This window comes from Parambassis ranga, chromosome 5, assembly GCF_900634625.1.
Source record: "Parambassis ranga chromosome 5, fParRan2.1, whole genome shotgun sequence".
NCBI lineage: Eukaryota > Metazoa > Chordata > Actinopteri > Ambassidae > Parambassis > Parambassis ranga.
The window spans coordinates 12,773,746-12,917,924 of NC_041026.1; the positions used below are offsets into that span (position 1 = coordinate 12,773,746).

General features: G+C 40.2%; 2 protein-coding genes across 2 annotated transcripts; one reads left to right on the top strand and one right to left on the bottom strand.

Moving 5' to 3' along the window:
- Positions 1-3,927: 3,927 nt before the first annotated feature.
- LOC114436119 (sodium- and chloride-dependent taurine transporter-like) lies at positions 3,928-25,695 on the top strand. Its single transcript, XM_028406220.1, has 15 exons — positions 3,928-4,163; positions 12,136-12,365; positions 12,517-12,651; positions 16,109-16,197; positions 16,878-17,023; positions 17,135-17,267; positions 18,154-18,288; positions 19,012-19,115; positions 19,251-19,375; positions 21,789-21,901; positions 22,205-22,342; positions 23,725-23,827; positions 24,600-24,700; positions 24,879-25,049; positions 25,136-25,695. Exons 2-15 carry the CDS (start codon positions 12,137-12,139, stop codon positions 25,292-25,294), a joined length of 1,881 nt encoding a protein of 626 aa, XP_028262021.1. The 5' UTR covers positions 3,928-4,163; position 12,136; the 3' UTR covers positions 25,295-25,695.
- Positions 25,696-42,321: 16,626 nt separating this feature from the next.
- Positions 42,322-104,430, bottom strand: grip2b (glutamate receptor interacting protein 2b). The gene is made up of 25 exons (XM_028406061.1): positions 104,351-104,430; positions 73,992-74,069; positions 70,572-70,707; positions 70,329-70,474; positions 69,763-69,849; positions 69,586-69,661; positions 66,815-66,960; positions 66,423-66,570; positions 65,410-65,579; positions 60,542-60,694; positions 60,277-60,463; positions 55,144-55,289; positions 54,227-54,307; positions 53,698-53,703; positions 52,413-52,476; positions 50,944-51,089; positions 49,976-50,120; positions 47,814-47,967; positions 47,461-47,647; positions 47,219-47,375; positions 45,636-45,750; positions 45,302-45,515; positions 45,017-45,219; positions 43,907-44,053; positions 42,322-43,047 (listed from the first exon to the last, which is right to left on the bottom strand). Exons 1-25 carry the CDS (start codon positions 104,394-104,396, stop codon positions 42,889-42,891), a joined length of 3,297 nt encoding a protein of 1,098 aa, XP_028261862.1. The 5' UTR covers positions 104,397-104,430; the 3' UTR covers positions 42,322-42,888.
- Between the last annotated feature and the right edge of the window lie 39,749 nt (positions 104,431-144,179).

The window sequence follows — 144,179 nt, forward strand, 5'->3', positions numbered from 1 at the left end:
CTGTGTTCACAGAAATACATCAAGCGTTATTGACTTCAGACCCATTACTGTGCATATTTGCAACAAGAGTGGTGTAACTTATCTAGTTCAACCTTAGGCTGTAAACTTATCAATCACCCCTTATATGTACACTAGAAAGGTCAACGGGTTCATCATCCTGAAGTGGAAGTTATCAGTTTCTGCCCCACTCAGTGGCTGAGATATCCTGCCGTCCAAAAACAGACCCCAGTACAACAAAGTGCACAACATCTGGGTTAATATTATTATTGACGTTTTATTTGTTTTAAATGTTATGAAGTTAAATACATTTTTACAAAGCTAACAAATAGATAGAATACTTATCATCAGCCTGCTGCCTTAGCCCATCATTGACTTTGTGCCAGATCTGTGGTTAACTTTAGCAACACATGGACACTGCTCTCAATAGATAAAGCTCTGTTTTGGGGGATATGATGGTGCCTGAGCTCAGAGAGCGTTTTATCCCCGACAGCATGAGAAAGCAGCAAACACTAACGCTCTGTCTTTGACCCTTGCTTTAGGTCATGGATCAGCTCAGGTCATAAGTAGCCTGAGCCACACATGACACAGTGCTCTTTGAATTATTTTTAATAACATTTAATGGGCAAAAACAAAAGCTATTGCTAAATCCTTGCCTTTTCAGTAGCACTGGACTGTGAATTCTTCAAATATAATTCAGAATATTGATGCATATTCCACATTTATTCATGCATTTTGCATAAGTGCACACACCACTATTAGCTAATTGTTTGCAATATATAGCCCACAATACTCATTACAGTTGTGTGGCATATTACAGGATCTCACGTGTTATATGAGTGTCACTACATTGCACTTATTATCTCTCAGGGAGGTCAGGTTTATTGGCCTTCTCTACCCTGGAAGCTTTTCAAGCTGTTACCGGAGCTGAAGGCTGAATTATATTATTGTGGCCACACATGTTTATTAGTGTGACATTTTACTGTTTTATGTCATGTGGTGAAACATCTCATGTTCACATTGTAAAGCATTTACAGACAGCTGAGCCGACTCCTGAGTTCCCATTAATTAAACTACTTCTGCTGGGACTCTGCATCATACACATTCACATTGACAAGGACAACCACTGACTTCTTTACCCCGAGACCTTCGTTATGTAATGTACACAACATTTATTGTTGTTTAGTTCCGTTTTTTAAGACAAAAACCTCAGGGGGCAGGGGAGGGGTGATGTTCAGTCATTGCTTGTGCACAATTTGATTAGTTTATGACTTAAATGACATCATATGTTTGTGTTTAGTTTGCAAATATTAACATATTAACATCCTAATAACAGTTGAGTTCCATTGAGCAACCTCAAACATACATCGAGGAGGTCATTCTCAGTCATTACATGCAGACTGAGTAAACAGAGTAGTAGAGGTAGTGTTTGAAAAAAAAGAAAGAAACACAGTCGAGGGGTGACTTACCAGTCAAGGACTCCAGATAAGAAGTAGGTAGAAAGAGTTTTTAGGGCAAAGGCTAATTCTAGCTGTCAACACAGCACCCTTAGAGATAGCCTATTATGGGAATAATCTGGTGAGGTGAAATTATTTTGACTGTAAATAGAACAAGAATTCTTCACAGCAGCCAGTAAAAGCACAGGAGCTGAGATTCAACTTAAACCATACAAAATGTAACTGTGTCATAAGAAGAGTTTATTTTTCAGGTATTACCCCTAAAGGTAGCCCTGCCTTTAGCAACACAATGAGCATCTGGATAATCCTTGTTATTACAGTATCAGATATTATGTAAACAAGCGGCAGTTATTGTGCTTGCTCTTTTCCTCAACCATTACCATGTCAGTCCAAGTATTCAAATATATCAACTGGTCTTTATTTCCATGGTAACTCAGAAATTGTGTGCAAATCATGCAAATTTGACCTGACATTGCAGTGCAGGAGGGAAGAAGAAGAAGAAGCAGTAAAACATCACCATTATATTTCAGCTTATCTTCACAGCGCAGTAAATATTCACAGCTTCTTTGATTTCGGTGCAATAAAACATCCTCCAAGGATGGTTGCTAAACAATCGATATGTGCTATTTTTATGTAATTCCATGAATACAAACAAGATAGGTGTCTGGAAGCTGCGTCCTTCAGAGACCCAGGTGGGGCAGGGTGTTAACTGTTAAGGTTATGAAAGTGTTGTTAAATAATACTCTCTGAGTCGCAATACCAGGCTTTTGTTGCGTAGCAACCTTGACAACTACATTTATCACTGTTGATAACAGCAAACTGACTGTTGCTTTGATAAGGATCCAATGTCCAATCTGTTCCAAAAATTTAGGTAGTTAAATTATTGCTTTCTTTACAAAGAAGCTGTGTAAAAAGCAGATCGATGCACAGTGGTCTGGTCATCATGGCAAAATGTAACCACCTGTGCTGAGTGACAAAGTCCTGCATCACTTTTTACAGGGTTCAATTCGCCATGGTTACTGACTCATGGTCCCTCACTGAAAAGATTCCCCTTAAGCTTCAATAGTTCCACAAGATTGTTGTGTTCTTTTGACACTAGTGGGTGGATGAAGGATTGTTGTGTCTTGATGGCAATTTCTTTACCTTCTAGTTGCCACTTTCAACATACTGTTTCCCGTTTTTTTTTTTTTTGGTCCCTTTTAAACTCAGTGCCAGTGTATGAGCACTGCATGATTAGAAAAAGATGCAATGTGTGCCAGAAATAGCAAAGATTTGCAGAAGGCTTGATGGCATCCAGGATATCTACTTTAAATGGGGTGTGTCCACTTGATGTTTAAATCACTGCACACTGGAGCCACACAATACACGCTAAATCCATAAACTAGATTCTAGTAAGTGGATCTTTGGACCTGACTACTTTCTGGAGATTGAATTGATTCAACAAATTATTGCGTTTACATCACTGCCAAAGGGACGTTATAGCCTTTACCTGTAAATTCTGCAGATCTGCTTAGAGCTGTTTCCCACAGAATGCTACTGTGTTTTGTTCGCCCCCTCCATCCAGCTCTTCCCCATGCAAAACCAGTTGCTCAAAGACACACAGACATAGACAATGATTTGCATTAAGCCATGAAAGTTGCCTTTGAAAGACAGAGCACAGCAACCATTAATAAAACCATTAAGAACTATTAAGTCATCACAAATACATCCAGCAGCTTAGACAACATTATAGTGAAAGTCAAGTCACTGTAATGTCCACTAAGTTCATATGTATGCATAAAATATTAAACAACAAACACCAATGAAAATAATCAATACAGTGAGAAATACCAGTTTATAATTTTCTGTTGAAGAGACCTGAAACCAGAATCTACAGTTTATTTCACACCGCCTCGTGCACTTCGGTTCATGGTGCGCGCATAGGGTGGCGGAGGGAGGAAGCGAGAGAGAGAGAGGGGGGGGGGAGGCGGGACCGCGCTTTTGAGTTTGAGCGTGCGCCCGTGAGAGAGCGTCAAGATACCAAGTAAATGTGCGGGGGGGAACTGTCACTTTAATTCTCCTTAACGATGCGTTCAAGTAATGCTCGTAAATCACAGATTAGCAAAGTTAGCGACATTTCTGTAATATTTAGCAGAGCATTTAAGTTAATAGATTAATAAACAGGCTACAGCCTATAGTAAATATAAATAATCAATGGTAAAGATATCTTGTTTTAAATAAGCGTGCCTATCACTGAATAGCCCAAACACTATCGTGTTTGTTTGTGGAAAAAAGCAACGCTAGCCCATCTGTCGACTACTCTTCCAAATGAACATTATAAGCAAATTAATGATATATATTTTATTAGCAACTACGGGCCGCTGAAGGAAACACCCACGCTTTACATTTTACAAACTTTCACCTGATGCTTTGCGTTTCCTCCACGCACTTACGAAAAAGTCGGATGCTGTTGGTTGGGCCCTGAATGCAGCACAGACACGGCTCTCCTGTTGCTCTGAGAGGAGGCAGGCCGGTGATTTTCCACTGTCTGTGGTCTTCATGTTTTAAGAGAGCTTATAAATAGGCTAAAATATTGGCTACCGGCGCGTCCAGCCTTCAGTCGGTCTCACGGACACAGGAGGACACGGACAAAAAGTAACGGACAAGGGACCGCGGCTCAAAGGACATTAAAAGGACAAAATAATACAAAACATCACATCAACATAGCAGGTAAATAGAGAAGAAACGACATCCTCATTGTTTGTCTTTAAGTATAATTCTTGGAAGGATGCTTGTTGTGCTTTTGCTCATTTTTCTGTGCTTTCTGTCAGAAGTATAATGTCACACATGTTATTTCTGTCTTCTTGTGATGAATGAGTGTTTTTTTCTTGCAAACCAGGTGCAATGGCCAACATTTAAATTGCACGGTACTTTGAAGGAGTTGCAGGTGTTTTGTGATGTGGCATTTGCTTGTTACTTGCTGTGGGTTGTTACTTGTGCAGGGATGGGTTTCCTGGTGAGGAAGCTGCGATGTAGGTTCGGGTTGTCTGGAGGCTCCTGTCCCCCGCGCGGCGCGGCGCGGGGTGTCTTGCGCTCAGGGAGGATCACTGGTGGATTTACGCTTTTACTAAAAGCATCAAATCCACCATGGCGTTTTTTTTTATTATTTGTATTTATTCATTCATTCATTTAAAAAAAATAAATCTCGTGTTTTCTTCCATCTGTCAGTTACAGGATATCAACACAGGCGTGCGTAAAAATGTCTTAAACAAAAGGTTTATGTTTGATGTGCGTACAGACAGTCTTTGTTTCTTTCATTTGGCCATTTCCCTCCATCCATATAGATGTACAGGCTTTGCAAACGAACTGGAAGTGTCACGTTGGCCCATTTTAGTGTTCTTTGTCATCATTTTGCTTCGATTAATTCCGTCGCTGAACTGTATGTAAGAAAGGGGAAGTGAAGCGCTCGGAGCGTTGAGAGGCGGGGATGCTGCTGAGCGCTGCTTCTCCTAACCACGAGTCTCTCTCTCTCTCTCTCTCTCTCTCTTAGTGTCTCTCTACCTTTGCCTCGCTTCCTCTCTTCTAATTTTTTTTAGTTTTTTTTGTGACGATGTAGGGGAGATTTTGTGAGAAAAGTAAATGACCCCCAGCCTATTACTGGGAAAGTAAATGGTCTCAACACCTCTTTCTGTGGCATGAATAGCTGCATTCATTTTTTTTAATGCATCCCTGAACATAATGTAATTGTTTCTCCACTGAGTGGCTATTCATTCTGGTGTCTGTTAGTGTCCTGTGAGTTAATATGTGACTCCCCTGTGTCCTGTAATGGCTGAGAAAAAAAGGAGGGGGGGGGGGGTTAATGAGAGCAGCTTAAGTATGTTTGGTTCCATTTTGGATCCGTTTCAATTTCGGAAAATTACCCAGAGTTGTTGACTCAGTGAGTCAAGCAAACCTGTAATGGAATGTGTTTCACTCACTAAACATCTAGGCGTCTATACTGGAAGACTGAAAATATATGCAGGTACTTCAAAACTGGATCTTCTAATAACCAAGCATCCAGATGTGCTACAAAATTGATGCTTTAATTCCGTTTGAAGCCTGATAGCTCTCTTGGTCTGACAACTCCATGAAAAGCTGATGTTAAAAGTTGTACTGTTTGAAACATGATAAACAATCACACTTGGTCAACATTTGAGGGAACTGTAGAAGATGGCAGGAAAAAACAAATAGGATCACACTTGTGGGACCGTTTCCCTTGGGTGCAGTTGGCAAGGATTCTCTGTTGTTTCGCCGCTGAGTGAAGCTGACTGGCAGATAAAACTAAAACGTTATGCTCACGCTTGTGTGGCCTCGAGTTTAATCTAATCTGGTAGAGTCCTTGCTGAGCTGATGTTCGAAAACTTCCAGATCACATAGAGGGTTTGACTAATGCTGTCCTTTTTTGGTTAGTCATCTTCCAAGTGTGACTGTGTGTTGCCACCTGGTGACGTGCGGTTGTGATTATGAGAAGGCAAACGGGAGCACATCAGACAAGCGTGAAGAGTCTGTGATCTGTATTCATATGTAAACCCTCCTTTGGCTCTCTCATACTGTGTAACAAGATATTTCAAGAGAAAAATTCAAGACTTACAGCTGTGGATGTTATAGGGCTTGCACAGATTGTGTAGTTTTGCTAACCACTTTGTTGTGTCAAAATGGACAAATTATGTAAGTGAAAATGTCCTGGAATGTGGTAGTCTTTGAGCAACGGTTGTTTGTCCTCACATCAGTCTGTCAAAGCAGCGCTGAAAGCTGCTGGCTGACTGCAAGCTTGTTTGCTGCTAAATGATTTATTAAGTGAGTAATCTGAGGTTAGTGGAAAGTGTGTGTGTGTGCGTGTGTGTGAAATCTCAGCCAACTTCACGGCAGCATTCCCAGAGTTGCTTCTCCAAATGAGAGCTGAGAAGGGTGGCGGGGGCCTAACACACTGAATAAAAACATCACTGAGCTGCTGTCAAACTTTTATGACTGTGTGTTCTTGACTCCGGCGCTGCCAATGTACATATTAACCAGCGTGAGCCACTGACCCACATAGACCTGACACACAGTCACATTTGTCCGCAATGTCGTCGGCGTCATTAGAGCTGCCCCATTAATCTTGTATGATTTTATACAATTGTGTTGTAGTTTGCAGCTAATGAAAACAGTTATTGGATCTTAGTTACCTCATTAGGTGGAGGGCAGTCAAGACATGTTTTTTTGCTCTGTGCCAGCTTCCTATGTCTCAGCAGAACAGCACCCCCTTGGGGTCAGGTATCATCAAAAGATGGTTGATTATTCTAAACGCTTGCATCAATAGGGATCATCAGGAAAACCTCATTCTAAATCACAGTCAGCACTTTTCAAGCAACTCAGCTGCTAATGAAGACTGAATGATACTGTCGAAAAACTCCTGAACAAAGCAAATAAGTCACAAATTCACTTTACACAGTATTTACCCTCAAATACTTGTAGATGTTGGAAGTATAACGTCACCTAACAGATGAGCGATGGATGATCAGAGCAACCTGAAGTGTGAAGTTAAAGATAAGGCGTTCTATAATGTCATGGCAACTGAACAGAACCGTCTACTGCAGAAGGCAAACGTGATTAAATTCAGAGTCTGCACCCTTCACAAGCACCACCAATTACTTTACAGCATTTTCAGCGGCATCTTTAAATTCAATCTTTCGCAGCTTGCAAAGGATCCCTGCGGCAGGTGCAGGTCTTAATGCAACCTATTCCACTTTAGGTGGAATAAACTGATGGAAATGGACACAACTGGAGATCCAACTAAAAATTCCTTTAAACACCAGAGAACGTTCAGTTTGGTCTTCTTACTTTATGAAGGCAAACCTGCACCAAATTCTTTGAGGGATGCGATTCGAAGATGGTTGGAATGTTCCACAAGTCAACGAAATGAAGAGTCTGAATGTCTGCAATGTCACATCATTGGAGTTCCACTTGTGCTGGGCTTCTTTCAGTGTATTCAGCAGACTCGGATGCTGCCAAGATGGCGCCAGCTGGAGCTTCAGCACTGAACTTTCAACCTGTTCTTCAGAAACCAGTGGGTCCTTGGACAGTTTGTCCTCAGCAGAAGAAAAAGTAATAGAAAAAGAGTACAAATTATCAGACTTCCTATGATATTCTGATGCTGACCAAGGACCATATGCGGACACATTCAGCACAGTCCCTCTTTTGTTGTTGGTCTTTAAAGAATCTCATGACTCAGACTTAATAGCAACAGAGTATTCAAGGATTTGATCATCTGACTCCACAGGATTCATGTGAAATTCCCAACTTAGCAGTTTGCGCTCTTCACAGATCTGATACTAGATAAATACAGGGGTGTAATAGGACCTGGTGTAATATTGCAGCAAGCATGGAATTCATTCCTGCAAATTAGCAGGGGATGTTGGACAGGATAAACTGCTTCTTAACAACTGAAGTCACAGTTTGAGCCTGACAAAAGCCCCCTTCTCATCTCAGGGTGCGTCATTTTAATACGGAACTGAATCATCCTGACCTCCTGTAACCTGTACTTCTAAAAAGCAGAAAAATAAAACCCAACAGTGACTGTTGACTCTAGATAAAACTGTCAGGTATGCAGTTTTTTTGTTAACTTTTCTACTTCCTGTTAACACTGTTAGCTCACTTATTGTCTAAAGTCATGCTGTCTTTAGCTTTTTTGGCAGCATCTTTTTTAATCAGCATGTGACTCTCACTGTCACATGTTGTCACCTCTTGTGGCAAATTCTTAGCAACTGATGCTAAGAATGTCCCTCCTTTCTTTTTAGGTGTGCCTTTTGCACCCTGTGTCTTTTTCACTTTCACCTTATCAATTACATTTAATACCTTTTACTCATTCTTCAACTTTGTCTTTCAGTTGACCATTTTTGTTGCCTCCCTCCCATAACTCTTCTCTCCATTTCCCATCTTTACTTTCCATTTTTATTTCTATAAAATGAAAGTGAGACAAATGGGACAAAAAGGTGTGTGTGTGTGTGTGTGGACGGATGTTGAGGATAAAAGGAGCCAGATGAGATGAGGCTGGGGAAATGGAGCATGTAAAGTGACATAAATTAAAATGAAAAAGAGAGAGATGAACAGAAGGAGAAACAGAGGAGGATGCAGAGGATATGGACAAGGGGTGTTAATGACGACAATGATGGGGACGAAAGAGGAGCAGAGACGATGAGGAAATGACACAAGAGGCAAATGGTCGGAAAGCTGAAGAAAGAGTAGAAGAAGCAGAATGACGTGTGTGGGAGAAAGAAGGAAGTGCATTAGAGTTACCTTCAAAGATTGCTGTGGATTATTTGGTCAATGAAAGTTGCAAAATATCCTCATTTGTCACTCTTACAGGATGAATCCAAACTAATGTGGCCTGAATAACCCTATTTGCTAAAATGAAATTTGTAATATCAACAAAAATGGGGAGAAGATGAGAAAAGAAAAAACTATGGAGGGATGGGGAAGGAGTTTAAGCAATGTGGAGCAGAGGGGGAGGAGGAGGAGGAGGAGGAAGAGGAGGGGGAGGAGGAGGAGAAGGAGGGGGGGAGATGACTGGATTTAATAGGCGGTCAGCCCAGTGGAAATGTACATGGTCTTAAAATAGGAGAGTGTGTTATGTAAGTGGGAGTGAAGTATGTGTGTGTGTGTTTTGTTGGCTGGGTTCTGGAGTCACTGCATGCTAGTCCAGGGTCTGGGTCCAGTGATCACCCACACACACACACACAGCACCAGACAATCAGTCTCTGTTTCACACCAGAGTTTTGGCCTTAACTTTTATTTCATTGAGGTTCCCACGGCCCATCCAGCTCTCCAGAGATCACACTCTGATGGCTTTTATTGCCTTCATAACATCCATAAGAAAACACTCTACTTGAAATGGGAATCCGCCGTTTGAGCTTCATCGGGTGGTGCTGTTTTCATGGACTGATCGGCCTTGGCAACTCCAGCTGCTCATGCTAACTGCTGAATTACATGAATTTTCCATCACTTATATGGGTCCAGATTTGTTGTAGACTACATATACCCTTCTATTATATCATCCATTCTCGTCCGATGAGGGATCATGATGCGTTCCCAGGAAAAGTAGGATAGAAACCAGCCCTCATCATGTCCTTGGTCTGCCCTGGGCTTTCTGTCCAGTTCAATGAGTCCTGAACACCTAAACCGAGAGGCATGAAGGAAGCATCCGTATCAGATGCCAGATTCCTTTCAACACAAAGGAGCAGCGGTTCCACTCTGAAATAACTTGACACAGCAGATGGTTTGTGACACACAACCATCTGGGAAGTCATCCTTGGAAACCTTTTGTGGAGGAAAAATACTTGGCAAGGGAGTGGATGAACCATCTGTCTATCACAGGCTAACTCCAGCCAATCAGAACATCAGCGCCTCAAAACAGGACTGTAACGTCTAGTGCTTCCTCATTGTAGCTGTGTGCAGCTTGAAGACTGACACCATGAATTGTCCTGTTAAAGCCTTGTTCTGATGATTATTACCTCGTGCAATGTCTAGAACCAGCAACTACTGGGGGCAGGATTATTTTGACCAACCGAGCAGCTGCTGGGTCTTTCTCTGTGGTCATGGAGGAGTTGTGTATGCAAGTGCACAAAGAGAGAGGTGGACATCAAATAGCTGTGAGACTTAGTTGTGCGTATGGGCCTACGTCAGAACCCTCTGCACCATAATCCACTCAATTCTATTGGCATGCAGTGTTTGGTTGATAGCTTGCTCCAATGTCATTCTCCAACCTTGTGGTGATCCCCAGGATTTGAGTCTGTGCCACCTTTTATACTTCTATTTTTAACATCAAAAATTCATTGAGCTGACATCATGACGTCACATGCTGCTTACGTTGCTCCTACAGACATCACGGTGATGGGGCACTTTTAATAAATCTGGCCTTCTGACAATAGATCAGCCCACATGTCCTACAGCCATTTACCGGTGCAAAGACGTGGCTATAAAAGCTTTCATGAACCTGATAAAGGTCACTGACAAACATTAACTTGTATTAACTGATGCACATTTCTGTATTTAATGATTTACTTCCTACTAATTTACTTCCTACTAATTCCCTTGTATGTCTCATTTAGCATGTGGTAGTTGGGTATCTTAACCAACCTTTTTCCTAATGTGGGTGTGGGACGTTTAAGGTACTGTGTTATGTGTTTGACTGTAATAGTTGTTCATGACTGTTGGATGTATGTATATATACGTTGGAATGACGCAACTGCGGAGCATGCGCAGTTGTAGTGTAACTATAGCAACGCTTGTTGCTTTGTAGTGCAGCTATAGCAACGGTTTGTTTTATTATTTCTGATTGCCCATCGGGACTTGTATGCCGTGTCAGTGAGTGGGCATTATTAGTTTTGAAATGTATTGTTTAAGTCAAAATGTTAGCCGTTAATAACTGGGTTTGTTCGTGTGTTTTATTGCAGGTTTACAACCTCCATTTATCTACTGTTGTTAACAGTTATCATAGACCTAATGGAGTCCATTGTCTCCCCATGCAGGAAATACTTGTGCGCGGTCTACACGCACACTTAGGCAAAGCTAGTGCTACAGTTCCTCTTTATTATTAATTATTATCCATCCAAAGTTAGTCATGAAAACAAATGTGTGCGGTTGTGAAATCATTAACTTTTCTTGAGGAACATCAGACATGCAATGAGATAGCACAAAGACTGTGTCACACAAATAGGTAAAAGGTAAAAGGAAACTATGAATAAAGTTTATTTTAATGGTCAGATTAAAAACTGTTTTGAATCATTTTGACATAAAGTCTAGAGGCAATGACCGAACAAGTCACATGGGATTTATCTGAAGCTTTGCCATCTCTAAATATCCTGCCAAAAGTCAAATTGAGAGTGAATGAATAAATGAACAAGGCAGACAAAGAGACAAAGCTGAGGGCGCAGCAGCCTGGCAGATGGAAACAGATAAAGATATGACATTTTCCAATGTGACAGACATCTGCTGACTACTAAGTATGTCTGCCTCTCTTCCTGACTTGGTGTTTTGCTCGCTCTCCTGGTCATTGCCAAGTGGAAATTTACAGTCATATAACTCTGATTGCTTTGTTATTGAGACATTTGACCAGTCTCAGGAGAGTAGGAATGAGAATCGGAGTCTTACCGTTTCTATACTGACTGCTAGCAAATGTTATAGTTTCATAATAAGGTCTCACAAAACATGAGGTGGCTCTAAGATGTAGCTTTTATTGTTGCTCCCTAACCTAACCAAACATGAATCACCCTCTCTAATCTCCTACTTTGGACTTTTGTCACCCTTTGCATGTATTGTCACACAGGCCAGTAGTTTAGGATTGCAATCCAAAATGGAACCATCTATAACAAACATCATTTCAAATGGTTTCCAGTATGGCTGTGATGTGTGTCCTTCTCCGTCTGTGGCCACAGGTGGAAGATGGCAGCCATCAATAAAGCCAAGAGTTTACATGTTCATCTGATTGACAGCAAAGAAGAGCAACCACTTTGTGTTCTGTTTTAAATAAATGCTATTATGTCTCCATGGATATAAAATGAACCAGAGACCAGTGTGGTTGTGTTCCTCTTTGACATGCTGCAGAATCTCAATTTAAGGAGGATCTAAAAGATGAGAAATACTAAGGTTTAAAATGATAAGATTTTTTTGTCTCCTGTTTCTACAGAATGGCTCAAAAAGAGAAACTTCAGTGTCTGAAGGACTTCCATAAGGACACTCTGAAGCCATCTCCTGGTAAGAGCCCTGGCACCCGGCCTGAAGACGAAGCAGAGGGCAAACACCCGCAGAGGGAGAAGTGGGCCAGCAAGTTGGACTTTGTTCTGTCTGTGGCTGGCGGCTTTGTTGGTTTAGGAAACGTCTGGCGTTTCCCGTATCTCTGCTATAAGAATGGTGGAGGTGAGTCCATGGAATACAATTTTAAAATGCCTATAACCTCGCAGAGATGATTGGAATTAGGGCCTGAGCACGAAACGTGCAAGAGCCCTATTGAAATGCAAGCGTTTATTATTCAACTTGTTTTTACACTGATGTTTCATCTTGTGTCCAGGTGCGTTTCTCATCCCATACTTCATTTTCCTGTTTGGCGGAGGTCTGCCAGTCTTCTTCCTGGAGGTCGCCCTTGGTCAGTTCACCTCCGAGGGTGGCATCACCTGCTGGGAGAAGCTCTGCCCCATCTTTACTGGTGTGTACCTCATCTACCTTGAATTTGATTACCTTACCCTTGTGAGGGAATGGTGGTAATTGGATGAAAGCAGGCATTAGTATACAGTAGATCTGGTACAGGTAGAGCTACATGCTGAGGACTGTGGCACAGTTAGCAAAAAGGTATTGGGAATATTGGAGCATTTTTCTTAGCAGCTAAAGTGGGAGACCAAAAACGGAAAAAGGATTAGCATCCACCCTATGACCAGAAATGTGACTCAGCTGCATTATAATGTGCAGGATGTGTAAATAAGAGCGGCAATGACATTTTATTTATGTTTACTGCCCTTCAAATGGCTCTTTGTGTCCAGCTACATCTCCCAAGTCACATGTTAAACAATAATATTGACATAAAAGGTAGGTTTATATTATATAACAATATTAAGTTTCTGATCTGATGATCTACGATCATCTTAATGAATACCCTTGGACCGTAGCTCCGCCCCCCCCTTGCCCTAGTCTTTGATAACTCTATCATTTGAGCGATGAGCACAAGGCGCGCCGTCATCCGCCTTTTCCTGTCCAATTCTAGATTTAAAATTTTTCCAGACCTGTGTTGTTTTTCACAGAGGAATGGCTGTGCAACATAAGGCTGAGTCACACCAGACTCTCCTCCAATCAGACTTTACCCTGCAGCCGTTACCAGGCAACCAGGCCTGCACTGGTACACCAACACACTGAGGCCTCTATTCTGCTTTAACCTTCTATCGCTCTCACCTTTTATTCTCTGATATTTCATATTTTTTATCTTTTATTTTCATCAACCCATTTTTTTTCTAATTTTCTTTTATTTTCACTCTTCCTTTTTATTGCACATCTTCCATCATATTTTCTTCCCTTTGTTCTTTCTTCTCACCTCCTTCTTCTCCTCCTGTTCATCACCAGCTGAATAAGGTTAATGTATTCATCGCTGTCTACTCCACTCGGGAGTATTTGTTCCTTTCCATTTTCTTTTTCAATATTTATGCCTTCCCTTCGTCTGGGCAGCTGTGTGTTGTTTTATGATCTTGATTTAATTATTTACTTGTGCTGCTGTTCTCACTTTCACATATACACACACACACATGGTCTTTCTTTCTTTCTTTCAGACACATTATCTTCTCCTTGTCTCGCACACACACGACTGTGAACAGAGTGTCCCGAATCACACGTTGCTACGGCAACAGCGCAGCGACACATCAGAGAGACGAATAGGAGAGAGGGAGAGAGAGAGAGCGAAAGAAAAGAAGCTGAGCAATGAGATCTGAGGAGCAGACAGCTGGATTGATAAAGATGAGGAAAATGGGGGAGGGATAAAGAGGAGAGAACGGAAAGATGGAGAGGCAAAAAAAGATGAGTAGAAAGAGAGGAAAGGCACCACTGTGCAAACTATTGCTGCCAACATCTTTATTTTTCAAGGGTTGAAAAGGGTCTTTATGTTGTACTCTGTGAATACAACAGATTTTTAGGTAGGATTTATAAAAGACGCGACACAAAAGACAAAAGAAGGAAAGAATATGAATGATTTAAGATAGTATGTAAAGAGACAAATAATGTCGACAATCTGAAACATAGTTTTTTCTACATCTTTCATCCTGATGTATTTAAACTCAGATTAGAGAGTGTGTGAAAAATATCACATATTACATATTATATTACGGCCTGATATGAAACACCCAAGAAATGTAACTACATGTCACTGCTGGGGTCTGTGGCAGCACCTATATATTTTCAGGTTTCAGTGACGACCTCACTCTTATCAGTTCAGAGGTTGTCCACACCATCTCCATCAGACACACACACACACACATACAGGAGCTGTTTCTAACAACAAACATGATTTTGTTGGTCTTGGCATCCATGAATGAACACACACTGAATGACCGAGTAAGTAAATACACAGGTAACACTGGTGGGCTTCGATTCTATCACTAGGCAACTGGTAATATTTTGCAAAACCTCAAATTATCACATGATCCTGCAGCAAACTATGAGTCATCATTTCAACTGAATATGTCTTGTTTATTTCAGTGGAAAAGAAATGCTAAATTATGATATTATGGGATAAATGTATTATTTTATTAAGCTGAAATGTTCCCAGTGCTTACAAACAGTCCTTTATTCTGTCTTTACAGCTGACATAACAGGAAGAACATGGTGGCGTCGACCATCGCTGTATTCCAGCTGTGGTTGATGGTACCAGTCAAACAACAGGGTATTGATTTCAGGGTAGAATTATTATTAGAACCGATGATAAATCTTACTCAAAATGTCCGATGATGAATTATTAATCATCACATAAAAAGTGAAGAAAAAAATAAATAAATGGATCAGTTGCAAATGTAAACAAGGAAGGCGAGGTCAGCCGAGGTCAGCAGATGAGCAACACAGAGTGACATCATGGAGGGGGATGCATCTGTTTGTTTGATCAGCACTGTACCATGTGATCTGTGCAAGTGTGTGTGTGTTCAGAGATGCTGGTAGCTGAGTAATTAAAAGGACACGAAGTGATGGTGAAAGACATTCATTCATACACACACACACTAAGACACAGATGGTGAAGAACCACTTACACACTTTCTTCATTACTTTGGATGAGTGGCCGTTTGTCGTCTGTGCATACAAAACATGTTCTAATATACTTATGAGGACCATAACCTAAAACTAATCCCTGTGCAGCTCTTGATCCAAATCCCTGTTCCTACACCTGTTCTCATTTTGGGCAGGATTTTCTCATCTTTTATACCCTAGAACACACACACGCGCGCACACACACACACACAGCCTTGATCCTGTGTTTGCCATCAGCTTTGTGTCGAGGCCAGGTTTGACATGATGAAACTCAGCTGATCGCTCTCCTGAACATGTCAGATGAAAATTGAAGTGCAGGGCAACACAGCTGAAGGTTAAAGAACTAAAACACGATTGCTTTGGACCTTGAGCAGGCTGAATACCCCCTCTATACTGATATTTATGATGACAATCTGATGTTTTTAGAAAAAAAATGCAGCACACAGTAAACGGGCTCGTTCAGTATGTTACATAAATAATGTCCAGGTTCACCCATTGAAAATAACTGTACTCCCTTCAAGCTCTGTCAAGCTTTTTTATCTTATCTAAGACCCAGTTTATCATTATTGACCATTTGTATTTTAACACAGTGTATTGTTTTTGACTTTTATCTACTGAGCATGATAGATGTGTTTTCATTACCTAAAATGGGACCCTTGTTTCATAACTTCTACATCCTTTTTTTTCCGGCCGATCACAATACAGTGATGTGATGAAAGCTGCCTTTTAAATGGAGCTGAAAATGTCATTCATCTGTCACAAAGACAACAAATCTACATTAATCCTACAGCAAATTGCATGTAGAAATAAGAGTCCAGACGCCGTGCTTCAATCTTCTTTACATGTAGAAATAAGGATTTCATCACCTAAACCTCTCTTCTCTGCAGGTATTGGTTACGCATCCATTGTGATCGTGTCCCTGTTGAACATCTACTACATCGTCATCCTGGCCTGGGGCCTCTACTATCTGTTCCAGGTAGATTTAAGGGAAAAAAGGAACAAAAATCATCTTTTTGTGTTTTTCACTTTAGTATGGATTGATGTATGATTTACATTGTAGATGTACTACACTGTAGACTTCAGTTCTTGACCTGCTAAGACACCGGTTCCCAACAGAGGGCTTGTTTTTGTAAGATTGTCAAAATAGATTTACAAGTATCATCTTTCATCTTCTCTCTAATTATCAGTAAACTAAGAGTGTGAACCAAACGAAAAGTTATTAATGTCAATTCTTGTTAATGAAGATGTGAAATTGATCTTTTATCATGTATTTGTCTGGATTGAGGTGGCTCAGAGCCCTCTTAGATGCAAAGGAAAACATCAAGGAAACACTGTTCTGGAATGTCAGTTTTGCAAAGACTCTTGGGTAAAAAAAAAAGAGAGATGCTAACAGCACCTAAAATGAAAAGTTAGCACAAGTCTGTTGAAAATTGTAAAAACTACATCACATTTGCAGGTTGATGAAATAGCTCCACCTAATTAAAATAATAAATAAAATAATTTCTGGTTAACCCAAAAATGGGTGGAGCCAAAGTGGTAGATATAGTGGTAATAAGCATGTTTTATTTTTGCAGGATTAACTTGCCTGCCTGAAGTGTCCAATCACTGAAGTGCAGTTTTAGAATTAAGTTGTGCATTTATGTTTTTGTATTTCAGTGCTTTCAGCCTGAGCTGCCCTGGGCCAAATGCAAGCAGTCCTGGAACACTGATCATTGCATCGAGGACACCTACCGCAAGAACAAAACCCTTTGGGTGGCTGCCAACGCCTCCAACTTCACCTCCCCCGTCACCGAGTTCTGGGAGTGAGTTACATAAAATCCCACACATACCTGCTCAATTGCATAATCACAATCGCACAATTCATGTCGTCTGTCATGTGAGAATTTTGATGAAGTTCTCCTCTTGTGCCACAGACATAATGTACTGGGTATCACCAGTGGTATAGAGGAGATAGGTCCTGTGAAATGGGACCTGGCCCTGTGTTTACTGCTCGTCTGGGTCATCTGCTTCTTCTGCATCTGGAAGGGAGTCAAATCCACTGGAAAGGTACAAACATTCACACTGTATACACATTTTTTTTCTGGAAATACAAGCACTTACTTGCCCCATTATCTTTAGTGTAAAAAAATGTGAAAAAAATCGGGACAGAGCTCATATGATTTTCTTTTTCTTCTGTAGTCTTACCACGAACAATGTGCGCTGTGTTTAAAACTTTGTTGGGTGCAAACACATTTGCTTGCATTGTTGAGCATTTAAAAGCCTTTACAGAATATGCAGATGAAATAAAATGTTAGCTTTTTGTCATAGGCATCATAGCTGATAATGATGTTTGAGTTTTAGGCTATATGGCAGTGAGAATACTGCCCTCAACATCTGGTTACATTTAGCTTTCCCCTCTCCACCTCACAAAAATATCCCTTTTATGAGTGGGCATTTCTGCACTGTCTACCCATTTTATACAGTATTGTACTATGATTGCAGCTGTAAGTAAATATGCATACAAGGAACATTTCCGACCATGTTAAATTGCTGCTACGGCAACAACAACAACAGTTTTCCCCGAGACCAGAGGCGATCAATTCCAGACGGCTCTTTTTATAGCCTCAACACTCTTTATTGATTGGTCTGGCCTGATTTATGTTCCGTCTATGTTTATGTTCTGCTTGCTCCAAGTTGTAACTCTGGTAATAAAGTCACTCCTACAAGGCCAAGTGTGGTCACTGCTCTCCACATAACAGAAACTGATACACAGCTATTGATTTAAGGGACAGCCTGTGGTCTGTTGATGTCATAATTCAGGAAATACGTTTGAGAGTTCACACATTTATCAGACATATTTGCTATAATGGCACTGGAGATATTACCTGCTTGGCCAAATGACAAATTAAAGAGTGGAAAATAAAATGTGTTTGTGTGTGTGATCTTCACACAGGTGGTCTACATCACAGCCACGTTTCCATTCGTCATGCTCATCGTGCTGTTGATTCGTGGTGTGACACTGCCAGGTGCTTCTGACGGCATCAAATTCTACCTTTATCCAGACCTCTCTCGCCTGAAGGACCCAGAGGTAGGTGTGCTGCATGAACAACAAACCCAGCTTCACTGAGCTCGAGTCAAAGGTCTGCCTGACTGGTCATACAAGGTCCAAAAATAAAATATGTAATGCAGGATGAATTCGAGCAATTTGGGACAAAAAGTTACAAATGCTTAAAGCTACAGTGCAGAATCTTTGTATTTCGTTATCATGCAAAGCCTGCTGACACGTGTCGCCGGTTCACTTGCTTACCTACATTTTTGAGGCATCTGAGAGCCGCAACGGTAATCTCAACATTTTGACATTTTTCAAGACAGCCAGAGACTACCAGAAACAAGCAGCTAACTAGCTTGTTTCCTTTATTTTTCAGACAGCAATCTTTTCTCCGCTGTCTTTGTGGCCTTAAAGCCTTATTTTCAGACAACAAGGCTTCTAGTTTCTGTAGCCTAGTATGTTGCTACACACACATGTTGCCACTTGATCTTGGTCTTTCTGGTATACTGTTAGATACAAAGATATTTACCTTGCCCCTACAGACTTAGATATAGAATGACTTACCAAAGGTTTATATTCTGCACTGTAGCTTTAAAGCATCAGTTCATGAACTAAAGATAAAAGGAAAGCAGTGGAGCTCCTGGTAAGTTTTGAGAGGGGTCAGAAGCACAGCACTGTGTGCATCATGCCCCTGTACTTCCCATCATCAGCAGGCCTCAGCCTTTCTGTCCCAACTCTCCCCCCCCCCTCCTAACTCGGCAGGTGTGGATCGACGCCGGCACCCAGATCTTCTTCTCCTATGCCATCTGTTTGGGCGCCATGACGTCCTTGGGAAGCTACAACAAGTACAAATACAACTGCTACAGGTGAGGCGTCAGATTTCCGTGAGGGGGGCGTGGGGAGTTTAGCGGTATGGGAGAAGAGGGGAGGTGGGTGGGAGGGGTAACGGGATCCTTGTGTGTTCATTAACAAATCCTCCTCATGACATATGTGTGACATAGGGACTGTTTGCTGCTGGGAGCCCTCAACAGTGGTACCAGTTTTGTGTCTGGCTTCGCAATATTTTCCGTCCTGGGCTTCATGGCACAAGAGCAAGGGGTGGACATTGCTGATGTGGCAGAGTCAGGTACGAGGGTTCTGTAAAGGCGGCAGTGATGGTGGGCGCTGCTTCCTGGTTAACAAAAATTTAAACAACAGTAATTACAAAGAAAAAAACAGCAACGAAACACAAAAACAGAGAATTGGCCTGCAAGTTGAATGGATTCCCTGATTAATTACAAATGACGGCATCGGAATATGGAAGCTTCCGCAATCAAACACTACTTGACAAATGCAGAATGTAAGAAAATTTGATCCTTGTGTTAGCGCTCCTTAAAATAAAGCCCGTTGTGGCTAAGACAGAGAGAGAAAGAGAACTGAAGGTAACCAGAGCATCTTGTGCCAGCGTGTTGGCTAAAACATTCAATGAGAGGTGTGTTTATTTTCTATACAACCAACTAACATCATCATTGTTGTGGCTCCTTAATTGTAATTATTAGTTGTCTCTATTTTGTGTTTTATTACACCAGTGAGAGTTAGCAGCCTTATTTGTTTTGTCCTGTCTGTTCTCACAGCCCTCTCAGATCTAGTCTCATTACATCACAAAGAAAGAGAAAGGACAGTTTTACCGCTTTGGTTTCTGAAGCCACATGAGATTGAGAGCATTTGGCGAAGCTTCAGTGGAACTCTTAAGCGTTAATATCTTTTCCATGGAGACAGTGCACCTTTTGGTCAAAACTAGCCCAGTTTGTCTGTGGAATTCATGGCTGCTTTTCTGATGGAATCACACAAGGATTTCATCTGTGCTTGTTTTCTTTATTTTTGTTGTAAAAGCCAATGAACAGATGACTCATTCTGTTAATGCTACCATCAAAAAAAGGTGTTAACACACCCACAAAGAAGTGAAAAGGGTGATTTTTAGGCATTTTGTTTGACCTCTGGTGAGACACAAACTTTTGTCCTGTGACTTCTCTTAACGCCCCAAAGGTGTAGACATTATAACTTCACAAACGATCTGTGCTGACAGTCCAGTCGATACAAATATCGCACAGTTCTGCTAAACCAGTTTTCAGAATTGTCCGATGTCAGTTGTGTTTGGCGAATGGGCTGGTGCTACACAGCTAGCTGGAGAAGCTACGCAAAGTTACAGTTACAGTTTTCTAGCCTTAGAAAGTGTTTCTTGCCTCTTCCAAATGCACCACCATGCATATTATTTCCAAAAATAATGTTTCATGTGGTCAGCCGGAAGCTGCAGGGCTTTGCTACCTTACTTAAGAAGTATCAACCTCTAGTCAACAATCCCAAGAATGCATACGCACTCTGCTTGATTCTGAATAGAGTAGTGTTAGGGTTAGGCTCTGTACTATCTAAAATGCCACACGGTGTCACTTTTGTTGACCAAAAGAATGTGTGTAATAGTCGGGCACTGGACCGGCATGGTTTCTTGAGGTAGTATAGGTTTGATGTCTGTTCTGCGGGCATTGCCCCTCTCAGAGATCGGAAGGATTTTTTTTATTCTAGTCAACGCGGTGTTTGGTTGGATGCCTTGTCATAATCTGCTACCAAAAAAAAAAATGGAACATATTTATTTACATATCTTGCTCTCAGCTGCAAATGCTGTTTTGCTGTTATGGCTGCTTCCTTGTTCCTTAACTTCTGTTTTTACAGTTCCCAATGTAGCATCAACGTCAAATTAGACCTCATAAAAAGAAAACAAAAAAAATAAGAAAAAAAAAAGCTGAGTTTGCTTTTTTATTGGACCACTCACTTTGCATCTGCTGCTGTTTTGCAATGGTCATTTTGCATTCCTCCATAGTCGTCAATGCTTATTTCAGTCAGGGATGCAAAATGGCTCGAGTGATGTAGGTGTACTTATACTGAAATGAAATGTGCTTGTTTCACCTTTAGCGGCAGTTTAAAGTGAATCAAGCACATCGTACGGAGGTTTGGTTCTTCTGTATAATTTCTGAAATGTTTATCATTTTTGTACGATCTTTTTTTGGTAACTCCACACAACACATGTATTACATACAGCCCATTACAGCGTATATGCTGAATGCTTTATAATTTCTTTTACTTCTACAGAGTTGCAGTTACATGATACTCAGAAAATGTACTTTTTATGTTGTTACTTTATTGTACTTCACATTACTATAGTTTGTTTTCTGCTATTGTAATATTCTAGTGTGTCCTTGTGAATGCTTTAAAGTAATGTGTTGCAAGAAAGTGGTAAGTAAAGATGCGCATCAGATAGATTTGTAGCTTTCACACCACATACATGTTCTTAGTGTTGTAGCTAAAGTTTGGATTCCTATCTTGCTCTGTGTCTCCATTGTTTGGGGCTTCTTTTTCCCCCTCCACAGGGATGCAGATCAGATGAGCTTATCATATGATACTAATGTTGTCCTTCCACCACACCCCTCTCTGTCTGATCTCTTACCTTCCCTCCCTCCCTTCCTCCTCCCCTCTCTTCCCCCCTACTTCTCCTCCTACTCCCGCAGGTCCAGGCCTGGCGTTCATCGCCTACCCCAAGGCTGTTACCATGATGCCTTTTCCTACACTCTGGGCAATTCTCTTCTTCATTATGCTGCTGCTGCTTGGCCTCGACAGTCAGGTTGGTAAAACTTTCACAGGAAGTGCTGACAGCTGTCAAACTGATGTTTTTTTTAGGGCGCCACTGAAACTGTTGGTCAGGGTTAGAAGCATGTGATGTGCCATCTTATTATTTATCATTAAAGTGGGCACACACACTGCCTACATACTTGTGTGTGAATTTAAACTCACACACACTACATGAAAACAAACTTGTGAGCTTAGGCAACTAGATTCCGATTCACACCACAGCCACAGCTGCATCTTTCAAAAACAAACGGCAAACCAGACGTGTGTGTGTGTGTGTATGTGTGTGTTAACGCAGTTTGTGGAGGTGGAAGGGCAGATCACATCACTGGTGGATCTGTATCCGTCCTTCCTAAGGAAGGGTTACCGCAGAGAGGTCTTCATCGCTATCATCTGCTGCATCAGCTACCTGCTTGGACTCACCATGGTTACCAAGGTAACAGCACACATTTGTTTTTTAAAAAAAGGGCAAATTCATCACTTCTTAACTACAGTATCCCATCGAGGATTAATTAATTGCATTTACTGTACAGCATATAGTACTGACCAAATCTCAGGCTCCAGCCATCAGACAGCTATTAGTGTCAGTCCCTGGAGAGATGACAAGGGAGGCGGGGCTATTTATACCAGTCAAGTCATGAGAACTTCCCTCCTCTTGTATTAATAGATACAGTAGACCTGATTTATGACTACTAAATCTTTTTTTTGCTTCCTCCGACTCTGATCTATTTCGGTTCATGGATTTTTTTATCACTTTTTATCACCTTACCTGTCCTGTAAGTGAAGCTGCTGACAGCCCCCCCATGTGTTGCACCACACAGATTCATTGATGTTGTACCATTCTTTGATTCTTTGAGTTTATGTTTATATTACAAGGGCTGATAGGCAAATATATTATTTAATTCATGAAAATCAGCTAATGCAAAGTAAATACAGCAGCCAGAGGCCTGTTACGTTGAAGGACTACATTACCCATAATGCAACAAAACAGGCACATAACTGCTGCAGTTGTAATGTTCACTGAAGTTTGCATGTGTCGGCTCTCCGGCACAGCTTAGAAGGAATTCACTTTAAATGTAACAATCAGTCTGAGCTTTTCAGCACAGAGTGCCGTGAGGGAAGGTCTATCGATCCCTCACGCCCTTTAAAGTTTGAAATCTTGACCTTTAGTGAAAGCATTATTAGGTCGATTAGAGCCAAATCAATAGTTTTCTGTTTACATTTGAGCGGACTGGTGTTGACAGACACAAGATAAACATTGTTAGGTGCCAAAATGTCAGACTGTGGTTTAACTTTGTTGCTAAGTTACACTAAATTGAAATAAAGAACAAATATTTTCCATGCTACGAAACACAGACAAATGAAACATTTCAATTTAAATATAAAAGTGCCCCCCCTCTTCCTCCTTTTTTTTACATCCATCCACTGCTTCACAGCAGCTGTTTTCTGTTTTCTGTCCTGCCCCGCTCGCTCTGTTCTGGTCTTTCTCTCTCACCCTCCGGCTCTCACCATGACAGCATCTTTTTATGGCAGCGGTGGCCTGGTTCAAGTTTAAGGTTCCCATGATTTTTAACAGTTTCCATGGTGGCACAGTGTCTGTGTTGTCTGTTTTATAATCTTTTATCCACAATTATCATGTCATTTACAGTCGGTTCACGGTTTAGTAGGTGTTTCTTCAGCTGATTAGGGTCACATGCTGGAAGCCACATAAAGACAGATGCATGGGTCATGGTTCTAGTTGAAGTGTGTTAAAAAAGGAACTGAAAATGTACCTGTGATGAAAATGATGTAATGCGTACATCTGCTGTCTGTCTGCAGGGTGGCATGTATGTTTTCCAGTTGTTTGACTACTATGCAGCGAGCGGTGTGTGCCTTCTGTGGGTGGCATTCTTTGAATGTATAGCTGTTGCCTGGGTATATGGTAAGTACCACAATATATTTATTTGAGAGGAGTTAATCTAGGAGTCTAGTGAAAACTGTATGTAGTAATATCTCCAAAAAAAAGAAGAAGAAAAAAATAACTATTGTTCTTAAAGTTACTGTGCCACACCATCGTCTCCCCCTTCTGGCTGTAAGAGTAATTACACATACATTCTAAACAAGTGCGTATGATAATGTCGAGCTCTTATTTGATCGGTCACAGGATAGAACATTAGCCTGTGGACTAAGCTAACTTAGCATGGATCTATCTGAACTGAGAGGCCAGCTTACATCATAGCTCTGGTGTTTTGTTTTTGGTTAATGGTTATATTTTATTAAACAATAACATATATATACAAATATTTCATGCAGATAGTAACCAATAAATTACATTTACTCATCATTAAAAACAACATTATTGATTTCTCTGCATTTTAGTCCTGAATTCAAGTCTCAGACTTTCTAAAACTATGTTATGCAGTGTTTGTCCTGCACTTTTTAGTGGAGTGTAGTCCTTCCTCTGAATGCAGAGATTTTTCTTTATGAGAAGCATCACATATTATTTTTTTGCATGCCTCCAAAGATCATATTTGCTGTAGCCTTCTCTCTGTGTATGGATGGTGGTGCCTCTTATTATTAGCTTTGAAACTAGTATACCAAGGTGTATGGGATGTGCTACAAACATAGTCCCACCTTGCCTTTATCGGCTTTGTAGTAGTGTGGTGCTGCTGGATTCTGTTACTAAGCAAAGAATTGTTTAAATGTCTCCGCAGGCGTTGATAATTTCTATGATGCAGTTGAGGACATGATTGGCTACAGACCAAATCCTTGGATGAAATGGAGCTGGACTGTTGTCACTCCTTTACTGTGCATGGTAAGAGCTTCACAGAGTCCTCAGTTCTGTATGCAGCAACAAGAGTTCAACTTCTTCTTCCTCTTTTTATTGCACATCTCTTCTGCTTCCTGAAACTATAATTAGTCATTTTGTCATGTTTGCTTTGTGTGTTATAGTCATAGGCAAATACCAAACATGTGTTTTTCTTCTACTCCAGGGCTGCTTTATTTTCTCTTTGGTCAAATACAAGCCATTGATGTACAACAAGGTGTACCAGTATCCTGACTGGGCTGTTGGAATAGGTTGGACTCTGGCCCTGGCCTCCATGATCTGCATCCCCATGGTGGTTGTCATCAAGATCATCCGATCTGATGGGCCCCTCATCGAGGTGGGTGAACCATCCATCGGTTTGCTTTTGTTTCCTGTGAGGCTGGCTCAGATCAATAATGGAGTCTTCTTCTTCCCACCTTGCAGAGGATTAAAGCAGTGGCCGCTCCAGTTCGTGGTGGGGCCAGCTCCCGTCCCGCAGACCATCGTGGCCCTAAGGATCTTACCTACCCACTGGACCCCAATGGGAACAAGGGTCTCCTGATGAAAGCCCCTACCCACACCATCGTAGAAACCATGATGTAAAGGATTGAGGCGGAGGCTCTCCATGAGATCGCTCTCCTCTCCTCTCCTGTCCTCTAAAATGCTTCTGAAGCTAGCTAGCTTTCTGTCTGTCTGTCTATGTCTTTCTGGTGGACTGATAAGGGTTTTAAGAATAAAAAAAAAAGTTCACATTTCAGATCTTTTAGGAATACTTTGGAAGTAGCTTGGTGGTTCTCTAAAGAGGGTAGCCATCACATTTCAAATCTATTTCTGAATTACTCACAAGCCTATATTCATGTGACTACTGTTGTCTTGTTTAAAGGCAAATTAGCACCAGCCTCTAGTCATAACGCTGGCTGACCTCTATTCAGCCACTTTTACAGATAATCATCAAAAGTGGTTATAGAGTCTTAAGTCAAACAGCTTTTTGTAGCCACAATATAAATATATATATATATATATATATATATATATATATATATATATATATATATATATATATATATATATATATATATATATATATATATATATATATATATATATATATATATATATATATATATATATATATATATGATTTATATATATATATATATCTTATATATATATAAGATTTCTGTCTGTGGGTGAACTTATCTGAAGGCATGTGCCATAGGGTTCTTCTATTCCCTGCTGACATGAGATGAAAGACAGAAGCACTGTATGTATTTGTTTTCTTTCTTTTCTTTTTTTTTACACTTTGTCCCCCTTTTTATTGAGGAAAAAACTAAATTAAAAATGTGGCTGTCATAGGAAAATCAATTTTTAAACTGAAGAATTATAATCACATCTACAGCCACAGAACCTTAAAGCGCTTCTCTGCTGCCTCTTTCCTGTGCAGCTAACTAACACACATACATTTTTATGCAGTGATAACAACCTTTATCAAACCAGAATTCTGGTCCTTTAAATGCACCTTAGCACAATTTTCCCATCTTCCATAGTCAGATAAACTATGGGTCCAAGAAAAAAAATGAACACATGAGAGTGTGTTCCTGCACAAAGAGGTATCTGAAAGGATTTGAAGTGTGGAGGTTGAACCCTTGAGTGTGTTGTCTGTGGCGTACTGTACAGTAGTAGCTAATCAGTCTATCTATATCTATCTCTTTATCTATCTTTCTCCGTCCTAGACCAGTTTACAGTACATTAGTGACTGCACTAGGCTCTCTTGGCTTAAATTTTGGATTGGATTTGTTTTTATTTTTCCACAGAGGAAGTTACATTATTATTATTATTAGTTTATTTTTTTTCCTCTGTCAATGTTTAGATTTTTTTATTATTAATGTTATTGGTATTCACTATTGAATTGCTGTAGTTTTACATAGAAGAAGGAACACGTCTTTTCATCTGGTGAAAATACTAAGCTGTTATACAAATCATACATTTTACAGTGGCAGCCATTGTAGTATGGTCCTCATTACTCCAGACTGGTCTGTCTTTAGCATTACAAAAACAAACAACGCAGCAGGTCCCCCCCCCCCCCCCCCCCCCCCCCCCCCCCCCCGCAAAAAAAAAAAAAAAAACACACTGACACAAGGTGTGTATGGGTCAGCAAACGGGTTTAAAAAATGGGAATTCTACAATGGCTCCATCTGTAAGGTTGTTGTAGGTGTTAGGGGGGTTATAGCTTTTTCCTCTTCTGTAAATACCAGGACAGTATTTAATTTGGTTAACATCTGCCAGACGGGGCACTGCAGTTAACAGCTAAACAACATGTCACTGACTCTGTGATTCAACCACTGCTTGGGCAACCACTTAAAAAAAAAAAAAAAAAATCAGCCGGTGTCAAAACACCTTTACCGGACACTGTGAAATGTGGTAGCTGTCTGTAGACATGTCGGTGAGTAACAGAGTTTTGGTCAGTCGCTGTGCAGTATTTATCAAAATGTTTCAGAAAAAGTTGGGTAAACTGAGACCAAAAAATTTAGTAAGAACACCCAAAAAAACCTACATTTGGTAAACATATATGCAGACGATAAAATGTTCTTACTTTGTAATGATGCTGGGTTGTCATGGCAACATCAAAACTCTGTTAGTTATTGCTCTGCTGTCCTCTGTGTCCCAAAACTCTGGCTGATTTTTCACATCAACAAAACTGCGTAACATTCATAATGATTTATTTAAAAAGAAAAAAGGGGGCCATAATGTTGAAAATGTGAACCGAGAGCAGACTATGTAAAAAAAAACAAAACAAAAAAAAACTGTGTAACAAGGGGTTTCCCATGTGTATGTGTCACCAGCGACCATCCACTCAGGACCTTCTTTGTAGTGCTTTTGTCTACTGTACAGCTGCATTAACCCAGCATCCCAAAAAAGGATTAGGCTTTTCAACTGTGGGTGACAAAGAGCTACAATGGTAGCAATCACAAACTGATGTTTCCGTCCAGCTTGAAAGGCCATTAGTTCAGTTCTTTGCCATGCAGGATGGAAAATAACACCTTAATTGCCTGTTTTATCCACAATCAATATATATATATTATATATATATTGAGAGGAGGGAGATTTTATTGCACCTTATTTGTGTAATTTGGATCATTTCATATCAAACAATGAGGCCAAAACCAAACAAAACACTGCCAGCTTTGTATTCAGGGTTCTCACTGGCCTCTCCTGTGAAAAATATCAGAACAGACATATTAAAATAGATCAGCACACACAGTTGTACAGTACAGGAATGTGACCAACAACTTCACATCCGAAGTGAAACCAGGGCCTCGTTTCATCTTTCATTGAAAGCTTTGATATTATTTTTTTGTCAACTCATTTCTTCTAATAGAATAAAGTAGTTGATATCATTAAAAGGGATTTGTGAAACCAAATCCACACCAGACATCTATTTTCATACAACTTTTTTCCTATATCTTTGTACAGCTAAGCTCCCATTGCAGACCTCCCATTTTATTACAGATACAGAGCTTCATTTAATCATACATATTTTTTTGTACAGACCTGGACCTTGGTTTTCTCTAAAGGATCTTTGCACTAAAGTGACAAATGCAACTATAGCACCACTGTATCTATAAAGTACGTGTTGATTATCTTGTATTTAAGATGGGACTTGTCGCTATGGCAACAGAAAATGGTGACATAGGACAGTTTTCTCTTGTAAAATGTGTTATAAAAGGGTCTGTGTTAACCCAAACCTATTGTTTTTTTTTCCAAAACTAAACCAAACATTCCTAACAAGGCAAGAAGACGACACATAACAAAACAAATCAGTGACAGATCAAAGCTGAACAGGCACATAATAAAAGTTACACATAAACGATCCGATTGTGAAATATTTCACATATTTTTGGTTTATTATAAACAGCTTCAAGCCGTACAAATAAAACATTCTTAGTGCTAAGATCCTTCTTTATTGAGCTACAGGCCAGAAATAATAACTATAATGCAGTCATTTTTATTATTATTCTGCCTCTCTATGTATATTTACAGTATGTACCAGCCCCTCTGCCTTCTTACACTCCCCGTCAGTTAGCCTACGTAAACCTTCCATCAATCTAAGCTAACCGATTTTTTTTTTCTCTCCAAGATCATTTGAATTTGCAAAGAGGATTGAAGCATTAGCAATGCACAAGTTTTTACCGCCGAACGTTGAAATGTGAAAGTCGCCCGCAGGCGAATGCAAAAGTTTCTGAAGATTTATTTTTTAGTGTTGAAAAGATGATATTTAGTTTCTTTCTTTCATTTTTTGTTATTATGATCTTTGTTTTATTGAATTTAGCAGTTTTTTCTTTGGTTGTATGTCTGTTACATTATTGTGACAGACACACAATCGATATATATATATAGTGTGTATATAAGGTGTATTTGAAATCTCTGTCATTGGAGTAACATGTACAACTATCAATCAAAACAAACACACACAAACATGCTATGATTTGTTATGTGCAATACTTTGTAGAAAGCTTGTATTTTTATTTTTCGTTCTGTTTTTTGTTTTTTTGTTTTTTGTTTCCAAGGGGTGGTACTAACCTTTGAAGGAAGCCTGTGAAGTCTTGAAGAATTAAAAAAAATAAATTTTAATTTTCAGGGTCCAGTTAGATTAAAACTTGTGGAAAAGAAACCAAAAAGAAACCACTATTCCATCAAAGATCATGTGGTTTGAAATGCACTGAGAATAAAATGGTGATTAAACTTTTGTCATCAAACTGAATTTCTTAGAGAAATACTATTTTTTATTTTGACTACAATAGTTGTGAGTTTGTAAAAGGGGTATGAAACACAGTAACACTGCCACTAAAGCCCACTGTCTTATTTATCTCAGTACTGCTGCACTGCCAAAAAAAAATCAGTCAACTCTCCAAAAAAACACATCATCATCATCCCCACCACCACCAAAGTTTATTTCTCATCTACAAATCAGCGGCTTTTGATTAGATCGCGATGGAACAAATACCTGGAATGATCTTGTGTGCTTTTGAGAAAGCTGCTGCTCGGCAACAGCAACTGCAGCAGCCGTGAAATCCAATAAAAATAAGATTACACCATATCAAATGTGGGCTTTTCTTTAAAAAAAAAAAAAAAAAAAAACTTATGCAGTTTTTGCTATTTAATCACTCTGCCAAAAACCTTAATGCTTCATCAAGGAAAAAAAGGCAAAACTATTTTTTTGTTACTGGGACAATTTTTTCAATTTCATATTGCACACACTTACATATCTGCAGGATTCAGAAGCCAGATGTGTTTCTGTCTCAGCTGGGCTCCATTTCCTGAGAGCATCTTAAAGTCATCCTTTGATTTCATATTTGACATAAATATACCAAATAAATGCAAATATCAGTTGTCCTAAGGCTTCTGGGAAATTGAGTCCTGCCCGTCCTTTTCCTCACCACCCTCTCTGCCATCAGACTCGTTCTGCTCTCATGCCTTTGTCTTTTTCTTTTTTTTCCATTACAATGTATACCAGCCCGTCCTTTTTTCAGAATGTACATGTGGAAAATGTTTTTAATTCTTGGTGAAGAAAAAAAAAACATTTTTAAAAGAAATCGAAAGGTTTTATTTTTTATTTCTATATATGGCCAACCTGTAAGCTAGAAAGAGAAAAATGTGTGTTTGAATAGGTTTTACAAAGGTGTAAAACTTTTTTTTTATTTCTTAATAAAAAATTTATCTTCAGAAAATGAAGTGTCTGGATGAATGTTTTCCATTCAAGTGCAATTTCCAAAACTCATGGGACTTATGTACCTAAATCCCCCCCCTGACAACATAATAAACTCTAATCCCTCAAAGCCTGTAATACAAGATTTAACAAATTCAAGCCAACACAGGCAGGCGGTTACATTCCAGCACTTTCACTGCTGCCAGTGAACCCTGGATATCATAAAATAAATAATGAACCAAAAACGTCTTTACATCCATCCATCCATCTTCTATTAACCTGCTTTGTCCTGCAGTGCAGGGTCACAGGGGGCTGGAGCCTATCCCTGCTAGCTTTGGGTGAGAGGCGGGGTACACCCTGGACCGGTCAACTTCTTACATCAAGTACAATAACAGGGCGACTCATCTGATTTCTCTTATTAATCATCAACAAGCACACTAAATGGAGTTTGAAAGTTGACATAACGAAACGACTTATAGGCACATAATTGGTCCTCACTATATGTTAACATGCAGTGTTTCAACACGTGCATGCAACAAAGGTGGAGTTATTAAGCCTTTTTGCAGTTTCAAGCTAGACTTCTAGATATTGTTTGATTGTCACAGTGTCTGCCGTTCAAAAGTTTGGGGTCACTTAAAAATGTCTTTATTTTTTTAAATTATTACACATTGTTAATGTGGTAAATGACTATTCTAGTTAGAAAAGGTTGATTTTTAATGGAATATATACAAAGGTATACAGAGGCCCTTTTCCAGCAGCCATCACTCCTGTGTTCTAATAAGATAAGATAAGATAAGATAAAACTTTATTAATCCCGAAGGAAATTCTTGCGCCTGAGGTATCAAGTTACATTAAATACAGTTAAGTACAGAGTATAAGAGTATAAGTTTCACTATAATCCAAATCAGAGTACAGTACGCAGTATGAGCACAGTTTATGATACATGGATACAAATATGGAGCTATAAGGTGCTAAGTAAACATAATATAGACCAGTGGAGGGAATGACAGTGATGCCTGACATGATTATCTAGCTCTTCTTCCTACAGAAAGGGGAGGAGTTATACAGTCTGATGGCCACTGGCAGGAAGGACCTCCTGTGGCGTTCTGTGCTGCTCCTCGGTAGTCTCAGTCTACCACTGAATGTGCTCCTGTAGGACAGCAGTGTGTCATGCAGGGGGTGAGATGTGTTGTTACGAATACTGAGGAGTTTCCTCAGTATCCTCCTCTCCGTCACCTTCACCACAGACTCCAGCTCCACTCCCAGTACCGAGCCAGCCTTCCTAATGAGCTTGTTGAGTCTGTTGGTGTTGGCCGTCTTCATCCAGCGTAGAAGGTGACGCTGGAGACCACCGAGTAAAACATCTGCAGCATGGATGTACCATTAGAACACAGGAGTGATGGCTGCTGGAAAAGGGCCTCTGTGTTAGCTAAACTTGTTAAAAAGGCTGATTGATGATTAGAAAACCCCAGTCAAATGATGCACAGCAGAACTGTTATGCTGATCAGAGAAACTGGTCTGGTGACCCCAAACTTTTGAATGGTAGTATATATATATATATAAAGTATGGGTCAACAAAACATCAGAGATCTGTAAATGCTGTGTTTGGTCTTGGCTTTATGCAGCGCTGCTCAAACATCTGTGAGCCCTGTAGAATTTTCTATATTTTTTGCATGAATGTTTTCCCTTCTGGTTTAGTAAAGTGTGGTGGATTTTTTTAGTGGTGGATTAAGGAACATTAAAATTACTCAATTTGAGAGGGGCCTTTAGCTGTTTAGAGGTTACCTTGGGTTCCTTGTAGCCTGTTACATAACTTATTTTTGGAGTAAACTTTGTTGATAGACCACTCCTGTGCAGGGTAACAATGGACATGATTTTTTTTCCATTTGTACACAATCTGCCTGGTTGTGTATTTGTGGAGTCCAAACTCTTTAGAGATGGTTGTGTGACATTTTTTCAGCCTAATGCAGCAACAACTGTTTGTATGAGGTCCTCAGAAAGTGTCTTTCAATTCTGTCACCATTGTCTGAGTAAAACATGGCACTCACTGATATCTGCCATTGATTGAAAACTTGTTTTTCTTCCAATACTTTCTAGACTTGTTTAAAAACAAGCTGATATTTTGGGTCATATAATTATGCAGAAAATTCTAAAGGGTTCACCAACTTTACAGCAGGACTGTACATGCAGATCAGTGTTTTGAGTGACGATCTTCATAACATGCAGTACAACACGCTGAGACCACAAACTTCAAACCACTTCATACAACCAGAGACTAAAGAACAATCCAAACCATGTCTCTAAATCAGTGAGGTCTGCATCAAGGTGATGGTCTTCTGAGTGCTGCTGGGTGGATAATCTGAAAAAATTGTTATACTATAATAGAAAGATATAGAGACAGCCATGTAATAGTGACAGGAGCCATGCTTTTCCACATAGACAACACTCCTGCCTTGTGTCTGATGAGCAATCATACAATTGATGGCGGCTCCTGATTGGTGACTGGGTCCATTATTGCTTTCACTGTTCTGTGTTGTTGTGTCCATCTTGTGTTTGGTAGTACACACTCTTTGCAGCCCTGGGAACTGGTGGGGTGAATAATTTCCTTCACCCCATATAAGGTGTATTTATCTGAAGTTAAAGGCTTGTGTTGGCTTTATAAAGCAACCCACAACACCTGATCAACACACTTTACGTAACAAATATAAGCCAAAACAGAAAACATGTTCCTAATCTCCTAACTACTAGAAACAGAAGGGGGAAAAAAACAAAAAAAAATGCCTACCCGTCTCATGCTTTCAGAACAATGAGCAGCTCTGAGAAGCTGCATTAGTTTATGGAATATTTTGACCCAAACATCCGCTTCACAGTGAGGAGGAAGGCTCAGACATGCTGGTGATTAATAGAAGCTGGGTACTGAACGCAGCTAATTTTCCCAGACTGTAATTTTCCCTCAATAGCTGCGGTTATGAGCCTTTTTTTTCTTCAAATGAACTCAATATTCCCATGAAAGAATCTACATGAGCGCTAAATAAAGTTTAAAATGTTCTGTTTACGCTCAACAAAGTAGGCTAATCAGAACAGAAAGAAGTCTCTTTCAGGCACAGTTTGTATCTTGGTTGATTATTTTGTCCAAAAAATGTAGTTCTACGTGACCCACAGAGGATGTTGTTGGCTTATTGAACCTGCAGTTCGAAACTGTGAATGTTAATGCTGCTGTTTTGCTGCAGAGCTTTAAATAACTAGCACTCCAGAGAAAGGAACACAAGACTAATATTTCCATTCACTGCCTGCCAGATCCAAGAATAGACTTTTCTGTTGAGAATTTTTCTCTCCCTGTCATCCCCAAGACAGTTTGCTGGCATTTACAAAGCAAACAACAACAAATCTGTTTTTTAGATTAGTGTTTGATGTTACTTTTCGCCTTTTGGGTCAAAAACAGTCAAAAATAGTAAGAGACAGGAAATGAAAGACATGTGGGATAATATTAAAAAATCTGCTAATTTTGGGAAACTGGGATGCTGTATTGCACAATTATATTGTTCCAGTGGGATTTATTGTGTTGACCAGATGCTCTATTTAGCTGCTTATGATAAATACACTGCATTTAAACTTAAATTATATTTTAAATATATGATTATTATCATTACAAGAATCCAGTCCACTTTTTCCTAAAGTTTCAGAAGTGTCCGGACCCAGGAAAACAGCGTGTGACAGTGTTGAAGAAACAAATGTTTCTTGATGCTGTTACCCACAATCAGCATTGTGGTAGCGAACAGAGACAAAGTGAAGGAAGGAAGGAAGGTCACGGAGTAGTGGTTTGTCGTTTATTACATTCGGTTCACTGAGACCATTACGGAAATCTCTCACTTGAGGCTCTAAGCCTCAAGACAGCCAAGAACCTAACCCTAGCTCTGCATTAGGGTTAGAGTTAGGGTTAGGTTTACAGCTAGGTTACAACAATAGGTGTATGGTAGTTACCATGCATTCATTAAAAATGATTGAAGTTATAATTACTATAATAATTATAACAATAAAAGATCTTTGGATTATGAGGCCACTCAACATGGTCTCATAAACCAAATGGTCTTACAATGCTGGTATGTTAAACCACATGTGCCTACACACATACAATAAATCATGTTAATCAGCAGAGCAGGGCAGGAAATTACATGTTCAAAATGCCAATATTGTGCGCACCTGAGAGAGCCGTAATAAGGTTTAATCCTACAACAAATTTGTGTCCGTTGGAAGTAGCTCTCGCTGCATGTTTTGTGGAAGAAAACCATATTAAAACCACACCTCATTTGTAAAAACGATACCTTGATCAAATTCCCTTTGTGTCCTTTTATAAGAAAATGTGTTCATCTTTGATATGTTAATCACTTCCATGCATGTGCCATGATATTACTATTAGGATTCCCCTCTTAGTCCAGACTCCCTTACTAGGGGTGGGCGATACTGAAGATTTCAGTATCGATCCGATACCAAGTAAATACAGGGTCAGTATCGCCGATACCAATACCGATACCGATACTTTTACTTTGAAATTTCATGATCATAAATAATTATTTTTTGCCTTCTTTTTTGCCTTTAAATAGATTATCGTGATTAGCAGAATAATAATACACAAGAAACATTTGTTAAGTAAATCAAGCTGCAAACAAAAGTGCAGAACTGTTTGAAATTTTAACTTCACAATCATGTCAGCAATGCTCCTTGTGACAGCCATGGCTCTTTGTGAATCATGTAGGTGAAACAGCATGACTAAGATACTTTTATAAAAGTTTAACACCTATCTGCATGGAGCCTAAATATGAAGAATAAAGATCCTTCAACAGTTATCACCAAAGCATAATCATATTAATCATACTGAAATACATATCATTATATAAACTTATATAATTACATTATTAGATATATTTTGGAATTTGAGAAAAACGAGATTTATTTCAGGTGGTGATATGACAGTTCAGTCATTCTGCTAAAATTGCATGTCTTATTACTGCACTCAGAAAGACAATATTAATTCATGCTGCATACTGAATCTAAACCTTCACTTTTTTAAATCATCTACCTGGATATTTATGAGTGTTTTGCAGTAAAGCCTTTGTCAGTGACCACTGTCTCTGGTTCATGTTTGGGGATCTGCCTCTTCCTCCTCCCTCTGTTTACTCTGCAGCTCGAGGTCTTTGGGCTCTGCTGCTTTATGTTTGTGTAAATGAGTTGTGTTTCCACAGCGGCAGGTCGCTTTCCTGCACCTCACAAGTAGCAGTTTCTTCTTCTCGTCTGTCGCTGTGAAATAACTCCAAACAGCGCTCCTCTTCCTCTCTGCTGTCTCCAGCACGCTAGCTGCACTTTACAGCCAATCAGGAGCTCCGTCTGCTCCGGCCGAGTGGAGAAGGAGGGGGAGGGGCGGAGTGTGCCTGCGCACTGAGCAGAGTGAGAGAGGAGCGCTGTCTGCACCGCGAGTAAATACGAGTAAAGTTGCTGAAGGTATAGAAGAGAAACTTCCACAGAAATATCGATCTAATCACGCCAGTATCGAGTAATTACTGATCCTAACGTTGGTATCGATACTATCGATATTTAGATCGATTCGCCCACCCCTATCCCTTACTCTAAAGGGAGCTTGTACTTTACTGTTTACTTTACCGTTGGCTGATGGCCACGCCCCATTTCTCCTCCCATGGTGCCTTAGTCTTCTTGGATATTTAAACCGTGTCATCACTGGCCTCCGTTGCCATGGCCCGTTTGCCCTTTGCCTACTCCTTACCTGTACCGTTGCCTTGGTAGACTAGTTTCTTGGACTGACCTCGTTTCAAACTGGGTTTTGTGAGTAATCGGATCTAGTATGGACTTCAAGTTCTGATTTGTCTTTTCCCTATCGGTACCTCTGCCTGGCGGGCTGATACATGGTAAACAGACTCTCTTATGGACTCTGGTTCTGTGAGTAGCCTTTCCCAACCAGTACAGTTGCCTGGAGGACTGCCTTTGGTAATTGAACCCTGCCTGGACTACGTTTTTGCCCCTGGTCATGAACCTCCAGTACTGTTGCCTGGAGGACGGATCTGTTGTGTAACAAATTCTGTATTAAACTATTCCTACTCACCCATCTCCTATTTACATTCTGAATCTTGTTTCCTGTGGTGGTCTTTACAATTAAAGCTCGCAAATATTGACTAAAATAACAACTGTCCACTCTCCCAACATAAAAGTAGATATTTTTTTATTTTCTTGCTTTTAATCTTTTCTCTTCTCGAAAAGAGAAGTATAGCAGTACACTTCTTTGTTTCATAGAAAAGGAAAAAAAAACAAAACAAAATCAAAATTGACAACAACGAAGTTATACATTTTATTTTCCATTTCATAGTTTTCAATTTTTTTATGCTTTCTTCCCATGTTTTGGAAGAGCAATACTGTCATAGAAAAATACTATGTTACATAATAGAACTTTACACGGTTTGAAAAAAATACACAATATCAATGCGTACATTATTAATAGCCCAATCCAGAATGAGGCTTGACATGTAAACACAACTTAAAATACAAATTCAAAGTTAATAAAAAATAAAAAAATTAAAAGTGCTCATGTAGTTGTCAGAAGCAGCAACACAGTGCGTCGTCATGGTTACAGCTGGTGAGCTAATTATTAATATCACCTAACCAGATACAAAAGTAGGCTAATGGTTAGTTTGTGTGTGTTTGGGTACCTGGCTCCAAATCATCAATATTCATCATCATACTTAGATTTTTGTGTAGAACTGTGTTACTGTGTTGGCACAATGCAAGTGTTAGCCGACTAGGTGCATTTTAGAAGAACGTGATTTATTATCTTAACAGGTATCATTAGCAAATCAGCTTTTAGTGTCCAAGAAGGAAGTCAATTAGCTAGAATTATCTAGCTATACTACTGGTTAGCTAAGAAATCATTGTTCTGTCTAGTGAGGTAGGCTCATTTTTATTTTGTGGAAACATAATCAGACATCAGATCTGGCTACATCTGATAGAGAAGCCATGTCTGCATCTAGACAAACAGCTTTTGTTGTTAGCTACCAGCTGAGACTCACAAATGTAGCCACGGCACGGTTAAATCGAACATAATCAAAAAGCTCTGACTGTAAACACTGCTAACAGGATGGTGTGGCTTTCCCATTTTTCCACGTGTTTCTAAATTAGAGCAATAGGGAGGTGGGGGGGGGGGGGGGGGGGGGGGGGGTGACTGGCTGGCTTAACGTTGCACAATAACAACTCGTGCAGTAGAAATGCCAACACGTGCTCCATCCTTAACGCCTGTTACAGAAACAGACAGTAAGGGCCTGCTGCTTTCTTTACTAAGGAGAGCTGAACTAACACCTTTTTTATTAATATTATTTTCTTTAGATGTCTATGCGAATAGGAGTCATAATAACACAACATGGTTTGTGTTTACACCAGCAGTAATGGCTAAACTTGTGAAAGCACCTTACTGCATCTGATGATTTAATACAGGTTAGATTATATAATATTTCTCCAGTGTAATGACTTCATTGAATGGGTTCACAGGGGAGCAATGATCAGCCAGTGCAAAACAAACACAACAAAACAAAACGTGACATCACAAAAATAAAATAACATCAGTCCACCATGATTACAGTAACAGAATGTTCACCTGTAAAAGTGCAGTTGATCACATTTTAGATTAGCTGGGATGAAATTTTTCATGGGACTGCTGTTACACTTCTGGATTGGGCTTTTAAACTTGACCTTTGACCCAGAAATGCATAGGGAGTATGGATGACCACACACATACATACATACATACATACATACATACATACATACATACATACATAAAAACCAACAAAACAATTTGGAAGGCTTTTCTCAGCTTTTTTTTGTTGCTTTACAAAAGTTTATTTTTTTTCTTTTGGCCACTTGATATTGTGTAAAAAGCACTCAGACAAGTTTTTTTTCTTTTTTTCCGTTGTACATGAAAATACTTACAGTGCATGGTATTCAACAGTGTGCTTCTTGTTTTGTATTAAGTGCTAAGAGAGAAGAAAATGTCTTGTTTTTTTATGTGCTTTGAGTTTATATTATTTTCGGGGGGGAGTGAACGGCCCACAGCCCTAAAAAAAAAAACATCTCCACTGTACAATGAAATGTACACCACCTAGTTCTCGCTGTCACACACACACACACACACAGAGTGCATGCTCAACAGGAAGTAAACTGACATCCTCGGATACCTTTAAACACACACACATATTCTACGACGCAGACAACTCGGCACTCGCAAAGATGCACACACTCGCAGGGTTTTCACCCATACGTGCACACACACACACACACACACACGGGTGTTCTCAAAGGGGGCAGCTGGATTCAAACTGTATTATGTAACCGTGTAAGATGTGAGACTCACACAGTGAAAGAGAGAGAACAGAGGTTGTGATTGTTCCTGTGCACTTTTCCAATCCTTCCACAGGACAAAGGCTATTCTGTCCTCTCTTCTACACAAACATTCCTACATGTATTATTATTCCCGTGTTATACGTATTGTCTCAAACATTTCTGCACGACCAATCTCTGTGCAAAAGTTAACGGAGTTAAAAAACAGGAAAAAGAAAACAGTAGCAACTCGATGCAACATGTCCATCCTGCACCAGCGAGCTCTTTCACAGACAGAAACTCTGCAGACGGGCTGTTTCCAGCTGTCTTCTGTCCAAAGCACAGACTGGGCGAGGATTGAGAACACGCTAGTCTGCCAATGTAGCTGAGGGCAGCGGATGAAAGATGCATCAAGCTGCACCGCCATCCCGCTCAGACCTGGCAAAAAAACTACTGGGACTACTGGTATAGCTAGGATCTGTAGAAGTCTGGTCAGATGTGTTTTTTTTAGCTAAAAAGGAGCTAACCTGACAAGCCAGATGGTTTGTTGCAGAGAAACATCTGGGAGGTCATAACTGGAATCTGTTTGGAACAGCTCATCCTCACCAAAGAGAGTGTAAAAAAAGAGGCTTTCCGGTCCACTGAAACAAGAGTTTTTAAGTACATGGTGCCATTTCTGTGGTCTTATCTATGTGGTGCATGACATGTGTGTTGTTATCACCATGCTAACTGAAAATGGATGGGGTACGGGCAGTGTTCAAATTACGAAGTGACTTTCGTGGAGCCGGTGGAGCAGGGGCAGTGTTTTTTTTTGCTGGGGTGCAGCCCCTTCTATTGTCCCATCAGCATAAAGTAGCCTCTTAAAGCATCCCATCACGCCTGTTCTGCCCCTTTCCTGACGCTTCTCTTCCACCTCCAGGTCATCTAGCATAGTTACGTTTAAGTTGTGCATTCATGGATCGAAACTCAGACCTCACCTGGCAATACGAAATTCTAATTTCTGATTGGTCAATAGGTTGCCAATTCCAGACTGCTGTACGAGCACAGTATTTCTGCCTTTGACTCATTTATAGGAATTTCTGTGCAGTGAAGTCTATCATCTCTTCGCATGAGAAAAAGGCCATGTGTGAGCGTGGGAACATGTTGAAATGCGTGAGACAGCCGCACCACTTAAGTGAAGAGAAATTCAAGAGGTAACGTAACGCTAATAACGTACTGATTTACGTAGGCCTGCCTCTCATGGTCGGCAACAGAATAGACACCGCATTGTGTTTATTAACAGAGACAGTGAGGAAACACGCACTAGTGTTTTTCACTAGCTTTATTTCAGGAACCTGACTATACAGAAAATCTAAAGTCAGAGCTCCCCCTAAATTTCTTTTCAAAGTAGGCTTTCAGGGGAGCTCGGCTCCCCTTAGCTCCTCCATAATTCGAACACTGGGTACGGGAATCCTAGCATCTGGGGTAAAAGTCAGAAGCAAAGTCATAGTCATCTGCCCCTCCGCCTCCTTCAGCGGGTCTTTATACACACATGTAATCGGCCATGCAACCAGATGTGTCAGTAAACAGCAATGGATGTGTGTATGATCCTTTGTGACATTGTGTTGGTTCATCAGGAGACTTGATGTACCAAATGTGCAAAATGTGCTGCAGAAGAACCAAACCCCTTAGTAACCACATGGACTGATCTGATATCAGGTTTATTATTTTCTATATAAGCATCTTCACAGAACCTTTGTGCGAGTCCTGCCTGACCTGTACACACATTTTCCCCCACACACACTTGTACACCTTGCCAAGTTCAGAAGGAGTGGAGCAACATCTAGTCTCATTTCAGTTAATCCTCAGATAATTGGAGCAAAGAGTTTTGGCAGAAACTGCAGAAAAATCATGGAAAACAGGAGGTGAAGGAAGTGGAAGGAATGTCTGCTGTTACCAAACAGGGTGTGTTCAGAAAAAAATCGATTCTTTAAGTTAGTATAACGCCACATATTTACAGATCCAAAACAGAAGGCGCTATTAAAGGCAATTTCAATTGTAAAACAAAGTCCATGTGTTCATGAAAACAGTTCACTATGACTCCCTGCTTGGCAGAGAACCTCAAATTGGTGTTTAGATGTTATTTAGGAGGCTTAATGAGCATGTACCTGCCTGCGAGGGAGGCAGAGACCGAGAGGAGGTGGAGGTCTCTCAGTGCTTTGCTGACCCATGAGTAAGAGGCAGTGTTTGTGTTGTTATCCAGAGACAGATGCCTCAGTTACATTGTTCCTTTTTTCCTGTGTGCTCTTATAATCTCTGGATAATGTGTTAGTGCGGTTAATTAAGAATGGTAGCAGTGCTGTTTATGCTGCTCAGTTTGTATTGGTCTGCCTGTTTTTGGACTCTTTTGCTTCCTTGGTGCACTATTTGCTGGGTTCAGTAAATGTGTAGAGATGCTGAGCAGGTGTTTTGTTTTTTGTGTAGGCTGTTACATTGCTTAGGATTGGTTTTGCGTATGGTTTAAGTGGTATGTAATATTTTTTTTTGACCCAGGTCATGACAGACTTGAATATCTGGTAGAGTGCAATGTTCCTGTTTGTAAACTGAGATGATCCTGAAAGTGGAAATTAAAAAAGCCAAAAAAAGAACAGGAAGAAGATCTCTTTGAACCAGAAGCCTCTTCCCCTTTGCTCCCATCTGACTATATCAAGCATTCTGACATTTATTCAAAGCTACTGTCAAGCTTCAGCACTTTAATTTAGCTGGTAATTGGATTGGACTGTGAACGCCCCCTTTCAGACACACCCACAAAGCTGCAGGGAAAACACAGGCAAATGAACAAATACATGACAAATACATAATCACACACTCTCTCTCACAAACACACGGCCCTGTTCTGCTGTAATGTGTGGTGTTTACCCATAAGCAGATGATGTCTGTTATAATTGTTATTTAATTTTTTGCTGCAAAAGAGCGAGTCTTCCCTACAAAACCAAACAGCAGTAGTGATCCATTTCACTTCTGTGCACCATTTTTCAAATGGGAACCTTTAAAAACAGAAGTTTCCTTTGGCTCCACAGTTGTCATGTGATTTCTCCAGAATTAATATGCATAAGTGAAACAATAATGTATTAAATTTGTGTTTCTGACCAGAATTCTACTTTCAAAAAGCAAAGACGGTGACTACAGCTCTTTGATTTTGCAGACTGGGGATAAGTTGAGACGCATACCCAGTACTCTTACACAACAACAGTGACAGACTGGGTCTCGCCATTTGACACAAAAAAACAAAAAAAAAACAAAACAGGAAAACACAGGTCAAAAAGCAGGTCAAAAATCTCACAAAATGTTGCAAGTAAATGTTCTTCTGTTGGCAACACAGTGTTCTCCGGGACACCCTTTCTGTGCGCAGCTGCCCATTTGTGGTGCAGCAACCTTTGTTAAGAGTAAAAATCAATCCCTCTCCTAATATCTCTCTCTTTGCTTTGACAATTACATAAAATGTCATAATGAAAACCATTTGGCAATTGTGGTGACTTCCATGTCTTGACATTGTAATGTTGGCACACATTTAGGTTCTACCTTCATAGAACAGACGGGGAAAGAGCTAAACTGCCCATTCCAGAAAATTGCTCTTGGTAATTGCACGGTAGCAGCAGTACTTCAGCAGACTTTTAGCGGCTTTATGGACTTTTAAAGTGGCTACATCTGTACAGACTATAGTCATGTACAATTATTTCATCAGCTGTTCGTTCAATCTTTTGTTAGGTCTTATTTTGTGTTTCCATAAAACAAATGGAATCTGCAAACTGGTTATGTGTGATCATTTTTAGATTCATTAACCCAGATTGCAGGTATTTATCTGTTTTATGAAAAAATGAAAAAAACTGTTGTCTGCATTGTTGTGGTGCATCCTTAGAGTATATACTAAACCCAGTTTGAATAAGATGGGGTGAGCATGCAAGTATTTCCAGCAGGGGCCTGTGTGTTTTACCAGAATTGCTGCAAGTTAGTGGAGCACGTTGGGGTGTATATAGGTGAGTGTGTGTGTGCATTTGAGCCACTTCTTCATCTGCTTTCTGCCTGAGTGTGACAAAATGAATGCATGTGTGTGTTCACCTGTGTTTGTTTGTGTTTCTTACAGGTCTAGCGGGTGGTCTAATGTGTTGTTATTGTCCTCTGCATCTTTGTTGGCCAGTGGGTTGCGGCTGATGACCAGCTCTAGTCTGTCTCCAGCCTCTGTGATGAGAGGCACCGCCAGGCAGCAATCGAAGTCCCTTGTCCTTACGTGGTTTACCTGGACAAAGACAAAGATACTGAGAGACTGCTGGTAAAAGGTAGGACTCATGTTTTATATCTGCTGCTTAAGGTTTAAATGCTAACTGCTGTTTCAGGCAACGCTACTATGGAATCAGCTTCCAACTAGAGTTCGGGAGGCAGAAACCACCTCCACCTTTTAAGACCAGGCTTAAAACCCTTCTGTTTAGTAAAGTGTAGTTTAATGTATAACTAGTCAAAACTATAGTCTGTAGAGCGTAGAGATGATTGAAGACAGCTTCATCAGTTGTGAACTGATGAAGCTGCTTGGATGAGCAGCGAAACGTCTTCAAGAAAACTCTACAAGTCCAGACGCCTTGCTTCAATCTTTTCTACGTATTATTATGACCTGGATGTCTGAGAATCTTCATCAACATATAGTCTTTAGAAAAGTTAGGTATAGATACAGTCACTTGTTGATATGGCTACGGCCACAGGTATCATAGAGTCAATCAATCGTTAACTTTTAGCATACCTATGCTGCTATAGGCCTACACTGTCAGGCTCTGGGTTTCTGTAAAGTGCTCTAATAATAAGACATATGTTCCAAGTAATAAAGAAACATGGTTATCACTCATAACATTGTCTTTGTTTCAGGAAAAATGATTCCCTATACCCTGACTATGTGGTATGTTTATTTAGTTTCAAGGCTTTCAGGCTTTTTTGTGCATATTTTTCCAGTGTCCTCACTTAGGAATTCAACATAGCCACCTTTACTTACTGCCTGTCTTACTGTTATTAAGAGTTTTGTCACCAGTCATAACTATGGCAGCTCTACACCAATACTTAATTGTGGATGCTAGCACTTTGAAATATCACGCTGACTCCCTTTGCATTACCTGCAGGATCCTATCATAGGGTCTAAGGCCTGCTCTGTCTGCCGGCCCATCAGGTCTGATCATGTTGACGTAAACGCCTTTTTCCAAGAAGCCATCTGACACACTGAAGCCAAAGTCATCGCTCTCTGGATCTTTTATTACAGTTACCTGTAGAAGGACAACACAAGGATGTGAAGTAGTTTTAGAAAAAAATGAATCTTTTTAGAGCAATGAAAAATCTTATGGCAAAATGTCACAGCCAGCAGCTGATGCCAGATGCTCATAAAAAAGGCAGACCACATGTCAGATGGTTGGTTTGTTGATTAAAGTTTTTACATATATGTAAAGAAAGCTTTTAAATTGCCAGCCGTTGTTGTCACTAACACAACAAATAAATACCTAATGCGTGAATGTATAATGGCTTTCCTTTATCTTGTCTCTTGTGTACATGTCTTTACAACTGGTGATGCAGGGCAGCTGTTTTTCTGTGGCTTAACAAAAATATAACGATCATGATATATAAATATTGCATGATCTTTTATTGAGATGCCAATAAAGCCTGTAAAATTTTGTCTGATTGCCAAAGCAACCATCAGTGAGGGAGCTAAGGGTTTAAAGTATTTTCTCTCTCTGTGGACAGCAAATCATCTCTCATTCTGAACTGTACATGTCTGAGGAGCCTTTTGCATGAAATGCGATTGTAAATCTACGTTAGGGTAAAGGGTGTATCAGTCAGCATGACAGTCACCCGAGGGGTTTTGGAAACTGTAGTGTAGATTCTTAACTATATTATGTAATATGCACTGCACTATAAAAATGTCTCTTACACTCTTTTATGGCTTTTTGAAATGTAACCTCTTAGACTGAAACTGTTGTTACTTGAACCACCTGTGCTTTCCACTCTCTGTCACAATGTGGACACTTATCTCTGGTCTCAGCAGTCAGATGAAGCAAGAAATGGAAACGTGGAGGATAGAAGAACAGTAGGTACCGAACAGGGAGAGGTGGAGGTAAGAAAATATTCTAAATGCAAGCTGAACCTAAATGTTTTGGGAACTGTGCTTATTTACATCGCTGCTGGAATGTTTCTGGTTGAATCATGATATGATAACTACAAAGGTTTGAACTCACTTTGTGCAGCTCCAGAGGCGTCGGGGACAGAATCCCTTGCATCTCTTCTTTGATCCGACGGGACTCCCATGTTCTCTCTGATACTCTGAGTGAGGCTTTGGGCTTGGGATCGTGGTGCAGGAGAGGAGATTGGTTATCTTGGTGGAGGTGGGCCCCCTGGAGCAGATGTGCCTCCTGGCTGTAATGAGCCTCCTCATGTAGGTCTGGGTAGAATAAAGCTTCTGGTTTAAAAAAAGTAATTTGACATTTAGTAAATAGCTCTTATACGTGTGGCAGCATACTGACCTTGATGAAGTTGGGCCTCTTCGTGCAGGTGGGCCTCCTCGTGCAGATGGGCGCCTTGGTGGAGGTGTGTACCTTGGTGGATCAGGTTTCCCTGGTGCAGAAGAGAATTCCTTCGCAATGGGCTCATCCTGCTGTGGCTCAGTATGGGCTCAGCTGGAGACTTGCTGACACCATCGACACCTAGACTGATGGCTGTGCCTGTCATGATTGATGCCTACACAACAAATAAAAGCACACACTAACATAAACTAATGTGCGTTAGCATGCATTTTTATATACACGGCAGTGAGTAAAGCCTGAAATAAGAGCCAGTGTGAAAAAAATACTAATTGACCTCTATCTCTCTGAGTAGTTCTGACTGTCCGCAGGTCTCCAGGTCTTCCAGTGCCTGACACCAAAAACTGTCTTCTGGATCCAACAGAATACCGTCTGGTTGTTGGCCAATAAATCTGTCACATGCACAAGAAACCACATACTTCAGTCACATATTTCAAGCCACTAAACAAATATTTTTATGCTCCATTTTGACATATCTGACTCTTGTCACAACATGCATATTTTGCATATATGCTATACCTTTACATATGTAAACTGTGAAATTGCAAAATAGAATCATCAATGAGACCGATGAGACCTCAGAGCCAAGTCTGTATAGGAAAAGGCTATTTGCTCTGGTTAAATCCGACATGAGTAATCTTTTAACACTGAATGTCCCCAACTGACAAGATTAATTCACTTTCACAGTGCAGCTGATTTTTTTTTTCTCACAGTCGATCCGCTCATTCTCTCCACCCCCAACAGTGTTATATAACTCCAGTGAATGTTACTATCCTCACAAGGCTTAACCTTATATACACACACAGACACACAGTCCCACTGATATTATGACTCAACCTTGTACACGTCACTATAAACTCTTTGTGCTGATACTGGCAACAGAGAAAGAAATAAAATGCAACCTTCAGTTCTAAAACTGAAGTAGCTGAATGCAGAAAATAAAGTTATAAAGTGTAGAAATCCCCTGTCTTGATTTAATGTGTTAACTAAGCAGTAGTCCTACTGTATTGAAAATATGGAGGCTAAAGCTGCTACACGACTTTCACGGTCTTAACAGAGTTTTAAAAGACTGGGAGTACACACAAGCAGACTGGCTTAAGCAGATTTTTAAAGAAGCCTGAATGACAGGGTGATTACAAATGTAAAAACTGCACCTGGAGAGGACGACTACATGATTTGTCAAACCAACACGTCAAAGTCTCATGCAAACTCTTGTGACAGCATTAATGCATTACTTTGTTGTTTGCCAATCACCAAAAAAGTCAAGTAAGAAGGAGGAAGAAAAAAACAAACACGGACTGAAAAACATCATGAAGAAAAAAATGGGTTTGTATAGAGTAGTGGAAAAGTTCTACATCTTGTCATCATTGGACGTTATCTCCCATGTCTCACTCTCTGTTTTTCATTGGCTGTTGGCACCATGTGTTTGCAGTTGGGTCAGTGATCAGTTCACACAACCCATCTGTGAACAACAGATGGGTTGTGTGAGACTCCAGACTCGGCTCAAAAAATTCAAACATGTTTGATTGACTGAGGTTGGGTCGGGTCTGTTCCTCTCACACTAACAGATTTTAGTGCGGACTACACATGACGACTGTCCCCAACTAGTACTGACTGGTGCAGACTTTGCCTGATGTGGGTAAAACCGACAAACAATCACGTAGTGTGTCCTCAGCTTACATGCACCTATGCAGAGAATAATGCCATGATTATGACAAATAACACGTTATTCCAAATGAAAATGTCTTAAAAAAAACAGGTGGACCTCTTGTGTAAATCCTCTTATCCCTCATTCCAGTAAGACCTGCATCATCAGACATGAGGTGCAGGTACAAAGACAAAAAAATAATTCTGGCCTACCCCGGTGGTTTGTCCCAGTCATCCTCACTGAAACCTCCATCGCTGAATGGGTAGTTCTTCCGGCGACCAGGAGGAGGTGTGGTGCTGCGCTGCTGTTTGACGCTGCGCCACTCGTGTGGGTGGAGAGCAATACCAGCTGCTTGATGACTGTATGTACCTAAGGTAGAAGAGGGAGAGGACCACATAAAGCCTGTAGTAAATAATAAATGTGTTTACTAGCCTACAACCAATCATTAGCTCACCCTGGCTGCCGTAGCCTGCGTCCAGCCCCGAGCCATCCCACGACTCCATAGCAGAGTCAACACTTGGAATGGTAGTGGAGTACAACTCAGAGAGCTTATTGGTCTGTTGGCTGTCTGTCAAATCATCCTCCTCAGGGTCACTGATCTCATTCTCTGTTGTGTCCTCTACCTCCACTGTCTTTCTTTCCTCCAAATCTTGGAGAGAAAAAAAAGGGGAAATTATTGCGACATCTGACATTTCGATATTAATTTTTGCATAATATTTTCACTGTATTAGCCTATAAGGGAGCTTTTGTTCAGACCAAGTGGAACATAAGCAATTGCAAATGGTGAAAACACAAAAAGCTCAAGACTTTTCCACACTCACTGTCAAGCTGCTTCTTTATCTTGAGGGTCACTGTCTCCCCAGCCATCTGCAGCAGGTGGATTGCTTCACTTAGTGGCTTCCCTTTAAGACTAACGCTGTTGATAGCTAAGATGCGATCACCTACATGTATAGCCCCTGTCCTGGACACACACAAAAACATAGACATATGCAAGTACACAAAGTGTACAAATTCAATTTCAACATTTTTCAATTTTTCCAAAACACATTTTGAAGTACAAATTATTTCTAAATAATTCTATTAGAGGGCAAAGAACAAGATACAGACAACTGAAATCTATGGTTGCAGTGCCACAGTGTTTCAGCACCATAATTTACAGCACAGATTGGAGTTTGTGAATTTAATTTAACATTATTCATGTTTAAAGAGAACTTATGTAAACAGCCACATAACTAATGTCACATCAAGGTGACTCTGTAATTAATAGCAACAGCGCTCTTTAATCCCACTATCACCTGCCACCGTATTAAAACTGCTATAAAATGCCAAACAATCACTGATCTCATGGCTTACTTTGAAGGAGATATCATTCATTTCAAGTCTTATGTCACTCAGGCTTATGAAGTCTTATGTATGTATATTCACGAGCACACATAACAAAGTTAGATTCTGAAGTTTTTATTTACTTTAAGAAAGTTAAAGCATTTAATCTGCTCACAGTGAAACAGGGATGGTGGTTTCTTCCCTTTCAAGCTGTGGTGAGGTTATTTATAGAGTGCTTTTAGTCAACAAGTTGAGTCAAAGTGCCTTATCGACCACGGTTTAAAACAGGAAATAGAACAATTACATCACAATCTCAAAGAAATGGGGTCACAGTGTCTCTGTGTGTGTCTGTGTATGGTCGGAGGAGCAGTTGAGTAAGGGGTGCGCTGACTCCCTGAGTGTGTTTTGGTAGAATAACACATGACCCTGTTACAATATATGATGATATTTCACAGTAAAAAAAGTGCTGTGTGTCTATTGTAAGCTGAATTTCACCACTGAATGTTTAATGACTCAGGGAAACCATTATGGCATCTTTAGTCTGGTTTTGTTGCCGTGGACACCACCTGCTCTTCCATATCGTGATGTTTCTCATTATTTTATCTGTCATCCCTCCCCGTCAAATGGCACATGATGCACACTAGGCTCCTGGTGGGGAATCCCTCTATTTACTGCCAGAGGCTTCTTCTGTTATTCCTCTTAATGAGGGTATGAAGTTTTTTAGAAAGGGGGAATATGAGCTGGTTCTTTTAATCCCACTTTGAGTTTCTGCATGCGTTGCAATGGAACCACAGAATCCTGAAAAGTTCTGTATTTTATGAATGTTGATATAGACCTTGAGCACACACAGACATACTTGTGTTTTGATTGGGACAAACAATTCAAAATGTTTAAATACTTGGCCGACAATGGAGGAGGAGACTACAGTTACCCCCTTTGTGGCACATGCCATTTGCATATAACACAAGCAAAGTAGTAGCAAGTAAACAAATACAGATACTGCAGTTCCTGTAAAAATGGGGACACAAAATCAGACTTTATATCATTAATTACAGTGTGAAAGATGCTTTTATCTAATACTGTAAAGCACACATTATGAAGCCCTTACCAATATCAAAAAAGGCATTCTTACCCTAGATATGTGTCTTTAATATGAGGAATCCCTTCAATGTTTAAACCATGGGACAAAGTGTTTCAATTTGCTGCTAGTGGAAAGGTTGTACAGTGCCCACATGAGCTCACCTGACCCACAAAGAACACGGTGCAGAAGCACATCATCCCCATAGGAACTGCAGGTGAATTGTTGATGCTGTGTGGGATAATGTGCATGCTGGTAGATAGCCACAACTGACAGAGAACCAACTGTGTTTGTGGGACAGCTACTGTTATTTGGGTACCTTTGTGAGTCATGTTTATTTACTATTTTAATTTTTTGTTGGTTTTATTTCTGGTATATTATCTTAATGGATTATATGAACAGTTTTAGTTGTAGTTTGCTGTTTAGCTGGTACTGAAGCAAAATATTAAAATGTGTGAAAATAGAACACTCCCAAATCTTCAGCTGCAGTGACCTCCCTAATGCATTACAACACAAACTGGCAACCTAGATTTCCAAGAAAAGACTGTGTGTGTGTGTGTGTGTATACCTCTCTGCAAGTCCTCTCTTGGTTAGGCCAGATATAGTGATGGGGTCAAAAGGCTCCTCGGTGCCTGAGATGGTGATACCCAAAGGGCCTCCATACCGCTTCAGCTCCACTGTGTAGATGATACTGCCTGACGTCTCCTGCTCATCTGATACACACACACGCGTGCACGCGCGCGCACACACGTTATTCTAATGTTTCAGCTCTAATGACTAGTTGATACTGGCTGATGCACGTTGCTCATTTGATACACACACAAACACTTGAGGTTCACTAGGTGACACTGCATCACATTACTGGCTCACTGGTAATGCACACATGCACTAACACATTTTATTCCAGAAGTAGGTCAAAAGTCTTCTCAGGACTACACTCACTAGGAAGACACAGTTTCCATGGTAACCAGGGAAAAGACTGCCCTGTCATCATATAGCAGGAACACAAGTCTGTGCATGTTATTCCCCGTGCCGAATCTAATAAGATTACATAATCCTCTCTGACTGTGTATTTGTGCATTTTCCCATGTCATCATGTCACATGTTCACATGGGGGAACAGAAAAAACGTAACTTTTAGTTGTTAACAATCGTTTTGACCAGTATTTAGTATGTATAAGATTATAAAGCTTCTTATTCCAGAGACACAATTAACATAAGCACATAATTTTCCTGCAGTTTACCACTTAAAACTGTTACAGTGTTATATAATTTATTTACAGTTTCCCTCTGGATCTATTTGTTTACCTGTTTAATAGCTTCTTTTGTCCCTACTATGATCAGTGTAATGATACATCCTGCAGTCCAGTAAGCTAAAGTCAGCTGCAGGAATAAACACATTCACAGACAACAGCACCACCTGGTGGTTGGACACGTGCATCATTCTTTCAATCTGATTTTTTTTTTTTAAGTTGAATTCTCTGTCTATCAAGTTTTCATTTTTGTTTGACAGAATGAACTATATTTCCAAAATTACCTGAGTTGTCTTCATCTTTGCGTATCTTTAGTTTAACAAGTTCCTCACACTGCTGGAGGATCTGCTCTGCATCCTCTCTGGAACAACTTTCCAACCTGATGTTGTCGATTGCCAACAGCTTATCACCAGGCTCCAGTGTTCCTGTTCTAAAGGAGAGAGAAAGTGCAAAGGAGTAACAGGCACACAACATATAGCTATCCAGTGATCTGCATATATTTATTACTTGTCTTTTTATTAGGTTTCTCACTGTATTTTGCAAACTCACCAGCCACTTTATTAGGTACACTTGTTTAATTGCTTGTAAACACGAATAACTAACCAGCCAATCCCAATGGCATCAACTCAATGCATTTAGACATCCAGACGTGGTGAAGGTGACTTGTTGATTTTCAAATCGGACATCAGAATAGGGGAGTTTAAGTGACTTTGAACGTGGCATGGTTGTTGGTGCCAGACAAGTGGTCTGAGTATTTTGAAAACTGCTGCTCTTCTGGGATTTTCACATCAAACACATCATCTCAAGGGTTTGATGGGGAATGGTCAGAAAAAAAGGAAAAAATATCCACAGTTGTGTGGTCAGAGGAGAACGGGCAGACTGGTTCGAGATGATAGAAAGGCAACAGTAACGCAAAGACACACAAGGTGTGCAGAATACCATCTCTGAACACAACACTGAACCTTAAAGAAGATGGGCTACAGCAGCAGAAGACCACACCAGGTGCCACTCCTGTCAGCTACGAAGAAGAACTTGAGGTTACAGTCTGCACAGACTCACCAAATATGGACAATGGAAGATTGGAAAAACATTGCCTGGTCTGATGAGTCTTGATTTCAGTGGTGACATTCAGATGGTAGGGTCAGAATTAAGCGTCAACAACATCAAACATGGATCCATCCTGCCTTTTATCAATGATTCAGGCCTTTTATCACAGTGTTATGAGCTGGGGGATATTTTCTTAAGCGTCCTTCGGGCCCGTTAGTACTAACTGAACATCATTTAAATGCCACTGCCTACCTGTAATCCAGTTGTCTCCAGAGTGATCAGATCTCAATTCACAAGCACAATGGGGATGTGGTAGAACGGGAGATTCACATCCTGGATGGATAAAATCTGCAGCAGCTGTGTGATGCTATCTTCAAAATGGACCAAAATCTCAGAGGAACACCTTGTTGAATCTATGCCACAAAGACTTTGGCAGTTCTGAACTCAAAAGGGGGTCCAACCCGGTACTAGCAAAGTGGCTGGTGAGTGTATGTTACATGTAAAGCCTACCGAATTATTGCTGTGTGGTAAAATACAGCTTCATTTAACACACTTTAAAACACTAATAAAAAAGGATTCTAAAAAAGGAAACTTTGATTCTACTTCTATAATACTAAAAGAATAAAGTTGGTTCCCACACAACTAAATTAACTGAAATGTGTCATATTCACTGAAGAATTATAACAAAAAAGATCATGTCAGGTACCTATGAGCCATACTGCCCTTCTTGATGTCAGAAATGATAAGAGGCTCTCCAGGTTTCTTACTGGCTGTGGAGAGAGACAACAGGAGCAGCACTGTCAGCACAATCAATCATTGTTAAAGAAACAACCACTTGAACTAGATACACAGTACATAAACAAATGGTTGTAATGTCAACTTTTTGTTTGTTGTTTCTGTAAAAAGTGTACATATCACAGATAAAGCACTGCCACAGAGGAAGGGAAAGAAGGCAGAAAATATTTTAATGGAATATGAATCTTTTTTTCCTCTTGTTATAAGCTGTGAAACGTTTCCTTCAGAAGATGGCACTATTGCACCATGCAGATTACTCTGCAGTACAACCCATAACACTACAATGTAATTCAAAAATCTGATTGGTAAAGCTAACTATCATGTAAGTTGAGTTGTTGTGCACTGAGGTGATTAATAGGGTTACTTTACTGTGTGTTACAGACCACTACTGTCTTATTTGAGCCATTGCAGAATCAGAGGGGACAGTTTCAGGAAAATCTGTCATTAACATTGCTAAAAAAAAAACAAGGACGATTGTAGAGATTGCTGCGTTATTAGGAAGGACTGCTTTTAGACAGGTACCATTAATTAAACAAAGATATCAGCATTCATATTGGACAAATCCCCTAAAAAAGCCATCATTAGAAGTGTTTCTCTAAATCATTTAGTGACACCTTTTAACATAGGTTAAAGTGTTCAATCACCTTTAGAGGAACTTTTATCAGCAACAATAATATTCTCATTTACCTGCTACATACAAAGGTACAGACAGAATACTAAAGCTAAGGGCCACAATCTGAGACATTAAAGGTCCCACATTTTCACAACAAACTGTGTGAACACACAACATCTAAATATGTGGCCATGGCCTGCTTGTACACACTTCTTTTCTTTCTTGCTTTTCTTTCACACACTTCTTCCAGTAAGTTGTCTTCAATTATTGTCTTTCAAATATTTAAAAATGCACCAAATTCAATCACCTACCTGTCACTTAGTGTAACTTTAAATAATACATAACTGTGTTTATATATTTGTGACACTTAAGTATGTACACACACTCCAGGCCATTCCCACTAAACACATGCAAGCTTTACAAGCACAGTATGTAATTAACTACTTTATCAACACATACTATGTACAATGGATGAAAGCTCGACTATGGATGCTCTGTGTTTAAGCATGTGCTTGACTTTTTTAGCTGATAATACAACATGTCCACACATATTCACAACAAACTCCAAATGGACACTGCTAACTGGGAGCTGAAAACACTTTGCTATCCAACAACACAGATAAGAGCTTGTCCATCACAATACCATTTCACAAGATAAAGGATAAACACAGATGTCACCATTTTGACAGTATTGATGACAAAATCATTTTTTAAATCAACATTCTAACCGCTAGAAGAAGTGAATACATAAAAAGTTAAAATTCTACACTTATTCTATGCAGACACAACTACATAAAAACAGCTTGAGACTAAAAGATCAGCAACTTGTGTGAAGCAAGGCTGTGTTCATACTGCTGGCAAAGCCAGTGGCATCACAATGAAAAACAGTGTCTGTACCATTTAATAAACATTGTTGATGTTTATAGCAGAGCTTCCCTGCAGGCTGGGTTACCATGAAAAATACAAGTGTGTGTATATGTGTTTGTGTGCGTGTGGGTGGATGTCTTTGAAGAGGCACAGGGTGGTCTTCAGAAATTTAAACACTCTGCCAGCAGCTGTCCAAAACCCAAAAATACCACATATGTTTGAAGAGCATGTGTGTGTGTTCCTACCACTGATGGTGAGACCCAACTCTACTCCTCTTTTCTTCGGCAGTTTGACATGAAATGTACCACTGCTCGGCACCACTGATTCTGCAACACAAACACAAATGAGTGTTAATCTAACGCAGAAAGCCAGTAAATAAAAAGCAACAAATAATTCTACTCATCCTGCTTAACATTTGTAATTACGTGGCTTTTAGCTCTTACTCTTATCTTCTGTAATTTGCTCTTCTTCGGGGTAAACTGAAGCAATTCACTGTTGGTCTGTGTGAGCAGTCAAATACTAATTCCACCAGTAAAACAACTCTACATCTAGGCATAAACATTCAGGCGTTTGATAACAGAGCACCCACTTAAGATTTTTTAACACATTATATTTGTTTCAGCACTTCGCTTCCGCATCCTTCTAATTCAGAGTGAAGCTGTAAATATTCACCAATACTCTAAAGCATTGTTATCAAGAAGTTTAAAAGTAAAAGCACTAGGAAAACTCTTTAAATAAAATAGCAGCAGTTATCAGAGTCAGAGTCAGAGTCCTTCCAACACTACATTGCAACCTGGTGTGACTTACACAGAAATCAGAGGTAAAGACTATAATACAGTGCCTGAACTCTGAGTACTTTTCCTTGGGGTTAAAAGCATGTTGATGGGGCCATGCCGTGCACTGAACAGCTGTAATTATTCTGTCCATGTCTGCTTGTGCTGACACAAAAGGTCTCTAAGCCAGTGTTTATATACAATCAAACACAACCATTAGATGCTAACTATTAATGAATGTTATCAGTCATCCAGGTAATTTTCATTCCACCTCTACAAGACCATTTGTCTCGCTTCAAGCTTTTGAAACTAATAATGAACATTCTACTATACTTTTACCCCAACAGTCATCTAATGTTAGCCGACATTAACTACATAAATTCACTGACCTGCTACATCAAATTCTATTTCTAGTGTGACCTTATTGGTCAGTGCTGCGTCTCGGAGGAGCTGATTGGCTTCCTCAAGTGTCCCGTCTTCTGTTGGGATTCCGTTGATGGACAAGAGACGGTCTCCCACCTGCAGCAGGCCACACCTACAACGACAGTTACCACGGAGATGTGAGAAAGACTATAAAAATGAACAGTTTTAGTGCTTTGAGGGCTGGTAGATAGACCTCTTTGTTGTTAGCGCATTGTTGTTTTTCCAAAAATAATTATGAGCTTTTTTTTTCTTCTTTCAGTATCATGTTTACAAGCCCTAGTGCTTAAAATAAACCATGTTTATGTACCTATTTTATGCCTTTTTAAACATAATTACCCTCAGGGTCCAAATTTTTCAAGCATGTGAGTGTACTAATTGTCACTAAGTAGACCCCCTAGCTGTGATATTTTTTTCTTGAATTCACTGTTCAAAGATAACATGAGAACAGACTGCCCACTGTGCTGTATTATTTTTGGCTAAAATATGACTTTTAATGCAGCTATTTCGGCTTTACTTTACCAAAACGTTCAAATGAGCTTATTAACTTTGACTATTAAAATCATGAATCATGCTAAAAACCTTTCCCTAAGGTAGAGCTGGTGAATTCTAACTATTTTGAGTGATAATTCACACAGATGTTGAAGATTGTGGATTTTTTTTTACTACAAACTAGGTCAATTGGATGAATTATTACTAATTATCAATTTAGCTAGCTAGCAGGCTTACTGTTAGCTTACAGCAATTTTAGCTAGCAAGTAGACAAAGTATTGGTGGCGAAACAAACAAAACAAAAACAAATGTATTTTGCTTACAGATAAAGCGTGATAGAGCAAAAATACTCACTGACAAATACTGTTCAACAAAGTGAGACAGTAATACTGCAAACTAAAGCAGTCCCCATGTTTCCCAATGATGCCTTATTGACCTAAATTCTTCTGCAAGTTTACTACAGTGGCAAAAACGGCCACTAGGTGGCAGTGAGTGTAACTTTTTGAAATAATGTAGCATTTAAACAGACAGCAGAACAAGCTGCAGCCATGCATCAGCAAATAAAATTATTATTATAAACCAATGAAATATTTAGAGTGATGCAAAAACATAGTGGAAATTTATTAGTCTACCATCTAAAAGATGAAAATATTCAATGACTTAGGGGTCAAAGGTCATGAATTACATAGCTCCACTGAGTAAAGATAACAGTCATGGTGCTCTTTGTTGCTAAATAATTACAGTTTTCCTGCACCAAGGACACATCTGACAGTTAAAGTGAGTTGATGTACTGTGTCCTTAATTGAGAAATGAGTGGGTGATTTATATCAATATACAGTCAGACATCTTTATCATGATGTACTGGGGATTAAATGGCCTGTCACAGCCTCTCCGTTCTCTCCTGTTTCCTATTATTTGTTCATCTTTTTCCTACTTTTTGCTTTTATTTGTCCTGTTTTTATATATTTGCTTTTTAGTTAACCACCAACCATAATATATTTGTGTTAAATACATTGCTTTGACTCCTACTGTTTATCTGCCTTGGTGTATAGACTTGTATGTATGTATTGATTAGACCCAAAGCTTCATATCCACACAGATACAGTTCTGGATTTATAATGGCTTGTACTTGCATTCTTCAGTTACTCCTATCAACCAACATTTGGGTATTTTCTTGCAAAATAAACGCTGGTTTTTCTGGTGTGCCCTTTGGTGGATCAATATGCTCAGTCTATTTTTCTCCACTGTGTCTCATCTAAAATTAAGCTCTAAAGACTGTGCAAAACCTTTGGCTTCTAACCTGGTGACTAGCAGATACAAAGTGGAAGATGTCAGCTCAACTTGTACTTTGTAATTGAATTGTTATTTGATTCAGCACATGGAAAACATCAGAATCATATCATGTCCTGCCAACATGCAAAATGTATGGATTTGGCATGACTGCTAGTCATAATGAAGTTAAGGACCAATCATATTAAATTACATTTCTGGGAAAACTGCAGAAAAAAAGACAGCAGGGCAATGGCTTTATAATACCTGTGATCATCCCTGCTTTTCAAGCAACAAATTCATATTGTAGAAGGGGCTAGAGTTGTAACCATGGTAACCGAGACCTGATGTTCTTTTTTACTAAACCTAAGCAAATTTACCTCTTAATGTAATCAAGAGATTCTAAACCTAAAACTAAATACAGGGTGAGCTAAAAATAAAGGTGTGATCTTAAGCTTTATGCATGTGGTGCTTATGTGCAGGCAGTGTCCTTTAAAATAAAGGAATATAAATAAAAATAGTGAGCCACTTCTTGTCTGGCTGATCTTGTGAGCTCTTGTTTTAATTGTTCATTTTACATTTGCATTTTCACAGTAAGAATAGCGGTGGTTTGCAATGTGCACAGCACCCTGTGACTCACCATGAGCTTAGAATTATCACTCTGTACCATTATCACTGTGGGTGAAATGGCCCAAATGAAAGAAGCAACTAATGCAGCATAATTAATCTTTATGTATTTCATTTTTTTAATGCCTCCAGTAATAATAATAAAATAGATACCAAACTATAGCTTTGATCATGCAGACATTTCATTTATCCTTGGTAATAAATAATAAGTTTGTGTTTTCTGAGCAGTGCACAAACTTCTAGCACCATTAAAGCAGAATTAGGACAGTGGCTTCACCGGTCACTCCATCACTTAAGACTTATAGTTTCCAAAGGGTGTCAGTTGTGGTTAAGAGTGGTGTGAAAGGGGGTTTATTTGGATTTACTCTGTCAAATGGAAAGAAAGGTACTTATTGATTCCTCCAGTGTGGGCGAGGGGGAAGCTATAGCTAATTAGTGATGTAAGCGTGGGCGCTAATGGAGACGGGAGTGTGGCCTCGGGGTGCAGAAACACACCCAGCACTTAGAGAAGCGATTAATATGATGGAAACATCAATCAGCATACACAGTATACACATAGAGTGACACATGAGGCAGACGCAAGTGAGAGTTCATGCACAGAGACTTAAATGGAAACACAATTACAGAGCGACACAAACCAGGACTGAGTTGTGGACGCATACACATAAATATTTGGAAAACCCTACCTACACTCATGCACATACATTCTTTAATAAAACACCCACCCATAACACAGAGTTGAGCGGTGCTGCTAATACACTGCAGCATCAGTCTGACACACCCACACATGCATAAACACAGACATTCAGACACACAAAGTGAAGCTAAGTAAAGCTGTTAATGCAGCATTAAAGTCAGCACATTTAAACATGGAAAAACTATTGGTACTGTTTCAAAATGACTTACACAATTACAAAAACAGCCTTTTAAAACCCTCTACTGTTTGCTTGTAAGAACATTCACTTTGTGTATAAACTACTACCGCCAGGCCTGAGAACTGAAGGGTGCACGGAAAGAACCAATGAATCACTTCTGTTAACATATACAGTACTGTGCGAAAGTTTAGGATGGTGTAGGGAAAAACACGCTACAAAATTATACGATTTTGTTTTTATTATTAGTTGAAACAGAAGTGAAATCAAATCAAATCAATATTTGGTGCCTGCAAATAGTATTTTCTAGGTACATGTTCTAGCTCAGTAGGTAGCTTGTTTCAAACATCTTGGAGAACTAATCACAGATCATCTGGAGTTGTAGAAGCAGGTTGCCTTAAATCCTCAGTTTTGCTCCACTCGAGGGAGTAACAAAAGTTTTCAGAAAAAGCTGTGTTCAGTTGCCTAAATTAATCCTGACTACATCTCCAACTCTGCAGAAATGCAGCCCCAAACTAGCATGGAAGACTCTCTTAAATGTAATGCTCTCCAGCCCTTTGGTGAATAAACTGCATCCTGTTGAAGCCAAATATTACACATTTTGACTCATCAGTCCAGAACAATTTGAATTTTTCTGCACTCCAGTTCCTATGTTCCTCAAGACAAGTCAAAACGAGGCTCAGTAGTGTGTGTGGCTGTATATGACCTCCCTACAATGCCTGGGCATGCTCCTGATGAGACGGCAGATGTTGTCCTCAGGGATCTCCTCCCAGACCTGGATTAAAGCATCAGTCAACTCCTGGGCAGTCTGTGGCGCAACATGGCTTTGGTGGATGGAACGAGACTGGACGGCCGCACGAAGAAATGCCTCCCCACACCATTACTATCCCACCGTCATATTGGAGGATGCTGCAGGCAGCAGAACGTTCTCCACAGGGTCTGCACAGTGTTGGGCTCTTAGCACAAGCCCCACTTGTGGACGTCGGCCCCTAATACCACCCTCATGGAAACTGTTTCCTACAGTTTGAGCAGAAACATGCATATCAGTGGCCTGCTGGAGGTCATGTTGCAGGGCTCTGGCAGTGCTCCTCCTGTTCCTCATTGCACAAAGGAGGAGTTAGCGGTCCTGCTGCTGGGTTGTTGCCCTCCTACGGCCCCCTCCACATCTCCTGGTGTACTGGCCTGTCTCCTGGTATCTCCTTCATGCTCTGGACACTGTGCTGACAGACACAGCAAACCTTCTTGCCACAGCTCACATTGATGTTCCATCCTGGATGAGCTACACTACCTGAGCAACTTGTGTGGGTTGTAGACACCGCCTCATGCTACCTCTAGCAGTGAGAGCACTGACAAAATGCAAAAGTGACCAAACCATCAGGCAGAAAGGATGAGAGCAGAGAAATGGTCTGTGGTCAGCACCTGCAGAACCTCTCCTTTATAGGGCTTGTCTTGATAATTTCCTCTCATTTCCACCTGTTGTCTGTTCCATTTACACAACAGCAGCTGAAATTGATTCACAATCAGTGTTGCTTCCTAACTGGACAGGCTGATTTCACAGAAGTGAAGTCTTTAAGTGATCCCTTTATTTTTTGAGCAGTGTATAACTGACATGGAACTGTCCTCATGTCAAAAGGACAGTTTGACTGTTCCTCACCCAGTTCACACAAAATTTTGATTTGATTCCTATGCATTTTGTAAATAGATTAAAAAACACTTACTTTACACCACTTCTTCACACTTTTTGCCTAAACTCTGTTGCACAGTACAAACATGTTTAGATTCTGTTGATATCTTTAGATCATTTTTCTGTGTCGATGTGTTTGAATGAATGTGTGAGCTCACCTCTCTGCAGAGCTGTCAGGCTCTATGAATCGTATAAGCGGCGGTGCAGAAAGGGTTTCAGTGGCGAATATCCCTCCCTGCAGCTGCACACCAAAGCCGTTGAGAGGGTCACCTGTTAAGATGACCTCACTGGTCTCAACGTGAACCACTTGACCACCTGGACCAACTGAACTGGATGCCAGGGACACTAAACAGACACACACATAGAATGACTTTCATTGCTTGAAGGAGAAATTAGACTTGTATATAAAATAATGGAACCTACATGAACTTTTGTGCTCTTTCTTTCTCTGCCGTCGTTTGAGCAGCGAGTTACGGGGACTCATGGGTACTATAGGTCTGGGAAGGGTGCTGGAGCTCTGGCTGCTTGGGCCTGATGTGGTAGTAGAGCCGGGAGAGAAACTGGCAGATACCAGAGCTGCAAAAAGAGACGTTACTGTTCCACTGCTGCAATATAAGAAGATTTCATTGAAAGAAACAGACTACGCATGGCAGGAAGTTGTGTTCTTACACTTGCAGTAATCGAGGCTGTTGATTGTGTTGTTGTTGGAAGCTGTCCATGATTTATTGAGCGTGGAGCTTGAGTTGAGTGTGGAGTTTGAAGGGTGACAGTAGTTCACACAGGGGTCCCAGGAGTGGGGATGGTCCGACTTCTGAACCTTCACTGGAACACAAACACATACACACATCGTTCTTTTACTTGATGACACAAGACCTACTTATTGCACTACACCTTGTCAAGATAATTCAGTATATTATTATTATCATATTATCAATGCATGGAATCTTGGATCCTAAATGTATGTTTTTGGATTCCTAGGTGGAAGTGTTAGTGACTTCTTAGTTGTTTAGGTAACTATATACAAACAATGCAAAATCAGTTGCAAGTATTTTTCCAAAAAAGAAAGACAGAAAAGAAACTACATCGGGGTAATAATTCATTATTTTAGCATGTGGCATTTCACTTCTCTGGTGACACCTAACTAGATCTCTAACAAAGTGGCAACAAAATAAATGGGTGAATAAAACACAGAGATTCTGATGGGCAGTACCATCTGTTCAAAAGTCAGATTTCTCAGATGTCTGGGAGAACTTCATAGGGAAACTCCCACTGTGTGCATCAGCATAAAATCAAGGCTAAAGCCTGACATCAGACACAAACTCGCATGTAATTCCTTGCTACACACACGCATGATGATCCTACGCTATACCCCACACTGCTGCATCCATGCAGCAGAGCTTTTATTTCTTTTGCGTGTGGTTCACCAATTCTACTGCAGTACAGCGGCAGGGAAGTCTGAGGAGCAGAGGAACTGTTGGCCAACCTCAGGATGACATCTGAGAAATGTGGAAACTATTTTCTGTCTAATCCTCACCGAGCAAAATGAAAGTCTTCACATTCACCAAAACAAATTGAAGAGACAGAGAGCAAATGTCCGCAGCCACACAGTGACACACACACACACACACACACACTAAACTTACATCTACTATGGCCATATGAGCAAATAACAACCAGGAGAATGGTCAGGAAGGGGTTATATTTACAATAAAGACTGCACTGTTGCAATTGTTGTTGTAATTGTTTTTATCACACAACTATGTGCAAGTTTCTCCTTCAAAAATAACAGACTGCTGCAATGAACAAGTCACAACCAAGTATTTAATGCTGTTGTGTTTTAAGACACAACACAGTCACTTGCACACATACACACACACAACTGCATGACTTTTAATTTGAGTGCCTATTAATAAGGCAGCAGCAAGCAGACTGCAAGGTCTGCTGCAAGGCCATCAGTATCCTAATGAGCTGTGTTCATTTGCTAACACACACACACACACACACACACACACAAAAGGGCAGACACACAACTGTGATTAGAAAAAGGAAAGAATGAATTTTGCTTCTTAGAGACAAATGAAGGAGACGGGAGATGAGATGGTGACCTTTCAAGTGCGTCTGTGTGGTGCTCACATGGTCAAAATAAAAATAGAATACAATGAAAGGATGAGATGGAAAAATAAAGAAAAGAGATGGAGACAGGATGTGTGAAGGAGAAAGGAGAAGGCAGCAGGATGTAAGCAGCTTCTGACAGACGTAAGAGAGGTGTAATGACTTTAACTAAATACCATCCTGCTTTTACAGTCCCTGTCACTCTCTTGCTCTTTCATTCTTCACTTCTTAACCTTCTCTCTTTCTGGTCTTTTTTGTAGCAGGGAAATGAACTCTCACCCTAAATCAATTCTATAGAAACCAGAGAAGCAGTAGAGAAGGTATAAAGGTGTACTAGCATTTATAGAAAAATAAATTTAATGAACTAGTACTCACTGGAAGCTTTAATACAGGTTTTACATGTGTGTGATCAGCCATGTGTTTCTATTGGTGTATCATTGTATTGGTGTAACGTGTGCATGTGTACGCTTGTCATACTTAAGCCTCTCATCTGTGAGCATTAACGCAGGATAATAAAGCAGTTGCTGGAATCAGCGTATCCCCTCTAAATCCACTGGCATTAATTCTGAAAGATGAAAAGCAGTCGCTTGGCTGTGGGTGAAGAAACACTTCAACTAATTAGGCACAAAGTTGCCCACGTTGCCAAAATATTCCTCAATCGGTGTTGTGCAAGAGAGGACAGGAGGCTGAAAGACACCAGAATGAATGGGATTTTTCTTTTTTACTCTGATCTGCTAAATGTGCGTGGGGTGACTTAATCCAAACCAAATCTTTGCTCTGCTCTGATTCTTGGTCCCTGTTTATCAAAATGCCAAAGAAGGAGTAATCTGGAATAAGTACACATTTGCAAGCATCCTGACTATTGGTTATGCTCTAGGACTAACACGCCTGAAGACTGCAGCCAAACAGTGAGAAAACATACTGTGCCACAGTCACCTCTGGTCATTGCTTATTGGCTGTCAGATTTTGGGAGTATGTGGACTGAGCTGTACAAAGCATGAGCAGTGTGATGCATGTAAAGGTGTGATACAGTATTATTCAGAATGCTATGCTGACAGCCGAAGAAGGGTTTGTTGCTGGAAAATGATGCCAAAGAAGTGAAAACATGGACTTGTTGGAGAAAAAAAAATGTCCAAAATGTCCAAATATTCTCAGTTCTGCCTTCCACTTCACAGTATCCGTCAGCTACATTTGAGTATCCACACCAGCCACATTCAAACTACATTAATAGCAGACAAGTGCAAAAACACACCCACCACAGCGGAGTCATCACAAATCTGACACAACATCGCCAAACAGTGTTAGCAGCTGCTGTGGAGGAAGGCAGAAGGTGTGAAGGAAAATTAACAACATAAAGCCGAATAAGTTCATATGTTAAGGCGCACCATCTGGGTAAGAGCCACACAGACGTTATAAGATATCAGGGTAAAATAACATATTTGTGAGCATCTACAGGATTATTACTGTTACCTTTAAACCTAGACAGGGTATTTTCACTGCCTTTATTTTTAATTCCTTAGCCTTATTCCTTTTTTAGTTGCTACCCATACATGTTGTACCAAATGTTTTCAGACACTACAGACTTCAGATATACCATCATTTACCACGATTACTAAAAAAAACACATTAGGTGAATAAGACATCCCCCAGATACAAAACATGGTTTTATAACCGTTTACATAGAGTCGAAGTCAGGAGTTTAAAACTACTGGTTAGACATTTTAGCAATACATAATTTGGAAGTGCTCGTGGGGTCCCCAGTCTGATGGATGCTATTGTCTGTTACAAATGTCATAAACCAATTTCTACACTCACATTTGTTGACTAGCAGCCGAGGACACAGGTAAACTCCTTTGAAGAGCTGTGCAAACATGTTATCAGAACTATTGTCAAATACCTAGCATGTTAGCTTCCAGCTAGCAGTAATGGCGCCAGGTCAACATTAGTCAGGCATCCCTCTTCGTCTTTCAGCTCCCGCCAGCGAGTGAATGCCGAGCCGGTATTAATCCTTGTTCAAGCTCTTGCTTCATCACGCTCCCCTTTTGCTTTTCTTCATCTCCTTGGGCATAGCTTTACCCTTTACTTTCTGTAGATTGTTCCAAGCGATTGTGTTTGCGCCCTGTGTTGACTCCAACACAGTACCTCCCGGATGTGTGCATGCTCAGTAGTCTGTGGTGCTGTTGTGTGTCTTCCGCAACAACAGGTCTTTGATTTTGTGTTCAGCATTGTTGTCACAAGTTCCAAAAATTTGACTGAGTGAATTTAATGTGTGATCTCCTTGCCTATTTCGTTTGTAGTCCTTTTTAGGTGGATTTGTTTTCCGAAACCAAGATTATGTTTTGTTTTTTACATATATCTCTATAAAAAATGCTAGGTGAGATTTCCTGTAATAATTTTGCAGTTCAGATTATGCAGAATCTGGAATTATCCGAACCATGATGTTAGAGGACAGTGTAGGCATTAGTACCATTCAGAACTACAGTAAATGTGAGCTGGAGAGACAGTTGTGTGGTGTTATTATAATTCAATGTAATACATTTTCAATAATTTGTTTCTCACGCACTTTGCCTTCAAGGGTCATCAGTCAGGATGCACTGTGCATCCATCAGGTTCCAGAGATCAGTTATAAGATGATTAAGTTGTAATTTCTTGGTGCTTAGCATAGCTTTGTGGACACCCCAGTAGTAGTGTAGCATTTGGCAAATATCTCCCTCCAAGAAATGTAAAGTTTCCTCAACTTAAGTCTTCCGAAGGTCAACGAGGGAGGTGTATTTTAAAGTTCTGCTTCTACTGCTTGAAAGTATTAATCACTGTGGGTTTTCAATTTTGGCATACAGGACCTGAGGCTCTGCGAGGAGAAACATGGCGTTAATACCTCTCAAATACACCACAGTGCTTGGCCCTGCAGAGCTACCACAACTTTTAAATGGTTTCTAAAATTGACCTGCAACCAATAAAGAAATTATAGCACTGGAGTAATATGTGTTGGTTCCAGTCAAAGACCCTTGCAGCAGCATTTACACTACACTGCTCTACACAGACCCAATCTTAAAGCATGGCCATGGAAAAGGGTAGTGTACACTTCAGGTGAAATCTCTGTCATGGTTTTCCACCATAAAATTGAAAAATATAGATATATTGGTCTTTTTAACAAAGGTCACAACGGCTGTTACACTCACCTGTGTCGTGCTGCTTTCCTGTCAGCCTTGTTTGATGTGAGGGGAGGATTTCTAATTTGACCAGTTCTGTTGTGCTTGCTAATAGCTGTGTTGCCTCAAGGACCGTGCAGTGTTCTGTTGATGTGCCGTCTATAGACAGCAGGTGATCCCCAGCATGCAATGCTCCACATCTAGTACATCGGACAGAGATATAAAGAGACCAGGAGAATGAAAGAGAACATCACTTTTTGTTATTTCATATTTCTGCACAAAGGGCCCACATTTTAAAAATGAATCTACAACCATGTGGGAATGAATAGTGGCAGGCTGTAGACCTCCAAAGTCAACCTGTGCAGTTGACTTGAGGTTATTTTAGTGCTTGTTTCAGCACTGACGCACAGTTCAAGTGCTTCATATATATTTTAGAGCCAGACTGTGGCTAAGGGCAATATCCTGTCTCTTACTGTCTATGCAAGAAAGGGCTGGACAGAGATAGTGTGTGTGTGTGTGTAGTACACAATTGTTAGACGCATGACTATTTGTTCTGTATTACAAGTGCAGTAGCTTAATTTTTAAAATGTAAACATTGTGTATTACACATCATGGGTCACTGTATTTTGAATTTCCTCTCTCTCTCTCTCTGAAGAACTCGAGGCAAAACATGATGACACATAAGAAAACTCTTATGTGGATTGTGGCTCACTTGGTAGAGCAAGGTGTGTACAAACTACAGAGTCAGCAGTTTGATCTTGATGTGTGACACTGCAGCAAATGCTTTCAGTAATCACTGCGTAATTTCTCTAGCGTGTTGTATTGATCCAAACTGGAACAGTAGTGAACAGAGCTTGCAGCTAGTGGCTAACAAGCGTACTATCTAGTGAATTCTGCACAATAGGGGAGCTGAGTGACCTGCGGTACCAAAGGCTAACACACATTCACATTTCTCTTGATGCTTTTCCCAGGATGCAGCTGACTGTTACACCCCGCATGTCTACAAACACATAAAGTATGTGTGAGCGTGCCTTCATACACACCTGTCCACCACACTGCCAGGTTTTACCCGATCGATGACAATGACCGCTTTGTTCCGGTGATTGGCCGATGTCAGCGTGATACCTAGTGTTGCTCCTGGAGACTTTGCAATTTCCACTAATAGTGGACCAGAGGCATTTGCCAAAGTGTCTGATAGAGAAAAAGCAAAAGTACAAACTATCAGATATTATAATCAGGAATGAGACAAATCAAGCAGTTTTACCTAGAAATAAAAAAAGCAGAGCTCAGCCTTAGGCGACAGAAAAAATGTCAACGCATCCACACAAACAATACAACAAACCAATAATGAGTTTCAGTGGCATTTGAGAGAAGTCTATAAAGTTTTGCTGCAAGCTCTAATTCCCCTCTGGTTCGTGTGTGTGTGGTCTTTTACCCATGATAGTGACGTCATACTCTATCTGGAACAAGGCTTCCTGCCCACACTGAGTCAACACACTAATGGCATCACTGTGGTTGGCATTGTGCAGCGGCACACCATCCACGCTTAGAAGGCGATCGCCGGGACGCAGGGTGCCCTCTCTGAACACACACACACACAGATAAGAAGAAGAATTAGTTCCAGTTATTATTGGAACTTTGTAGCACTTCAAATGAACTTCAAAGTCAGTTTCACTACTTCTGCTGTCCCCCACTCACTCAGACGTTTTCAACATTTTAACAGTGATGACATCATCACTGCCGAGCGGCAATTTTTGGACATACAAGGTGCCAAACAAGAAAATGTATGCTCCCGAACTGCTGTGCAAATGTAGAGGATGGGACTACTGTGTATTGAAAAATGTATGTAATTACCCTGTAATTTCAAACTGACGACACACATAGGAAATAGCACTGCTTCAGACTTCTAAAATATAAAATATGGATCTGGTTTTAGTCTCTTGTTGACAGAAACACTCGATGACTCAGTTGTTTTTGGAGGCACTCACTAGCACGTTTCAGGCAATTATAGATTTCCACAAAAAAAGATAGGATATGCTGCATTTTGAATATTTAATGCAGAGGGGCTGCATTACAGAGCTGATAGCTGCTTCATGCATGGTGCCAGAGTGTGAGTAATAAAGAGCTGTCATCATACCAGCCAGAAGTTTTTTTTTTTTATAAATATGACACTGATAGGCCTGAAGCTTTTAACAACATGATGCAAACTAAGCTGAGACCAAAAGCCTCTATGAATTAGGTTCCACAGAGAGTAGTATAAGAAAAGTTTCACAGAAACATGGTGAATCCTCCGTGAACACAGGCTGCACATTCTCCTAATAAATTTGATTGAGTAGACAGATGTTTCCTTTAAATGTAACTAACATTAGCTGCTGGTCATCTTGTTGGTCTGCTGGCTCTCTCTCTCACTATGTCTACTTGTGATGATGCTGTGAAAGCACTTTTGCGGCCCTGTATGAAACACCCTGGCTCTCTAACATTTAGAGAGTTGCTGCTTTAATTCCCTCTGGGTAATGCTAAAAATGTAGGCACTCCTGGGACTGTATGGTGCCGTGGATTAAGTTTTCTCCAATTGGCATTTAAATGGAATATAAAGCCGCATGAATATCTCATTCGTTTCCCCTGGACTGACCCACATTTTGGAGACGATTTTCTTCAGAATAATGTTAGATGAGCTTCAGGGGGTGAAATAACTCAATAGTAATGTTTAATCACTGTCTGTGAACCTGTGGAGGGTGATTTAATCTGTGAGCGCAGTTACTGACATACAGGTGATCAATAAGGCTTAATTTAAATTAATAATTTTGTTAGATATGCAAACAATTTGAACAAACTGGATTACACTGAAACAGTCCTTTCATAGGAAGCATGAAATCACTTACAGTGTCTATTCTGGATCTGCCCTAAATTGCTGCTACATTCAGTGCTTACTTCCATCAGAATAAAAATAGCACAGTTCTGAAATCTAACATCGAGTGATTGAAGTTAAGTGATCAGAGAAGAGGATTACAGTCTTTTGTCTGTTTTACACTAGAGTGGGAGTGCGGGCACACTGAGTCAAGCATGGTGTTTTTTTTAAAAAATGTGATTTTAAGCAGTAATATTTGTGAAATGCAATGCCTGAGTACAATTCTCTAACACAGCACCACCACTAATACAAATATATATATATATATATATATATATATATATATATATATATATATATATATATATATATATAATGATGGTGCAGGGCAGTATATCCTTCAAATTTGTATTAATAAAATGTATCATGGATTCATATGGGGGTATTGTAAAATGGAAAACATCATTTTCTTTGCACTGCAATGTTTTTCCTGGGAGAATATTAACAATAATGTAAATATGAACTGGATTCACAGACAGCGCTGATAAGAAGGTGACATTTACATGAAAATATCTTGCATTATTACTTGAATATGAAGGCTTGAGACACATGATGACAGCACTAAAAGTATACGAGGTGATTTATGCCACTGCAGCAATGAGTAACACATAACTGTCAGCATACCAGTGATGGTCACTGGAAATGACACCTTTATCCTTGGGGTTTATTCACATGAAGGCACAGGCGAATCTAATGTTTCCTGGACTTTTTTTTTCTTTTGTTGGTAGACATGACATGAGCGATTATTCTCTTGCTCTGACTTTGTGTATTTTCTCAAGCTTTAGTCCACTGCCCTTTGGTTGGCATTGTAAAAAAATATGTAGAGCAGCCCAAAACACTGAAGTGAAATAGAATGGCACAGCTATTTATGCTTCTGCTTCTTTGTAAACCCATCTTTTTACTCATCTCAAATCTGTTTCAATCAGCCCTAAATCCGTGCATGGTGCCATCACCGATGGGCTTCACAGTGGTGACATGCTGGGGGGGGGGGCTGTACACAAGTGCATCTCTTCAAGGCATCAAAAGTAGATATTCCCATAATCCCATAATAAAGAGAGGCATGCATATGAATAGAAACCATGATGGGTCTGGGGGTTCTTATTAAGTTGTTACTAAAACCAAAACTATGAGTTTATTTACATCACCAAATGCTGTTTGAATCAATGGGAGTCTTTAGAGACATATGCTTTCATTTTGAGTTGTTCCTCAAAATTTTGACACTGCCACCGTAGTTAGTGGATCAAAGCTTGAGAAAATATACAAAGTATAAGCATATTTATGGGATCATGTTTGCATACCTGTCTGCAGGACCTCCTGGCCTGACATAGGTGACAACTAAGGGCCGTGACTTGTGCCAGTCCTCGTGGGCACCACCTGTGAGAGGAGCAGGACATGAAGAGAAATCTTAACTTCTATTAATATAGAAATGTAATGCGTGACAGCCATACTTGGTTTCTGTCTTTACTGACACTTACCTCTCATGACAAAACCAAAGCTGTTGCCCTCTTTGTGCAAACAGATGTCGATTGTCTTTGATATAACCCCTGAGGTGCTGTCTGGTGCTTTGAGAAGGGGGGAGATATAGAGGAGGGTGACAGAGAAAGAGAGGGAGGTAGAGACAGAGAGAGAGTGAGAGGTTGCTATAATAAACCACTTTTCATCATGCATTGCCTTGTTGGATGCCACCATGCTATGCATCTGAAAACCAGCCCCATGTGTTTTTCCTCTTACAAACCCATGCATAAGTACCTTTACTGCACCAAAGTTTTATTATTGAAATAAATGAGAAAGCAGTGTTTTCCTGGGAAATACATGCATATTGGATGAATCACCATCCCATGATTTATATCCACTGTTCAGGACCAGTGCAGAGTAGGATTTACTAGTGAGATGGAGAGGATGGGTGTGAGATCCTGGTGTGAGATGGATGAGTTTGATTTCTCTTATCCCGCAGTTTTTTTTTTCCTTTTTTCGATATTCCATAAACTGAGTAGACTTGACATGAAGGATATTTGTGAGGTACTGCAGTGATTATTTTTACCTGTAGGGGGCAGTTCATACTCCACTTCCAGCAGAACTCTCTCTCCTACGTTCTTCAATAAGCTGATGATCTCTTCATGTCGCAGTTTGGTCAGATTGATGCCGTTCACCGACTTAATGTAGTCCCCAACATTTAGCTGATCGCTTCTGCACATAACAGATAACAAAGTAATATATAACAGCAATAAAGAGCATTAATCAATTAGTCCTCTATCTTCTGTAATGAGTCCTGTGTTTCATCCACCTGGCTGCCAGTCCTCCGGGCCGTAGGTTCGATACCCGCGGTTTCCCGTCCTTGTCCGTTCCTCCTGAGATGGTGAGGCCAAGCGTGCTGCCTTCTTTTTTCACCAGCTCCACCATTGTCACCCCCCGCAGAGCTTCTAACCAAAAACACAGACACACATAAAGACAATACACACACAAACACACACACAAACAGGCAGAGAGAAGGACATAACCCCACATAGACACAAAACACACAGAATACAGCAAAGAAGTAAGCAGTTAGTGTCTGCTCTGTCTGTCCTCATCCCCGGATTAATGTGAAGCTGAGATACAAGACAGATAGGAGACATTTCCTGCTGTGTGTCCTTGACTGAGACACTGATCCCCTTTTTGGTTCAAGAGAGCTGATATGACTAAAATGTAAATGTGAATTTCAGATAAGATAAGATAAGCTTTGGCTAATGAGAGTGAACAATGCCTCATTGTTTCTTGCAGTCATTCCACTTGAAGACTTCCTGGCAGGGATGAAAAGGTCTTTAAAGGTTACGGCTTATCATCAGTAACAGCAAATACAAACAACAGCTCCAGAAGTCCTCACAGCAAATGATCCAGTTCAGATCAAATTAATTGTCTGTGAAAGAAGCTTTTTCAAAAGGCTAACATCCAAAGACTATATTTCACTGTAGACACTTTTAAACATTTTAAAACTAGACCTCATTTGAAACAATAACTGAAATGAACTTACTAACTGAAATCAAGATTTACTTATGTACAGCTGAAACCCTTCACTGAACCCACTGAAGAGAATTCTCCGTGGACGGTGAGAAAGGGATCAAGGGTAAACCCCTGACTATTTCAACAGGAGGACAAATAAAAACTATTGTACAGTGCTGTATTCCCTAAACACTCAATTAAACCTCTGTATAAACAGAGGCATCACTATATTCAGCAGAACTACATGTAACCTACTCTTTAGTTTCTATCAACAGCAGCATGCCAGCTGCACTCAGGCTGACTCAAGGTTTGTTGAGGTAAACATCTTAATGGGTAGACTTGGGAAAGATGCTGCGGAGTTCAGTTTATTATCACAGTAAAGAACCATCTGCTGAACAGGATCAGCACAGAAAGGCCAGCATCTACTGAGAAATGATGATGACAAGAAGGATGGAAAGTACAGTATATGAACACCCAAACACCATATTTGTTTTCCTGGTTACCTGTCCATCATTTGTAAAGTCTGATGAAGAGGTAATGAGGTCAAGTTTTGGACTCCTTTGGGGTCTGAGCAAGTGATCTTTTTCACACCCAACTGGATTTTTTTGTAACAGGAAACCGTCAAACACACAAAAATTGGTCCCTGAATGTAAGTTAGAATGGAAGCAAGAATGTTTTCAGGACATGTTTTCACTTGTCTTTCCATAAAATGCCAGAATATGTTGATTGATTAATCCCTGACACTGAACACCACAAACCCCAAGGAGATATTACTAAACTTCAGGAGAAATGTGCCACCGTCTTGTTTAACAACATCTTGTTGTAGTATGTTAGTCGGATACAAGGGCAACTGAGCTCATGTAAAGCTAATACCTTTAGTGATTAGGTATTTTAATTTTAAAGGAATCTCTGGATATATGAAGAGGTTAAGGATTTTAGTTTGCAGCAGCCAGCGGAATCTTGGTGGGTAAAATGAGCAAGATGGCACTGAAGTAATAAGTAAACTAAAACCCTAGAGCTTGATGATAGAGAGCTGCCTTCTGCCATTTGTCTACATTTGTATCATTTACACACATGCACACGCACGCACACACACACACACACACACACACATAGGTGAGATGAGGCTTTGCTGTGATAGATGAATAGATTAGGTAAATCCCTCAGGCGACACTCAGGATCAGTGAAGTGCTTCACTCCATAGATATCTCTGCTGGGTATTACAACACACACATATTCATGGAGGAGCACACAAACACACACACACACAATCTCCTGATAGGCACTAATTCATTCATTAGTCTTTGTGCTGCTCACATTTGCATAAAAGCAAAGCTTTTACAAATGTACTTGGATACCGTGAACACTTTAAGAAGTGAATCCATCACTTAATGAGTTTTTCCTGCAGAGATGCAGAGCGGAATGTGTTGGGATTCATAAAGTTTTATCGACGCCTTTATTTTGCTGCTCAGGGAATGATGCGGAAAAACTTGTATGCTACATGGAAATAAATGATTTCTTAAGAGAAAAGCGGGGAAAGTTCATTTATATCTAATGGTGATATGTTATGATATGTTATCTCTCTCACAACAACAGATCTAAAGCTGCTGTACTAAAACAGGTACATTTCAACAAATGTACAACTGCATGCCAAGCAAGTAAGGTAACAATGACCCCGAACAACCACCTGTATAAACAGATTCTGCATAACAGTATGCCAAGTACAACCTTTTGGTACATGCAGACAACTGGTCCCAAAGTCTGGTCCAAAATGACACATGATTGTGTTTGTGTCAGGCATAATCTGGCCATGGAACCATCCATGGAGTCCTCCAACTGCCTCACAAGGTGAAAACACCCCATGGAGAACGATAAGAGGCATAAAACTGCTGTTGTGGAGGTTCACTGGGAGAATTCTGAGACAAAACACGTCTACTCAGAGACGACCTGCCACCTTGATGTTATCATGCTGTCAGGTCATGCTGCCGCTCATAGAGAAAGTGCATCAAAGTGTGATAGCGATCTACAGAGGAAATTACTCTGACTGGAAGGTGAAAGAGGGTGTTATTTTAACCCCTAAATGTGTCAAACTAATTATTGCAAACATGTCACTGTCATCACTTAGGCCCCGTTCACACTGGGGAAAAAATGTGGCTTAAGCAGGATTTGGCCGCATCCAGATCAATCCAGATGTGTTTTTTTCTGAGTGTGAACACCTCCAATCCAGCTGAATCCAGTTTGATTTCAAGCCGGCTAGATCCACCCTCGAGAGGTGGATCTAGCAGGATTGGCTCAAATGTGGCTCAGGTGTGAACACAAATGTGGCTAGCGAATCCGGCTTGCCACATTATTAGCCATATTATGAGGCGCCACCTAGTGGTTTGGAGAACAGCAAGCACGCTGGATGAAGCCGGATTGAGTGCGGACACAACTGTGTGCTAGCCAGAGTTGAAAATAGGTCTGAACGCATCCAGCTTAAAGGCTGTCTGGGCTCAATCCTACTCTAGCTGGAATGACTTTCTCCAATGTGAACGGGGCCTTAGCCTAATTCATTCCAGGATAAGTTATGACAAGAGAATCACTGTGATGCAGGATAGATGACACTGTTTAAAGACAGTACAGTACATACTCTACAGTGCTGTATTGCTTCTTGTCCAACCCTTTTTTGTTTGAGCATCAATACACATGTAAAACAATTTTTTGCTACAGAAGACATAGTACATACCTGGTATACTGTGTCTTCTTGAGGCCATGGGGTGTTCTGGTCCAGAGATATCTTTAGTTTTCCCATACGGCCCATCATCTAGAAGAAAGAGAGACAAGAGATGAGTAAAGCTTTAGTGTTATATACAGCGTGCTTAAAGATTCTGAAGAGATGTTTCTGTAAAAATCTGCTGCTGATAGCTGAGCTGAGTGTTTCAGTACACCATTCATTTCTAGCAAGCATGTCTGAAAACTGGATGACAGCTTATTAAGATAAGTGTCTGGGTGAAAACATAGAAACGCAACATGTAGAGATAATACACTATCACGCTGCTGCGATGGTACATGTTTAACTGACATTAGTTGCTCATCATCTCTGTCTCCACCAGCTTTTATCTCCTCTCAAACACAGAAGTTTAATCTCACATCATCCTCCTCCCTCTCTTCCCTTCTTATAAAATCAAGAAATGATTCACCACATTCCCCTCACACATTACTGCTGATGAACATTATTAAGTGTCACTTTATTTGAGTGCAATATGAACTCCTTGGCAGTGCTCCCTGTGCTCTGTTTGGCTTTTGCAGCATCACTACAGCACCATTAGCACAGTAGTGTATAATTGTTAATTAAGATGGTCGTAAAACTAAATTGGTTTCGACATGGTTCATCAGTGTGAACATTTTCAGCTGTTACATGAACGAGTGTATTCCGATAGGATGCAATTAAGTATTCTACTGTAGTCTATTGGCTATTAGTTGACAAATTAGAGGAGGCAGTGTGTTTATAATCAAATCAAAGAAGCAACAGGTAAATGCAGTGAGGCAAAAGCTGGATTTAACCGCTACACTGCAAAAGGTAACATTGTGTAACCACTTTGTACCTCTAGGTTGGATGGTAAGTCAGTGTAAAGGAGGGGAGCAGTTCTGTTCAGAGAACAGCCATTTTTCAGTCCTGGTTAGGTAGACATCTGTGAGGGCCAACAAGCTCAGGTTTGTTTTCAGTCATGCATCAGTTTTACTTTTTGCACTTTTGGATGGCAGACTTAAGGTGTCCTTGTGCCATAGCAGCATAAAGAAATACAATTGAAAACACAGTACAAAAAAATCCAACAGCAACAATTTCTAAAGAAATGTAGGCTGCAGAACTGGCTCTTGTCTACAGAGATGCAGACTCATAAGAGGTTCCTGCTGTTTGCTGGGGAGTTTCCTCTCTAACAGGTGTAAACTTTGCATGGAATATATATATATAAAAATGCTGTGAAATCAAAAACAAACTGTGCATAATCTACCTAACAATACCACAACTGCAACTGCATCAAATTCCTATACACACTTTAACAAGCTTACCCAAAGGATTTCCAGGTACATGGTTAAATACTCTCTACTGCCTGGGTGGACATTTTTATATGTTACATCTGGGGGGACAGATGTCCTGTTTTATTGTCTGGCAGAGAGACATCCAATGCTTTAAATATTTGATACATTATTATTCCACTTCTGCTTAGATTGCCACAGGTATCTAAAGCTGCACTTTGAAACAGTTGAACAGCACAGAATGGACCTGTATAGGTTTGCATTTTAAAACTCAGCACCCAACTGAATGACATCAACTGAGGCTAAGAAAATGTAATCCAATTACAGGGCTGCAGGTTGAGATGTGAAGTTGAAACGCTGCATAAATGTGCTACGAAAAGTAACACCAGATATGACACATGGTTAAGTTTGGCAGTTAACACGCACACATGTCCCGATTTCAAGGACTCGTGGTACTTTTTCCAGGTGAGGACGGGATGGAATTTTCTCTGTGCTACTATATTAATTACATCATTACATCATAAATGACTAAATTATACAAAAGTGCAACATTTTAGATTTTTTGACCACAGTTTGCTTGCACACATGAAATGTTATATGCATGAGCAACATGGTGCTGATTGCAATTCCCTTAGTGACCACATGTGTCACTAGTAACAAGGATGTTTTGATTCTTACATTTGGAACATTTATATAAGTTAAATAAAATTTGAGCTAGAACACTAAAATGTTGCTACTGTCTTTATTTCTGTAGGCCATAAAAAGTTGTTGGTGCTTAAAAGCGTCTAAGCATCTTTATTAAGTTTGTTGTTGTACACTTTGAGATTAATGTTCTAATATTACGGTCTCATCTATGATATATGAGGTATATTAAGTGTTATGCTAAGCCATACTCTTTAACTCAGTTTGACAGCAGCTGTGACGGTGGAGCTGAGGCTGTTGTTGCCGTGGCTCTGAGGGGAGAGGATGTGTCCTACTTTACAACCTCTGCTCCATCAGAGGGCTGGGATACGTTTAACAATTCATAAGCCATTTCTCAGCTGCTCCCATACACAGCTCCAGAAGTGTCATCAAGTTGCATTGTATTCATAGACAATTACACCACAGCTTCCAACACACAGTCCTTTGGTTGATTTGCAAATTAATATGTTGCCATTCTTAAAGCCTTTCAGCACCTACAGCAGAGCGGTGTAAACAATCTGCAACAGATGTCAAAAATGTCTTAAATAATCCTTTATCTTCAAAGTTGTGCTTTTAATCATACTGACATGCTGATCCACAGTGCTGCCCCCAGGTTTCATTGACACAAAGAATTTTTGTTAACTGTCAAGCTTCAAGATGTCGGACATATTTTATGATGCTGTCACCACGCTTCACTCTTGGTTTTTACTTTTATACATAGAAAGAAATCCTATACACTGATTTAGTGGACCTAAAGATGAAGTACTTACACTGAATACACAGTCCTCTCTAAGTCCTTCCTCTTTATTTTTAGGTCCAGTCTGGTGGCATTTGAGGAATTTAAGTTATTGTGCTTCCTTTTGGGAATATCACAGCCTTTGTTTCTCTCTTCTTCTCTCTTCCTTCCTTCCTAGCAATTTCAAACTATTTTTACCACCTTTAATCGAGATTTATGACATGTCTGTCTTTTTTTTAACTTTATAGGATGCCCACTCAACCCAAGCTGAACTATCTCTGCACTTCTTAAACTGAGGCTATAATCCTCTCTGCAGCGGTGCAAGTTTGATTCCAGCCTGTGCCCTTTGTTGCATTTCACTGTAATAAAAACAGCCCTTCTTTAAAACCTCAAAGTACCACTGTAAATGAATGTGGATGTGTTGCTTGGCCTGATTTAGGGGACTGGATATACCATCTGCAGCTCAACTTACAGGGATCTCTTCTCATAGATAAAACTGTTTCATAAAGTAGACTAGCTGTTTCAAACATGAGCTCACATCCACTGAAGAATCTGTGTAAACTGTAAAAAAATGATGCAACATCCAGGGTGCTTTGCTGAAAGCAAACATCTTCCACACATTCCTAATTGTTCCTTAAGATGTTAATACATGACAGTATAACAACATTCCTATATATGAAGCAGTGTTCTCCCCAACAGTGGGTATTTTATCACCCTCCAGTATCCTCAATATATAAATTGTTTTGCTGCTACAGTTTCCATACATGACACATTTTCTTGCCCTCTAACAACTTTTAAATATGCAGCGTGTTCCCACTGGTAAAGCTTAGAAATCAGTTCTCTTCCCAGCAGTGACAGTGGAAAGGAGGCCATTGTTGTTGTGTCTCAGAGTTTAGCGATCTTCACAGAGGTGTAATAAGTTTAATAATTTATGACTTGTGGATTCAATTTTGCTTTAAACCCCTTTCATAACTTATCCGACTGGCTGCTTTTTTTTGCTGTGGGGCTGTCACAGACATAATGGACCCTTGAGGATGCTCATCAGCGCGTACACAAACACACACAGAGAGAGAGAGAGAGAGAGAGAGAGGGCCTTTAGCAGCAAATAGTGATGCATACACAAACGGATTTAGGCACCAAATATACACCTGCACACACACACTACGTGCATGGAAATGCAAGTCCCACATGCACAGATATACCAACAGTAACTTGCACAGACATCAAGGATGCTGTGGGCAACTTGGCCATCTCTGCCCCGCTGCCTGGATGTACAAGGCAAACTGTTTTAGTCATAACTTTCCCTCCCAGCAGCATGAATCCATTGTTCTCATCCTCCAAACTTACAGATCTCTTCTACAAACGCACCAGCTCACTGCAAACATGTTCATCACAACAGGCATTTGGAACAATAGCTCTCCGAATCTATTTTAATGAATAAACACATCATCCTCCAATAAACACATTCTTTCACTCACTTCCTTTCCTTTTCAGTTTCCCAACTCTGCCTGATAAATTAGTGTCTTCTAGTGAATAATTTGAATGTGATTAGGCTAATGACTGCTGGCGCTGTCAGCTTACTGAACAGGTTGAGTTATAGTCGAGGCGTCAGGCCAGATTTTCCTCCTGCAGCAGAAGCACCAGCATAATGCTTACAGCAAAGATGAGCATCTTTTCAAACAGAGACAGTAATGACTACAGCAGGTGGGGGCAGGTCTGATGGAAAAAAGATGGATGTGACAGAGGGGAGAAAAAAAGTTATTTCTGTACAACATTTTTCAAAATTAAAAGATCAATTTGTTCTATGGCCTATTTATTTGTCACAGCATGACACACACACAAATACACATACAAGATGTGCAGTATATTATGCTAGTTTTCCAGGGTTGTAGGTCAGAAAATTCACCTGTCAGATTGGAAACATCCTTCCTTACTCAGAAACACCTGCTAGGCTTGTGTGTGCGTGTGTGTGTATGTGTGTGTGTGACTGTGCCTCTGTCTGTCTGCTTGCATGAAGGGAATACTAACAGACACGTCTTTGTAGCATCTTGCAGGATTCCCCTAAAGCTTTCACTGAACTTTTACACAAACACACACCCACAGACCTACAGTATATGTTCACAAACACCATGGCTGCTGGGGGATAAGGCTGTACTGCAGACATCTGAAAGGATTTGATTGGTGAACTCCACACGTCTTTACTGCCAAAGATTTGGGCTTTTTACAGCAAAGTGCACTGGAAAACATCTATGTATGTTTTTATCATCCTTGTGTATTTAAGCACTGTTTTGGTCAAAATCAACTATCAAGATTACACTTTTACAGCCTTTAAAGACTTTATTTCAGCATGTACTTATGACTCGAATGGAAATATAGTCTCTAAAATTCTATTTAAGCATGTGCACAAAAGTTTCACCCAGTTTTAAAGTAGACGTCTGGAAGTCGTTTGATCTGCAAATCGTGGTTATTTGCATATCAAATGCTGACTCTGAGTCTCACAGCGGTAGTGTGAGAGTCATCAGTGTCACATGAAGCAAGTGGTGAATTGGTGTGAAAGCACCTGGGAATATGGTGTCACGACAGAAAGAAAAATATAGAAAAATATAGCAGAAGAGATTTTGGGATATTTTCCTCAGAGGCAATATTTACCTTACATGACTACTGACCAATTTCTATTCTAAACACAGAGGGAGTTAGAGCCCTTTTATATCCTATCAATGTGACAGCATCTTTTTGTGTCTGAATTCGCACCTTGATCACTTTCACAGTCTTACTCCCTTTGTGTATATACAAATGGATCATACTTTTTTATTTATTTTTTCACACCCAATAGCAGACACAAAAAGCCTCCACACTGTAGACATTTGATTTTTATATATTTCCATCATTTTGATGATATAGAGATTACTACTACTACTGATATTATTGGCTGATGGGCTAAAATTAATTTTTAAGGCAAATATCTGCCAACAATAATGTCTTGCTGATAATACAGTGCATGCCTAGAGTTTATACTCTTGAAGCTCATTTGACTAAATTTCTTAAAGGTAGGGTAGGAGATTTTGAAAACTCGGTGAGAGTCAGCCAGATTCCGAAAGTAAACACACGCCCCTTTCTCTCGGAGCTCACCCCGAAGCCACGCCTCCCAATCACATGGACACGCATTACCTAAAGACGAGCCATCATGCACATACCTCTCTGGTGCGCGCAGAGCAGGAAGAGAGTGACAACCAGACAATACTCCGCGCAGGGTCCAGCCGGAGGATTGGCTGATGTTTTTAGTGTTTTATAGCTTCCACAGATGATTCATATTCTTCGTTTAAATGCGAAAACTGCCTAACTAATCGGTTGCTATCGGATTGTAAAGAGAAGTTACACTAATTTAACAAAAAGTGCATCAGAATGAAATCTCCTACCCTACCTTTAATTAAATTGAGACTTACCTGCATTGGGCAGGCAGTTCAATTGGCTAACAACCCAAAAAACTAACACACTGCTGGTGTGTGGGGGTGAGGAGTGAACATTTGTTGAAAACTCAACATCACCTAAACTCCAACATCCAATTAAAGAGGGAGCAATACTTGCACTTCCTTTGATGGCCACTAGAGGCTGGTTCCTAAATTGAGTCAGTCCTAATTAAATTCTGTGTTAAATGGCATATAGGTGCTGTCACAGTGGACTATACTGTATGAGACGGCCAGACTCATTATTAAGCATGTTTTTTGATTGCATGGTATTCCGGTGAATACGGTTTCAGAAGGAGGAGCATCTCCCAGGTCTGGTGGGCCTTCTGTACAGTTTTTGGGACCACGACTAGCCTGTCCGCAGGGTTCCACCCGCAAACCAACATGCAGACTGAATGGAACAATCAGGATCTGGAGCAGCGTTATGCTGTGTCTGTGCCCGCAACCAATACACGTGGAGTGGAGGTGTCCGTGCCTTCCCAGCACCAGTTCTGCCGATGCCGCCATATCTGGAGGGAGACTTGAGTTGCTCCTCAGACAACAACAAGAGGCTCGTTGCCCGTCATTGCGCCCCTGCTCCAACTTACACCCCAGCTCAGTCTGTCTGGTTTTCTACGGCCAACATTAACTTAAGGGCCGAGCCTTAGAGACTGGCTCCAAGATTTATTGGTCCCTTCGAAATAATCAAAGTCATTAACTCGGTGGCTGTGAGGCCCTGTCTTCCTAGGATGCCAAGATGGTGTTTGGCGATATAGTTTACAACTGGCATGTACAACATTTCCACCAAGAATGAAGCAGAGGAATCTGCAGATTTTTGAGGACCTGCACATACCGCAGAGGTGACATGAGGACATGGTTCACAGAAAGCCATGCAGATAGAAATGTGGGAGGCTCAGAACAACTTCTTGTGCATCTGGCAGATGTCTAGTGCAACTATAAGAGCTACAGTATGCCTGAATGAAGCTGTGGGGACATACTTGACCTCAGATATAGTGCTGTCAACACAGTGATGTTACACAAGATGACATAACTTTTATAATCCTTGTTCAGGCACACTGTTCTGTCAAGGTTCCAATGAGTCACACACACACACACACACACACACACACACACACACACACACACACAGTGGAAGCACAGATACATGCATATGTATCCAGTTGTTTCACATTTTGCTTCAAGGTTACCAAAAACCTATTAGACAGGCAATGGGCCAAACAGACAGACAGACAGACAGAGAGGAGGGAGAGAGATTTTAGTCAATAACAATACAGAAACACACACCCATACAAAACACAAATGAAATGTCTCTTGTATGAGCATGCAGTTTTTATATCACATAATTACGCAAACACATTCAAGCTCACAATGTCTGTCCTTAAGGATATACCGACGTGTTCCCAGCTAAGCGATATAATCTTATAAAAGAAAGTCCTGGGTTTGCCTCTGGGTCTCCTCCCAGCTGGACATGCTTGGAAAACCTCACCAGGCTGCCTGAACCACCTCAGCTGGCTACCTCTCAACACAGAGGAGCAGCAGCTCTTCACCAAACCCCTCCTGCATGACCAAGCTCCTCACGCTCTATCATGAAAGGAGAGACCAGCCACCGGTCACTCTTTTCAGTTACCAGTTAATCCAAACATTGCGGATATGACTCTTTGGTTGGCTACAAAGACTGACAAAGTCTGCAAATGGGAGGTGTTAGCAGGTGGTGATACAGAAATCACAACAACTCCCCTAATGCTTCCAACCTGTGACTTAATATGCAAAATGCACAAGAATGAGCTACAGTGGTGCAGTGTGTTTGTTAAAAAAAAAACAGCTGCCAGGTAGTAATGTTAAAAAAAAAGACAGCACCAGTCTTTTCAGGGTGCATAAAAGAAACACAAGATACAACTAAAAGGAACAGAATGGCACTAGGCCTATTCTTTTTTTGAATGAGGCAATTTAAGTGAACACACCATTATAATCAAACAGTTATTCAGCAAACCACCAGGTAGGCGTCTCAATATGAAATGAAGTGCTGAGGAGTTCAGATAAAGAGCGGCGCACCTGCTCAATTGCAGCTACAATGCAGATAGATTGGCAGAAGTCTGAGAAACACAAAAACACTGTGGTTCTAAAGACAAACTTGATACACAAAAAGTGGCGGTATATGCAAATATGTCAATCATTGAGAATTCTTTTTCTGTCGTGATCGACAGACTAATGACAACTGTGGCTATTTACAAGGAAACACTTCTTATTTTTCCTCATCAAATTCAACACATTGTACTGTGCATGTAAGAGTAAGGCCGCATCATAGAAACTACTCAACAACTACAGAAACCAGTAACATTATTTAGATACTCAGGCTAGAATGATGCGACCAGGATGATGAAATAAACCAACAGAACTGATGAATATCATATTTCAATAACTTCAAATCACAAAGTATTACAGCCAGTGCTGGTCATTTCTTGGGAATGGCAGTACACCCCAACACAGAAAACACAACTCATGGGCACATTATTGATATTTTAACTTCCTAACATCCTCAGATATCTGTTAGCAGTACACCTGGCTGGATAACATGCTACACTGACAGCCGTTAGTGCTAACAGTAGTAATCCTAGCTTTCCAAAAGTATCAACCCTGGCTTAAAGCAACAAGCCAATTTTGACCAGGTCTGTTAGGGAACATTTCTGCTGCCCTTTGCACTACAGATAGTGTGTTTCTGAGTTTGTGGTGCTTATGTTGCCAAATTGTTAACAATGTTTTCCTACTTTGCTTGTGTTTTGTCTGTTTAGGTGCATTTCTTTTCTAATTGCACTGGACAAATCTGCAAGTAATTGCTATCCTTTATTATTAGCAAAGGCAGAATTATTGCCCCGAAACCATTAGCATGTCACATTGATCCATTAGCAGGTCACTCTGACCTCTCTGCCAGCCACTGATTTAACCACGGACCTTGAGCAAGTCCCTAAAATTGCCTAATTAAACTGCCTTTCATTCTGCCCACTCCTCCCACACACATTTAAAAGTCGAACGCAGGTGTGTTGCAGCTGTTAGGATGTGTGCTCAGAGTCTTTACAGAAGTCCAGAGATGTTTTGTGCATCATCAAAGTCAAAATCAAACCTCATTGCCAAAAAAACATCTGTTATTCAGAAACACATCAAACACTGTAGAGTGTGTTATGAAAAAAACTATGCATACAAAATCAAACAACTAGCAAAACAAAAGTAAAATGATTGTGGAAGATTTCAGTTATGTGTGTATGTGACATGTATACACACACAGAAACTCAGTGTTATTGAATACTGAGCGGTCTGATTGCAGCCATTATGATGCTGGAGGCACTGAAGATGTGTAATTAGCTATTGTCCTCGACAGTGCAAACGATGTGAGTGAAGTGAACACACACACAGACACACACAGCTGGGATATAGAGATGAGAGAGATGACACAATTGGGCACACATGAACTGTTCCACCTTCCCCACCCTCCCACTCAGTAAATTTCAAAGGATTGGATGTGCACAAAGATGTACAGTACACAAACCCACTTCTATCCTTCTCTGTACACTTCTCTCTTTTTTTACACTCTCACACACATAGATGGCTCTCACCCACACATACTGAACATCTATGGAAGGAACAAGCAGTAATTAGGGTGGTTAATGGCTTGTCTGTTGTGCTTAATTGCAGCCTGTATGGATCTGGTTAGGGGATGGGGGGTGGGGGGATGAGGGGTGGGGGTGCAGTATGAAATGGGGTCCCATCACCATTTTAGCTCTAATGATCTCATGTTTTTTTTCTCACCTCTTTGTCTGTCTCTTTCAAAGCTTTAAACTTTCTGCAAAACTTTTTAAAACTAATGAATCAAAGGGGGATCAGTGGGAAAAGAAACACCTCTTCTTCTTCTTGTTGCATCAAAGAAGTTTCCGACATTGATCAAGTCAGCATGATGGTGAGAAAGTGTGAAAGCTTCTTATTGCAAGGTGCTCTTGGGCAGATGCATCAGACATTGTGGGATCTGATAATCTCAACTGCCTCAACCAATATAACTAAAACTGCAGGCCCTCAAGTGGCCACTTGAGGGCGGCTCCAAAAAGTGAGTCAACCCACATGTTTTGGTCTCTACTAAAATTTTTCCCAAAATCACCTGTTTACACTGTTTGGGCAGTAAAATAGTGCACAATAGAAGGAGAGACCACTTTGAGTGACAAGTGGGTGTCCGCATGGCCACATGCCCACCTAAGCTCCTCTCATGCTGATTATGAACAGCTTAAGCAGGAAAACTCCCACTAACATGCCGGAGGCGCCTCATACTGTATGTAAATCTATGTTGAAGCAACAACAGTGAAGCTGTGCATCCTTTTACCCAAACATGTAGGAATAATCACAAGGTAACCATGATGAGGAACCTCGGTGTTACTCTACATGTAAATTTATAAAGGGTTGTCTGTAAAATAAATAACAGTTATATGTAGTGCAACTTGGCTTTTTAATATGTATTTTCTTGTATTAAAAAGTGGTAAACAAAAGACTTACTGGCTGATATATTGGAGAAAACTCACAAATGTGCGAATGACAACACTTTTGACTGTCATCACCTCAACTAAGACCCTGTTCACTTTGGGGAAATCAATCCGACTAGAGCGGGATTCAGGCTGTAGCAGGATTCTAGCTGAATTGACTTTCTCTAGTGTGAACGGGGCCTAACAAGTCAGACAGGCAGTTTTTGAGGGAAGCTAAAGAATGTACAAAAAGAAGAAATGCACTTTTAAACACAGCTATGATGTCAAGATATAAAGATTTTTTTCAGAGTCTAAAAAATTATGAAGAGAATTATTGATGATGTAACAAATTCCCAGAGCCTCAAGTTGACAAATATCATAACACTCAATTGCTGGTGCCCAATCATGGAGCATACAAGAAGAAATACTGTTGGACTGCTGCATGAGCCGATCAAAGCATAAATAAATGTATATTGCATGTGTATTCTGGGACGACTGCTGCTAAGGGTGCAAAATCAGTTGCACCCTTAGCAGTTGAGTGACAGGAGTTAAATACTGAAAATGTGATAGCTACACACTCATTCACTCTCACCAGCTGAAGTAGCATTCACAGCAACTGTGCAAGGCCTAGGTGCCAACAAAAGGTATTATATACATAAGTAATATGCGCTCCAAGTCCAAAACCCTATTTTTTTTTTCTGTTTGATCCGAAAACAACCGACCCACCTGGAAGGTTGGAGTCATTTTTTTTTTACCATTTGAACTGTTATACACAAAAATATGTCACCAAATCCTCCGTAATAGGAGGCAAACATCCCTACAAACATGACAAACAAAAAGAAAAAAGGAAAACATCTCACCGCTGAAGTGAAACAGACGCAAGAAAAAAACAGCTTGTCAGGTTTAGGGCAGGAAAAAGACATCAAATAGTCCTTTTGAAGTTACAGTTTAGTTTCTTTTCTGCTGGCACCTCTGTGCTGCAAATACGACATGATGCTGGGTTAACTCTGTTGACAAGGTTCATCAGACAGGGGGGAAGAGAGATGGAATTAAATGGGTGATGTGCTAAGAAAGATGGTCCCATTATTAATAAGTCACATGGTTTGATCCCTGTGCCATGATGTGTACCTGCAGAGTCAGAGTGTTATCTAACTGCCTGTAAGTGTAAGTGACAGTGGGAGGAGGATGTAATGTCTCTTTTGTCTTTTAATAATGGCAATATGCATGTATCACCGTTTAGCTGCATCATCGTCACGCTCGTAATCACAGAGCAGACGCCCTGCTGGAGGATTATGGGCACAACAAGCCGAGCAAAAAAAATGGAGTTTTGCAGGGAGCAGCAGAGAGAAAGAGCATACGCATCATGCACAGCTGATGATAACATCCAACACACTCACCGCCTCTCAACAGTCACCCATTAAATTCTCAGTGCGGTCAGCCCAGTAATGCTCAGAAAATGAAGTGGATCAACTCGAGCGGCGGACAGAAAGCCAAGGCGGTGATAAACCTCTCATCGTTCACTTATTGTTCGTTTCTCAGGCGTTTTCATGTGCTCATCTTTTCAGCCGTAACCAAAAGATGAAATCAATCTTCAGGACAAGTGCAAGTTTAGGAAATACATTTTCAAAAAGGAGGCAATGAAACAGTAACTGCTTCATTAGTCATTGAAGTTTCCTTTTTAAAACTCAGAACAATGAGGCAAATTGAAACTGTACTTGGACAAAAGCCTGCAGTGAAATGTGAAACCTCTAAACCTCTAACAATCTACATAAAAACTGAAAGAAATAAAAGCAGCTTTGTGAGTTTCAGGTGTCCTGGCGCTCTTATCAGCTTAGTTAGTCTCTGAGGCCATTGCAGAGAATATAACTCCCGCTATGTTCATCAGTGCATGAAATAGGATGGTGCTCACCTTATTAATACCCCTGATGCATCACATTAGCTCTAATGTGGTGTATATTATACAGGAACAAAGCTAAAGGGAGGAGAAAGGGGAGGAGAAAGGGGAGAAAGAGAGTTGTGGAATGCTTCAGTCTGAGGTAACCAACCGTGCATGCTATGCTAATGTAAGACCACAGAAACATGATGCAAATTCAATACTTCTAATTAAACTACACTCCAACACAGAGAAGTATAGAATGGTAGGAAGCGTTCAGTGCAAAGGCATTAATAGTAGTGACATGAAACAGTTCAATATGGAAGGTCGACTTTGGCAAAAAGTAGCCTAAATGGCTTTTGTAGTTGCAGCATGCTGAACAGACCCGAACAGCAAAGCAAACACATGTTTTAACCATGATTCTCAAAAGAATATAAAACAATACAAACAAAATCACTTAAATTCTTTCAATGTACTTGATGCTGCCATCCAGGAAGAGGTTCCTGTCACCTGATCTGACCTGACCAATCTGTAGCTATTAGCACAATGCTAACATCCATCCATCCATCATCTATCTACCCGCTTCGTCCTGCAGTGCAGGGTCACGGGGGTCTGGAGCCTATCCCAGTTAACTACGGGTGAGAGGCTGGGTACACCCTGGACAGGTCATAAGCAACATAGAGACAAACAACCATTCACTCTATGGGCAATTTCACCAATTGACCTAACAAGCATGTCTTTAGAATGTGGGAGGAAGCCAGAGTACCCACAGAAACAATGCTAACATAATTAAAACTCTTACATACTTTTTTTTACTCCTATTACATAATTAATACTTAATATCTGTAATTCCAATATATAATATACTGAATATGGGTGCACCAGTAAGTCTAACCAGATGGTCAGGGCAGCCATTGAAATTTACATGCTGGCTCACTCTACAACAATGTTTACCCATGATTCCCCTCTGCTGCAAAGAGGTTTATGTGCATAATCAGAGGACCATTATTTGTACCATTATGTATTTACAAAATGAAGTTTGTGATACTAACCACAACCATCAATAAGCATACAAATGTTCTGCTTTTTCGCTCACTATGGTTCCACTGGAACATCTGGCACCTACTGTGTGTTAAAGCTGGATGTAAATGTTAACAACGTAGACTCCACAACATACGACAGGTTGGAATTGGGCTGCAATAGACAATCTAAAGAAAAAGGTTAATAAAATGCTTGTTTTTTATAAACACAAGGCATATTTTACAATATAAGGCCAGCAAATATAAAAAACATAACAAAAGAATGCTTACAACAGGTAACACTCTTATAGCATAGTATTGTCTTTGCTTCTACTAATCTAGACAATTAGTAGAAACAGAAGCAGGAATCTAACAAAACATATTATTAGTATACTTAGTAAATCAAGAAAAAGTGTCAACAATAAAATACAACAAATCTCCGCTGAACAAATAAAAGAGCTCCACCTACAGAAACTTCCTTGGCAGAACATCCAACCAACAAGATTCCACACAGCATCCGTGCAATTTCTCAACAACAATTGATTTCTGGGAAGTGTAGTTCAACAATCTCCACAACAAATACAAAAGCAAAAATATACAATTAAGACCTGAAATGTTGATTAAAATAATTTTCTTGCTGGGTTACGCACTTACCAACACTGTTTGCCCCAACGTCCCTTCTCAAACCGCAAAACATGACCGCAGACATTGTTTTTTTTTCTTATTTAGAGTACCATCCACAGAGATACAGAGAAAAAGAGAAAGACACAGACAGACAGACACCAAAAAGATAAGAAGAGGATGGAGAGAGGAAGAGACAGAGGGAGAGATGTGGACTGCCGAGCGCTCAGGGAACACAGTGGCGATGATAAGAGATGACTGGCGCTTACGTTACGACCACTCAACCCCCGAGAGAGAGAGGGAGAGAGAGAGGGAGGGAGGGAGATAGGTACACAGAGACAGAAAGAGAGAGAGAGAGAGGAAGGGAGTAGGATGAGCTTAATGGAGAAAAAAATGTCTAAAAAAAAAGGAGAAAAAGAGGAGATGTTGAGAGTTTATGTGGGAGTGAGTGACAAAGAGATAAAATAGGATTTTGCAGTGAAATGCAAAGAGAAGCTTATAGTTAATTCAACCATATTTATTATAAACAGGGTTGGATTATAATAACCTTCTGTGTTTCTTCTCCTTTGTTTTTACACATTTTACACACACAGTAACACATAGTAACACATTTAGGTGAAGTTTTGATGTTAACATCTCTGTAAACCTGCAGCACCTCTCAAATGTTATCAATGAGCAAAAGCTTGCAAACCTGGCTCATTCGAATGAAAGGAAACTCCTCCTCATTGATTATTAATGCACCCCTTATGCCGCAAGCTAAACGTGTGTAATAAGTCATGTGCATAACACTGAAGACAGCAGGACAGTGTTGCTAATTACCAGCGGCATTGTTTGTCAGTCACATGATTGTTAGCAGGTGTAAGTATATCACAGGGTAGCAAAGAAACCTGTGTACTGTTTGGCAGTGTAAAATAATGTTTTTGCATCGTGCGTGTATTCGTAATCAGTGCAGCAGTTGTTGTGTGAGGACATGCAGCTTTGCCAGAGTATTCAACCGCTTGAGGTCCTACACACACAGTGCTGTCACAGCTGTTAACAATGATTGTGTTTTACTGGTTTCACCTTCACTGCTTACAGTGACAACACACATGCCTCCAGACTAACTGCATTATATTTTGTCATCTATCTATCTATCTATCTATCTATCTATCTATCTATCTATCTATCTATCTATCTATCTATCTATCTATCTATCTATCTATCTATCTATCTATCTATCCTAAGTACCTTTACTTATGGATATTTCAGTTTTTTTTGTGTTGTTAGCTGGCTAAAGGACACTTTTCTTCTACTCATAGAAGCGAAACAAAGTTATAAGATAAGATCCCTACAATAATGCATGTATAAAATGGTGCAGATGGGAGAAGTTTGTCTTCAAAAGGATTAGTTAATATTGCAAAAGTTCCTTTTAAGCCAAATTGTGATATTTTCTAAACCTAACCTAGTAGTTTAACTGTCTAACTTTGAGCAAACCAATTAGATATGAAAGACACTAATGATCTTGAGTGGAAGACAAGGCCCAGCTTTCTGGATAAAGAGAGAGAGAGAGAGAGAGGTGAAAGAGGAGTGTAGTGATTACAGTAAGAGTAGACTGACTGATTCCAGACATCCCACGTCTCCTCCTCCAGCTTCCCTCCACATTTACGTTCATATTTCGCTGACAGATTTATTCACAGCAACTTTCTACACGTCAAACACACAAGACCAAATTTTGTTAGCCAGTATGCACAACATTTGTACATTCATGTTAAATTTAGAAGAAGAAGAAAAGAGGTAAAAGCATCACTTTTGATCATGGTTTCAGAAACAGTAGCACAAAATACTTCAAACATCAAAGGAAGAAGAAAACAGATGTAATGTATTGCCTGTTTACACCTAATCAATACTGCATTCCTTGGGCTTGATATATAGAGACAAAAATAAATTATTAATAAATTTGTACATTTATTGTGTATAAACTTCTATTCCTGTCTGCCTCACAGCGTAAAGCGGGTTTCTCCTCTTCATACTGTATGTGCAGATCCTCATCTCTTTCTCTAAAATCCTTTCCGTCTCCTCTCAGTGAGGTATCTGCTTCGGGGTTATTTATCTCTCACACTGTCTAAAATCATCAAAGCAAAACCCAGAAAAGATGCACGCTTACAGTAAATACATGCATATTTGACATGGTTGCACAAACCAAATCTGTCTGCTGGCTGGGTGAGGGGGCCACAGACTCTAATAACCCTTATTACTCTCTCTTTCTGTCTTTCTCTTTCTCTCTCTCTCTCCCTTGTGGCCAGTTTGTTATGAAGGATGCTCGTCCTGAACTGACTGACCTAGATTCATTCCAAACAGCTCAACCCCACATCTTTACATCAGCAGAGGTTCTGACTCACATTGCACAGTCTAGTCTGGCTGAGGATCACTCAACAGTGGATGCAAGCAATGCAATGCATGCATCAGTGCAAATGGCCTTTCATTTGCTTCCCTTTTCTGTTTGATGGTTAAGCATAAGGTGGACATGAGACACGAGTCTACAAAAAACGAGCAAGTTTCTGATCAAGGTCCTGGTTCCACAATGTGAAATGGTTCTACAAGATCAAAACACAAGGAGTGACAAACCTCAAATGCATCACTTTGCTTTGTTGAGGACCCAAAAAACACCTAAACACACACAAAAAGAGATGCCACTATATACCAGCAGGTGGGAGTAACATTTATTTGTCATTCAACAAATTAAACTTAAAGAGCTAGGATTGCACACTGGCACACTATTTTGCCTCGTCAGAGAGGCAATGGTTTTTCTTCAGGTTCCAGGTAGTCCATTTGTAAAAATATTTACATATTTAATGCAAAAAAATGTCTCACTGACACATTTACATTAAGTAATGGCCACTCATCAACCCTTTTGATTCAACATTCAGAGCCTCCTTACCAGCTCTGTGGCACAGGCATAAGGCTCTGCTTAGTCCACAGGTCCTGTCCTGGACCTCCAAATATTAAGACATCTGTCAACCCACAAGACCCACAATGCCATCAACTGTCAAACTCAGTCCCCACTAGAGATGATGTGATTACAACTGCTTTCCCTCAGACAGGAGACGTAGTCCATCAGATCTGCCAGGGTCTGCCCGCAGCATCAGGAGACACCTGGGTCCAAATGCCCCTCCCGATTCAATATTTGTCTTTGTGGGATAGTTGTAGTGTTAAAATGTTGCCCTCTATGTATTTTCTCTGTGTATTGCCTCTGGTGCTCTCAGTCATTCAGACATTTTCAATTTGTCTGTGTGCACAATAAAAAAAAACTCACACAGGCCTGAAATCACAGGGAGCACAATTTCATTCTTTTATTCTGTTTTTCAAATTGGTTGTTTTGTAGGGAAAGTGCTCTGAGGCTATGAGTGTTTTAAAGATTACTTTTGGCAGTTTTGGACCAATATTAGAGAGCTCCAAGCACTGTGCAATGAACACCCTGTGCTGCTGTCTGAAGTGAATTCAAGATTATTTAGGAGGAAATTAAAAAGTGAAAGGACATTAGCACAGTCAACAGTCACATTGACTGATTTGATTAGTTGTTTATTTCCTGTAGCTGATGGATAGTGCCTAAATTTCAGGTGAAACTGTCACTTTAAATGTTGACAGATGGATTTGTCCGTCTGGGCTATAAAAGTAAACAAAGTAAGTTTAAAAAAATCAATGCTATAATCTTGTATTTAATAATATCCATTATCAGAAGAAAAAATCATCTGTGTGTAGTAAAGCGTGATGTATGACAGAATTTGTATGTAGTGGGTCAGCCAAGTGTGTGTGTGTGTGTGTGTGTGTGTGTGTATGCATCCATGCGATGCATTTGTGTGTAGAGAGAAAAGGATGGAGAGATGGAAAGAAAGAGAGGCAGAGGTGGAGGGAGGCAAAATAAGCAGGCAGGAAAATGACTCACATCGGCTTTCTCCTCTAGACACACTCACACACACACACACACACACACTTTGGAGACACTTGAGAGCACATTTTATGTTCCACATGGACATAGACATCCTCATCTTGTTTCTGCATCCCATATGCTCTCCTCTCTCTCACCCCTTTCCCTCCTTCCATCTCTATCTTTCTCTCTCACAATCTCCGAGTTTCAAGTGCAAATTAATCCACACTCCGAGGATTATGGGTAAGTACTTTGAAGTGGCAAATGATGGCCTCCTGTGGTTCGGTGCGGGAAAACACACATGCACACACATATGATTAAACACCCACTTGTGCACTTTGACACATGGATCCACCTCCTTCATACACACTTATGCAAACTTGTAGACTCACTGCATGCAGCTGGTTAAGAAAACAAACACTTTAGGTGTCTACCCGACACATACACAGTGAAATGTCAGCTGTCTGATCTTTATTCCTCTTGGCCAGGAGAGACCATAGCTGAGGCTGTTACCGGTGCACATAACAGACTTCAAAGCTCATAGCTTTGACTTTGTGCAGTGTGCTTTTTGTGGTGCATGTTGAACATTAGCCTCTCACCTGAGATAGGCTCCAGCCCCCTGTGACCCTGCACTACAGGTCAAAATCAGATTCAGAAGATGGATGGATGATGGATGGATGGATGTTAAACATTATGCGCCCCCTTCCCTCCATTTTTTAGTGTTGGCTATGACCATCAACTGCTGCTGTGCACTCAGACGACTCTGTCCCACTTCTTGTTTATTGCACTTCTACCTCCTTCTCACTCCCCCCGTTTCTCTCTGTCTGTGTCTATGCCTCCCCCTGCTGTGCATCTTCATTCTATCACTCTAATAGCACTCTACACTGCAGGACACAAATGAGGACAGATGGAGACTAAAAAACTGTCTGAGAGCAGCACAAAGCAGCATTAAAAGGAAAAAAAAGACAAAACCTTTAGAAAGGAAGATAAAAAATGAAAAAAAAGTCAGTTCAGTTTCTGACTGCAGTTCATTAAGTTTGTGCTAAGTGGACATAAGGTTCAATGCATTCAAGTGCTCTGTGAACTTACAAGAAGCGAGTCAGTGGAAAAAACGTGAAAGAGGATCAGAGGTGGAACTGAGAAGGAGAAGCACGAAGTCCATGTGAGTCAGCACCTACTGTTCACTCAGAGCAACTGCAACTGTGTTTGTCACTTCCCACTGGGCACCAATTTATCATTTATTTATTTATGGCCTAGAGTACTGTATTTTTTTTTTAGTGTGTTACATGTTAGATGACAACAAACCATCTTAATTCCTGAATTTTTTTGACTGGAGTAGAGCATATTTACTTTTTCTTGACCCTCCTGAATGGTCAGATCTAGAAAATGATGACATGTTTCTCAACCAAGACATGGGGAAAAATTGAAATAATTCACAGCACTCCAGCATGGTGAACATGGTGAAAGATTAAAAAAATGTCTAGCCTAATCGGGCATTAGGAAAGGACGAGCATATTTAATGAATAAGATACTCGCTAGACGATTGGACGTTTCCCTCACTGTCCATCACAACCAAATGTCAAGCATGCAGGAAAATGTCAAACAGGCTGTGACAGCCCTTCTACTATTTATAATCAAAAATATGAGCATCATTTTTATCTTAATAAAAGATGCACATAGCTCCCAGTACCTTTCCACTGGATGCTGATTGGTCTGAACACAAGCTTGAAAACTAGCAAGATGAATTTGTGTGAGATGTGCAAACTTATGAGTGTTGTGAAAATCCAGCTGCCTCGCAAAGTAAGATGAAGCCGGTCGACATCAAACTGAATGCAATATGAGACATTTACAGAAAGCAAGCTGTAAAGGAAGTAATGAAAAAAGAAAGGCTAAACTAATTTGTGGGAGAAATACTATCAAATCAAGAATAAAGAGAAAAATGAAGATGGAGATGAAATGAGATGGAGGAGATGAACACAGTGCAGATCAGCAGGTTTCTGGCGCTGCAGCCTGGAAGTCAGGCGAGTTTGAAATGCAAATGAACCCAAAATCTGTTTTCCGCTCTTCCTCTGCGGAATCACAGCTTTCTGCGGTGCCAGCTCCCCTACCTGTCAGTCTTCCCATAATTCACTCTCTCATTTCTCCGCCTGCTCTTCCTCTTTTATAAGTGCCCTCGCTCCTTCTTTCCTCTCGCAGTATTCAGGTTACCAAGTTTGGATTAAAGACAGAAGGAGCTGATTTTTTTCCACTTGTGTTTCTTGCTGGGGTTCTTCCTCTACACAGAGAGCAATACTGAATTTCTCATGGTAACCTTATGCATATATATTACAGATATATTCACTATTTTGAAGCCAACCTCTTACTCAGATGCACTCAACAGCAAATTTGACCTCTTGATAGACACTTCAGAACAGTCATTGCATCCACTTAAGTGCTTTTTAGACACATATGTGGAGTCATTATGATGTAAAGCTCTCTTATACTCCATCTTAAGTATGTTTAGCTCCTGATAATATGATTCCATCTATTCCAGACATAGCAAAGGAGCCTGATACTGACTGAAGTTGCTATTCTCTACTTTAAATGCTTCCTTCCTAATTTTCCTTTCAACTGTTTTTTTTAGCTATTTTCTTCCTTGCATTACAACCCCTCCTTCTCCATCCAGCCACATCTGAAGCTTCGTAAAGTTTCCATGGAACCTTACATCTCTTAATAATCAAAGTCTCAGCACTCGGCAGCATCTCAGTGTGACATCTGGAAAAAGTGCAATCCAGAGTGGCATGATGCATCCAACAACCCTGTCTCATCCCACTGGAGCCCTCTAACAGATGCCATGCTAATTCATCTGATGGAAAGCCATGCTAAGCCAAGAAAAACCACCAGGCAGCCAACCTCAAACTAAACCTCAACTGTGTGCCTGTGTCAGGATAATGATGAGCTTTTTTGGAATGATAATTTCTCGATAAATTCAGATTGTGCAACCCTTTCTGTCAATCTCTGTGAAAATATTCTTTTCTTTGCAAAAAAGTATGTATGCATACAGGTACTGTCATAAATTATGAATTTTGAACTCCATTAATTAATTAGGCCTTTTTTTCTTTTGTTCAGGGCTCAGCTCCCCATTGCCTACTATTTCTCAGCAATATTGCTTTGATTAAAAAGACATTAACGTTCTTTTTGACTGAAAAAACAGGTCAAAATTCAACCGAGAGTCAGTAAAGACCACTAGACTTATGAGTAGAAATAAAGTTATGGAATGAAGTTCATCATTTCCTTCTCTTATCCTGTCAACTCATCTTTTAAGCTCAATAACACGGTGAGTCTTCAGCACCAGCAAGGTTTCTGAAGCGTGACTTTGAGTTGCTGTCATCACCGTCAGGCAGACAGTGAGTCTACACCCGCCTGTCACTCAAATCAATAATTACACATATTTTAAGTCTTGAAGTATTATTAATTAAAATGAGAGTTATAAATAAAATTCACCACCTGCACAGTTGTTACAAAAAAAGGAAACTTAGAGACCAAACACCATTTTTATACCAGGCTGTAAACATGTTTATTTCTACTATATGTAGCTATTTCACTATTGGAGACAATGGGGATTGACTCACTTTTGGAGGTAGCCCCTAGAGGCTGTGGCATGAACTACAATTTGAAACACCTGCTGGGGCCTTCATGTCTGAGCTGCAGAAGACAAAATTATCAACCAAAGGATGAAACACATTTTTATACTGATTGCATCAAACATGAGTTCCTGGGCAGGGACCTCACACTCTGTAACAGTTAGTAACAGGCGTGGAAGCCCCTCTTCCACTCTGTGTCAGTTTTAAATGAGCCTGTTGGTTCATGGTCTGGGCCACAAGAGGTCCAGAGCAAGTTTACGATGGGAGTTTTGGTTCTGTATTGGAGCTGCTTCTCTTTTTGCACTGAAGTTTGGTGTTCATCCACTGTTTTGTTCTACCTTTAGTCTGTGTTAGGTACAGTCTGGGAATGCAAAACTGCTTGGTTATATGTAGAAAAAAGCGTCCTTGGTTTGGTCTTCCACCCCAACAATCAGTGCCTGAAACGTAGCAACCCTCATGACTTATTCCATGTGTTCCTATGTGATGCAGTCAGTGCGAGACCTCCCTAAATAAACACCCATTCTCCATCTAATATCATTTATATTTCTCCTTCCCTCTTTGAGCCCTGCCATCATTCTCTTTCTAAATATTACTCCTCTTTGTCTTTCTTCCTCCCCCAGCCTTTTGCTCTCGTGTAACCCGACGTTGACATAATGAGGCCAAAGTAGCAAAAGTGTGAACTCTCTGTCTCTGTTTCTCCTCATCTGTCTCCCTCTTTTATTGGTTGGCTGTACTTTTTTTGGACTTATTGTTGTCACTGGCAGCAGACTAAGGGAGCTGAGAAAGGCCAAACAACCGTTTTTTAAAAAGGTTTCTGAAAGCGCTTCTTGAAAACATCAGCCCAGGCCCTTATCTGCCTCATACCAGCAAACAACACTGGCACTTGTCACTGCGTTCATTCTTTACTCTAACATGCAACACAACCTGTCATCGCTTCCTCAGACTCCCTCTCTTTCCTGCTCTCTTTCATTCTGTCTGTTTTTTTTTCTTCCATTTTGCTTTGTTTTTTTTCTAATCTTGCTCCTTCTCATGTCCTCCAGGCTATTTTGCCTTCCATAATCTTTCTGTCCCTTATTACTGTTGTTGCTGTCCCTCTGGGATTTGGGCTTTTTTTCCTCCTTTTTCCCCTCGATCTCTTGTGCCCTCATTGCTTTGTTTGTTTTTTCCTTTGCCATATCGTGTCATCATTTTCATTCTTCTGACACTCTCTTACCTTGATTTTTATCACGATTCATTTTCTCAGTGCTTTTGATCCCAGTACAGAACCACCAGGCAGACAGTGCTGCTGATGTTATAGATTAAAAAAAAGCTTTCAGTGTTCTGTTCTTGAAGTGCAACCTGAAGCCAGTTCTCCTCAGCTCTGTCACCATCTGGCAAATAACAGTGCCTCTGCAGCTTGTTCCTGAAAGATGGGTGGCGTTGTAAAGCAGACAAGTCACAAGTCAGCTCCACCACACCACAAATTTTCTTGGTGGTTGTGTGGAACAGCGACATGTTAACTGCTAGGAGTGTATTGTGTAAAGTACTTCTGTCTTAGACTGACTGTCATCCTGCTACACCTGTATGGGAGCCGGAGCCCAGCAGATGACAGTGAGTGGTGTCATTTAAAGTGACATGCAGCATGTAGAAATTAAGCATGTTGTGACACCAAGAGACACCAGGTAGGGCTAAAGTAAAATGAAGTCAAAATGGAAGTGCCAAAACCTGCAGTTCCTCTGGTGGCCACACCAAAAATGAGTCAATCCTCATTGCCCCTGTAAGGGGTGAAGTTATGTATTATCCCCGCGCGGCAACCTTCGGCGCTCAGACTTGAAGCCCATGCGGAAGTGTCAAAACTTGTAGTTCATGCCACAACCACTGGGGGCCTGGCTCCAGAAGTGAGTCATTTCCCATGACTCCCATGTTAAAATCGCCACCTTCACAGCAGAAATTAACATGTTTACAGCCTGGTACAAAAAAAAACACTCTGGTCTCAAATGATAAGTTCTCTTCTAGTGTTAACTGTTAGGGGGGGGGGGTTTCACTCGTTTTAATGATATTAATTAATTACGCATAATTGTGGGCGTTGCCACTTTGAGTGACAGACGGTTGCCATATCACAGCACGAGTTTCCTGCTTCTGCGATCGCCCGACCTCCTCAACTCCTCTCATACTCCCCCTCTTTTTTTGTCCGTATTTGGAGTTTTAGTGGACTGTAACGTGGCCAGCACAGCAGTGGTCGGAGCGTCCCGGACGGGTGACGTCACGGAAGCTCTGTCCATAGTTTTTACTGTCAATGATTGTCCCTCTATGCACATGCAGCAGGCTTTTACAAATGTTCAGATATCAACTCTTTTCTACTCTCCACCCTTAATAGTTCTGCCTTTACAGTGCATGTCAAAGTCATGTCAGCCAATCAAGAGCAAGAAGAGGTGGGACTTTCAACAACAGGAGAAACTCGTGTGTTTGCAGCCACTTGATGCTTTCTTCTATTTTTTTATCTAATTCATTTAAAGAGAAACAGCCAGTGAAAAGAGTGTTAGAAGAGATTTTTGTAAGCTGGCAGACAATAACAGCTTGAGAGGAGCCCTCTGACTTTGCGGCTGTGGGCGCTTTTAGCACAAAATCCTGTGTCTGTGGTCACAAGCCCAATCTCATGTGACACGTGAGTGTGATCTCAGCAGCACTCAAGCTCCACTAAGAGTTAGGAGAAGTCAGGCGTCGCCAAGGAAAGTGACGGCCAGAGCCTCCAGCTCTGACTTACCTCAGCTGAAACATTTCTACATCACAAAAATCATGAACACATGCCAACATCTCCTCGTCCTCACCACGTCTCTCCTCTCACCTCTCCTCTTCCTCTTTTACACCACAGCATATCTTCAGCTGCTAATTCGGTCTCTCTTTCACCCACTTATATTTCCCTGTCTCTCACCTCCTTCTTCAGAGGTTGGCTGACATCATGAATTCTCATTCATCTTTTCCCTTTTCCCTTCATTCATTTCAGGGTCTGTCGCAGTCTTTCACTCACATCCCTTGATCTAACTCTCTCTCCTCACCTCTTCTGTCATTCTTTCCTGATTTGCCGTACTGACACTGTCCTCACAGGAAAACCGATGCCTACGTTTCTCTGACAACCTCCTCCTGTCAGCAGCCATGTGTGTAGTTCATGGTGTAGTTCACATTATGTGTAACTAATGAACTATTGTGTTTATTTGTTTATTCCATCCCTCTTCCACTTGACCGTTTCCCCCTTTCTGTTGTTACATTTTCTTTCTGAGCTTTTTGTGTGTCTCTTCCTGCCCTCTCTTCCGTTCTTCTCTGTCTGATTTTGGCCCATTCCCTCCTCCTTTTCTCTATTTTCTGCTTTCTCACCACATTTGTCCTTTTCCGACTCCATCTAAGCCTCAGCAAGTCTCTCACACTCCCACTTGTGTGCATCTCTCTTCTCTACCCATTTCTCTCTCTGCTGGAGGTATAAATAGGACTCCTAATAAAGTGCTAATTAATCTCTGGTGACAAAATCAAAGAAAGCACATCTGCATTGCTGAGAGGAGCGACTGAGGGAAAGGAGAGGGAAGGAAAGGGGGTAGACAGGAAGGGGGGGTGAGAAGGAGAGAAGGAATGCAGATCAGAGAGGAGAAAAGAATGAGAGGAGACAGAAAGAGCAACAAATTTAAGGATAAAGCTTTCAAAGTGTAGATATCTTAGGGAGGTTATTTGAAATTTAATACCAGCTTGATTTAGAGATTCTAAAGGAAAATGATTGTGGATTAAATAATTTGTATTGCCATATGTGAATGCAACTTAGAAATGACACCAACACCCCCACCCCCCCTCCCCGGCTGTGGACATCCTGGAGATTGATTTCAAAGAGATTTTCAACAATGTTCCGGAGGAAGTGATGGTTATGTTCAAGTGCCGCACTAAAGCTAACTTAAAACAAACCACACGCTAGTTACCTAATTTTCTTGAGTATCAGCATCTAATTAATCCAACACCAGATTATTGAACTGTTTCAGCTGAGCTTTCATGCAAGCTAATGTCACTAGCTATATGCTACAATTCATCCCATGGCAGACAGTATAAAATGATTTTCACTATAGCAGTACAACATACACAACAACAGTGCAGAGCAACAGTTGCTGAATATAGCATAATGTGCAGTTCACTTAATAACCGCATGTGCCAGCAAATAATAAGGATTCTCTTTAAGGACTTTTAAGCTTTAATTGGATGATAAACCCCCTTAAACTTGCACTTTAAGACTAAACTTTTGTCATCATAGCCAGCTGCATTAAATGTAAATAAAGGTTTGAGACTATGAGGAAATAAATGATGAAAGTGTGGCAGACTGACACCAGTTATGTACAGGGGAAAAAAAGGGGGAGTGGGAACATCATTATTTTTAGGAGAAAAAGAGACGGTGATGGATGGTGAGAAAAGTCATTGAAAGAAATGATGGGAGAGTAAGAGAACTATAAAATGCTTCACGAGGAGCCCTAAACAACAAATGTGGTGCATAATTTTGAGTCGCATTAGTCATCTCTAGCTCTGCTGCTTCCATTTGGATACAGCAAAGCTGCTGGAGACTCGGCTCGGTCGTCAATCAGCTCATTTCTGCCCCTGAATAATTTAAGCCACGTCTCAGCCAAACGGACCAATCACTGTCACATTACTCTACTTTAATGAATGCTAATGTCCTTCATTCACACATGTTCGGAGGCAAACTGCGAAATGAAAGCAAATCAATGTGTTTTGTAACAGAATATTTATTATTGTGACAAATGAAGAACTTTATTAAGTTAAATGAAACTTTTCCCCAGTTTTTATTTGATGTTGTAAAAACATCTGTTATTACACATTTCATGTGGTAAATATTTGTATATATTTGTTACCAAATTTCTTTTACCTTTCTTTGTTCAAATTTGCTACATATGTTTACTTTTTCAAGTTCCAAAATCAGTTCATTGAGCATTTTTGTGATTTTTTTTATTGTCTTTTTTTTCAATATTTTTGGACCCAATATGTTAATAGAGTAGGTTAAAGTTAAAAAATAATGATCAGATCATATAGGTGAGGTTGTGCTGAAAAAATATGTATGGTACATTTTCAATGGTATATTAAGACAAAATCAAAAGCATTCAGAAACCAGAAGCCAGAATAGGCTGAGTCTCTTAAGGGTTAATATTCAATTATGGACTCCATAAAATAATCAAAGAAATGATTGCTCACATATCTGAATATTCATTTGAAGATACTTTCAGCTTTTTTATCTCCTTTTAAGTGTTTTGCTTCAGAAGTCTGTAAGCTCCATCGCCTCCAGTTCTTTTTGGATCCTGTAGGGCAGTGGTCCCCAACCACCGGGCCGGGGACCGGTACCGGTCCGTGGGTCATTTGGTACCGGGCCGCACAGAAAGACTGAGCAAAACATATATTATTCATTATCTGAGTCTGACAGCTGTTTCATTTATAAATCGATCAGATTCATCCGCCTGTGCCTTTAAGCACCTGCCCAGACGCTTGTCTCGGTCACGGGATACGGAACCCCAAAATTAAGCCCACAAGCAGCAAAAATAAATAAAAAACAAACGTCTTTGGAGAGCTTCTTCGGAAAGGGGAAAAGGCCTAACGAGGAGACAGAAGAAGAGGAGCCTACCCCTTCAAAGAAAAAGAAACCCGCATTTAAAAGACTATATCAGGAGTCCTATTTAAAATACGGATTTATTGCAACAGGTGATTCTCACACACCAAGTCCGCTCTGAGTGATGTGGCGACAGACTCGCAAATGAGGCAACGAAGCCTTCAAAACTGCGAGACCGAGCACCCTGCATTAAAAGACAAGCCATGGAAGAAAACATGAACAAGAACGACTGAAGCAATTAATGACGGCCAAAACAAAATTACGGAGTGGACTGGACATAAGAAACACACTTTGGGTGTCATTGTCTCCCATTATCCCCAGATGGGACCCCCTCATTGCTGGGAAAGCTCAAAGGCTCCCACTAATTAAGCATAAGAGTAAGAGTCTGTTTATGCACTTTGTTTTTTTTTTTGTTTTTGTTTTTTTCTGTGCCGGTCCGTGAAAGTATTGTTTTACATGATACCGGTCCGTGGTGCAAAAAAGGTTGGGGACCGCTGCTGTAGGGTAAAGTCAAGCTACTGACACACATGGAGGAGGCAGGATGTGAAACTGTTACCCATAAAACTGCTGCGTTACATGTGCACATCATTGTTTTTATTTAATGTTAGTTATAAGTATTTGTAATCAAATCTCTACAAACTGCAACAAGCTTTTCTGGCATTTTTCCAGCTACTGTGCTGACAAGTCCTGACCGACTGACAGATCCTGGAGGATGTTTATGAACCAGTCTAGGACTGAAACCTGCAATGGACAGAGGGATTTATTCTAAGGCGTAACATATCTTAAGCTGAAGCAGTATTTTAAGGCCTGGAAGAGGAAATTCTGGCATTATCAGTTTTTTTTGTTTAATCCTGTCTCTGTCAAATAGTGTAAAACTTTTCCAATTAATGTGTTTCATGACTTATGTCGTGACAAAGAGATGAAATCCGATACTTCTCTCTAAACTTGATACTTGCTGTAAAGGATTCCCTGTAGCTAATCTGCAGAACAAGCATCAGCTGCTCAGAGAGGAGAAACACAGTTTTCAAAGTCACCCCCGGTAAGTTATTCCCTGAGTGTGTTATAAATTTGATGTGATTTCACAGGCACACTTGCAGGTCTTGGAATTAATAATCATCCCAGAGACTGTGTGACTTGGTGGATAAAAAAGAATGCACAGGCTACCTGTGGTCCCTACTGCGCTACAAAGTGAAGCAGTACCAGCGTTTGCTGAAAGACCAGACAGCCTCTGTGCAGTTTTTAGTTAACTTTTTTTTTTCTCAACATCCTTGCGTTTGCAGAGGAACAGTCACTGAACACATGTCCTGACCTCTGACCTGTCACAGGACGAGCCAGCCATGCCACTGTAAAAACATCCATTTGTCTTAGAAATAAGGTCATTTTGACAACAGTATGTTAGAATTCGGCTAATGGATGCTCTGTTCAAGCTGTACAATATAAAACAATGAATTTAACCCATACAAACCTGATGACAGTGCCCTTTAATTATTGATGTAACTCTATGAACCTTTATCGCTGCACAGGACTCCATTTATTCTGGACTATTGCACAGGATGTACCATAAATTTCACATACTGCCACTACATAAAATGATGTGAGTTTTTTTTAAGAATTACATTTCATTATACCTTCTAAAGTACTGACTATCAGGCTATTATCGTACTACAGCAGAGCTCAATAAAGTAAGAGCTAATTTAATGTGTTAAAAGTTGGACTGTGTAACTCATCTACAGGGCAGATCTCAGCCTGTGTGGGGTTAAACTTTGGCCTTGTCGCTGCCGTCTTACAGCAAACTGCAATGAGGGTTCTCCTAAATATCACAGAATGGAGTCATACACTTACGCTAATGCACTCAGCAACATTCATTGCACATGCAGAATGTCCCAGTTTTTACTGCAGTAAAATCAGCTCTGTTTTAAGTTAGTGAGACATCAAGCTTTAAGAACACACACTGACGCTGGAATCGTGACTCACTCTTTCATACACATTCACACCAGGCAGACGCAGCAAAGGACGAGCAGTAATTTCTTCTACACTGCGCAGAAATAAGGGCAACTTTAACTCGCCCCCCCACCCCCGAGGTAGTCATCAGATTGTTATTGTTATAATTGTAATCCCACCGTGGGTTGTAGTGCACCCTGACAAGCCGATAGGCGGCGTTTTGTCCCCATTTTGTCTCCTACTCCACTGCGTCTCCAGTCTTCACTTCAAAGCAATACATCTCCAAATTCATAAATAAATTAGCTGAAGAGGGGAAGAGAAAACTGCACATTCCTCTGATACAAACACAGACTGAGACGAGTGCGCACGGATGAACCAGCAACAGGAAAACACTAAATCTGCGCCAGAAACGGTCAATTAAATTTAACAGTAGATCTGCAAAAACACCACAAAGTTTAACTCTCGTTGCACACGAGGGAAAGGGTTAAGAAAAGGTTCACACAACGTCGACTTGACAAGAATGTAAACGGGCCATAGCTGAGGTATTAAACGAACGAGTTAAATGACATAACACGGAATTATTCAAGAAAAGTGAGCACTTTAGCGCACATGGCGCAATCAGACACTTTAAGTTCCTCTAATAGTGGACAGAAACCCATAAAAGTACCTCATTTAGTACTAGAACCTCACTATTACCACATCATATAATTAAAAGGGACATTTAAGAGCTTGTTAACCACCATTTAATGCCATGCAGACACCTAACCCTGGTGTTAAGAGTCAGTTATGCCTAATGTGTACATCTGTACTTGGAGATGAAGTAAAAACTGTTTAAGAGGCTAAAAGATATGTATTAAAAACACTTTACATGTGTCTATGATGACTCATACAATATCACTACCTATCAATGTAAAGTGAAAATGACGCGTCTGACGGGGGAAAACAAGTCAGAACAATCAGAATGTGATCGAAGGCGTGCAGAGAGAAAGTAGCCCGAAGCGCACAGGGAGGTTCAAGTTGCAGCTGTGCCGCCAAAGTGTGAACAAAACATAATGAAGAGAAATGAAATAATTTGCCCTCTTTTACCTTTTTGCAGCAACCTTCTCTTCAATATAGCCTGAAGAAAAAGCATTTTCCCCCAAACCGGCTCCAGACTGGACGGGTTATTGTCTCCTCATAGAAGAGCGGAGGAGGAAGAAGGAGGCAGAACTTCTGTCTGCTTCATGCGTCTCTCTCTCTCTCTCTCTCTCTCTCTCTCTTTTCCTCTCTCTCCGTTTACTCTCTCCAAGGGACCCCCTCCCTGTTGACACCAGCTCTGAACTGTAGGCTGTGTGTGTGTGTGTGTGTGTGTGTGTGTGTGTGTGTGTATTTTAACACCTCTCAGAAGGGGAAAATATCTCTGTAACCGACTTTAATCAGGTCTGTACTTAGTGCTTCCAGTCTGCTTTAGTTCTCAGAGCTGATACGTGTTTTCGCATGTTCTCCTCCTAGTTTCTTTATGCACTAATTTAATTACAGCATCCCCCCTCTCTCTCTAACACACACACACACACACACACACACACACACACACACACACACACGTCTCTTCCTCTCTCAGTTTCCTGATTATGCAAAAAATTGTAGCTCAAAGCCTTCGGGACTTGTGATGCCCTAGTTTTTTTTTCCTTCAGAGTCTCTGTGTCTAGTGGGCTTGTATATATGTATGTGTGTGTGTGTGTGTGTGTTTGAGGCTGTTGAATGTGTAGCCAAAAGATGAAAGCTTCCAACACACACTGAAACCAACCAGATCATGACTTATTCCTTAGAACCCCTGTCGGCTGGTGACCATAAGGTGACCAATGTCGCTTGAAGTGACATGAAACTGAGAAACACTTGTTCCCCGGACACACACACACACACACACACACACAGGCACACCTGTGCCCATCTCATTATTCCTGTTTAAAGTCACTTAAGCTGCAGATGTGATGTGGGACTGCTGATGGAGACTCTGTGACAGCAGGCACAGAGAAAGCACAGTGAAACATCCAGCACTGGCCGTTACTGCAGTCACATTTTCATCTGCTCTTCACTCCAATATGGCAACAAAAATAATCCACCACATGAACCTCACAGAGGCTGTGTAGCTTGACGTTGCCCTTAGAGTGTATGCAGATGAGGTTAAAGTGCTGACTGACCTGAATGCACCACATGAACCCTTTGGCTTTAAGGGTAAGAATACTTCTTTAACACTAAAATCTAATAGTCAGCAACTTGACCTCAGGTCCTCTCGTACAGCTATAGAGCCACTAATAAAACACATCGCTGCTCTCACTATATATACACACATGTGCTGATATAAGTGTTGCAGTTGTGCCTGGGAGCATGTTGATCTGCTGAGGATCACATCAAAATCTGCACAACATTGCCATCACTTGTCTTTCTTAACAAACTTTAACAAACAGCATGCAAAAGGCACAGATACATTTCATATCAGGACCTTCTTTCTGTGAAGCAGCAGCACTAACAATTTAGCCACCAGACAGATATCATTTGCATGCAGTGGTAGACTGTAGATGTGGGTGTCATTTGTGGGACCAAAGCACTGAAAGGTATCGCTGAAGCTTTGGAGGTGCCATATGTTACCAAAATGTTGTCTGGAATATAAAATAAAGACAGAAATAAAGGCAGATAACTACACACTGAACTTCAGCACCACAGACAGCGACTATGTATTACCTCATCTACAGTCTTTTTAATGCTACTTACGCTCACAAAGGCCTCTATAGTGTATCTTAATATGCACTGGGAACTGTAGTAGAAGGCAAGGTTACTCGGTTAACACACACACACAGGCTCAACCTAGACTCAAAAAACTCCTGCTGAGTCTGCAAGAGCTTAAACCAGCTGCACAATCAGCAAGCGCTTAAAGGCTCTAACCTGAACTCTAGGAGACTTCAGTGTAGATTCATTTTCACTGTAACCTTTCTGACACACTTTTTGTTAGAGCAGGCTGTCTTTAGACCATTCTCTCTCATCAACACTGTCTATCAAAGAGACTCTGGATGTCAGAATTCATCCAGAAACATAGTTTACGCCACTCTATTGCACTTTTTTGTTCATCCTCCATGCTGTCAAACAAGGAAGGGCAACAGTCCCACCAGGCAGCGAGAAAAACAGCACAATGCTTTAAAAAAAATGCAAACAAATATATATCAGCATGCTTCCATCCTTCACAGCAGTGTGAAGTTTGTGGCTCAGTGAGGAAAAGCCTTGTTTATATGTCAACTGTGAAATGTTTGAGGTGAGGAGAAGACATTCACCAAGGTGCCACAGAAATGTTTGGATGAGATATACACAGCCACACACCAGAGGTACACAACACATAAATAGGAAAAAAACTAAACAAAAAATGCATCTCTGGCTGCAAAATAATAATAATAAATCTAACTCTTCAAACTATAGTTTAGCTCCTACTACTACTTAACAAAAGCTATCACATACTGGGCACATGGTGAGAGACATGCATGTACAGCACGTTCATCACTTGAGGCCATGAAGCGCCATTTTAGGCAGCGAATCTTATTATAGAGAGGGGAAAGAAATGTAACCATGGTAACTGATTTTTTTTAAATTAATTATTAATTTTTGTCTGTTTTTGTTGTGTGTGTGTGTGTTTTTATGTGGTCGAGTGTTTAATGTAATGTTGGATTTAATGTTTAAAAAAAACAACTTTTGACTTTCTGATGACTTTGTCACGAGTAAAAAAGAAAATGAATATTTTAAAACAAATACTTTTGAAAACTGACAACAAAGTGTTGCCATCCTTCTCAGTTTATCAACAGGTTTGTGCTTCGGCTTGATGTTATTGTTTAAAGCACAAGGAAGCTGTTTCTTTTTTGAGACTTGGTTTTTTGCTTTAATTAGGAACCACTAAATTGCTCAAATAAAAATAAATCTTAATACAAAATGATTTTTGTTGGACATCTTAAAGCATCAAATGCCCCTTACAGCTCAATGGCTATCACACATTAAAATCAACACATCCGACTCAGACTTATAAGTGCTATTAAATTAGCTTTGTTGCAGTGATATTACATTAGGTTGCATTAGACACAACCATAAATGTTCATGTTGTTATGTACGTCTGCTGCAGTATGATCCTATTTTGGCCTAACAGACCAAAAAATGAGCATGAAATTCATCACTTATTCATCCTGTATGATGCAATCTGTTCTTTTAGTCATCAGCTTGTCCCGAGCTCTCATCCAGTCCTTGTTTTTGTTTCCACTTGCCAATTTTCTCAATTCTCGTCACTTAGTAAAGGATTTATTTTACTTCTTACAGCTGGTCACAGACGGAAGTGTCTGAAAAGTTTTTTACCATCTGAGAGGAAAAAAGGGTCTTTTCATCTTTTCCAGTGTCAACTGTGAACCATCTGAAGTGAGTGGCCCTTAGAGAGACAGGATGTGGAAGTCAATGTTTTTTTTTTCTCCCTATCTCTTATCTGGTGGAAGAGAGCGTGACAGCAAAGTACACATTTAAAATTGGCAGCTTTTTCAGACACTGATGTCTGAGTAGAAGTGACTTAAAACAAATTTGTGTCACATACATAGCCTCAAAATGTGATTAAATAACATGATAATAATGGTTCAACATTATTATGTTTTATACATTTTTGTGTATGTGTGTGTGTTTGTTACAGTATTTAATCTGAGTGTTGGTAAAATGAAAAAATGTTGGACTGAATTAAAATGAAATAAAAGAAATAATGCCAGAGTGATGTCACATAAGTTACAACTAAGTGGCTAACCTCCCCTGCACTGAACCTCTTATCAGAAATAATTACATGTTTCATGAAGTCATTTTGGAAGCTATTATTTCTACTATTTTATTGGATGTCAAGCACACACTCTGTAACTTGAACTTGCACTGAATGGAAGTTTTTGGTTAACTTTTGTAAAGATAAAGTAAAATGCAAACAGTAGAAATCCAACTTGGTTGTATAAAAGTATTGTAACTCCTCAGTTTTCCTAAATAAATCTCATCTTACAGTATTTTGCTTCATTTGATCGCTAGCAGTTAGCTCGTTAGGGTAGCATAAACATCACTTCCTTTACATTAAAAAAACCTTCTCACCCTTCTATGTCAAATACGTTTTTTTTTACTGTAAACATAAAACCAAATCTCATAATTAATTTTGCACTACAACTGTGTCCCTACTGAAGGGCTGCAACCTTCTTGGCCTATAGGGTTCATTGCAAACTGACATTGGCTGGGCTCTTTTTACACAGCAGACTCAACAAACTGAACTCTAATTGTCAAATGTTGGAATGCAAAAATCAACTATAGGCCTTCCGAGGCTATGAAGCACAGACGTAGATGCAGCGCCTCAGTTTGGACACAGCTATGTATGTCTTCATGTATTATTATATTAGGCAGCATTCCTAACCCTAGACCCAGCTGATGCTACAAGTAAAACCACCACAAGCATATCAAACAGAAATGTGCAAAAAAAAGGGCCTGATTTCAGCAATTAAGCTCCACACATGTCAAACCAGTCCACTAACATTTACTTTAGCTCCAGTCAAGCAGCATATGGCTAACCGGCTTCAACAGGTTCAGCATGTTCATTTTCACTTTAATATTCATCCCTCTCATCCTTGGACACACACACACACAACACACACTCACACACAAAGAACACCACGCCTTCTGTTTCACCTCATTAGAATCAGCCTTGATCAGCAACATTCCTGCTGGCAGCAGACTTTAGCAGGCTGTTACCTTTGCTATAACATTCATGTTCACATCATTATTGTTTCTATCATATTCTGTCAGAATTATTACCACACATACTAAAAAATATAGTCATCATACCTTAAAAACTTACTGCAGTATTTTAGGCATTTAAGTCATTACCATTGTCACAAAGTCCAGGATTTTCCCTCACATGTTTCTGTGCTGTTCTGTCATTGACCTCGTTATTTCAGACATGGCTCAAAGTCAGTTTGATAAGGCTGACGCATCAGTTCCACGATGAGATAGAACAAGCACCCCTCATGTTTTTTTCATGTAGTCAAACATGCTTCTGTTTCCTCAAGGCTTCTCCTACCACAGCAAAGTGAATATAAAGCCATATGTAAATGCAAACATTTGCATAGAAGACGCAGTGCACTGTGGGGTGGAGCAGCGTTGTTTCTTATCTTATATTTATCATGTGAATAGAAGGTTTGGGCTATTTATGAAGTGCACTAGAAGGCTAACGCTAGCTTTTTAGTGCAACTTGGTGAGGTCCAAGCAATCAGATGGAGACAGTCCTCACTTTTTTATGTATATATTTTAAAAATAACATGAGCTAAAACAAGCTGAAACAGTTATTATAGTTGCAGAGTTGATGGTGAATTTCACTGTGTGACCTGTGCCTGAAATCAAATAAACATAAATCCTATGGAGAGGCCCCACTGCAGAGCATTTTTTATCTCAGTTACTAACCTTTGGTCTGCGCTGTTAGGTTTACAAATCCTGCAATTAGACTGCAGTGACATTTCCATTCATCCCTTTTTAGCCTTCGCAGAGATGCATAAACGCTTTGGCCTTTATGGTGCCATGGATTGTGTGCTGACTCCTTTTACCTTTTGATGGTGAACAAGTGCTGAGCTGTTGCTGTTAGTGGCTTTCTGTACCCATGGAGGCACACAGGGCTGCTGAATGAGTCATAACGTGATTCAGTGGAAGCCAGCAGCTGATGTGGAGGCTGATTTTTTTTTTTTTTTTATCTGCACACAGAACGCAAAAGAATATACTCTGGAGTTTCCCTGTTTCAGATATTTTAGGTGAAATATATTTTTTCCCTGACATCTCTCACTTCCCAGCATCCTCTTCAGCAACTTAAACTCAGATCGACTGTATCTGTGAGACTGCTTTTCTTTCCTCCTCCAGTTCAGGTCAGGGTGATTAACTCCATCCCACCTGGTGTGTCAGGTTGATTAAATCGAATGCCAGCCTCTGTTGGAGGCAAGAACTGTTCATCACACACACACACACACACACATATACACACAGACATACACACACGGTGAAGATAAACAGGACTAACTTGTGCAGACAGGTCCCAGCTACCGACATCTTCCTGCACAGACACTCAGTCCACAAGGGGTTTAATTGTATCAGACAATCAAGGACTGCTGCTGTAATTTAAATGGACAAGTGGGGCCGGAGAAAATGTAATTGGGCTGCCACTTGTTAGCAAACACAGGTGCAGCTCAGAATTGTCTTTGTCAGTTTTAGCATGATAAAGTCCATCCCTGTCTCGAATGACTGCACAACGACCAGCGTCCATTTCACTGCTGACCTGCAGCAGTTTTCAGAAAAACTACAAAAAATGACTCAATCAATTAAATGACTCCTGTTTTAGGCAGTGAATTTATGTCACAGGTTAAAAAGAAACTTATCTATGTAATCTAATTTGATTGGCTGGTTGTAAATTTTTCATCATTTTTCAAATCATTTCATTCACCATCTTACTGATGCCAACATTGTTCAATTCCTTTTGGCTGATCACCAATGCTAATACAAATACGTTCATGTATTTTTTCCACCTAGCTGCAGACAAGTCTTTGCTGTAGTCAAATTTACTTGCCAGTGCAAATCAACTATGCCAGCTAACACAACTATGCCAGCTGACACAATGACATGAGTTCATATTCACGATCATAGAAAGTGAATGAGTGTACTACAGATAGACTACAGATCCCAGAGTGTATCTATTGATGAAGAATCTCAGAGTCACAATCCTCATATCTTGCACCATGTCTACTGCTTTGATCACCAGTTACTAATATCTATCTATCTATCTATCTATCTATCTATCTATCTATCTATCTATCTATCTATCTATCTATCTATCTATTGCTGTATCTGTTGTCTATCTGTTGAAGGTGTAATCAATCATATACAACATTATCAGACAAGTACAACATAAGCAATGATCCTACAATTTTTTTTACTCCCAGTCTGATACATGCTGTGATGTGATATATTGTGATTACTTTAATGTAGTTAGACATACTTGGCTGCAACATTAACCACTGCTATTAACTAAGCTCCACATGCATGGTTCTATAACACAATGATTAAGTTGATTCGAGGTGCAAGCTTCATATCTAGTTTATTTATGATAACTAATATGCAGCACTGCAGCAGCAGTAAGGCATGCATGTTTGTTTTGCAGTGTGAGGACACAGTCAGTAGCTGCCTGCCTTTTGGAAAATGTTAGCATGTAAACAAACAAACTGAGTTAAATTCAGTTCAAATGCACTTTGAATCGCAGGGAATAAACATGTAGATGTTTCCCGAAAAATCTCAGGACACCGATGGACAGGCTGAGTCTGTCAAGATGCAAGATCCGCTCTGCCCTTCCACATCATGTGCCCAAGGCGCTAAGGACCACATGCTGTCTTATCAAACACAGTTACAGTATCATCTGAAAGAAGGAGGCCCGCAGAGCCTAGCCTAGCAAAGAGTCTTCAGAGGACTGGGACTGACTCAGGATGCATGAAAGATTAAGGAGTTTAAATCATTCTCTCGCTCATCATATCTTTTTATTTATTTATTTAGCTCTATGTTCTATCAATCTTTCTCTTTTTTGGTTGTTGTAGAGTCACTTAAATTAATAAATCGATCATAATTAGGCTGCATAATATGTATTTTGGAATGTTTACAGTAATAGGGTCTAAAATGTCTTAAAAGTTTTAGAGTAGCTCTGTCTTGATTTTTAGATTTCTGCCATCTACCAGTGTGAATAATGGATTAAAGATTTGCTGACTTAAAGGTGTGAAGCTGCAGATGTGATGACTCCTCTGACTGCAGTCATGCCGAAGCGAATCAAATCTTCTGGCAGACCATGACAAGGACACATGAATAATTTGAATAATTTTACTTTACTTGACTTCTGAGGCCGTTTCATCTTCTGTCTGTTTTTCAAATGTATTTTCAACCGTGTTACGACAATGTAAAAAGTAGTCGCGTGATTTTCTGCTAGCATCTTATTTCAACAATGTCTCCTGCCTTCAATCATGTATTAGCCCACCCCCCCCCCATAACACATAACATGAAGCCATAGCAGATGTTTGATCTCTTTCTCCACTTGTGCCCTCTTAACTTATCCTCCTCGTTTCTTATTTTCTTTGATTTTTACTTTGTTTTTATTTAGTGATTTCTTTCATCCAAAAATGCACAGCACGTCTACATGCACACACACACACAGTAGACTTACATGTGCATGCAAGCTGGAAAAGCTGCCACAGTTAATAAGGATCCCATTTATGCAAACGGGCACACACACACACATAAATGTACACACACAGACAGAAATAAAGAATTCCTAGTGAGTTCTGCTTGACTTAATTAGGATCACAGGCACAAACACACAAACAGACACATGTTATGCCACACTTAATGAAGCATGCTCTGTGAGACACACAGGGCTCAGTATTTTTAGCATTTTTAGTACAGGATCAATCAGAAATCAGGATTGATTTTTAACAGCGAGAAGCAGAACACATATAGATCAGTAGAAATCAATAAAGGCAAAGGTTAAATTTTATAAAAAATAAAAATTATTAATATTTATTATAAATAGAAATATTTCTCCATTCTCCATCAAAAGTATTGCACAAAAATATGCTTTTGTTTCTCCTGTACATTGTGTAGTTCAATAAGAAGTCAGCCAAAAGCCCCAGTGACTGCTCGCAGCTCCCTCAGAAGTCCAGTCCCCACAATGAAGCTTTGGTTTTCACACAGCTCCCGTCTCTAAGCAACATCCAGCTTCCTGAATGTAAGTCTGCCAGCGGATAGGTAGCCAGCTAAATGGGCATAATGTGTAAGTAAGTGAAACAAATTTCAATTTCATGGGATGCACATTTCTTTGCTCTTGGTAGCTTCACACCTCGAGCCAGTACACCAGTCTGTCCAGTGACACACACAAACTGATAGCAGTCCAACATCCCCTGAGTACAGCACACAGAGTGCATCTACAGGACAATAAGATGCCTTCCGAAATCCAGAAAGCTTTTTAAAGGGTTAACACACACACACACACACACACACACACACACACACACACAATGGGTGTTTCCTTAACCTGCACGGTCCTCATTCATCTGAGAGGTAATTTATGTAGAGTGAGGACTGGGAGAGTTTGCTGTATTTGATCAGTGGTGGTACAGAAGCAGAGGCCAGGATCACGGGGCAAAAATAATGAACCAGAACATGAGTGACATGCGGGAGAAAAAAAAAAAACAAAGGCAGCTGGGAATCATCTAGTTTGTCTTCTTTCCTTCCAATCATTTAATCAGTGCGTTTGCTTTTATCACGTCAGTCTGTACTGAACAAAAGATCTGAAGGACAAATGTGAAATAATTATGGGTACATGGGAACTGATGGGAAGATACTAAAAACGCCCAGGTCTGTGTTTGTTGCAAGCGCCAACCTCCACGGCTGAGAAATTAATGAGAAACGGATGTGCCAAAAATGGCAAGAGGCAACTTGAAGCCGGTTCCAAAACGTGGTTCAATAGATCAATATTAAGAGTGCTGGAAGGTCTGTCCAACTGTATGGGTGACACATAGACCAATAAAACATTGAAATGTTGGATTTTATTGGTATAACTAACCTCATACATGGCTTTTCCACAGCATCAACAACCTTATTCATAATAAGCCATGAAGCGAGGATTGCTTGGTATACGCATGGCTGACCTCAGACTGGAGACACATCCGTTTATTAAACTAATGTGGGCTGAGAGCATCCACCTCCATGAGACTGTAATAAACCCTCAGCCCTCAGCTGCAGCTTTGCCTTTTTTTCATCTTAGGAGCTGTCTGGATTATTTCAGCCAATGTCTCAAAATGACAGTTATTAACCTTTAAAATGACAAAGCCCTATAGTGGCCAAAGGTGATAATCATAATAGAAGCCTATTTTTCAGATTTAAAGCCTGTTTGTTTGAGCTGTCCTTGTAATATGTTATACATCCATGTTTGTAACCAAAGCCATGATGACATGGTGGATTTGTGCACACTGACATAATGTTGTCTATACTTATTTAGGGGAATTGTCATGTTTATATTCATATTTACAAAAATTAGCCATTTAAATGGGCTTAAGATGACTCCTGACAGATCTTCACACAGGCCTGCTGTTGCTTCATTTTAGTGAAATAACATCAGTATTTCGCTGCAGACATGAAACACAATTTCAATGGAAAATGCATTGCTGTAAAATGTCTGCATACGCTCACAAAACAACAGCAATATGTGTCATTGTGCACAAAATCATTGGTAACAGTATCAGCTGAGGAGTTTCCATCCCACTTGTTACAGTGTGTGTTGCAGGGATGGGTAGTTTTACATATATTAGCGAAAGTGTGCATCAGACCAAGAGGTAAAGTACCCAGAAGCATAAATCAAGCTTAAGTCCCACTCTCACGTCAGTTCTTTGCCCATATTTAGATTAAGTCTGAATAAAGCAGCTGCCAAAATGGCAAAGGCCAGAGCCTGCATCACAGTCATCGGGTCTCTTTAACACATCAGAGACAAACACTTTAATTCAGAGAGAAGAGTGGCGATTAGATGTTTGGTCTGCTCTAATAAGAATGTGATCTTATTTGTTTTTTTGATGACCGTTAATTAAAATAATTAACATTTAATAATAAGAATTTCTGGTCTGTCTAAGAGTATGTGCTTGTTCAAGTGGCTCCTTAAAAAGTGAGAAGGTTTTTAAAGATGCTTTACAATAATAAGTGTTTGAGTGGATCACTTATATTTTCTGGAAAGAGAAACATGCTGAGTTTGTTTGAACTGCTCTTCATCAGCATGTATCTATCTAACTTATGTTAAATGAGGACAAATGTGAACAGAGAACAGAAGTTGTGTTGAGTTTGCAGATGCATTGTTTGGCTAAGTAAAGATTTATTAGCACTTTGGTCCAATAAGGTCATGCTCACAGTCAACGTTCCCGGCTCAGAAATAAAAAAAAGTCTTTCCAGTAAAGATGTAAAGCTGCTTTGGGAAGAAAATTAGAACTCCTGAAATATCAAACAAGTCTTTTATATCATCTCGGTGCTGAATAAGTAAAGTGTCCACATAGAGAAATTGGATCCGCTGGAGTGTGTTTGAAGTTCTAAAGTCACAGCGTGGCCTCAGTGATCCCCTTCTGCACATACAAAGGCGAAGGCTTACTGTTGGCTCAGCTCCATTCATGAGCCACTTTTTTCAGAGCAAATGAACGTCTCATAGCTGCTTCCCCCCAAAAAATACACCATGTGCATCTTTAAGGAAGCAGACTCAGTCTTTGGCTGCTCTCTGCTGTTAATGCTGCACTAAAATGATGCTAAAATGATCATAATTATACAATCAGAGTTAGAGGATGTTAATTCAAGGTGTACCAGAATCCTTATTGGTGCCCCATTGCTGCTCATCCACCTCTCCTTAATCGCCTCTCTTCCCTCACCGCTCGTCTCAGTTTTTAATGAATGCCTTTTCCATATTCAACTTTTTACAGAGCACATCATCCTATTTCTGGTTCTTCTTTCTTACTTTTTGTAATTATTTCTTCTCTGTCTCTCTCTCTCTCTCCATCCATCTGTCCTCCCCCTCGTTCTCACTCCTCATCCATCTCTCACCTTCCTTTTCCTCTAATGAGCGAAATGTCATCTGTTTCTGCTCCAGATATGTCAGAAATCTCCCTTGACACAATCAAACATTCATCACACACACACATATATACACACACACACAGCAGGCTGTGCTTCCCCACACCCCAAACACTGAGGCTTCTGAGAGCGGTTTGATCATCTGATCAGAACTAACACAGGAGGGTTTTTTACTTTCTTCCCTCCTTTCCGTCTCTATACACCACAGGTATGTTTAAAATAGCATAGTGCAACCTTGCACTTTGCATGTCAGCGTAAATGTTTCAGCTGGGTTTCAAACCAACGACAGCTGTGATTGCGGCATTTGATGCAAAACAATGCGTGACCCGCTGGGAGTCATACTCTTTTTTTTGCCTCATCAAGAGGCAAAAAAGGGAAGGCAAAGCCGTTCCTCCCTGACAATCATTCTACTTTTTGCCCTTCTCTTAGTAAAATTTTACTAAATTCATAACATGGCTAATATCCTATTGCCATCACAGTGGCAGTTGGACTTTGCCAGATCTCGTCCTTACTCCTGCTCTCCTGATCTCAGGATTTAACAGTGAAGAGGCCTCGAGGAAGGTGATTTGCGGACACTGTTGTCCTTCTGGTACGACATTCGGTTGATAATTACATCCCCAAGAAACAACACCTGGTTACGTTTACTTGAGATGGCCAGAACAGAGCTATGGCCACATGGCCCAATGTCATCTGATTACAAGTGCAATATAGCCATGCAGGTGCATGTAAGGACATTGGAGAGGTGGTTGGTTAGACTAACCCTGCCGTGGGCCCAGGGATAGACTTTTTTGTATTTCATAAACACACAAAGGGTGGCAGAGCAATCCTCCTCTTCCCCCATCTCCCCCTTTACTTCCTGCACATTCTTGATCGCATATTTTAGACATATGTAGTAGATGGAGTTAATTACATACACTCTATATCATCTAAATCATTTTTGCATGAAGTCTATGGCTGGGACAGGAGCCAGGACCCTTGTCATCTCCTTTTAGAGGTAATCCAACCAAGGCCTTTTTCCCAGACATGAAGCTGTTGTGCACTTTAGTACTGTTGCTTCCCATTGTTTAAATGCTATATTTATATGACCACAGGGGGCGGCAGATACTTGAACACAAGTCTACCATGGCACCCGCTTCTTTCTTTTTTTCCTTCCACAAACAGCCCAAGTTGATCAATCAGTTGTTGCAGTTCCCATCATTTGATTTCTCCACAGGCTCTGCAGCCCTGTTGTATAATTACCTTCTGAGCCACCCACCAGCCAGAATTGATATTCCTTAATCAGAGGTGGATCTCTCAGCTCAGCAGTAAGTCTCCGGTTTTCTGACCGATAAGACAGGATCAGCAAAGTAATTTGTACTCTTAGCAGCAATATGTTTGGGGTCTTAATTTGGTCCTAAATATCCTAATGTTTATTGTTGGCTTAAGAGCCTCACAGTGAAAGCAATAAGTGGAAACAACACAATAGCTTAGTCTGAATGATAACATGCTAATGTGTTGTGTGATGTATTGACATCCCTGTTGATGCTTCTGAAAGCCAATATGTCAAGCCCCCTTTGTTTCTCACCAACAGCAATTCCAGATGGCTGCACAATGATTGCATGAATTAATATTTAATGCTTCTGAAACTGTGCAAACTACAGACATACTTCAACTTTCAAAATAGACATATGCAAATGGGTGTTTGCTGTAATTACTGCATGAATTATAAACTCGTGTGGCAAACAAAATAACAAGCAAAGTACATCTTTACAGTCGAGACTGATCTCAACAAGAGACAAGAAATCTAGCTTTGCATTGGTAATGCATTTTAGAACAACTGCTTGGTATCAATACTAAGCAAAGAGGATTTCCATGCCTCCACTGGGATAAGAGGCCTTACAAGTTACACTGAAATGCTGTAAGAAAGTGTCTGCACAGGCTCTTCACTGTGATGTGGAGCTGCCATCAATCAGCAGAGGGCACTGATGGCACAGAAAGTGGAAGTAAGAGGAATCAGCAAGGGACTTTAGAGGAGGCTGTCTGAAAGTAGAAAAGGAGAGATGAATGGAGGGGACAGAGACATAGAGGAAAATATAAATGATGGAGAAGAAACAACAAAGGAAAAAACTGAGGTGTGAAGACAACTGAAGAGAACAGTGCACCAAAGAAGGGATATAAAGAGTGGGACAGGAGGACAGGCAGGCTGAAGGGGAGAAGGAAGTTGGGTATAACAGAACCAGATTAGAGGCTGAATAATTAGTCCTTTTGTTTGTGTGTAATCTTTTTCCAGGTTGTCCCCATCATGCCTCAGTCGGGCTTGGAGGTGTCTTTTCTGCAGAAGTGGGTTTTTTCTTGGTCTGCAAGCTCTCAATCCATTCCTGCGCAGGACTCTAGTGACACTTCAATCCCAGACTTGGCTAAATCATTCACTAGTGTCTTGGCAGCTGTTTTAGGTCCTCATCTCTCTCTCTCTAGTTTTCTTTCCAGAGTCTGTTTGTTCCCTCTCTGTAAAGTTCTAAAAACTTGGGATGACCTTGATAAACTTGTCTATCCTTCACCTGCTTTGTAGTCATTAACAATTTTTTTTTTCTCAAATCCAATTTTTTTTTTTTTCGTTTTTTTTTTTTTTTTTACTTTTGCCATGATGCTTCTTTACGGAGCCTGTCTGATGACATGGTAAAAAAATTATTAAATCGTGGCCACGAAATATGTATAACCTTTCTAATTGTTATTGACAGGGTGCACGGGAGTGGGCTGCCTGGCCAGGGAGCACCCTTCCCGGGCAGCAGGTACAATGAGCGTCTCTCTCTGGGGGAATGTGTGGGATGCTGCCCGGGAAGGAGTTAAAGTGACATGGACAGAGAGAGGGACACTCATTGCTCCCTGGTGCCCAGGAAGGTATGCGTCCTGACTGGGCACCAGCTCCCCTGCGCTCTTGGAGCTCCCCAGTGCTTCAGCACATTTCCCCAGAGAGGGACGCTCATTGTACCGGCTGCCTGGGAAGGGCGCTCCCTGGTCGGGCAGCCCGCTCCCGTGCGGGTAAAGATAATGGTTTGTCTCAAAACACATGCACTCATAACACTAAACACATCCTAAAAGAGAAACTGTCTCCTTCTGTTGTCACAATATCATGTCAATGTGAATCAATGGAAACTAAAGTTTTGAAACGATATGATGAAAAATGTATTGCAATAACACTAAAAATGACATCAAATACTGGTGTGTTATTAATACAACCTTCTGGTGATACCAGGATGTCAAATAAGCAGAAAGTGCAGCTGAGGCTGAAATTCATTAGAAAGTATTTAATAAGGATTTAATTATTAATCACTGTTAAAATCAAATTAAGAGCCAAACCTTGGCCTCATAAAAATAAAGGGAAATCATACTCATGGAATATTTATAATATTTTCATATAACTCACATTTCTATCTTTACTGAAGCAATGAACAAAGTGCAGAGTGCATCTCTGTTTTATTACAGTGTGTTGAACCTAAACTAACCTTAACTAGTTAGCTGCGGAGCATTAATTGCATCTATTCAGCCAACAAAGTTGTTTCAGTCTTACAAGTGTTTATATCCAAGGACAAATTTTAACCTTCATCTTGTTTCAGGTCTGACTATATGAAGTGAATGAAGGTATATAGTGTTTTGTGTGTATGATCGCACAAACAGCTGTGTTGTGGTGACCTTGAAGCAAAGAAGTGAATGAAAGTTGCTCTCTGTGGCCAAAGACTTTGCTGCTATCGGTATGTGAGAGCCAAATCATTATGTGCACCGGGGACACTCTTCACCTTCTTTATAACTGACATGAGATCCGGCTGACAGCTGCTCTTCTCTGCTCACCTGTCGAGTCTCCACGTTATGAGGATTGATGCTCAAAACAGTGAGCCTGTAAAGTTTGCAATTTTCTGACCTTAGAAAAATCCATTAAATGTGTAATTATGTGAAATGCCTCCCTTTCTCTCTCTCTTTAGTTCACAGTGGTGTTAAGCAAACTCTTTACTACCTCGAGCAAACAAATAAAAAAAAAGTGTATGAATTATAAATGGTGATTATGCAAACATATACAGACATAATAATAAGCTGGTTTATTGTCTGTCTCTGGCTCCATTCATGTTACATAATGACTGTGTAAAATGAATTCTCAACAAACAAATACACATTATGCATACATATTTAGTGTATAAACATACAAATACAATGATTAAGTTGGCTCATAGCTCCACTGGCCCAATCCTGAGCAAATGAATGTGTCTACTTATGAATAATGTGAGATAATGTTTGTCTTGTCCTGTCTTTATGCTGGTCTTTCAAATTATTAGAGTATATTTCAAAGTATATTTGCAATGTAGAATGGAATTTAGTACCAAGTGCATTTATTGCTCATTATCAGAGAGGCTGTGGTTATTATTCCCATGCTGCAATATTGCAGCTGTTTCTCTTATTAATATTATATAAGGAAGTGCGCACTGAAAAGGCAGACGCTTATCCTGCTGTTCTTGCAGCATCGCAGCCAATAACGCCAACAGACTGAACAAACTGATTGGGAAGGCTGGCTCTGTCATTGGCTGCAGACATGGAGACGTTTGAAGCAGCGGTGGAGTGGAGGACACTGAACAAAGTGTTATCTATGGTGGATAACCCCGATCACCCTCTCCTCCCTGTACTGGACAGACAACGTAGCGTCTTTACCAAAAGGCTCAGACAGCTCTGTTGTCACACAGATCGCTACAGGGAAGGTATATGTTGACTATGCTGAGTGTCTGTTTATTGCTGCTGTAATAGCAAAATCTCCCAGCTTGGGATGAATAAAGTATTTCTGTTATCATCTATTATTCTATTCACCAGAATATGCAGTCAGGCATGTTATCAAAAGGGGTTTCACCACAACGTTCCACAAGCACGGACTTCAGCCTGGATGTAAGCACAATGAAACCTATCTCTAACTTGCGCCACACATTTAAGGAGAAATTGAAAAACAATGGCATGATATCATTAAGACCATGCTGTCAGAGGGGCACACAGAGGAGCACAAAATGCGAACTAACAATTATTAAAAAACAATCTGAAGAAGAAAAAACTGAGAAAACAAGAAGTGGACGTGACTGGACAGAAGTGAACTAGAGTGCAGCAGGGATTTTTGTAGGACAATGACAAAGAGCCACCATATGTAAAATTATCAGTGCCCAATAAAATTTATTAATACAAGTTTTATTTAGCCTAAATATGACAGAAGAAGAAGAGCTAAGGTTATGCTAAGAACCAACATCAGCGTGGTCACATGACTGCAGCATTGCATCACTATTCTGACCTCTTCTACAGGACAAACATCTTGTTGTTCCATCAAAAGCCAGGGTGTCCATGCCTAAAAAACTCAATTCAAATGATGCACTGACTTGAAGGAACCAGAAATGATAACATTCTTTTCAAGTTTTTATGACTCATTCTTGCAGCACGCTGGCTAATCTTAGCCTGAAGTGCTAGTTACTAGCTGTTAATGGTTGTGTTAGATGGTAATCGGGTGTCCTGGAGGAGAATGGGGGTGTTAACTTTGTACACTTCCTTAAAGAAGAATCTCCTTAAAATTGCTTCAGATTATCCTTGGAGTGCAGTTTTAAGAAGAAGTGATGCCACAATTTCTCTTTCAGTTTGGGGTTATTCGTAGAATGTTTGCTCAGCAGAGCCTTTTCTACAGGAAGAGACACAGAGTCAGTTTTATGTTTGTGCCTGTGCTTTAAATTGAAACGCCAACAAAAGTGTTTTTACTGTCTTATGTAACATTTTGAGATTAAATTCTAGTATCCAGAAAAAAAGGCTTTAGTCATTGTGCAAATGTATTCAATAGATGTGTGTATCTCTGTGTGTTTATGCATTTTAACATTCTACTTCTGTGTCATATGCCATGATGCTTTGAATATGTTACATGTGTGTTAATGTGTATTAAATTGTGTGTGAGTGTGAGTGTGTGTGTGTCATGACTCTATATGTAATGTGTGAAGTCACAGTAGCAGAACGCTCCTGATGCTTGCTGAGCAGAAGCAGCGGCAGTGAAAAGCCTTCAGCAGCAGCCTTAACGTGTTATGTCCTCACAGTTTAAGAAGGCTAAGCTCTGCTGACATTGTGTGGGCCACAACTTCCATTGAAAACAACAAAAGCACAGTCAGGGTATATGAAAACGCTGGAAAACACACACCTCCGGTCTTTCATTGCAGGCTGAAAAGCTCATCTCCTTAAAGTGACAATAACTGTCCTATTAACTATCTTCCTCCTCCACTCACTCTTTACCTTCCACACAAGCTCATTCATGGGTCATTAAAGCTTGTTGTTTTTAAACTGTGATAGATCTGACCTTTTTGCTCATCAAGGGCTGTTTGTCTTTTTGTTTTCTAGGAAATTAAACCTCCCAAACACCCCATGCTGTAATTACAAAATTCCAACTCATCAAACATGGCAAATAAACTATTTAAATATGCAGATGAAAACAAATAATTCACAGCACTACGGTGAAGGATTAGGGCCAAAATACCTATGTGGGCCTAATCCCTCATATCATTTTACTTCCTCCATGCCTTACATCCACATAATGGCATGCAGTGGTTATATTGCTCTTCACTGTTGCTATTAATATTAGATGAAAAGGCATTGTAGTGCGAGACACTTAACCTGGAGCCCCAGTTAGACATGACAGTTATGTTATCATACACCACAGGAGCTCAGCACCATGCCCAGGCAAGAGGGGCACACTCACACCCGAGACCTTGTGATACATCCTTTAAAACCATCCACGTGAACAGCCCATCATCATCATCATCCCAGAAACCTGTGTGATTGTGGTCAGTATAATTTCTAACATGACTTGAAGTGAGAAAAAAAGTACAGTAGGCCTACAGCTGAATAGGCACAGAAAGGCAACTCCATTTTTCTACTGTACTATACACCTTTCCAGAGTGCCAGGTGTCTTAAAGGTAGGGTAGGAGATTTCATTCTGATGCACTTTTTGTTAAATTAGTGTAACTTCTCTTTAAAATCCGATAGCAACCAATTAGTTCGGCAGTTTCGCTTTAAAACGAAGAATATTAATCATCTGTGGAAGCTATAAAACGCTAAAAACATCAGCCAATCCTACGAGGCGCCCCTGCGTGGAGTATTGGCTGGTTGTCACTCTCTTCCTGCTCTGCGCGCACCAGACAGGTACATGCATGATGGCCGAAGTCACAGACTGGTTGGGAGGCGTGGCTTCGGGGTGAACTCCGAGAGAAAGGGGCGTGTGTTTACTTTCAAAATCTGGCTGACTCTCACTGAGTTTTCAAAATCTCCTACCCTACCTTTAATGAGTGAAAAAATAAAAGGGCGAGAAGAGTTTGGGGTAATTTTGTTGATTGGTAATTGATTGTTGTTGTTAGTCAAAGTCTGCAGTCTTTCCAAGTTACGGTGGGACATCATATAACTTAATAACAAGACTCTGCTTTGTTCCCACAGAACCATCTGATTCTGTAGAAAATGGCCCACAAGTAGGAAAAACATGATTATTCAGTGGATGACAGACATTTTCATTAAAATAATTGCCAGATTTCCAAATATATTCATTTTCAAAGTTTTAAAGTGAACATGGACAGCAGCCCCTTTTCCCCAGTGCTACTTCTTGAAGAGTCATAAAACCACATGGGTCTTTTGTGAAGTCAAAACCTACCTTACGGCAACCTACCTCTATAGAATATTATTTAAATATACTCGTTTTTGAGCTAAACTCTTAGGCTACATGTTTAAACTACCAGAATCTGATTTTTCAGGTCACGTTGGACACTACAATCTAACCATCAATCCTGATTTTCAAATTAGAGCTGGGTCACTTCAGTGTCATCCTAAATATAAATATAAATGCCCAAAACATGTTAGAATACATGCACCTTCCTGGAGGATAAGTTTCTGCTGAGCACTGTTATCATCAACCCGATGGCAGCGGGCTCTCACAAGTATGACAGTCACGTTAAGATAGACAATCAGAGCAAAGACTCTGACATAAACAACTAGCTGTAGTATATGACTAAGTTGTTTGCAATCTGTTACCTTTCCACTAGATGTTACTAAATCCTACAACACAGGCCCATTACATTGCATACAGTGCATGTAATATATTGGGAGTTAAAGAACCCATTAATTTGTCAAAATGTTCATGAAAAACCAACAATACTGTGTTAAAATGAAAGTAGCAATCAAATAAATAAAATATAGTTGAGAACAAAGTTACAAAATGTTCCTGAGTATTAGGGAAAATATTGACACACACAACTAAATTAAAAATCGACTTGAAAAAAATACTTAACGATCTGACCACAGCATCATGAGATTTACGTTGCTGAACCTCAGCAGTCATGGACAGAAATAAAGCAATGTACAAACTAAAAACTTTCATTAGATCAAAAAGTGGCTGCATTTATTATAAATGAAGCAGACACTGCCTCGCCCACAAATCTAATCCAAGTTAGCTGCAGCTTAACATGATTTAACAGACATTTGTGTATCGGAGTTTCTCTTTAATATTTGAAGAGTCTTATTCCAGAATGGTTGATCCACTGTTTGAAAAATAGGCCGGTTAGGCAGACAAATGACTGCAGACATCAAAGTAAAACTCTACACTGATATTAAAGGTATTTGGTGTATTTCAGAGGATGAATACTTGGTGGAGGAACAGGCACCAAGTTATTGTTTTCTCCTGGTGAAAATGTGGCTTAAGCAGCATAAATGATTCTTTAAATCCTTTAATTTGGCTGATTTTAAACTCAAAGTAATTATTTCAGCAACAGAAAGAACAGATACAGTCCCTATTATTCACAACATATACATTTGTCATTTAGTTAACTGTGATAAACCAAAGAACTTTAGCACATTGTACTAAGCAGGCATTAACTCTTATCCCAGCCTTGTTATCTGCACTAATACAGTACATGTGGAAACAGAACTGAATCCTCCAGAGGATTCATGCTGTGACAGAATCCTCTGAAAAGGCCTGAGGACGGAATTAAACTGAGCTGTGACAAATGAAATGAGGCTCTGACAGCAAAGAAGTAATGCTTTCCTCTAGGTTAAAACAGATGCATCACATCCGCTAATGTAATGTAATCCAAGACAACCACTGCAAGAATGGACAGAGAACTGCCTATTGTTGTAGAACAATGCACTTTGCATTCAGTGTGGTTATGCAACTTGCTTCATCACATTGTTTGTATTTTTACCTTTTAAGTATTTTTGCTGCATACAGCATGAAGCACAATAATATATATCAATTAAATGACTGTATTTGTCACCTAACTCTTCAACTTTAACATGAACGCATTGTAGTCCTAAAGAGCAACGATGTAGAGATTAGTTGCAGCTTACAGGGGGGAAAAAACGTCCTCTGGAATCCAAAAAGCAGACAGAAAATGTAAAGCTGGAGCTGCTTCACGAGACTCTAATCCAACTGAACAACTACATAAAATACCCTCTGGGCTCTGTTTCATATGCGTGACAGTGTGGTTCCTTCCTGTGGAGCTCAGTGGGTAAAAACAGACACTGACAGGGTTAGGGGGTTTGACTCTGATCAGACATAGCCAAGGTAAACAAAGCCAAAACAGCTTAGGGCAAAAGCATTCATAAACAATAAATAAGACATATTCTACAGTAACATTCTGTGTCAGCTTTGTTTAAATCCTGCTGTAATCTGAGTTACTAATGGGGCTTCTTTCCTCCTGTATTATCTGACTAGCCCTTTTTAGGCTGTCTGTGTTTACCTACCTGGAGCTACATTCTGTAGAATCCTACTTGTGATTGTACATGTTAACCAAAACCTATGTTAAGGATGTAGTATGGTACTGAAGGTTATTAGCTTAAATACAAATGGTGACACATTTTAGAGTGAAAGTTATAAACACTGTCTAGTGTCATCCTTTAAAATGAACCACAGTGTCACTCTTAAAGGTAGGATAGGAGATTTTATTCTGATGCACTTAGTGTAACTTCTCTTTACGGTCCGATAGCAACCAATTAGACTGGGTTTCGCTTTTAAACGAACAATATGAATGGTGTTTATTGTCTTTGTCCCACAATCAGCAAACTAAAAGCATGGACTGGTAGCAGTGGTGGCAGAGGCTTAAATGGGGCAATCACCATGTGGCCCAGAGCTTGACGTCTGAGCTCACCGGGCACCACACACAAGGAGGACTGGTTCAAACTGTGTCATACCAAGAGAAAACAAAGTTTCAGAAACATGTATTGTCAAAAAAATAGAAATAGGACAGATACCAAATAATACCACACCATAAAACATTTGAATCAAGTCACCAGCACCAGCTTCGATTCACAGCACTTCAGTCAGACTGACTGAGAAGAACCTCATGCCAACAGGGAGCACCTGCCTTCCCAAGACTGGTGGTAGAAAACTGTTAGGTAGTCTAGCTTTATGTGTTAAAGTTTGGTTTGTAGGTGAGGTTGGTGTTGGTGTTGATCCATCAGGGTGAGGATATAGCAACTAAGTCAGAGCGACAGACAAAAGTTTTAAAAAGTTTCTGCTTCCTTAGCACCTACTGATTACCTCATCTTCAGGTCAGATGACAGATCATTAGGATGAGTGACAACTGTGGTGGTAAGACACTAACTAACTGAAAGAGGAGAAAAAAGTATTGTGTACCCTTGAGGCCTGTCACTCTAAAGAACCAGCAATTCATTAGAGAACGGGAATGGTCTTTGCACAGCTGTTTTTCTTCACAGGTGAACTAGGAAGTGTCTGATCCCCCCACCCCACACACACCTCTCTGTGGAATTGCATTTATTTAATTAGCTGGGAATGGTGGAAACAAGTACAAGCACCATCATAAAAATTACCACCATGCCGTGCATTCTGACTGAATCACACTGCATGTCTTGTTCATGCTCCCCTCATTTAACCTCTGTGTTAATGTGCTCCAGGGGGAAAAGACAGTACCGTGTACAGTCTGCTCAAGTGAGAGATCGGGGTTCGCCTCATGCCTTCTCTCCATTATGTTCAGAGCCTCGGGGGCTCACTAAGGGATAGCAGGGTTTAGCTAATGAACAGCAGAATTTGAGATGAGTGCACATTAGACTTGAATGCAGCACTAATAATCTACGACAAAAAATACCTGTTTTGTCATAGTTTATTTTTTTATTTTTTTTCTACTGCTCTAACAGTTACACCTTAGGACAAAAAACAAAACTTCCAGGCCTAGTTTTATGTCAATGCTGTGACGCCATCCACATCGCTTAGTAAAAAAACTAGATGTACTAACTCACATTATTCAATGCTCTCCAGACACCAATGAAGACAAAAACCCAACATCTTGCAGGACTTTCTAAGTCTTGACTGCCTCTCCATCGCTATGTGTCAGGCAGAGGTCACTATCTACATCATGTCTATTGTTATGGATATTTTCAGCTAGCTAGCCATTTATCATCTTCCATTAAAAGCTGTGCAGCAACACATTTTCTACTATAGTGAAAGTTTTGAAAAAAATCCATATATGAAACAATAATCCTTTAGATATCGTGTACTTAAAACTAAAAGTTAAGTAACAACCTAAACACTTTACTGTGAAAAGTTCTGAAAAGCAGCTGCCTGTTTTCTGGCATTTTTAATACGGTCTCCAGCTGTTACTGCTGTTCACTCATCAGCCAAGAATGACTGAAATCTGTCCAATCAGGACAGGGTACAACATTTGGACTGGAGCGGCTCCACTCAGCAGGTTTACCTCAGATGAACTGCATGACTTATGTTTGATGACTATTTATATGGAGGTTCTTCCACTTCATTAAACTAACCGGCCATGACCATTTCAGTGAAACATCTCCATATAATCTGCAGAAGAATTAGCAGAATGAGATCACAAACATTTTAACATGTAAAATGTGAACAGAATGTTTTTTCTGATATTCTGATATTGTTTCTTAAACAATAAAACTCAAGCACATTACTGTATAGTCATATCTGCACTGATTTTTGGCCAAGTGCAGTACGGCTTTCAGTGATTGTTGGTGATCTGCCAAACGTTCTCTTTCATGGCAACCCTTACTGTAGCTGGTAATCATCTTCCTTCATCATTTAGAGACAAAATAATGCATTATGTCCAACATGAATATCATTAAACTCTGCTAAAAGGTCATTTGAATCACATCTTGGAGTCTTCTTGCCTTTGCCTTTACTGACAAATTTCTCTGACAAAAGCTCTGTGTCTATAACTGAACAGAGCGTGTGCAAGTCTCCCCTTAGGGATTTACAGTATGTAGATGTGTGACTTTTAGAGACAGAGTGAGAGAGAAAGGGACATCTGAATGCGTCCCCCTGAGGGAACGATCCACCCTACCCGCTTCTTTAACAACTTCTTACGACTTTGATGCTGCTGCTGCTGCTGTCTCCTCTTATACCTGCTGTTAAAACTTCTTGATACAGAAAGGGATGGGCGATGGCACTGCGACTCTGACTAGATCTACAAATCAAAAAACACATAACACCTTTGATGCTCCCTCTGGTACGCTGGGGCTCTCGTACAGAAGGACAATATGATGAGTGAGCTGGCAGAGGCCCTCTCTGTTTTGCCTGAGGACATTTTGTCAGCTGTTGTTTTGGTCAGTTTAACTGAGAGGCCAATCTGTTGCCACTTCTGTTTATACACACTGTGTCAACTATAACAAATGGTTCGGCATAACAAACTCCAATGAGTTAGAACCCAGGAGTGTGGTGGATAATTTCTGTCTTAATACTAAAGCTTTATTTGTACTTTTGAGGTGCACAAATAACACAGCGTTCAATAAGGTATACAATTATTATTCCAGTTCAGCCGGGCTTACTAGAGAAAAAAAAAGAACAACTCTGACATCTTAATATTTGTTGTTCAGCTGCCTTTTGTGAACTTAGTCATAGAAAAACTACAAATTGCAAGTTACCTAGCAACTGTTGTTATTTGTTAAGGCTATGCAGCTATGATTGCTTATTCGTGATTTACCAGATAGTAAAGAGGAGTTCACAGCTAATAAACACTTGAGGAAATGTAATCTGTGACCTTTCCATTTTATGAGCACCACAATGACTGATTAGGTCACTCCTGTCATTTGTCTGTCATTACCCTCACTTCAGTTATATAAACGCTAATTTCCTTTGCAGTTATGAATCTAATTCAATTTGACCTTTTGTGGGGAGTGGAGGAGAAAATAATGAGACATATATTCTAAATAATAATATGAATAGGTGTCTGACATTAACATACCGTAAAATAGTCAGGGGAAGGTGTCAGAACAAGTTAAGCACACTGAATAGCAAGTTCATAACCACGGTCAGCTCCAGAAGGCCACAGATCAGCACCACGGACAGCGCCAAAGGCAGAAAACCAAGTCAAGTGAGGCGCAGAATCTATTTTCCAGTCCAGGTGTTCCAGTCTATTGGATCATGGACCTGGAGACACAGCTGACCCCACTCTAATCAGCTCAGGAGCCTTTTCTTTACACACAGTCATACTCACAGAGGAAGCATTTGCTCTAAGAAATACAGTCAGGCTCAGGTTTCACAGAGGAGCTGGAGATGTGTAACCGGGGGAGTTAAACAGGCAGGTCTTGGGCTCACTGGTCGGTTTTTAATCTCAGAAGGCAGAAAATAATAATCACAATCAAGTGTCTCTCTCAGTCCTGAGGTAAAACCCTGAAATTTCTATAACTGAGGTCATGTCATGCAAACAGCAGTGACTTGGTCACTCTGCTTGTTGTAATCAAAAGCCTGTGGGATTCCTCGCTCCGGCTGTGCCAGCACCACGATCTACAGCCTGAACAGTTTGCTGGTCAACAGGAGGGAACACTGCAGGGACTGTGATTCAAAAGCAATTCATCTGATTTCAGAGAGAATAAAATATTACACAGTGTGACATGAGAACATGTGTGTCAAAGAAAATGAATTCTTTAGAGGTCTTTAAATTATTACTGAATTCTTCAAAGGAAAACAACGCACAACTCCTACACTTTGAGAGGAGGGAAAACACTAACAGTTTTAAAAGTTTAAGCTGTGTGATGAAACAATTCATGTGTAGGAAGACACCATCTGATTAGGTTGAACTCTAGCCATGGAGCAAAAGCTGGAAATCTCCACCTACACGCAGTGATGATTCACCAAAGGACTCAATGCACGCAAAAGAAAGTGAGCAGCATGTTTATAAAAACGGTTCCCAAACATGTCTACAGGGATCACCGCCTCCACCGAATCCACTGCTGGAGTCAAATCCGTCCACACGATTCATATATATCCACTCTGTGTGCAATCAAGATTCAACAATAGTAACTGATACTCTATCCAAAGGTGAACATAAATAGACACAGACTGTTGCCAATAAAAAAAAATTGTGTTATGCATTACTAATCAATAAAAACACCAGCTCATCCTCTCCAGCAAAAAGTCTTGTGTCAGTATCCTGTGTTCTCTTGTTTTCTGGTTTAATCCTTAGATTTTTTTGTGTGTTTTCTTGTTTTAGTTTGAAAGTCCCATTCTCCTTGTGTATCCATGTCAGTTTTACTGCCTAGTGTTTTCCCTCCTAGTTGATTACCCGACCCGCCTTAATGTGTTTCCCCCGCGTCCCCTGTGTCTCATTGTTTTTCCTGCCCTTGTGTATTTAATGTCTGTCTCCCCTCAGTCCCTGCCAGACTGTCTTGTGTCTTTGTTCTGAGCGTTCCAGCCTTATTGAATCCAGCGTCTTCCTTGGGTTTGACTATACTGTGTTTTTTGGATTACTGTTTTGCTAGCTCCCTTTGGTATGTTGCTGTTCTAAGTGCTATCGTGTCCTGACCCTTTTGGCCGTAACGAATTTCCCTCTGGGATTAATACAGTATCTAAAAAAAAAAAAAAAAAAGAACCGTATTAAACTTCATATTTGTCCACTAACTGACATCTGACATGACATGACACTGACATGTCCACATTTGAGTCTAAATACTGTTAAACCTGAAAATTTAAAGTCAATATTTACTTATTTTGAAAATGATAAGGGTGGAAAAAGGTTGACAGTCTAACCGTGATCTTTACTCATCTACTAATGAAACATCTGCAACAGTGGTAGAGCCAACACCTAGCCCTCTCTTCTCCTAACATGGACATACCAGCCCCGCTGTGTAAACACAACCATGATATATGTCTGCAGTAGGAGATAAATTGTTCAAGAACTCCTATACCTTAAAAGACACATTAGAGTAAAATGTCATGGATAGTTAAAAACAACAATTTAATTACAACACATTTGCATTTCCTGTTTGCTTTTTGAATTATATTAGTTCAGTAATTAGCTCATTAAATCATGTAGGCAAATTGTTTATTTAAAAACATTAAGAGATATTTGCTAATTAGACCAAATATGAAATGTGGCAAATCTGTATTGAATACACAAAGTAAAAACACATTATTAAATTACTGACTTAAATGTATACCTTCCTTGATTAGACCTATGATAGACAAGTTTTACTATATAAAACCTCATTTGTCTTTTATATTTGACTTTACACACTACTATGATCACACATGAGAGAGAAGATGAATAACAACAAGCGGATCAGGATGCTCATTAGGATACACTGTGGAGTTTCTCTCTCCGAACCGTCTAAACCTCTTATCTAAGGCACCCAGGGACGCCTCAGCTCAATTGATTTCTGCACCTACAACTAAGTGAGGAATCCGGCTCATTGGAGTTTTCCACAGCAGCCATTTCAGCCCTGCATTTTATACTGAAAAAGGTCGCTGAGCACACCTTTCTTATTTTTGGCAGTGTCCTATTTCAGATGTTTTTACACACACACACACACACACACACTCGGTATCAATGGTTCTTGTTACTGTAGGTGGAAACATCTGTCACTGTCTTATATCTGTTAAAATAAGCGTCAAAAAGGCAACATCAGAACACAATGGTACTTCACACAACAGTGACAATATAATAACCACAATACGATAAAAGTTTTATTCCACATTACTAAGAAGATGAGGTGCAATTAAGTCTCGGGGGAAACAATTCGTTGACTTTGCACTGTGTGAAGGTGCCTCCCTGTCATCTCTGTCTGCAAGCGAAAACATGTCTAAAATCTGCTGTGTGGGTGATGCTCTACCAACAAGAGAAAGAACCCAGAACTAAGTTTTCATAAGCTGGTGAATCATTAAACTGAAATGTGGATACAGGTGGGAACAGTCATGATGCATTAGGAGGAAGATAAACCGTGGACTCCTGATCTTCATGCAGCAAAGGCGAATTTCTAAATGTCAGTAGCCTTATGTATTTCTGTAAGTTAAGCAAAGACACTTTACGTTCTGCCTGTATGATGTATGCTCCATCTTTATAAGAAAGCTCCACCCCTTCTAGTGGACCATACAGGGCTGTGTTTTGGTAGTAAAAGAGGAAAGATATTGCTAATCTTTTAATTTTGTTTTTATCTGTGCTGTGTTTTCAGCTCACCTTGCACTAAAAAAAGTAATATAATAGATAAAAAACTCAGCAAGTCTGGCCATTTGGAGAGCTGCAGGTGTAAGACAGGAGAGTCAGCTAGTGTGCAACTGGCCTTTTTTAATATGCAACGTTTGGATATGCAGTCCTAATTATGCAGTTTCACAGCATCATGCTTCAACAGTTTTACAACAAACTGTGGCCCTTTGAACTAAAATGAGTCTTCCCTGTGTCTGCATATGTTATGCTAAGCTAAGGTAGCTGTAGGCTTTTGTCAACAGACATGAGAGTCAATGTTTTCAGTAGGTCTTGATGCAAGAAAGGCAATAAGGCATATAAAACTACAATAAACCACAGATGCAGCACAGGAGAAAACTGAATACAATAAAAATTATTTTTGGAGCATTTATTAATAAACATAATTATTCGGTCTGTGAGGATTTTAGTAAAACGCTGTCAGTAAAATGCTGAACAGTGAAAAGTGAGATGACTGATTCTGTTTCTATTTCAGCTGCAGCTTTCAGCCACAGCCTCTGTTGTACACTTTCCTCTCCATTGAGATCAAACACCGTTCATCTAAACACACACACACACACAACAGCATATTTCACACTGTAGTGGACTCACAAGTCAAAACACACACACACATTCTGTGTCCACCTTACACAGACAATATGGATAAACCACATTACCTGCTCTTTCACACAAACATACCACATGCTGTGAGCAGCAGCCTCATTTTTAATGAAAGTCAGCTAGTACGCACACACAGAGAGAGAGAGAGAGAGAGAGAGAGACTTTAGTGGTCCCCACAGCTTGCACAGATTTGGAGATCAATCTTCTTTGCACACAACAAACTGGCCCCAAGCTCCACTAGCAACCTACCATGTATTTCTCTTTTTGTCTCACACACATTAACAAAGTCCCAAAGTGTGTCATACACACACAGCAGCCTCAATGCTGCAGCATACGACACAGATACTATAAAAGCTGCAACACAGACACTAGAAACCGTGTTCATTTAGATTCATTTTAATGAATACATCAGTGATCATGATGTAATGAAACTGCAAAGATAGGGGGACAGATTTTGAATCAGAATCATTATGTCTGTTTTAGTATTCACTAATTGTAAGTGTGACTGGAAGGTTGTTGGATGAAATCAATGGATGCATGAAATATTTGCTCATTATTTTAAAAAGTTTCTGTTTGACATGTTTCATTGAAGTCAAGTGTTTTCCTCCCTTGTGGTTTTTCAATAGACAAATACATGTTTTTCATCTTATATCACTGCTATTAAAGGCTGACAAACAAGAAAAAAGTTAATTAAAAAAACAAACTTCAGGCTGTGAAAACTAAACACAATACTAAACACAGTACTACACTACCTTGCTTCTTTCCAATAAATTAAGTGAGTTTGTTGAATCAAACCAGAATAATGAACTTTAAATACTCAAGGCAGCCATTGAGCTCTCCATGTTCTTTTACTTTGTTTTGCTTTCACACACACACACAAACGCACACACACACACAGTCACCATTATATCCATTCATTTACCTCATGTGTTAAGTAAATAAATGTGTTAAATATGACCATGATACAATGATTTTCATTAAAAAAATCAATACTCACTAGCTTGCTACTACTAGTATTTAACAAACAAGAGTATTAACCCTCCAAAAAGCCAACATAAAGTCATGTGATCAGCTGTATGCTACTGTGCATTTATATTATATCATGTACAAGCACCCCTTGCCCTCACGGCAGCTTTAAAGTCAAACATTTTGGTACCACACTGCTGAGCTTTGATGTGATATATACAAACACATGACTAATATTTGTATATCAAACAATGCATTTTGTCCTTCCAAACTGCATGTCCATCTCAGGTGCCTAACTACTAGACTACTAACTTCTACACTTCTACAGTCCCACTTAAGAGCACAAAGAAGCCTTCAAAATGAGATCCAACATGATGCACAGAACTAACTCACCTAAAGACCATCAAGGGTTTCATCAACATCTAAGACAATAACAGACAGATAATTTAAGTCATACTTTATGGATGAAAAGTATGTAGACACCCAGCCACTATACAGTATCTGTTTGCTGGACTCTATTATTTTGGTTCTCTGTCCAGCCTGTTAGACTTTGTAAAGTCTGATGAAGGTTGATGAGGTCTTCTACACCAAACTGGAGATCTAGTTTAGATCTAGTAGCACTATTTGAAAAACTTGGAGTCAAATTTCAAACATCCAACAAGCAGCTGTAATTTAAATCATGTTCCGAGTGAGATATAGTTATAGTAGATATATGCCTGTATTGAATTTATAGTTGAGCAAGTTATATGAAGCTCACATTCATGCCAGTCAAGCCAGAGAAATGTAACATATTGAGAAGCTGATCAGCACGACTGAATGCAAAGAAATCAACAGAAACATAGTTTATAGTGCCTCCTAACACTGGCCAACACACTTCGCTTACTCACATCAAGTGTATCAAATCGACTTGCTGAGAGGAAAATGAGATCTTCTCATTTCAGTCTAAGCACAAAAGCAGTCAGAGATTATGTGGCTTCCTGCAGTCATGTAGTATTTGTAGCAAAGTACTAAAGTGAAGGCTGAAAAGTAGAGATACAGATGAAGAAGATGAGGAAGAAGAAAAAGGAAAGAGTGCACATAAGAGAACATGCACTCTTTCCTTTTTCTTCTTCTACACTTCTACACTTAAAACATTCCACCTGCACAATAAAGACACACAGCCACATGACATCATAAATAAATACAGCTGTGCTTAAACATCACATGCATTAAAGATCCAAACTAACAAATCTCACTTAGACACACACACACTGAGCAGCATACAGTTGACAGCTGTCAGGAGCATCACAGTTGGCAGTAGTCTGTTCGCACACACACAGAAACACACACACACACACACACAGAAACACACACACATATACACACACACTGTACCCTTGATTCGGCGTCTGATGACCCCTAAGCGGCACTTAAGCGAAACGGAGAACATCCTTTCGCTCCTTTTATTTTTCTTCCTTCTTTCTTCCACTCTCTCTCCTCCTCCTCCTCTTCCTCCTCAGTCAGACATAGTGTGGAGCCAAACGAAGGATGGAAAGAGAGAGAGAGAGGGAGAGGGAGTGACAGTGGTAGAGAGCAGCATTGGAGCTCTGGCCGGTCACATGGCAAAAAGGGGAGAGAGAGAGAGAGAGAGTCCTTTTTTCTAACAGTGAGGAGAGATTACACCCCCCCCCCCATCTCTCTCTCCACATCTTTCGCCTCTGTCTCTCACTCTCACTGTTCACTCTATCTGTGTGGGAAGTAGTGTAAATTAAGCTCCCTCCTTCTTACTCTGTCACTCTCTGTTGTTGTTGCTTCCTTCTCCCGTCCCGTCCCCCCTCTTCTTCTTCTTCTTCATGCTGTCCTGTCTTTTGTTATCTTTTTCTTCTCTGACATACTTCTTCCAGCTTCTTTTAAATCTGCCTCAGAAATCACTCCCTTTATTTCCAATTCACTCTTTTTTTTTCATCCACTTCCATTCAAAAGAAAATGAAAGCGTTTGTCTACTTTGTTTCCTTCAGTAATTTAAACCGCTGCTGGCTGGTGGGGCTCTGTAAGTCGGTCACTCGGTCCTCCACCTTTGAAATGTCTAATCAAATGTTTGATGGGTTAATAAATGATTTGGTGATTTCGCTCTCTGGAAGCTTCATTTGACTGTTTTTTTTTTTAGTGAAATCTCACAAATATCTCTGCAGCCTCTGGACACAGCTCAGACATCATTTTCTGCCATCTCAATCATTCTCAAACTGCTTTTACTGCCTACAGGGAAAAATGATTTGTCTCCACTTTGCACCTCAAACTCTCTCTCTCACTAAAAAAAACCCTGTACAAACTAAGTCTGTGTTGTTTTCTCTAAACCAAGTTGAGAGAACCAACCAGTACTCACATTAATCACCTTTCTCACCCCAAATCATGTTCACTTATGATCCATCACTAGTTCTTTCCTACTATACACTCCATAAGAGTCTCTCCCTCTTTCTCTCAGTGTCATGGTAACAGAGTTGAGGTGTGTGTGTGTGTGTGTGTGTGTGGGGGGGGGTGGGGGGGGTGGGGGGGGGGGGGGGGGGGGGCGAAGGTCGATGGGTGTACGACAGAGAGCTCAAAATGGCAAATGCCCAGGCTCAGCAGAGAGATGAGGAGGTGAAACATGGGGGGCAGTAGAAGAAGAAAGGTGAGGCAGATAAGAGGGGAGGAAATAAAAGGAGGAAAATGAAAAAGTGAGAGAGTGAGTTGCAGTGTCATGGTCACAGAAGAAGAGAGGAGGATGGAGAAAGCGGAGCAGCTGGGAGGTGGCCCCGAGAGAAATGGCACTGCAGATATGACAGGTGTAAGAGTGGGGAGGGATGAAGATGAGGAAGAGGAGAAACAGGCGTACCTGTTTTAAATTATTCATATTTTCATTATGTTTTGCAAAGACTTTAAACAAACCCTTTAACTAACACATCCACTGAGTCTGGACAGTGAGGACGCTTGGAGTTAAAATGTTGAAGTCTTGTTCAGTCTTACAGTGTTACAGCAAGTGGACCTACACCCACATAGCAACAAGCTATTTTAAGTATATGTATTTTCCAGCTTGGACATTTTATATTTAGATATGAGCTGCAATAAAAGATGTTTTTTCTGTATTAAGTGCCCTTCTCTGCATTGCATTGAACCTTTTTTAATTATACATCCTTGAATAGGATTTTTAAATGTGAAGCTCAGCCTTTGTTCTTATGTTTTTCCAGCTGAAATCTATTCAGAGGCAGACCAATTGTTCTACATGTTATTAAGTTACCATGAAAGAATGTGTCTTTTATCTATGGTTCTACAAAGAGTGAAATTCTTCATTGATAGTTAAGGACAAAAGTCAAGTGTTAAAGTCTCATAGTGTCTCCTTAGAATTTACTATGTAACTACATCCATCAATCTGCTTTGTCCTGTACGGGTACGAAGGGTTAGGGGTGGGGTACACCCTGGATAGGTTACCAGTGTAACTATTCACACTCACACCCGTGTCTCAAATTAACCTGACATGCACATCTTTGGAATGTGGGAGGAAGCCACAGAACCTGGAGAACACTCATGCACAGGGAAAGGGAGAGGGAGGAGGTGAATGGTAAAGTACAATAATCAAGAAGAGTGGCATTGATTATTCTGGTGCACTTTTGTGTCTTTTAACATATTTCACACAGCTCCTGAAAAAAACAAAAGGTCTTTGATACAAACTGTGAAAATGAACATGAATGAGATGTGATCTGTCAATCACAAACACAGTCTCATATACCGTTGTAATATACCATAAACTATACTATGACCAAAGGAACAGAAGAGAACCCATCCTATTTTGTGCCTTCAGAGAGGTCTTGTGGTCAGCTCTGCAACTTCCAAACACATCCCCACTGACTTCAACATTAGCTGCCGTTTGGCTGTAAAACCAACAATTCAAGTAAACAAAACACAGAGCACCAAACAGAACGGAGAAAGAAACATTGACCTAGAGGATCTTCCAGCAGCACCCTGAAGGAGATTCAAGTTTTTGGCATTTTTATCCAGTGTGAACACAGAAACTCATCAATATTTATGACTCTTCATCTCCCTCTGCCTCTGACTCTCTCACTCTCTCTCTCTCTCTCTCTCTGTGCGTCATGGTGCATGTACGCATGTACGCACACATATGAATGTAGACACTGATGAAATTAAAAACAGAATCTAAATTCTACATGAAACTTTCATTTTTACTTCTTCTTTGTAGGAAACAGAGAGAGAGTGGCTGTCAACTGCAAACATACTCAGAAAATTGCAGGCAAAGAATACACCCACACATCTGCCTGCATAATAACAACACACAAACACACACACACTATATTATATTGGCTGAGGGGGGTAGGGAAGAAAAAAAAAGGAAAAAGGCTTTTTTTTAAAAAAAAAATAAAAAAACATGTATAAAGCTGTAAGAAGTCAAAGATGTCTGATATTTCTGCTGCAGAATCTAAATTGTTCTCACTGTCAAACTCTAGCTCCAACAAACAGCACAACACATTTGACTATATGACAGAGTATAAACTTTTTCCATATTTTATTTCTTCACTTCACTGCAGTCAAACATTCCTGGACATTGTGAGTAAAACAGACAGGAGAACAGAGTGCTGAAGAAATACTTTTAAGAAAGAGACATGTACAAAAGCTTTGCAGAATGCAACTGTATCATTTTCCCCTGTTCATATTTGAGTCTCTTGTGTGTGTGTGTTCAGCAGTGTTATTAATCACAGCACTGCTGTGCAGCTAGTACACTTTATCGCCCTTCAACAGACTCAGAGCGCAGATGTGCAAAGCAGCAAGTCACTGTAGCATCACGCTTGTTCGGTTAATTGCTTCGTGGTCACAAAGGATACAGATTCTAGATGCGCTGCATCAGGCTAGTATTATATGTAGCCCAAAACAGGGTTAATTCACACACATAGATGTGTAAAAAAATAGTTTTTTATATATAGTTTATCTATTAGCCAATTAACAGCCGCCCGCATCTTTTCTTAGCGTAAAGAAGACTTTGTCTCCGTATGCAGCACATAATAAAGCAGCACTCCAGTCAGAAGAACAGGAACAGTTTGATTTGGCACACAAAATGCAGACAAGCAGAGCAGGAACCAAACAGGCCAAAGCTTGCTTAATAAATCATCACAACAGCAAAGCCCACAGAGGATAGCTGTGAGCTAATATGGTTGCTCAGTGCAACACATTATTCAATTCAATGTGAAAATATAGATGTGTGCAGGGCTGGTTGACTACAATCAGCCTAGGAGAAATAAGTCAGGAACATTCTAACAGACAAACCAAAAGTGCTTAACAAGAAAAAAGTATGTGGACATGGTATCATATGTATTTGCTGGCCCCCATTTTTTATGGTTCCCTCTCCAGCCTGTTAAAGGTAGGGTAGGAGATTTTAAAAAACTCAGTGAGAGTCAGCCAGATTTCAAAAGTAAACACACCCCCCTTTCTCTCGGAGCTCACCCCGAAGCCATGCCTCCCAATCACATGGACGCGCATTACCTGAAGACGAGCTGCGGTCTGACTTCGGCCATCATGCACGTACCTCTCTGGTGCGCGCAGAGCAGGAAGAGAGTGACAACCAGACAATACTCCGTGCAGCGTCGTCTCGTAGGATTGGCTGATGTTTTTAGTGTTTTATAGCTTCCACAGATGATTCATATTCGTTGTTTCAATGCGAAACTGCCAAACTAATCGGTTGCTATCAGATTGTAAAGAGAAGTTACACTAATTTAACAAAAAGTGCATCAGCATGAAATCTCCTACCCTACCTTTAAGCATTTGTAAAGTCTGATGAAGAATGATGAGGTCAGGGGGTCAGGTGATCTTGAGGACATTATAAGTTCTTTCTGACAGAAGGTATAAAGTTTTTACAATTAGTCAACGATTGTAAGTTTGGAACCATTACTCTGGAAACAGGAGCATTTTCAGGACATTTTCAACAGATTTGTCCATAAAATAACAGAATACATTGATTGATTGATCATTGATAATCATTCAATAATCTAAACAATAATCAGCTGCAGATCAATGAGACTGCAAAGATAAGTTTTCCCAACTTTAGAACTAAAACCATATGCACACGATGTGTGTCCATTTACTTTTGGTCTTCTGTGTCAGCATTAATGAAATGCTGGTAAAATGCTTAATTCAAACATGGCAAAGACGAACTGGGACATAATCCCAGTCACAGTCATGACACAGAAGAATCAGTGGTGAAAAAGCATAATGTGATTTGCTACAATGCCACAGAGCAGGATACCAGGAATGTTTCCATGCAGTTGTTTCCAAGGGGAGAACTCACTGGCTTCCAACTTTTCTTAGCCACCATGTCAAGAGATGTGCTTGCTGCCATGTTTCAGGCAAATACAGAGGAGTCTCTCCAGCAATTTTTACCCATAGTGAAGTCTTGGGACTTCTACTTCCAGCAACTGATGGCCTCCCCTGATATGAGTACAGCGGGTGGACTAACGAGAGGTGGTTACTCTATTAGATTGGCCTGCTGTGCTGATCTCTGAGTGCGAAGAAGATCCAGCGTGGGATGCTGAAAAGCAGTGTGTTCCTCCATCTGGACAGCGCTCCAGCCCACAGGTGGACCATAAGATTGGCTGCCATCTACTTCAGGCTATGAGCTTATCAAACTCCCCTTGTATGGTTGCTGATGTGCTAACACATAAAATCCGACATCTGTTGCTGAAAGTTAATGTGGCTTGGAGTCCACTGGCTGGGTTATGCAACATACAGAGAAGAAAAATATTGATTCTGAAGGTTAAAATGTCCTCCATTCAGCAGCCAAATTCTGGCAGTTGCACTGAGATTCTGGCAGCTAACCAACTGAGAGTTCCTGTTCTATACCGAGAGCCAATCGGCAGAACATGTGCACTTTAGAATTAAGCAGCTGCCCTAAAAATACTGCTCAAAACAGGGAAAGTGGAATAAACACACACAGAAAGATATGAAATACAACAGTAACATGCAGAGGGAGTGCTGTGTGTTTAGAAGTTTTGTGTATTTTACTGATGGAAACGCAATGAGGTTCCCCTTACAATCTGTGGAGGTGGATTTTAATTAAAGCAGTTTAACTCATTAAAACTTAATGAGCGTTTTTGTGATAGTTTTATGGAGACCTAGGAGGGAGAGAGAGAGATGAAGCGTGTGCAAGTCAACTGCTAGCGTTGCCCTCATCCTTCAGCACACAACCCCACCAACCCCACTGTGTGTGGTCTGTATGAGGCATCGGGGAGTGAGCTGCGGCTGGATTAACTCAGCTCTGCTTTCATTAGCTAAATCTTTGCCGCGGAACACACACAGAGACGCACACGTACGTCCACACAAATGTGTATATGTGTACACATTTGTCACTGCCTTTTGAGTGTGTGTGTGTGGTTTTCTTTTTCTGATTTGCCCTGTGTGCACTCATGACCTCATACATTTTGGTATATGTTTGTGAATGTATGCCGGTGTGTATCTTTAATCTAGGCCACATCTTCACGTGCATCTTGTTACATCACATATTAAGATAACAGGGTGAATTCGTTGGAAGATTTCATTTATTCTTTGCATTTATTTAATTGTGTATGTTGTTGTTTGTGTTTCTGAATCCTGCTTACCAGCTCGGCCCCTCATTATGTCATCTGTTACTTTATTATGCGTAACAGTATTAATGCAGTTCATTCTGCTTCCCAATAGAAGTCATTAAAAAAATCTATCAAGCGGAAAATAATGTGAAATGTTCATGTTTATTGCAGCGGTAGATTGAGTCCTCAGATATAGCAAACTGAATTTCATAAATATATGAGCATTGGCATTAAAATTTTGTTCTCTGACTGATGATACATCATCAGTGTGTATCCTCTGCTGTACCTGCTAATGTCAAACCAGTTTGTACTACTTCATATAAAGCAGCCCCAGATGAGTCTGCAGAGTCTAAAGACAAACAAACAACATTGGGATGTTTTTCTACAGTCACTATTTGGTGTTTGTTTAATCTCAAAGGACAAAAGGTTGTTGCAAAGTCATCTTAAAAGTTAAAGGTAGGGTATGAGATTTTGAAAACTCTGTGTGAGTCAGCCAGATTTTGAAAGTATAAAGCACATGCCCCGTTCTCTCGGAGCTCACCCCGAAGCCACGCCTCCCAACCAGTCTGTGACTTCGGCCATCATGCACGTACCTCTCTGGTGCGCGCAGAGCAGGAAGAGAGTGACAACCAGCCAACTATACGCACAGGGGCGCCTCGTAGGATTGGCTGATGTTTTTAGCGTTTTATAGCTTCCACAGATGATTAATATTCTTCTTTTAATGCGCATCTGCCGAACTAATTGGTTGCTATCGGATTGTAAAGAGAAGTTACACTAATTTAACAAAAAGTGCATCAGAATGAAATCTCCTACCCTACCTTTAAATACAAAAACCCAATGAATGTAATGAAGGTGAAGAGAAATGTAGGTCAGCGCTACAAATTAACATATTAAAGAAATACTAGTAGTATAAAGTGGAAAATGCTTTCTGTCGCTGCTTCTTTAGATTCACACTCCTGCACTCCATCGGAAGAAGAAGAAAGCCAAACTTACTAAGGAGAAAAAAAAACTTCCACTGAATCCATTAGAGGTAAACAATGTGATTTCATGAGTGTATGCTGGTCACAGTTTAATCCTGCTGAGTCGTTTCATACTGCTGCTGCAGCACACTCCGCTTACTGACACATTCCTGTCTGCGTTTTTAGGATTACTTTCTAAGCCAAGGCAGGATGCTGGTGTGTTAAGAAGTGCAAAGGAATGATGGAGAAACAAGTGAAAGCTGTAACTCTGGTACTTTACAGACAGGGGAGACCGATGCTCAGTTTTCATCTAATTAAATGAAATCTGTTTCAAGAATAATTGTTGTAATGTTTCTGTAAAGACAGACACTGTCAGGGTTTGTTATTTTGAAGAGGAGACTGTGGGGTGATGATGGAGGGCATGATAGAATAGAAAACAACAACAAAAAAGAACTAATAAGATTCTGTTAGTGGAAATGAGGGGATCCCAAAGCTCATCCCAATGTTTATCACTCCCTCATTCTCAGACTGAGGTATGAGGTATGACATGTCATTCTTCTCTCTCTCACACCATCCAGTGGCAGTTTAAAAAAGGACACTGTTACAGCAAACACAGGGTTTGCCATTGATCTTCTGAAGTGTTTCTGATCTCTATGTGAATCACCCAAAACAACACTATGCCCTTTCTTACAACATGTCTGATTTGTATCCATTATATTCTACATAAAAAACTGAAGGTTTCAGGTTAAAGAATCATCATCTTACAATGTTGGCACACCGACTGAACAGGAAATAATGGGATTGTTTGCACATATTGTTGGGAAATAAGCATATTCAGATTCAGAAAATCTAAATCTGAATATTGTTGTTCAGCGTATGATATAATAATGAGTGAGGTTGTGTTTAGATTCTGCAGCAGAAAGTATTGTGTGTCCATAATAACAAAATAAATCTAGTTGAATATTTAACTATGGACGTCTAAAGGGGATTGGCTCACAACCTCTGAGTGGCCACCTAAGGAACTGCAGTTTTTGTCACCTCATTACTTAGACTTCCAGACCTAGACCACAGCAAACATCAGTTTTTACACCCCCACCCTGTGGCAGCAGACAAATACAGCAAATACATTGTAGACCTGCTGAAAGCATCAGGCTCACTTGATGTTTACATCTCTATGTTTTTTTTTTGTATTCTTAACAAACCAATTGATGGATAATTTGCATTTATTTATCTTCCTATGACATTCTATGCATTTCTACACTATGTGCAAAAAGAAGAAATAAGAATAAAAGCTGTGTCCTTATCTGACCATTTTCACACCCATCAATCCATTTGGATGGAGTAAACCCCCACATGGAACAAACTTTTGTCAGTGTTGCCCTCAGTGTGTACAAGTCACACTCAAGTTGACACACAGAGGCTTCAAAAACCTCATAAGATACAAAAACATATGATTGTACCAAGCATTGTGGTCTTCAATCTGTATCTCACAGGAAAGCAGCAGGATGGAGTCACAGCCAGATTAAACCACAGCAAACACAGAAGGACAAACACTGCACAAACTCATACATGAGTTACACTAGTACACAAACACTGAGACAATGTGAGGAGCACACAGATGTGTGGGTGGGCAAACACTACTGAG

What these genes read in the sequence shown, in the direction of transcription:
- LOC114436119 (XM_028406220.1), top strand. Translation starts at nt 12,137, where the DNA reads ATGGCTCAAAAAGAGAAACTTCAGTGTCTGAAGGACTTCCATAAGGAC. An exon ending in GCTCTGCCCCATCTTTACTG is followed by an intron (nt 12,652 to 16,108) that starts GTGTGTACCTCA and finishes TCTTCTCTGCAG; the next exon opens with GTATTGGTTACGCATCCATT. An exon ending in GAGTCAAATCCACTGGAAAG is followed by an intron (nt 17,268 to 18,153) that starts GTACAAACATTC and finishes ATCTTCACACAG; the next exon opens with GTGGTCTACATCACAGCCAC.
- grip2b (XM_028406061.1), bottom strand. Translation starts at nt 104,396, where the DNA reads ATGCTTTTTCTTCAGGCTATATTGAAGAGAAGGTTGCTGCAAAAAG. An exon ending in CAAAGATGAAGACAACTCAG is followed by an intron (nt 50,121 to 50,943) that starts GTAATTTTGGAA and finishes TGTGTGTATCAG; the next exon opens with ATGAGCAGGAGACGTCAGGC. An exon ending in AGAGGCCCAACTTCATCAAG is followed by an intron (nt 45,220 to 45,301) that starts GTCAGTATGCTG and finishes TATTCTACCCAG; the next exon opens with ACCTACATGAGGAGGCTCAT.